Consider the following 144,179-nt stretch of genomic DNA (forward strand, 5'->3'; position numbering starts at 1 on the left):
ACGGTGTGTTTGTGCTGTCAGTGGTTCAGGATAGTTATTTTGGGCAAATCTGCGAAACCGTATTTCCATCAAACATGAGGAAAACACATTTGGAAATGAAATTTGATAGCATTTGAGTTTTGATTTCAATCATGGGGATACTCTGACTGTTTGGATAATGTTAATGATCATATAATAACACCATTGCCAACATTAACGACCAAGGCCATTATAGTCATATCAGTAGCTGTACTGCAATATGATACATTGTTGTTTGTGTAGGAGACCCCCCTCTTCCTTCCCTTCCTCTAAAGGGAAGTCAAAGGTCATTGTCAGCATGTATCCTATTACACACTGAATTATGGTAAGTTTACATAAACAAACTAACAATAATGCTGAGATCGTCAGGTTCGTAGATAATCCAAAGTGACTACTATCGTAAGGTGAGAAATAACATTTAACCATATCATTTCATTCATCAAATCTCAGTTGAGTGTCAACATTTAAGCATAATGGAAGATATGTCATTAAAGAGAAATGGAAGTTTTGACACTTAAAATTCCATGACAACAAGGCAAACTCCATCTAGTGAGGAGGAGTTTGCCTAATGGAAAGCTTCAGAAAAACAACTAACTGTGTTAACTGTGTACTGAAATTGTTTTATTAATATATTTTTATTATAACAATGTAGGCTACAAAGGAGGATGCCTTTCCTAGGTATAAAGAAATGTTGTTAGGTTTTTAATTAATCACTTAGGGCCATTTAGCATTTATTTTGACTTGTATGATTTTTAAAATTTATTTAAATGTAATTTTTTCAATCTAAAACAGAATATCAGTACAGTTTTAGTGACAGTATTATGTTTACAATGGAAGCATACCACTGGATGGGTGATGTAAAAATACAAAAAATATGTGACTGCAGAAACAAACTTTGGGCTAGAATCTCTCTCCCTCTCTCTCTCTCTCTCTCTCTCCCTCTCTCTCTCTCTCTCTGTCGCTCTCTCTCTCGCACACAAACACGCACGCACACATATCTCCCACACCTCCCACCTCCAACGATGGGATCCCAGGGTGAAAGACATCATCAGGCGGTCCAGGAGGTTGCAGGAGCCGGTCGCGTCATCCCTGGATGGGCGGCGCACTGAGGGGAGGACGGATGGTGTTTTCCAGCTTTAAAAGCACTGGAGCCGGCCCCTTTGACAAACCACTCTGCGTCATCTACCGGGGAGGCTCTTGAAAACCTTCATTGGGCTGAAGAGAGACAAACTCACCTCAACCAAGGTCCCCTTAGCGGCACTACCTGCGCCGGTCTACAGATCCAATAGTATAAGATTTATCCCCGCTCAGCCAGTCAACCGCGTTGTGGTTCCAAGTTGTACACTCGTTATGCTTTAACTTCAATGCGAATAATGCTTTTATTTGATGGTGTATGAAGTGATCTGGCTCTTGCAATATTGTCATCGGCGTCGCTTATCATAGTCTCACAGTCGGTGAAAGTTGCGCGGAGAAAGTTGCGCATCGCTTGTTGAATGCAGGACACCTTCTGCCTGAGCGTCAATTCCAAGTTCAGCTTTGGAGCAACAGCCGGTAAGGAGCAGGGACTCCAGTTTCTCACCTCTGTCGCCGCCGATATGAAGTCTGCAGAAGAAGGTAACATTTTTAATGGTTTAACCAGCGCTCTCTTGGCTGTAATCCTTTGATTTTAAAATGTGTTGACACCAGGTGCTGAGGCTATAATGCAAATTAACAGGGATCATGGTTGTCCTCTTCTAGGTAAGCTAATATTACAGTGACAAATAGCTGTCACTTGACTTATAATCTGATTTTTTATGATTATTTTATTTTTAAAATAAAAAAATAAATCCACCTGCAAATGTTCACGTGTCGGTACAAAGTTGAGCAACTGATGACAATATATTCACATCGATAAACTGTTTATTTTTTTAACTATAAAATTTATTTACAATTTTGAGGAAACATTTTAAAATTATGATATTGCTGGTTTTTCTAAAGTTGTCACCACATAAATGCCAGACATATTTTGCTGTGCTCTTCATGAGGATTAAATTAGCAGTCATTCAATACATATTGAGTGGCATGCGCCCATTTTACATCCACACCATTAGGTGTCTCCAGCTGGCTTTGCAGGTGCTTCTCATCATGTGCAAAGCATTTTGATGGGGTTACGATGTTGCTGACACCTGCACCTGCACTCCTCTTGATAAGAGGCACAACTTAAAATACTTGTTTATAATATTAAAAATCAGGGAGATTGTCTATTCTCCCAGTGCACAGTGAGGCCAGAGGTCAGGGGTCATCCACAGAACAGCAACATCAGGAGTTACCTGAGATTCTGTTTTAGAGATACTTTAGCTTGGAGGATGATTCTGTCTGGGTTTACTATTAAAAGGAAAGCTCTAAATCAGCATTTATGGTCGCAAAATCTGACTTGGTCCATCAGAAATCACTGATAGTCTGTTTGTCTAAACTTAGTCTTCCAGTGCTGATGTCACTGGCTTTTTGTGGATTTGGGGAATCTCATTTCATCTTTGAGGTTTCAGACGGACGGGTGCAGGCTGTATTATTATTCATTTCAGTCCCTCAGTCCTAAGCCCTATAATTGGTAACAGACGTGTGTGTGTGTGTGTGTGTGTGCGCATGTGTGTGAGTGAGAAAGAGAGAGAGAGCTGCGATCTGTGTGTTCAGGGATGCCGGGTAGCTTGCTTGACAAGGAGACTTGCCTAACCACACACAACTTTAGCAGTATGCCAAGGGCTGCTTCATTATCACAGATAAACTCAGACACATAGGCCCACAGATGCAAGCACACACACACACACACACACACACGCACACACACTCTGCTGGTGTTTTGCCATAGCCCATAGTCAGCCATGTGCGATAAGTGGCCCCAGGGTTCTTAGTTCCAGAGGCTGCAGATGACTTCTGTGGGTGACCACCTATCTCTCCCTGAGGTCCCGTCAGTCTGAGCCCAGCCTGGACCACAATCCCTGTGGATAAACCCATCCATTCTTTAGTCACGCTAGTTTGGTTGTGGGGAGTTTTTTGATCGTGATAGCATAATTGAGAAAAATTGTTGAGGACAGAAAGAGCACGCTATAAACTGTGTGATAGTCAGTATTTTCAAATTAACTCTGCTTATACCGCATTTTGAATGCACTGCAGACAATTGCAGTGGCTTTGCCTTGAGTGCAAAAGTGAGTCATTTTCTTTTTCTTTCATTTGTTTCACCCCACAAATTCTGATTTGGTATAATTTTGTCGGTTCAGCATATGTGAGACGTATGTGACCCGGAAAAGCCAAGTTTCAAGATCATGCAGCACATAGAGTGAAAGCCCCAGTGTGTTTGAGTGGGTGTTTAAAAAAAAAGAAGTCAAGTATGTTGCGGCATAGTGTACTGATCACGCACACATTCAAAAGGAAAGAAAATAACAGCTGCAACTCTAAGCAAAGTCACTCAGGCCTGAAGCAAGGAGGTGTGTCACACCGAGTAGAGTGGGCAGGGAGATTGTCATCTGTTCAGAACTAGAAGAGTGTAAACCAGAAGAGAAAAGTATCAGAGGAGACTGAGCTGAAGGCATGGTAGTTTTTATGTTGAAACTTGTGTATCATCACTGGGGCGGAGATGAGTTTCGAGCATGAAGAGTTTGATTTCAGCTACATGTTTGAGTACAGCCAAGGTGTCCAGAATGAACCTGAGACAGGTGCGTACTCAAGGGCTATAGAGGGTTTATTTTTTATTGTATGTGATCTATATTGCACAATGTGAAGGCACTATTGTTTATTGGGATCAAGAGGAAAACAACTTCAGAAGTCACTGTGTTTCTCTGTAGAAAGGTTGTAAAAGGGTCTGACATTTATCATTATGTTAACCAAACAAACGATTATTATCATTCTAAATAGCATGCTTGTTTCAGCATACTTGTGTGTTTCAAAATGTTTCTAAGATATGCTTGTGTATCGACACTGGCCACCTATTAAAGGTGTCCTAGGCATAACTTGTGATATATTGAATTTGGCTGGTGCACATGGCATAATCACCTCTGAAAATAGACTCTCATAAACTAATTTTAGACTACCTACCCACATATTATGTGATGTGTGACAGATTCATCATTTCATGTGATGCACAGCATTGTGGTTAACAAATATAGCACGCTGTGTCAAGGGGAATGCCCTTCAATGGGTTTCAGACTGAATGGTAGTCATTCTTTGATTACTTTTACCCTCATTGACATTATCAATAAAAGGCAGACATGAGGTTTACAACTGTTGACACAGCAGCCAGGCTAACTGAAGAGGCATACCTGCCAGGCTGCTTCCACTGACTGAGTTTGTATGTCACTTGTCTGCTTGTGATTTCCTTGTCTGCTTGCTTGTGCATGCCCTTTGTTTGTGTGTGCCACGGTGCATCTGTGTGTAGCCCTGCAGCAAACTCTCTTTGACTTAATCACAAGCTCAGAGCGATGCGAGAGTGCTGTCAGTTTTCCACAGGGGAGGGACTAATTCACTCAGTGAGTGATGCAATCAATCAAATAAAGCATCCATCAGCGCTGCTGGAGGAATTCCTGTAGAGTACATATGACAGCAGGGAGTGCCAAATAGAGTCTTAGATGAACTGATCAAACAACAGAGTGGCTATGCAACTTGCGACTACAGAGCAACCACATACAGTAACTGCTTTGAGATGATTGCTAAGCTTCTCCAGATGTTTATAAAGAAGAGAGGCAGTCATTCGCTATGAGACATTTTGGTAACAATTGTGTAAGGGTATTGTTCTAAAATGTAATCAAAGGTAATTATCACCATACTGTAATAGTTCTGGTCATGTGCAGTTGCATGTTGTCATATAATATACTTAAAAAATACTTCTTTTTTTCAGATGCATACAGCTACACACCAAATGTCAGCTTGTCCCTTCCACTGGGCATGGGCAACCCCTGTCTGGCCACCCAGTACCATACCTTACAGTCCAGCCCAGTCATATCTTGCCACCAGACAGGTTACAGCCTCCAAAACGAGAACCATGCAGCATCAGGCTATTACCTGCCCCACGGCTTGAGACCCAATGGCGCCCCGGCCCTGGAAAGTCCCCGTATTGAGATCACTGCCTACAGCCAGTATCCTGAGGATGAGGTAGAAGAGAGCAGCAGTGAGGACCACATCGTCAAACGAGGCATTAACTCCATCGTGACGCTGACACTGCCCAATGCAGACGGCTACCGTGATCCCAGCTGCCTCAGCCCTGCGAGTAGCATTTCCTCACGTAGCTGTAACTCCGAGGCATCCTCTTACGAGTCTGGCTTCTACAACTATGACAACTCCCCCCAGAACTCCCCATGGCAGTCTCCCTGCGTTTCTCCCAAAGGCTCATCCTCTCTGCTCTCCTGCCCACATGCCAGCGGCCGTGCAGCTTCCCCTCACCATTCACCCTCCACCTCCCCTCAGATAGGAGCTGTGGCCGAGGAAGGTTGGCCGGCGCAAATTCGTGGCTCCAGGCCTAACTCTCCTTCCTGCAGTGGAGGTGGCGGAGGCAACGGCGGTGGCAGCATTGGGAAGAGAAAGTACAGCTTCAATGGCACCCCTTACCATCAGACATCCTGCTCCCCCCTCCAGTCGCCCACCCCATCCCCACATGGCTCCCCCAGGGTCAGCGTCACAGATGAGAACTGGCTCGCCAACACCAACCAGTACACCAACTCTGCCATTGTGGCCGCCATCAACGCTCTGACCACAGATGGAGTGGTAGACATGGGGGAGGGAATCCCAATCAAGACGCGGAAGACCATGCTGGATCACTCATCCTCCATGAGCCTGAAGGTGGAGCCAGGTCGTGAAGTGCTGGGTCCTGATGGGGAGCTCTGCCATGAAGACTACCCCTCCCGCCTGGCCCTCAAGAAGGAGAACTACTGTGGAGGGTTCCTGGATGTGCCCCAGCATCCGTACACCTGGTCTAAACCCAAGCCTTACCTCAGGTGGGTGGAGCTGCTCCAGCAACTCAGTAGTACTGTAAAAAAGTTAAACATACAAATCCACAAGATGAAACACTCGTGACTGTTATTGTCAAGATGATTGACCAGTTTATGTAAAACCAACCCAGTGCTCTTGCCTCTAAATTGCCTTGAGAAAACACAAACACATGTTTACTTATTTAGACAGATTTATAGTTTTTAACATTCTGCCTACGGACTGCTTTAAACATTTTCTGACAGTGCAAAGAAAAAACAATTAATCCAATAATGCCACTCCTTTTAACCCGTTGTCTTTTTGTTTCCACATTCAGTGTTGTAGTAGTTTTTTAGGGCCATATCAAAAGGCAAAAATCCAAAGTTGTATGCTCTGCACATCCAAAAGAGTTCTCTTTGAAGATCAAAACTATTTCATAAAGCATATTTCACAGGGAGGAGTTGCCCAGCTTGTGCATGTCACTGTTGCTATAGCAACCCACACAAACATAATACCGCATACAGACACAATGCTCACACAGATACACACATTCACACCAAACTATATAATTGATATTTTACTTTTGAGCAAGGTTTGAGCAATTGTGTCCCTCATGACTTTTTTTCCCAAGTCAATAACATACTTTCCTGTCGGAAATCAAGTGTTTGATTAAGATAGTGAGCAACAGGAAGTAATGGTGACAGGCCTGGCTGAAGGGGAAGCAGTCTGTGGGTTAATCAGCCGGCTTGCTGCTCTGGTCTGCCGCGCCATCAGCCCATCTCTTTCAGTGTTGCTAGTCTGATGTCATGCACTGACTGGGCAGATAAAGCCCGGCAGGGGGAAATCAGTTCGTTTTGGGTCAACAAACAGCTCGCAAGTTCCACAAAGATGTCAGAGATTGGTTTCAGTTGAGCCACCCTTCAGGTCAGGGGTTTGCGTTTACCAGGCATCCGGCATAGAGAAATATTGTCTTGCACATGTTTGTTTTGGTTTAGATATCTCCACGGCGTTCACATGGAAAGCTCTGACTCTCCATCTCGAGAACAATGATGTTAAGAGAGGCCAGCCGTAGCTCTGTGAAAGACATATCATGCTCCAAGGCAGGGTGTGCTGCTGACCTTATTCCATTGTATAACTCCACTGTCTTTTATACTGGTGTGGTTGTGCTTGGAATTTTACAGTTATCAATTTGGAATGGATAATAATTGTATAAAAGGACAGGCTGATTGCTGGTTTGTGTGTGATTTGATTTTATGCCCTAGAAATGTCTGTCCTCCCACTGTCACTTTCTGAACTCCCTGTGTCTGTTTCCACCTGTCACACCATAATACAAAACACACCACTGTCTAACCCAGGCACATTCTTTTCTCATTTATTTTTCATCATTCATTTTTCAAGAAGGACCGCTAATTATTACCCAGGCCCACAGAATTAGGCATGTCAACGAATGACCTCAGTTGATTAGATTATAGTCTATGATGACATGAAGAAGGATCAAGCAAGTTGGATTACACTGAAGTGTCCTAATTTGAGGCTGAAGTTTTTGAGTTTGACTTCCTTAGCAGTAATGGAACCGTGGGGAAAAAAATGCAACCTCACGGTTCTCACTTTGGAAGAACAACACTTCGCCATGTTTTTATTCCAAGCAACTTGGAAATATAAAACACAGCACTTCCTGTTTTTCAGGAAAGAATAACCAGACATGGGTGTTTAGCATAGAAAGTATAAATCTATCACGGACTAGATAATGTTAATTCACTATTATCAATCTGGAATATAGTAGGAAAACATGTTTTGTGGATAGTTACTTTATCTTGTGTTGTGTTGTTGCAGCCCATCTCTGCCAGCTCTTGACTGGCAGCTTCCGTCCTGCTCCGGCCCGTACAACCTACAGATTGAGGTGCAGCCTAAGTCCCACCACAGGGCCCACTATGAGACTGAAGGCAGCCGAGGGGCAGTGAAGGCACTGTCTGGAGGCCACCCTGTAGTACAGGTATGTCACCAACACCTTGTTAGCCAGCAAATGTTTTTTTGACTCAGATCTTTTAGATCCACTGTACCCTATGCTGTTGACTAGAGACAAGGTTAGCTTTGTGTGTTTAAACTGTGTAATAAGTTGCTGTCATTACAACATAAGTGGTAACAAGCAGACAAGTGCATGCTGATTAACTGCCCTTTTTTCTGTCCAACAACAAGCTAGTGACATGGGCGGTTGGCTGTAGCAGAGTTTATGACAGCATGTAGTCACAGAGCAAAGTCACAGAGCAGCCATTATCTCTTTCATTAGCCTTTCGTCATCTCGTCTTTTTTCATGAAAGTAAAATCAGGAGTCATTTATATGCAAAAACCTTACAGCTGGAGAAATAATATATGACTTGTATCAAATAAACCAGAAAATTTGGATCTAATTATTAGTTTGCATCAGAAAATTTGGAACTTCAAATCAATTATTTTAAACTAAACTAGAGAAAACTCAAAGTGCCATTACATCATGATTGCAAACTTGTCAAGCCACTAAAGCAGATCTCAATAGTCCTCAGGCCTTTTCTATGGCTTTTGACGGCAGTGTTGCAGTGTATACACACCACAGTGTATACTGTTTCTGTAGGCGCTTGTATGCTTTGTTATTAATGTTTCCTGAAGCCGGGAGTGAATCTACTACTGCAAGAGGTCGCCAAGACCAGCAGCAGTGCATGCTGACTCAATTAGTATAGAGCAGGACCATCGCCTCTCACTATTGTGCTTGGCGAACACTTAAAGAGCACACGTCAGTCTCACCAGCAGCACAGCACAGAGCTCCTTTCTCTGCTACACTGTGATCACACTGCACTGACATCTTGGTTTACTTAAGGTGGGGATCCTTAAGGTTGAGGGTAAACTTGACTTTAATTTCATCAGTTAAAAATCAAACTGCATTTAACCTAATAAGCACAGGGCGTTCATTGATGATGTCTTTGTTTCAGACAGATTTAAGGATTTCAGGTGGCAAACATTGCACCCTGAGAAAGAAATTTTTTTTGGACCAGTACAGCTTCAGGTTGGTGGTCCATCCTTGTGACACACTTAACATTAGACGCTGTTAGCACCATAGCTGTTTTCTAAATAGATGTTGTCAGACACCTGGTCTGCTCAAAATCAAATGCACTGGACAGCTGTTGGCCAACGTAGAGTTATAAACAGGCCTGTCAACCTTCAGGTTTTCTCAGTATATACAGGTAATTATACAAACCTTTGTATGTCAACATGTGGGTAAATCAACATTTTACCCTCACACCACCCCATGAGGCTGACCAGGATCAGCCTGCCATGCACAGCTGTGGCAGGTGAGACACTTTTGATTCAGTTCACGTGACTTTCTGACTGTCTGAAAAGTCATGAGTGAGCATCCTGTGTGTCCTTGCATACACAGTGTTGTCCAGGTTTAGGCGGATGACTTGGGTTGTTTATTTCATTCTACACAGTCACCCGTTTATTGCCAACTTTGTGAGGATGTTAAGTCTTACTGTGTATATCGAGCAATTATTAGTAAGTAGCAGAGAAAATATGATGACAGCTGCTTTACCGTTACACCTCCCCTTGCTCACGTTGCTCACATTTTACTCTTACTTTTTAGTGAGGAGTGATTTATGCCTCTGACATTGCATGCGCAGTCAATTGAGACATTTTGGGGGGTTTCATAGCAGTGGAAATCACTGGAAGCATGGCAGTTGGCAGAAAGATAAATCTATAAGGATTACACAATCATGTGTACATGCTAGAAGGTAAAATGTAGAAGAGCGTGTACTGTATCTTCAGGATGTTTTTGCACAGTTTGGAGTAAAAAGTCTCTCATAAATCTGACCGTCTTACTGTTTCTCCCTTTAGTCTTTGTTGTAGTGTTGTGTTGTTGTAATCATGGAGGATAGGGCATGCTGTAGTCCCCAGTGCCCTGTGGTAATGAGTGGCAGGCGCTGGATGGTTGAGGTGCAGTCAAGGAGAATGAGTCAATAATGACACGTTTGTAGGAACCAGCTGAGGAAGTGTCTGCGTGTGTGTGTGTGTGTGCTTAAGACTGGAGTGTGTAGAGAGAGAATGAGAGAGAAGGGGCAGAGGGAGTCACCAGGCAGCTGGGGCTTGGCTGCCCCTGGAGATGCTCTGTATCCTGCTGATTAGGGCCTGGGTGGCCCTGAGGTTGGCTGGGTATGGCGGTGGTGGGGGTGTTGTGGTTGGGGGTGTGGGGCGGTGGATAGGAGTCAGAATCCCAGCACCCTTTCCATGCAATGGTGCCTCCCTTGGGGGACCCAAAGATGTCACTCCTTGTGCACTGTTCATACTTCAACCATCTCCCAAACCCACACCAGCAGGCTTCCCTCAGTGAAGCCTAGTCATCCACACCACTTTTGTTTTTTTAACTCATGGATGATCAGCCACACGTGCTATGAGTGATGTTGACGTGTGTTGAAAAGCAACACTGCATAAAAAACAGCAAGATGAAAAACATAGAAGGATTCACTGTTTCTTCAGCTTACCATGTCCCCCAGGGAGAGAGAGCGTCTGACATATAGTTAGACCAAGATGCCCAACTGCTCGTTCACTATCTTGTTATTCAATTTAAGCAGAGGTGTTTTCTTGACAAACACACTGGAAAGTTTAGCATCTACAAGGTGTGACATCATCCTAGGCTGCAGCAGATCAAACACGGCACATTCTGTGTTATCCATCGCACAGGATGGAGAGATTGTTGAGGACAATGGGGTGTCTTTACTCCAGCCGCACACCGATGAAAACCTCTAGATTATGGGATACCTCGACTCATTACCCCTCTGCCACTTGCACCGGCTCTCTGCGCTTCCCGTTCCAAGTCTCCGACATTTATTCAGTCCTTCCCTCCCCTACTCCGCATCCGCAGCCTTTTAACCTCCTCTCTCCCGATTGGTCCACTTTGTGACCCCCGCAGCTGCTTTTCCACTTTATTTACTGCAGCAGACCGCAGTGCCATTAAGGGGATCTAGGGTACTCTATCGGCTCCTCTCACAGCGTTGTAGACGCTCCACTCTCTCACCACAGCTATGCCAAATGTCTACAGGAGGATTTTTGAACCCGTGCTCAGGGAGAAAAAACAACAACCTGGTCTATCTTCACTCAGTATACCACCATGACAATGATTGATGGGTTTTTCCAGAGGAGAACAGTGGGAAAAAAGTGGCAAATTGTGCTGTTCATTGAGCACATAGTGACCAAGGACATGACCTGGCTCTGATTTAAAATGTGGGTTCAGTTGAAGATGTTGCAAAGAATTTCAGGTTCAACCTCAGTCAGGAAACACACATCTGCCAGCCCCAGCACACAGCAACACCTGTGGAGTATTAAACGTATCACGCAGCATGCAACGCAGTCCTGCATATGGCTAGTTGTATAGAATAATGACTGGCCTATAGGGTTTTGCCCCTCACACATACACACACTCTCTCAATCAGTCTCTCATTAAGTCTAAAGCAGCAACAGACATGGTGTAATTTCAGCAGGATGTGGCCATCATCCCTATTAACGTGTGCGTGACTTAATACCCATCTCCCTTCCTCTGCAACTGTAAGTAATACACATCAAATTTGCAATATGTTTCCGCCAAGGCGACATGAAAGACCTTGGCAGACATGTGCTCGGTTCTTCGCATGTGCAGTTTCACCTTGGGATCCGATACTTGCTGGCTGCGTAACGTCTCAAAAGAAAACCCCTGATCTACAGCACCTTATACTATAGCTCCTAATTGCTCATTAAATCTACTGCAGCCTCTTGTTTAATATTCAAAAGCCTCAGCGTACCCTGTAGTGCTGTTAGAGCTTAGTCAGGGCGGTTATTCATTGCCCAAAGGGGTATTTATGCCACTCTTAAATTGTGGCTCTCCATCTACAGGGCTTCCCTTACATTGGTATTGGGCTACCACTAATTACCAGTTAATAGCAAGTGGAAAAAATGGAGTGAAATTTGCATCGTTTTCACTGGTTTGAGGTGATAACCAGACAGCCCACAGATTTATGAGGTAAGATACTGGCGGGTAGTCATTCTATTGGGGGGCACAGAAGTTGTCCGTGCATCGTCTTAGGCAAATTCTCTGTAGGTTTGGATTATATTTCTTTTGACAGGCTGTGCTGGTAACAGAGTCATTCTTTTTATGTGGAATTTGGACCCTCACTGGTCTAGACATGGGCTGGTGCTTGAAATTATGCCCTCAATGACATAATACTAAACTACACAGTTCATTAACAACGTTGAAAGATATAGCTGCTTGTTGGCTTATGAGGGGAGCAGCGTTCAGAGCTATGGAGATGCAGCACAGGATTGCATATGTCACCTTATGCATTCAATACAAGGTACTGGAGACATTAGCAGGGCAGGAGGGTGATGGAGTAAAGTCTGGAAGGAGAGACAACTTGTATGAGTGTACATTTAATTGGGTACAGCAGAGGCTGGCTGTGTGACTGTCAGCACTTGACAGAGAGAGGGGAGTGTGATAATGGGAAAAAGCCTGAATCTGCTGTTGTATTTCTCCTCTTCTGCTTCAGTCTCCCCCCTCCTCTGCTGCTTCCAGTCGTCTTCCCCTTCTCCTCTCCCCAATTCTCTGCGCCACGTGGACTACGAGTCATGACATTTCTCCAGGCAGTGATGAAATCACTGCGAAGGGATAGAAGGCAGCCCACTGCAGGCCTGTAGAGTGTATTCACACTCAATTTCCAGCAAGTCCAGACACATCTAATTTACCAGCAAGTCATTATTAGACATTATACGTTCAAATCCTTTCTTTGAACTATTGAGGCCAGCTGCAGGCAGCACTGAGAATGTCACTACAATGAAGGAAATTGAGGGCTAAAATGTGCTATGATTTTTTTTTTTATTACCAGTGATTTTCATTGAGTGAAGCAAAGAAAATTAAGAAGAACAAATATGCTTTTGGGTGTGTATCCCAAGGGCTGAAACGTTCACTACTGATGATGGATCTGTAATGGTCCAGAGGGACTGGGAGATGAATGGTGGAAAGTGGATGGGTTGCACCTCCTCTCCCTTTTTAGCTCGACACCCCTCCACTTCATTGCAGTTGACCCAGACAATACAGCTGCATATAATTACACAATTAATGCGTCAGCTGCCATGTCCACAATGTTTTACTTGAGCCTCAGCTATCAAAAATGGCTCGTGCAACAGTGGCTTGCGGTGGGAGGTGTAAATGGATCTAGCCGACACAGTGGCAGAAGTTGGCACTAACAGCTGCAAATCAAGCCTCACATTCAAACTCAGTTTAGATTATCTCAAAATAAATATACAGTATGTATGCCAGATAGGCTGCAGTTACTGCTAGAAAAGCTCATCTGGTCAAAATTAGCTGCTCTCTGGCCCAACCTCACAGACACCATCAGACACAAATACAAACGCTGAGGTCACAGGTGTGTGTGAAGCCTCACACTTAAAAAACTTTATGACACTTTCTCGACTTTTTCCCCCCGATCTTATTCCCTCTTAGAGAATAAATTGAAGAAGTAAGTTTTGTGCTCTACTTGTGGGGGCGCATTTGAGTGAGCATCACAGGAGTTTAGCAGAAGCTAAGGGAGAGGGTCAGGGAGCACATATGGTAAAGGAATCGGGGAAGGTCGCCCAGGGGGAAATAGACCGCCTTCCTTTGCTGCTGGGAAGACCAGCGTCACCAAGAGGACTACCTGACCTCATTAATCACTTCCTCTCCTCCATGAGGTCACCACGGCTTTGAGTGTGGACGCCACCGTCATTGTGCACTACCCCCCACCGTCCCTCCTGTCTCACTTGTGGGCCTCCTTACAGCCACGTGGCGGCTGAGGTGATGGTTGGAGGTCACCAAGAAATCCAAAGAAGTCTACAGAGGCAAAAGTGACAGACGACATGGCTTTGTAGCACGGCTGCCTGTGTTTTATTAAATCATAAGGGGACGTCATGCAATTTAACGCTCCGGTGTTTCAGATTTGTACCTCATGCTCCACCATAGCGCTCTCACGAGTCAATACACAAGTAACTGGTAGCATGTGTGGCTATGGATAATTAACTCTGGTGACACCATAAGTAAAATATAACAAGCAGAGCAGGGTCTGCTGGTGAGATCACTGCAGAGATGAAGTGGTCCCTTGGGATGCCAAGACTTCAAGAAGCTCCTTACCTCGGCCTAACTCACTGATGACTAGCATGTGTGACTAGCTCACAGGTCAAGACAGCTGCTAGAGACACTATGTGCAGCTGAAGAGAAAAATAGGAAGGTTGGAACTGGTCTGACAGACTTAGACCACTGGCGCTGAGATTGCTGAGACATATGGATATATACTCTATTCCAGTGACTAGTCTTATCCTATTTTTATTTTCAACATAATTAATACTGAAAATTGTTAAACTGGGAAGAGAAAGAACACATCCTCTGTATTGTCCCAAATCCAAAATATCTGTCAACAAGTATAGACAAAAGGCATTTCATCATCAAGTTTATTATCAGGCCAGACAACTTTCAATACGGTATCCAGACAAATTTGTTCTCAAACCAAAGACATTAGGTGTCCATGACACTGTACCACTAATTTCCATAGACTTCTAATGATGTAGCTCTCCACCAACCTTCCTCTTCCTCACACCCCCATCCCTGAACCACCCTCACAAAGGTAATTATAAACCCATTAATCAGATTATGTCATAGGTTACATATGGTCTGAATTTTGTTATATGACTCAGTCTGTTAGATAAACAACAGGGGTCTTTTATTCCGTTTGACGGTACCACTGGTTTCACTTGGATGGAGCTCAAAGAAAATTGGTCTGAAGCGATGCGCTGCTGTATGCTGCAGTAATTGACCAATTTGTGGGATTTTTCAGATGGCCATGGCTTGGTCAGACCTGGTCTTGAGTAAGTGATCCCTCACAGTAAATGTCACATGCGGTCAAGTATCCACCTGGGTGGATCCACGGAGGTCCACTGAATGAGAAGTTAGTCCTCTCTGTTTTCTCTTGGTTTGAACCAGATGAATTCTACAGTTTTTTTTTATTTTGGAGAGATGTCTAAGCCCACACTAACATCTGCCCATATAACCATATGGCCACTTTGCAAAGAGCAGGCATATCCTGGGAGGTCTGCTGTGTAAGACAGAAATCTACATTTGGTTGGCAAATTATTCTGGTCAAAAATCAGTCACAAAGTATCAGTTGTCCTTTACCACATTTTTGGAATTTGCAACACTGTCTGTGTATTCATATTTTTGAGCCATTATATACTTGGTTAAATAATCAATTAGTGTTACTTTAGACACAGTCAGAAAATGATCCAGAGATGCAGGATGATGAATGTCAATTGGCAGTTACAGTTTTTATTTGAAGTGTCGCTGACCCCAAAGTCAACAGTACTTTTCAAACTATGCATGGCTGTGGAGTTTTTCTTCTCTTTTTTAAAAGATTTGATCTTTTTATTACTTGTGCAGTAGCAGCTAATGGAGGCCTTCTAGAGGAAGTGGTAGTTGTTTGAAGTGGTGGTTCTGATACAGGAGTCTCTTTCATCACAGTGGGACACAGTCTCTGAGCTTTAATGGAAATCATAATGCATGTTCATAACTGCCCAAAGGCGAAGGGGCTGGACTACATCTGCATGTCAAGCTCCATGAAGTTTTTTGGTGTTATTACATTTAGGTGTAAAGTTTGTTGAATTTGACAACTACTTTACCTATATAGAGACATTTTTTACATTCTAAATGTATGTTTACACTTGCCACCGTAAGACAGAAAAACTGAATATTGACATTTTGACCACAGGTAGCAGTAGTGCATGCAATGATTTTGATTCCATTTTATTTATACCAATGATTTTCGATGTATGGTTTGTGAAAATGTTTATTTAATCATGTAGATGCAAATTATATTATATATTATATATATAAATTAGTATTAGTCCAATCATCAGTTTTAGAAACTTCATAGACAATAAGCATCACATCTTGAGGAAGACCTGAGATGATTTGCTGGGATCCTGGATCAACTGCTTGCCTCTCTGTAGGCACTTTTTTTTTAGCAGCGGTGAGATATTACTGAAGAGTAAAGTGATGGGAAGCCATCCCCTGTATCAGCCTCCATGTCTCTGTGCCCATGAGATCCCTACCCCAGACAGATTCAGAAACATAAAAAGCAAGCAAAGAGCAAAGACCACTAAAAAAGGGTCTCCAACCCAACCAAGAAACAAACAATGAAACTGTGCTTATTTTACATCTACCATGTGAGAGCTATCATTAAAGGGCCCTTTAACTGTCAGTAACCAATGTGCATTCAGTCTCTATTTCCTAAATAAGGGGTTGCTTGAGATGAGGGTCTTAAAACTTGATGTTGCCTCTCACCTGGGTCCCTTTGTTCTCCCGCCAGCTTTATGGCTACATGGAAAGCGAGCCGCTCACCCTGCAGCTGTTCATAGGGACCGCAGACGACCGCCTCCTGCGACCACATGCCTTCTACCAGGTCCACCGTATCACCGGTAAAACCGTCTCCACTGCCAGCCATGAAGCCATGCAATCCAACACCAAAATTCTGGAGATCCCTTTGCTGCCTGAAAACAACATGAGAGCCATGTAAGTGCTCTTAGACCTTCACAAATCACATATCTGTCTTTGTCTTTGCACGTTTTTCCACTGTTAACTCCTATTTTAACATGCTTCCACAAAAGCACACTCTCTTCTCTCTCTGCACCTTCCTCTTTGATTTAGCTCTGCAAACACTGCACAGCATACACTTCTAAATTGGCCTTCAAAATTGATGTCTGTGCTGTCACCCCAAGAGATGCATGATGTCTAAGAAAAAGAAATAAGTACTTATTGTGGACACACTAAGTTCATGGGTGACTTAATTCTGACCAATTTGTGCAGGGGCTCTCAGGCAAGAGGCTTGCAGTTGTAAAATAAATGTTCAACCGGGAGTTTATTCATAAATAGTATCTTAAAAAGTAACAACCAGGCTAGAACCATGACGTTCCCCAAGTCCCATGGTCCGCCAGTAGGATGAATTTTCAAGCAAATTAAATGTATTAGAACACCACTACTGAACTAAAAGGTCTGCTGAAAGGAATGCTGCACCCCAAAATCAGGATCAGAATTTTAGGGTGCTCAATTACTCACAGTCATGTAGCTTACAATGTGCAATAAAAAATGTTGTACTTAAATTAATAAAGAACAGAACTGGCCAGAACTAGCCATGTAGCAATAGCAGAACAATGTCAATTTATTCATGTATAACAGAAAAATAATTATATATAGAGGCCTTTTTTTACAGCAGACATTTTGACTTGAAAGTCAAAATTGAAAGTGTAGTTAGAATCACATGAAGCATTCTTCCAAATATAATCTCGGTTTACATTAGCATCCGTTTGTTAGGCTGGGGTAAATCAGCCTTGGTCTCTCTCATCCTCCCTCCAGACTTGCAGTAATCCAAGGGGCTGTGCTCTGCAGTAGCTCCTGTCCTGGGGCTCCATTCAGACTAGTCAGCAGTGAATGTTTTGGCCTGGGGCCCAGAACTCTGTGTTATGGATAAAACCACTGTATCTGTACATAGGTTACATAAGACCGTTACCTCTTACTGCACCTCAGATTTGCCCTTCACTGTTTCAAATGTCTTTTTTTTGTAAAACAAATCAGTAATGATTTAATGCATCTCAATTTTGTTAGGACATATCCTCATGTTTGTCTAAATGCAGGAGATTATTAAGATATTCTTATGTCCTACAAGAGTTTCCTGATTGGACCGTGGCCTTATTTGGTTGAGCATGGATGACTTTAACATTTGTACTACCTTACAATATAATTTCCAACAATACCACAATATCCCTTATATTGTATCATATTTAGGGGCACCCTTAAATTAACTTGACTTAATGTGTCCGTTAGGATGAATATGATATTATAAAAAATATTCAAGAGGAAGTTTCTGTTCCCCTTTGTCGTCAGCACACATGCTAAAGGAAGAGGAGTGAAAGTTCTCTCTTTCTCCCCCGCAATCTGAAAGGTCAAAGACGAAGAAAATCCTGTCTCTTTCCACTGAGCTGTATAACAATCGTCTTGATAACGCAGCATCCATCTCTCTGCTCTTGTGCCAGCAATCATTTGCTCGCTGTGTGGGATGCAGACAGTTGAGAACTGCAGTCAAAATTTCAGAAAGTTTCAATCTGTAATTTTTTTCCTGTTCTAGGAAAATCCATCTCATACACATAAGGCACCTTCATTTAAAGTAGTATTGTCCCTTCTGCAAATCCTAATAACTACAGCAAACTGTATGATCATAAATACCTGTAACCGAATCAGCAAGAAAACGTTTATACGTTTTTGACTGTTATCTCTACCGTTACAATGAAGTGTTTTGGCAGAGAAGACTATCATTTTCATCTAGTCTAAACATTCCCTTGCTGAAGATTTAACTGCCGTAAAAACTGACTACAAACTCATCCATGATGTCCATCATCTTGTGTTTGTATTGAAACTCTATGCACTATGCATGACTGAGCCTGATTAGAAGTGGACAGTCAGCATTACATGTTCTTTTTTTCTTATTTATTCAAACCGTCCAAACCAAAGTCAGGGGCATAAATAGCTTGGTATAAAACCTGACATTTACCATGTTCCAGGAATAGTGCCCATAAAGCTACCATGTAAAATAATTGAAATGCCAAACCATATCCCCTTCGTATTCCCTCAGTTTTTTAACAGCCACACTTGTTTTATTTAAATTCATGAAAGGCCATGTCTGAAAATGATTGAATTTTTTCCACTAAGAAAGGAGAAAGAAAATTCTCCCCTTTACCTCCCAAATTGTGAAATTAAGTTAAGATAGACAGCTCAATAAAGGGTCCACTGCTACACATGGCAATGATTAACAGATTTTTAAACCCTAAACATATGAAGTGTAAGGATTCAATGGGGCGAAAGGACCGGACAGACTTGGTGCACAGATAGAAATAAAGTGACTGTGTGTGCGTACTGATACAGCAGCTGATGTTCAGTCCAGAGGATTCCTCCAGAGAACTGCTAATTCTTGGACCACCATGACCCTTTTAAACTAGCATGTGAAGTCATTAATGTCCAATTCTGTCTTTGATGACATGCTGGATTAATAATGACACGGTCACGCTGGCGTGAACTTCCAGTGCATGATCTGGAACACCAGCAGGGACTTCACTGCTGGTCTTACTGCGCAGCAACTCTGCTCAGTGTCTAAGTTCAAACAGCCAGAGTCAAGTATTCTGCTCCCCTGTGAGCTTTTGTCCATACAGTGCTTTCTGTAGAAAACATTCTGTAGGAAGTATCCTGTGTGATTACTGTATATCTTATTTAATGGCAGAGAAAGCAGAGATTGATGCATTTTTGAGACAGCTTTATAATAATAGGCCCTTCTGTCACTCCCATTTTTCCATTATCTTGTATATCTAATGTCATCTTTAAAATATGGAGTTAAATTTTGCCCCTTTCTGCTTCTGTCCCAGAATTGATTGTGCGGGGATCCTGAAGCTGCGTAATTCGGACATTGAGCTTCGCAAAGGGGAAACAGACATCGGACGTAAGAACACACGTGTGAGATTGGTGTTTCGAGTGCACATCAACCAGCCAAACGGCAGGACTGTGTCCCTGCAGACTACTTCGAACCCCATTGAATGCTGTAAGTCACACACACTAACACAGAAATATACTCACAAGCTGGCATGCCTTTTCTCATGGCTTTCCATTTAAGCAAAAGGTGGCATCTATTGTTTTAATCCAATAAACTGAGTTACTATTGTATTACTTGCTGGAGTATATTCAGCGCCTCTGCACCCAATAAGCGTTATATGATCAATGCAATTTGCCAAGGCAATAGATGCAATGTACATGATGCCAGACACACGTGTTATCTATCTCAGTTCACATTTTATGACTGAATGCACAAGTTATTGTGGTAAGACTACGCCATTAACACAGGTTCCACAAAGGTCATTTGCCAGCCCCAGTTTTGGCATGGTTGAATGAGCACATTGAAAGAAACCTTTCTTTGTCATTCATTTGTGTATATAGGTGTGATGTTATTTGCACCCAAGGAAGCCAATTAAAGTTTGATGGTGAGACGGAGCTGGCATTATAGTTTATGGTCCAAAGTTGATGTTAATCCGAGTTGGTTCATCGTTACAGAGAAGGTTTATTTAGTGAATCTAAGATTTCTTTACTGCTTTGGTTAGCTCCTATTCTAAAATAAAATATATGCAACAGGATAATAGATGAAATGCACAGCTATGTGATAATAAATGTATGTGTCTCTGGCTGTGAATCTGGTTACCAAATCCCAGAGGCTAGAGGTGACCAGCTATCCACATTTAAAGAAAGCAAAGACAGGTGGTTGGCTGCAGACTACTTGATGGAAAATCATGACTAAGGATTTGACCATGAAAATATTGTTTTGATCCGTTGTTCACCTTTATCAATGTCATTTAAAGAGCAGCTGCTGGCTGAAAATCCCTTAGCTAGGGGTCATGAAATCATAATAATAAAGTTGATAAGCCTGTTTCTCTAACCAAGAACTGCTGTTATACTGGCTTTGTGCTGGGCTTGTGCTTCTTGGTGTGGATGGAGATCAGGCGAGTGATCTTATGTGGGCTCACACACTGTATTAAAATATGTGTGTGTGTGTGTGTGTGTGTGTTTCTCTCCTACAGCCCAGCGATCGGCTCAGGAGCTTCCCTTGGTGGAGAAGCAGAGTGTGGATAGTTACCCTGCTACCGGAGGCAAAATGATGCTCCTGAGTGGCCTCAACTTCCTCCCCGACTCCAAGGTGGTGTTTGTGGAGAAGGCACAGGGTAAGCTGCCGTCACCAGACCATGTTTACTGCCTCTCAATTTCCCCTCTTAATGTCTCTTTCAAATGTCTGTCTCCCTCTCTGCCTCCGCCGCGTTTCCTCAGTCTCTCCTCCCGTCAAAATAGAGCAGGCTTTGCCAGAGAGCCACATGTGGTGTGCATTAAGCCACTATATTTTTAACCAAAGCGTATTTACATTTGCTGAAATTTCCATTGCCTTTTCACTGGTGCTCGCCACAAATTAAGGAATGAATCACAACCAGGGCATGTGCGATGTCCCTTTCTCTCACTTTCCCTCTCTCCCTCACTGTCTCTCCCTCCATGACTCCCTTGCTTTTGACATTTAACCCTTTCACTTACTTTAACCACTGTTACTCCCTTTTCCACCCATTCTAGCAGATACTGTATGTCACTGACTCATGGTTAAAAGGCCATTCCTTTTTTTTTTTTGTCTAGATTTTTCGACCATTACACCCTGTGTGGGAGGAAACAATGGTGAAAACAACACTGATCAAGTTTGCAAATGAATGATCATTTCCTTGATTGCACCCACTAAATCAAACCAAAGGTCAAGCACATTGATACCTCTGAAGTCTTTTGAAACACAGTGCAGCTGCTAATGATGGTGATGAGCAACACGTAAGGAATGATAAGGGTGGTAGATAAAGGACGTATCCTATTTCTGATAGGATGCACCAACTGATTAATCATAGATATAATTTGTTGTATGGGTTTTGGTTAAAAACCCCTATTTACACACAAAAATACATGCCACTTTTTCCAAAATCATCTTCACTTTTTTTCCCTTCCTAGACCAAGGTCACCAAGAGGTTAATAATTAGAGTAGTGAAATAAAATAAAAAAACAGACAAAACATACCTCTAATAGATAACCTTCTTTGCATCCATCAGTGGCTGATTTAATTAACTTATTTATTTATTTTTTATACACCCCAAGTCCTCTGTAGGTTATCAGTTGATTTATGTGGAAGGTAATAGTTGGCTAGATTAAAACACCTGAACCCTTCATCATTGATTCAATTATGCTCACCCAAACTTAAGTCTCAGAATTTGGCGTGAAAAGACGGGCTTCAATCATTGCTCAGTTTCCATCCAGATTTATAAAAAATAGTTTTTAAAATGACCTCAAAAAATAAGACAAGGTAAAAAAAGACAATTTCTTGCTCTTCTTTAAGCTTATGTCTCCGTATGTCGCCTCAACTTTAGAGTACTCTTAAGCACTTCAGGATTAACGGATGGGCATAGATGACGTAAGGGGAGGTGGATGAACTTGATAATACGGGGTCTCCCTCCTCTTGGTTTTACTTAGTCATGGAGGGGGATCCCCTGGAGAGGAAAATCCATACATACACAACACCTTAGCCTCACCACCTCTTGCCATTTGAGACTCCTGACCCCTTTTGGGTTGTATTGCCCTTTTTTTACCCCCTCTCCCTCTTCCTCTCTGTCTACCTTGGGTTCCATGTTTCCTCCATTTCTCTCTTCTCACCCCCTCAGCCTAACCCCCCATTTGTCTTACCTCTATCCTCGATACCTGTTAAAGACATTAGCTGGTGTGGAGCTGTGCTCTAGCGGAATCCCCTCACTCGTGCCTGCCATCGACATTTCAGTGGTTTGTTTGCTGTCTCTGTGGTGTTGAGAAGGAGAGAGAGAGAGAGAGAAAGAGAGGTTGTCTGTCTGCTACTTAGTCTGCTTTTATGTAAACTTTAATGACCCACCACTTCCAGGGTCTCCTAAGTCAAAAAGCCCATTACAGACGGACCTACACACTCTGAACACATGCAGACACTGGAACACACACACCACTCACTAATGGCAACTATCTATGAGCAAGTACGAGTGTGGAAAAGTACTTATTTCCCAAATATACTGCAAATAATTGTCTTTTGGCATTTTAATCAGAGAATCCTGCTGTTTCATGAAGGTTCTCAGACTTAAAAAATTTCTGATTGTTGATTTAGAAGGCCCAAAACTAGGATGAGGAAAAAGAGAAACCAATAAAATTATAATTATATTACAGATTTATTCTATAACATTAGTTTTATTTTCCTCTGGAAAAGTTCATGACTAAATGCACCCATGAAATACAGAGCATTGCACCGCAATAATTACTACTCGCAGACATGTGCTTACACACACAGTTGGACACACACATGCGCACATACAGCCAAGCTCTTTGTACAGCACAACACCAATCACTACTTTTGCCATAGTGGTGACAGCCATTACTGTTGCTGCCATCAAAGGTCGGGATGGCTGCTCACTTTCCAAAATTGACTCCAATAAACACCTTCCAGAAAATTCCACAAATCCTAAGGAGCAACAGACAGTTTTTGAGTGTCCCAATCCAACTTATGTGAATAATTATATACAGTTAAAATCATCCAAGTTGAGTCAGAGGGAGATCACACACAGCACAAAAGCCTATTAGCACAAATGAGACAGCCATAAATCAAAAATACATGTATTTCTTTAACTGTTTCCATTTGCTTTTACTCAAGGGTGTAGCTGCTTTTAAAACAAACATACCAAGATGCCTGTTTTTGAATTGCAGATATCAATTCATTACTGAACTCTAAATGATGAATGACATGTCTCAACATTTGAGAGATTGTCCCACTAACATGTTACTAGTGATGAGAACAGAGATCCCCAAACCTCCTTAGCAAATCATTAGCACCACTGCTTTGTGTTATCACTTTAGTTTACACTTGACCCTGGCCACAGGCATTATCTTAACAGTACGAAAATACTACATTTATAAACGTCAGCACACCTTAATTGGGGATTCATGAAACAGCTACCAGGGATGAATTTGCACATACAGGCGATGGCCGCTAAAAATAAGTCTAATAAAAGGCAGATAAATAAAGTTAGCTACAGCTTAATATTTGCTCAATTTTAAGTTGAACATTTGAAAAGTACTTTTTTTACATTTTTGTTCTAAATATTTTATTAATATTTTTATACATACAGTGGTGTGTGCTTTAATAGTTAAGTTATCTCTTTATGTGAAAGTAAATAAATGGGACAACCTTCTAAAACCTACATATATGGATTATTTGAACCTGTTGTTCTTTTAAATCATAGTTCCCTTCCTCTGCCACTTTAATCATCCTCTCCACCTCTCTATGTTGTTTTGATTGTCTGTCTGTGCCCCCCTGAGATGTTCCCAGTATCAAATGAGCAGAGCTCATAGCTGTTGCCACTGAGGGAAACCTTAATGTGCCTTGAAAAATAATTACTTCTGCTTTTCAAATGCCACGTCCATCCCCACTGCTCCACTTCGTCACCCACAAGATAACTGATGCAAACTCTGTGCATCCACTGCATGTGCATGTGTGTGTTTGTTGTCGTGTACATTTGTGCGCACTATTGCTGCTAGCCTGCGGGCCTGTTTGCGTTGTTCAGTAGGAAGTGTTTTCAGTGAGTCATCCGTGAGGGATTCCCTGTAGAGGGATGAAACGGAAAAGACAAGACCCTGAGAGGGTAGGTACAGGGAAGAGGGAGCAGGGAGGAAGAGGAGATGAAATGAGGTGGTAGAAAAAAGACAGGACTTCCTTTGAAATCATGCTTATGACCTTGTGTACTTAGACACTGGAGCATAGAAGTGTATATAGCATGACAAATTAAAGGAAAAACCTAAATTAAGTGCCTCAGTATGGAGTCAGGCCACCATGACCCTCCAGAACAGCTTCAGGACTCCTTGCCAGGTCTGTGCAACTGTAGGAGGGATGAACACCGTTCCTCCACAAGATATGCTCCCATTTATATATACAACCTTTATTTAATCAGGTAATCTCATTGAGATCAAGATCTTTTTTTTTGCAAGAGAGACCAGAGTACAGCAGATAAAAAGCAAACATAGTCAGATAACAAAAGGACATAAAGCACCAGACACAGTCACAGACATCACTAGATAGATTTGAAGATTTAAGTTTATAGTATATCATTATGGAGATGGCGGTGGAGAACATTGCTCCAATCTTCCATATGTTTGCAGCTGATTTGAGAAAATGTTGTAGCATTTGACTCAAATCATTTTCATACTCACCAAACCATTCAGTAAGCCCTGGTGCACGAAACTGTATTTATTCTTTCAGTGGATGAATCGATATAACTGCTGTTGCTAGTGTTTTTAGTTCATCACAGACCACGCATAAAAGGGACAGCAGACTGTAGCTAGATAATGATAGACTCAAGAACCTAAAGTTGTTGTTTCTGCTGCAATGTAAACATTTTTGTCATTGGTTTTAAATAGGCTGTATCACATTTATTCTCTGCAGTGGAGAGTCGTACTCTTCACTTAGCTGCAATGTGGGCTTTTATGAAACTTTCCATCTTCTTTTGCATTGTTGTGCTTGGTAAGGTTTTTCTGTTATTCTTATTATGCATATGCGTTGAGGTTGTGTCAGAGTTTGGGTTTGCCAAACCACTTCTGTGGCACCGGATCAGGAGGACATACCTGTCGCACCTATTGCAGTGTGTGTTCTGGCTTGCCTTGCTTTCCATGGATGGAATGAGTGCTAGAGGCAGGGAAAATAGAGAGAGAGAGAGACAGACAGACAGACAGACAGACAAACAGAGAGAGAAAGGGAGAGAGAGCTGGGGAAAGCCTACACTCTGACTCAGAGGGGAGGTAAGGGAATTCCCTGGTGAGCTGGATAGTTTTTACATCTGGTGGGATTGGAGCGTTGCCTGGAGCTCAGCAGCACCACACAGCCTGGGCTGCAGCAGGGAGAAGTCTGGTCTTTTCCACCTCTGCTCCAGGCTGGTCGAGCTCATAGCCAAGACTAAGAGAATTCTGAGCTAGAGTATAATCTGTAACATTAGGACAGCATAGTCCACAACAATACCCCTAGGCTATTTCTCTTCTCATGTGGAAACTCCTCAGCAACAGGCTGAAATATTTGGATTCTCATACCTTCATAATTCGAGGAACACAGGCCTTACAGACTGTGATCTGTACTGTTATTTTTTATTCAAAGACTGTTTATACTTTGTTGAACACTTCTACCTTGGGCAAGTCTAAACACCAGACACGCTGGTCGATGTATTTTACTTCTAGCGGTATGTCTAGACTGCCCCTTGGCTTTAGGCTAAGATAACCCGATAATCTTGGCTCGTCGTTTTGGCACTATGGTAGTGTAAGGTCAATCTCCACCTCTGCTTCAGGCAAGTAATTAGATATGTATGAGTTACAGTATCCTGTCTAATGTGGATGGAATACTGCACCAAAATTAATGATTATGTATAATTATTGTAGTTCTAGGAGGAAACCTCTAAACGAGGCTTTAGAGGCTTAACCTCTTATGCATCTTTGCCATCCCCCTGAAATCCCTGAATTTAGTAAGCATTAACTACTGCATGTCTAAGGCTGTACCAATGGGACATTAATGAGTCAATCTACCCAAAAGAGCAAGCCATAACATAGAGTATTGGAGGATTAAAGGGTGCATCACTGCACTCTTTAATGACATTAATTTGGATAGGTTAGCATGTATTATATTTCCAGCATGTTGATCCATAAGGATGCATAGTTAAACCTGTTGTGTCCTGTTATAGGGTGAAGCTTATGTCAAAAAAGAACTGAAAGCTTGCCTCAGTTTCACTCTCAAAGCCTCCGGCTCATTAAAATGTACAGCTCCAGTCTCAAATTTGGACACACTCTATCATTCAAGCGAATGGGAAAGTGTGTCCAAACTTCTGTATTTCTTTCATGATGTAAAGATTCATCAGCAACAGAGCAGCGCACCATTTTGGAATGCCTCTGCTTTGGGCACGTCTATTTATCAAAGAAATTGGTTGGATCATATCAGTATCATAACAGAAATATGTCTAGATTGTCCTGTGGCCTCCACCCTTTCTTCAGACTCGCCTGAACATGTTATAGCCAGATAGGTGGTTCAAATCAGAGAGAGACAATTGTTTCAATTGCCCTTTTTTGGGGCAAGTTTTAAGGAACCCTACATGTAATAATAATATAATATACTGGATCTTGATGAAACGTTGCTCAATGCATTTGTCCCATTTGTCTGTGACCAGTTAAGGAGACCATGGACAAACACCAAAACAGCTTCTTCCTAAACTCCTCTTCACCATAAGTTTAAGTTGAGGATTTGTAAGGAAGGGTCTTAGGCTGTTAACCCCAGCTGTGATTTACTGTGCAACACACCATGGAGAGCAACCTACCTTGATGCTTTCCTTATGAACACAAATATTATACAAATGTAAAAGTCTGGATGATCTTCCAGCCATCCATCTCAGTCTTTAGATCATTTTCAGCCACACAGCTTGAGTCTAGATAAAAGGATAAAAATCTGACTCTTTCTGCCTGCCATCCTCCTCATCCCGCACCCACGGGTCAAGTCAATTCATGCTTTCCCTGTTATACACCCAGAATAACTCACTTCCTGCCTATAAACCCATCACAAATCTACTGTCAGGTCACAATTTACACAGAAGCCTCTCAATCTGAAGCAGACACGCATTTCTCCAATTTCACCAGTCCTCAGATTGGCAGAGGTCAGGTGCTTCTGAGAGGAAAGTAGCTGTACCTCTGGGATCAGTCATGGGGGAACCCCTTTGGCCTTTTGACTTTGCTCCTCATTCGACAACAAGGTAATTGCCGTGAAAATATGTGTAAAATCACTGAAGCATTTTTAGTCCAGGTAGCAGCAGCTAGAAGAGTGATGCTAAAATGGAAAATAAACGTGATGTATGTAAACAGGAAAGAGAGAAAAATACTCCTGAAAATCATCTCTGGAAAAGAGATAGGGCTGCAAAATGCATCTGGGTTGTTTCACAAGACAACCTCCGCAATTAAGCATGTGAATCATATTTTCCTTTCTCAAAATACTAACGTGAACTCTCTTTGGTCATTGGAAGTTGTTTTGCTCTACACAACGCTTATTTGAAGGAAAAAATCACGTCTGGAAAGCCAAAACCTGTAAGGTCTTTGTGAGGACAAATATGTAATTTCTCAGCTATCTGTGGCTTTGTAAGAAGAGAAAAAACTAATTGGAAGATTTGTAAGATCTAAAACCCAAAGAAAATTGTTTGTTTAAAAATATAGTTGGCATTTGCAGTGGTTTTCTTTTGATGATGGCCAACTAGAGTTTACACCAAGTGGAGGATATAATCGCTTTATTCTTATCCAAACTTCAGCCAATTTATATTTTGATTTGTTTTTGTAAGATTTACTACAACAGCAACGCCGTTGCCATGTTGTCACCATGTTCATAACATCATGTGTTGTCAAGAATCGAGGAATTGATGACTACAAGAAGCCTCACCCTACACATTGTCTTAATTGCCTGATGAATGACTGTGTTGTCCAGGTTGTCTCTGTTGGTGTTAGTCTTCGTGGATCTTATTTGCGTGTGAGTCACGTAGATCAGTCAGACAGATGGTTGATTTACCTTCAAGCACAAAGCCTAAGAATAAGTGTGTGTATTTGTCTGTGTACTTGCATGTGTCCATTCATTTCTCAGTTTAAATGTGAGGATTATGGCAAGACTTCTCTAGACACAGCTCCTATACCATCTATTGTTTTGCGCTTCCCCTTCTTATCATTCAAGTTGAAGGCTTGGAACAAAGGTAGAGGATATTGTGGCTGCGTGTGTGCATGTGCCTGCATCTGTGTGTGTGCATTACGTGTGGGTGGAGGCTGCGTGAAGGAGGAGGTGTTGTCGGGAACAGAAGCATTTTGCAGATGTTGCAGGGAAGAAGGAGTGAATGGAAAGTTCTTCGGTTATCCGTCGTACAGCGCTCTCTGACTCGCAGAGGTATGCCACATGTGGCCCCGTGCCAAGTCCGTCTCAGTTTTAGATTTGCAAAGTCTGACGGAGCAGTCATTAGTTGATAAGTTGACTGAGAGGTATTAAAGGGAGAGAAAAGATTGAAAGAAAGGTAGAGATAGAATGCATGGTAGAAAAGTTTGAAAAACATGTTTACTAGAGGAGGTTGGGGTTGACGTCGCAGTCTAAGGTTTCCCTCTTGGAGTGTCTCCCAGAGCAGAGGCGGTTGAGATTCCCTCTTGGTTCCCCTAGACGTAACACGAGGAACGCTCATCTCTCTTTGTCTCTGTCTCAATCCCTTTCTCTGACCTTCTCCCAGTCTGTGCTTATTCTAATTGCCCTTCCATAACCTTAGTAACTTCACAGCATCACATGTGCCTTATTCTTTTAAGAATCTCAATTGCCTGCTAAATGCACAGTATCGTTGTTGTGCCCTATGGCAGTCCTGTAGGCGTGCTTCTATTCCCCACATCATCTCCGTTGCAGCGAGGCACTTTTCTCCATATGCAACTCTTATTTCCCCCAGTTCAAATAGAAAACCCTTATCTGATCTGTTCGCCGTCTGTTTTTCTCTTTCCCTGCGTTTTAATATGGTCATTTTGGAAACCGATATCTACTGATGTTCATTTTCTGAATAATATAGCTGAGCACCCGCCCCCACTGCCACAGCTCACCAATAATTAGCCAACTGTGACTGGGTTCCTTTATTCTGTCACTGCATGATGTGAAAAACATAATGCCTTGGGGAAAAAAACAAAGGATTTACATCTTCCAGAGCTGCTACTTCTGCTATCAGTTATTTGGAAGCTAACTCCGATTATCTTATCTGATAGCTTCCTGTCAGAGAAGCAAAGTGCATTGTTCCAGCAGTGACTGTATTGCTGTATCCATAAAAGCACAGCTGCTGCCCACCCCCGCTAACATACAGTAGCAGTGCCACAGTGGCCATGCTATTGCTTCACATGGTGTGCCACTGACACAAAGGCTGTTCTGTGTCACTTCTATTTCTGACAGCCCTAATGAGTCATTGGTTCTGAAAAAAGGAAAGAAAAATGGCACTGTGGTCAGTGCTGATTGCCCTAGCAGAACCCAGAGCGTCTGTTCGCTAAGGTGTGGCATGAAATTGCAGAAAAACCCCAAAGAATGTGAGCTGAGCTTCTGCAGGCTCCCAACAGCTGCAGTAGCTCACAGGCCTTTTATTGCGTGGCAGCAAGGGAAACCTCCTTACCACAACAAGATGGAGATGAGAAGAAAGACAGAACAAAGAAAAGCTGCAGAAAAGTTTTTGGTTGTTTTTTTTGTAATTTCACAGAGTGAAGTTAAGAATAGAAATAAGGAGGATAATCTAATCAAGTATTTAATGAAGGGACAAAAATAATGAATACTTTAATTGAGATAGACTCTGAATAAGAGAGTGGACAGCCCCAGTTGAAGATCAGAGTTTAAACAGACAAAACTTGTTACTGTCACTGACTTAAGGCTGCAATACATGCTTAACATCATAATAATGTTTTTGATTCATTGTAAAATAATCACAAATGCTCATCACAACTTGAAATCTGAAGACTTTAATTTTTCAAAGACTTAGAGAAGCATTTTACATTTAAAGGTTCAGTGTATGAGTTTTAGTGGCATTTAGTGGTGAGGGCTGCAAATTGCAACCAGCAGCTCACAGTGCATTCACGTGCTCTTCGGATGGTCCCATTTCCCGAGTCGTGAAGTCGTTCTTCCGACTTCCGCATGTGTTCATGTGCTCTTAAGTTGCAATGTGGAATCAACATGGAAGCCGCTACAAAGATGTGTTGGATTAGCATTTTCAGAGCACATAAACAACACCCCCCGCGACCCTAAGTGGTTGATGATGGATGGATGGATGGATAAACAACACCCAGACATCTAGTTTACTCTACATTGCCAGCAAACTAACCGTTCTAACCTTATTACAAATTACATGTTTGCAAAATATGTTTATGCAATACGAAAAGAACCCAACTCTTCTTTACCAATACGAGTATCACGTCTTGTTTGTATAATGATGTGGTTTTATAATGATTATTATAAATATTGTATTTTATTCTTTTGGCAATAGATGGGCATCATATCTGGGAGACAGAAGCCAAAGTTGACAAGGACTCCGTCAAATCTGTAAGTGCACCTCACTTCAGTCCCACCCTCCCTTGACACTTGCTCCTTTCCTCTCTCTGTCTCCTCCTCATCTGTCCCCTGTAATGATGTAACCTGTGCTAACGCGTTGCAAGTTGCAACATAGACAATGATGATTAGCCCATGCAATCCTGAATGGAATTTTCACAAAAACTCTGTACCCTCACTGAGTAAACAGGGGCTGTCATATTGTTTTTGCATCTCAACCACACACAAAAACACACACGCACACACACACACACACACACACATAGAGATTACAACATGAAAGTGTAAACACACACACATACATGCACTTAAACTGAACTTCAACACGTCACACCCCTGCTTTTACCTGCAGCCCGTAATGAGAAAACAAACCAGTGCAGTCATTTTACTGGCGCTCAGACACACATTCAGATTGTGTTAATATAAAATGGAGGGAAAGGGAATCATCTAGAGAGGGAATTAACCAAATGTTGTTCTGCATGTCACAGAAAGCTGGTTCTTCTCTGGAGTTAATTAAGGTTTCACTGGATCTGCGAAAAACCTGTTTGCTGACGTGTGATGACAGTATGTTTTAATTTGCTGATGCCTTTCATCAGCTGCCCCCCCCCCCCTTCCTCTTTGTTGTGTAAACTAACCAAGGTCTAAAATAAACTACACGCATCTAAATGCTGCAACTTAAGGGTGTTTTTTTATTCTCGCTGTTGCTGTTATTTCAGTCAAGTAAATGACTTGGTTGCATTAGGAGGGTAAATATGGACCCTGATGTCTAATTGGCCTGCAGGTCTGGCTGATGTGCTATGGATGGAGTCCCAGACGCTGGAATATTAGTGGGCGTGCAAGGCTCGGCTGGGGGCAGCGGTGTGAGGAGGCATGGTGGATGAAAGACAAATACAGCAGTGTGTTTATTTGTAGATCCAACAAACAAGTAGGGTGATACAGCTGGAGAGCACTGGCCTTGTTCTTCTGTCAGTTGTCACTAGATTACTTTAATTTGCTTCAGCCTGCCTGCTGGACTTTTTTTATTGCTATCCAGAGTGTGCTAACTTTCATTGGTTGGATGGTAGGGAAAGCCGTGTGCGCACACACACGACACACTCAATCATCCGCCTGCATGTTTTTCTTTTTGTCTGCATCTGGATGGCAGACCTGACTGAGGACGCAAAACCCCTCACCTCTACCCCGCCACCCCATGGTTCCCTTCATCCACAGTGATGACCGACAAAAACCGGCTTCCTGTCAAAGTACCCTACTCTGGCCCATTTAGGCCCCTGTGAGTGACAGCCATCCCAGGAATTAGACACAAACACACAAATTATCTCCATGTTCCCTTGTCAGCAAGAAAGCAGTCTAAAGTTCACATCCATCCAGACAGGTCTGGGGGTGCTCTCCACAGGGAGGCATGGCTTTGCAAAGAAATAAGCCCCTTTCTCCTCTCGTGCTGTACGGCAAAAGCCCAAGGGTTTTCCTCAGAGACAAACACGGGCAGTGGACCAACCTCATGGTCTCTACTACTGCATCTACACAGTCCAGACGAGCTAATTTAGACCAATTCCAAGTCCAGCTTCTTGGAAACAGTATCCTAAATGCAGGCCAGCTGCTAAAAAAAACAAAACATAGCTGTTGATTAATATGCTGCATGAAGTGCACAGACTGACATTTGGAGAGTGACATCATATCATATGAGTAAATACAACTAAAAGAACAATTATTTTTTGTGGTATCAGCAGCTGTCTTTTCATATAAAGGTGGAATATCTTGTATTTTATTCGTATTTTAGAATGCTGTTGTTGTGGAGATCCCGCCATACAGGAACCAGAGAATATCCAGCCCGGTGCAGGTTAACTTCTACGTCTGCAACGGCAAGAGGAAGAGGAGCCAGTACCAGCGCTTCACCTACCTGCCTCCTAATGGTAACCATCGTAAACATTTCCCACATTTTTATTACCAGTGACATTGAAAGACATGTAGGCTTTTCACAGGCTGCACACTCTGCTCTCATCATGTAGAGCATTTCTCCAGGTCTTGACATATAGTTTACCGCAGCCGTCAACATGCCATGTGGAATTTGTTGAGAGTTTTTGGTTGGTGTTTTTGACATTATGCCTGGCATCACTTGGCCGCAGCCTGTGAGTGAGAGCAGAAGATGTGAGGTGTGTTTATTCTGTAGTGAGACTACGTTCCCCAGCGATGAGGTGTATCTGCTGAGTGACAGAGCCTCCGAGCGCTGTTGATGTAGAGAAGTCAATCCCACGGCGACCTGACTTTCACACCCCACCTCACACAATGCCCCCTCCCCCTGCTTCACCAATACACCTATGAATGCACAAATACAGATCCACGTGCATGCACACACACACACACACACACATACATGCATCTACCAGGCAGTGCTTGGCCCTGTCATTCATGCAGCAACCTGAAAACCCAGGAATACCTCTGTCTGTGTTTATCATGTGTCCCTGGCCTCACTGTTTATATATGGCTTCACAATGGAATTTCAAGAATGTATTGCCAAGAGTTTAGGAAAGAGTTCAGCCTGAAAATTAAATTGACTTTTCATTATGGGTGCAGGTGAACTACCAGCTTTGGTATCACTTTCAACCATCCGGGTGGGTAGGATACTGTCATTTTGTCCTTATGTATGCAGAGAAAGCTCTTCTTTCAGCAAAACAATGCTTGAAGTTTATAGTGCCAAAGTCCTATGCTGTTGCCTGTTGAGCAGCTTTACTGCAGCAGTTGGGAGTTCAGTACCTTTCTTAAGGCATATATAACATTTCTGGCACCTGAATAATAGTTCCTGCAGGCGGGTTTAGTGATGCTCCAACTCCCACAGATTTCCCTCCCCCCACATTGTCCCAGCTGGTTTATAGATTCCAACCAGTAACCTTCCATTTACTCCCTATTTGGAGACGCCTGATTATATGATGAACGGGTGCATTATGGGTAACTGGACCAGTGTGGGAGAGACAATCTGTGGCCATATACAGTATAACATATCCATTTCATATGCTGTACTTCCAGAGGAAACGAGAGAGAGAAAAAGAGATGAAGAGCCTTATCAGCCTCTGCTACGCATCTCTAAGTCATTTCCCTGAGCATAAACACAGCTCTAATTAAAAGATGACTTGTTGTGTTCTCGTGTTCTCTCTTTTACTGCCAAGTAAACCACAAGTACAGTGTGGACCACACAGGCAGGGCCAATGTCTTCTCAAAGGAGCATAATTAACTCACAAGTGTTACAGCCAGAAAGACCACGATTCACAGGCTATTGAGTTCTATTTTGAGATTTACCACCTTTTGAAAACACACATTTAAACATACAACATAGCATCTTTCTAAAAACAAATATTCAGTCTTTAAATGAAAGAGGTAGCCTACTCCACAATACATGGAGTGTAATATTGCAACTGTACTGGATAACTACCAAGACAGAACTGCTCTGGGTGCAAAAATAATCTCTTTTCAGTAAGGAAACCGCTTGGCGACACCAAAAAACATAATATCTCTGGTGGAGTAACTTTGCAGCCAGTTGAAGGCAGAGTTGCATCTTGCTATACGCTGACAATGAGATTTGAATACTGTATAATAGTCTAATGTGTCATTACAGAGTTTGAATACTTTAGTCATAATCATAAATACACAAAATTTAAATGCGATGGCATTATACTAGCTGGCGTAGTGACTAATCAGTACTCACTAACTGAAAATCATTCACAAAGAATACTGTATAAAGGATATAATCAGTGTAAATAGACCCTCTGCGGCAATGATGACTGTAATACATTCATGGTTTCAATAAAGCAACAAAGAATGAGGAAATCCTAGTGAAGCTGTTTGCTTTTGAGGGTTTCAGTATGTGTGTGTGTGTGTGTGTGTGTGTGTGTGTGTCAACACTGAGAGAAACAACCAACATTGTGGCCAGGTACTCGGGGTGGGCTGGGGAGGAGGACACCCACACACATACACACAAGCACGCTGTTGTCAACACTTACTTGCTTGCTTGTATGAAAAGACTCTTCCGGCCCGCTGCCCCACTTCAAGCACAGTTGTGGTCACTGACGTTGTTTAGAGAGAACATTTCTTTCACACTCTCATCAGGGCCGGTGTCTTCTCATCTATAAAAGGCAAACCCAACCCTGAAAATAGCCTGACTTGTTTGAAACAGCGGAAGGATGAAGCAAACACTCTCTGGGACACAGATGTTAGTGAAACCACCTTTATTTTCCATTCAGGTCATGTGACCACCTTGTTATTTTTTTAAACCGATGTGGTTAGCACCTACTGTGGCTGAACACGCATTTGAAGAACTAAACAGATCAGAAAAAAAGTTTCACTTTGCTGTATGTTCCCCACAGCTCAAATCACGCAGACTTTATTGTTAGATTGGTTATTGTTGGTAGATGTGTATTTCCTTGCAGCTTTGTGAGTGAACAATTTGTGCCTTTTTATGTCCTCGGCTACTCTCAAAATAAGAAATAAAGAGTTATTCAAGTCAAGCATAGTAGCTACAGTAAATATATTAAGGATTAAAACATCAGATCATAGACATGGTAAAAATGCTAGAACCGTCAAAATAAACTATTTTGTATATTTGGAAGTATGAAAAACCAATTGATAAACTCGGAAATAGCAATTTGTAGACTACCAAGTCCACTGTAGTACATTTATTTCTGAGAATAAAGTCCTTTTTTTAACTGATCAGACCTACTCTCCTGGAAGTAGCCATTAAAATAAAGATCAACCTGTTCCATAGATATTATAAAAACTCATTTTAGCCCCTTAGTGCAAAACTTCTCATAAAATATGGAATAGCCTTGCCTTAGGGAAATTTATGACCACCAATGTTCAATTGGTTAGTATTATTTTACAACATATTATCTACTTTTATGTGGGCATTATACAATAAATCTAATTTTAACATTTAGTCCAACACCTTTCAGGAAGGGTGGGGTAGCCTAGCCTTTGGCAGATGTAATGTGGGTTCAATTTCCGACTCACGGGTGAGGGTCGTGTCTCTTGCTTACATCCTCATGTCATTTTTATGTATTTGGGAGATTGTCACAGTGTAACTATCTATCACATGATGCTTCTAAACACAGTACATTAGCGATTCCTCTCTGCGTCCTCTGCCCTACAGCTGCTCAGAAATGGTAGTAATGCTGCTTCAGGTCTGACAGCCTGCCATGGGCTACAAAATATACTCTATGGCAAAGTCCACAGTTTGCCTTGTACTCATTCCCAGCACTGACCAGACCTACCCACTCGTGGTCCATCTGCCATTCAGACCTGTATTGGGACAACCGTTTTCTTTTTGTGGGAAGACTTGAGCTGGAGGCATTCACCTTCATATAAAGAAAAAGGTGCACCTGAGTCTTTGTAACCAGGGCAACAATGACAATGAGTGACAGCCAACTTTCTGTTCTAGTTGTCATCTATTCCTCAGTCTGATTTAGTACTTCTCCACTTTTTCTCATGAAACTATTTTGGTTTTAATATTTCCCATGTCATTTCAAGCATGTGAAACTAATGTATACTTTTGCATCCCCTGTTTATTTAGTAAGGGACAGGGCATTTTAATTTTCAATATTGAGCAATCCCGTATTATACTGGATGGGTAGCAAGCCTACTCCTACATGAAATTATAGCATACTATTATCAGATGCAGTCTGTAGTGGAATCATAGCCGCTCTCACTCTTAGTAATTGACAGACGAAGATAAGCCTCAGTGATAAGAGTAGAGGGTTGCTGTAGACCTGTTGAAACATTGCCATAACAATGCATTGTGAAAATAAAACCGGATTTAAGTCATTCAAAAACATCCTCTTCAAAATGTGTCATTAGCACTGTGTATGTGAAAGCCACATCAACAAGATAAATACATAAAGGTATACATCTTTAAGCTATTTATGTCACATTTTTGCTGCTCATGACTTATTGAATATAAGGTGAAGGTGCCTTCCGCCAATGGATCAACAACAACGGATATTTTGCTGTTGAGATATACCATCAGCAGCATTTTTGGCTTGCTTGTCAAGCCTAAGTGCTTGTCTGTGATGTTGAGATGTGCGTACAGTACAAATGTCCTTGTCTGGCTCCCGGAATGAGTCTCGCTTTTCCAAGCTCTCTTCCAATCATTCTTGCGTGAGTAGCGACGTGACGTGTTGCTCTTCAAATAAGAAACAGTTTTCACCAACCACATTAAACAACAAACGCCAAAAAAGTGCTGGCAATGGCCGAAGCTTGAGCAAAGAACTTCTCGGAACCCCTTTATTTTTACAAGCCGTTTGGAGATTCCTCTGTAATATCAAGTTCTATTCTTAACGCAAACGGGTGCTGACTCCCCCCGCTGCAATGGTTTGTGGTTTGAGTTGGAGAGGGGAAAGTCAGAAACATGTTCTGTGACACATGTAGGAAAAGTTGATGAACCACACATTGTTCTTTTTTGTAAATATTTGCACAGTCATGTTTTTTTTAATTAGACAAAGACTGAATTGTTTCTGTCATGTGTACAGCTTCTGCCTTTGTGAGACTCACCTACGGTGCACTAAGGCCCACAGTATACTGGGTGACCAGATTGCCCACACAGTGGGACATGGTGCAGCAGGTACCTTTGAGTTAATGAACTACCACCTGCTCCGTGTTAAATGTCACTGCAGATTTGTGCAGAACAAGATGAGTTCAGCATTTCTGCAACAAGATTATCCCTGTTTTTTTCCCAGTGTGATAATAATGTCATAACCTAACCAACGATCATAAGGTATGATACTCAGAAACTTTTGTATCCCAAAATCCTGCCTGGCCCGATGGCTACAAGTAAAGAGGGTCAGATAATTTACAAATCTACATAAGCCCTGTGTGCTTGCTCATCCTTGTCAAATACACTGATAGAGGCACAGATACACATCTATGTCCTGATTCCTACTCCCTTCAGAGGAAACGAGCGTTCCATAAAATACCCAGATCAGGCCTGATCAGTTTAATACGAGCAGACAAAGAGGAAACTGCCAGAGACGCAGAGAAAATCCTGTGCAGAACATCAACTGTCTGTGGGCCATAACCCACAGGTTGGGAGGAAATAAAAGCCAGCTGAAGTTGGGACTCGCCTGGTAAATCTGTTTTCTCAGTTCACATACAAAGTGGAAAGGAAACACACAGATGGATCAAGCTGGAGGGAGACGACTGTTTATATCTGTAGCAGAGGAGGGAGAATCTCAAGAATAAAATGTTTGCTACTTTGAAGAAAGGCCATTAGTCCAAGTGATTTGATTTCGCCAGTCTTGCTCATAGTCAGAAGGCATACAAGAAAATAATGTTGACAAATGACGTTAATGAAAACCTTAAACCAAACTCCTCTTTAAAAACACTCCTGTCTGTTCCAACTAGATTACAAAGTGGGGATACGAAGGACAACAGCATCCCATCCGTTCTGACCTACTGCTGATTCACCCTATTTCCCTAAATTAAATTGGTTATGGTCACAGGCAAGAAATGTTGTGACTTGTTACATTAGATTTATGTTTAATCCTAAGAAGGGCATCCAGAGAGAGCCACAATTACAATTTGCTTTTGATTTGACTAGACAATTTGACTCTTTCATCCTGGTTTTCTTTGGTTGAGATAAACACTAACCATCCCGACCTCAAAACCATGACATCCTAAAAATATTACCATTTCTATAAAAATTTCACTCACTCATTAGTTCTTGAAGCTGAAGCTGAAGCCAAAATGAGAACATTCTCAAATTTGGTTGTGACATTTCCACATGACAACTGTGACATCACTCTCTTGGCTCCATGGCACTGTGCCATCCATTCACACTAAAGAAAAAGGCAGGGAAGAGGAAGAGAACCACTAAGGGAAGGGACTGTGGATGTAGTTCACACCATGTGACTTGCTTGCTATTCCCCAGGCTGTGGAGAGGAGGCCCGTGCATCATGGGACCCGCCTTACGATGCTCCCCCAGACACCAGGCCTGGTCCCTGGGCTCTGAAAGCACGCTGGGCTGACGTAAATGTGCTCCTTGCTACGTTATCTGTGCATCGCAGCTCAGCACCCCAGAGGCTACAGGCGCGGTTAATGTCTTTTCAGATCCAGCTCCCACAAAAATAATAACACATTGAAAAACAGGCTGTTTTTCATATCCCACACACTGTGCTCCATACATTTCAATTGCAATTGTTGCTTTTACCGTCGCAAACTTGCCATCAAAAGTAAAATTTTATGTAAACGCAAACACACAGTTTAGACAGACACCTTATTCATATTGACATCTGTACGCCTTTGAGTAAATGTCACTTGGAGCGAGTTTGGCCAAAAACTCTTAATGGTTGGCATCAAAAGCTCACCACACCCATTAACACATTTTAACAATGTGTAGAAATAGAAACAGTGTGTCCATTGTGACTCAGAAGTATTTGCTATGCATCTGGGTATCTTAACACTGCCCTATTAGTTTTGTGCTGGCACACTCTGTGCATATGTACTTATATAATAACTCACCACTGAGCTTTTTAATGTAGATCCCCCTCCATCTTTCAACCCAGGCCATAGAGTTCTGTTTTGACCTTTTTAATTACTTGAAAGTTGTTTTCAGTAACTACTCTTGACATTGAACGGGAGGCATGTGATACCTGTCAGTCAGAACTAATCAGGAAACGGTGCAGACGGTATACTAGAAATTAGAAGAGAGGAGGCAGGATGATCAAGTGGGGTCTGAGGCCTGAAGCTCCTGACACCACAGGAACAGCGCTGCAGCCTCTTATGGAGCACAGGCGGCCTAATCAAAATCAAATCATCTCCTTTTTCACTCTCTCCTTCTATCTTTTGGTCCTGAGAGAAACAATTCTAGAGTGCGGAGGAAACCTATGGGTCCTGGGCTCCTTGAGCAGCAGCAGCAACAGCAGCAGCTCAGTGCTTTAAAGTAGTCTTTTATTGGATATCAGAGCTGGAGGAGAGTCCAAAGAAAATAGGTCTTATTCATTATTAGAGCCAGCTGTGGCTTTCCACACTGATGACTCATCCATTTTTCTTTCCCCCCTATTCTTTTGCTTTTTTTCATGGTGTGGTAAAGAGGGGTGGGGGGTGGAAGGCGTGGGGGTTTCTCTGTTAGAGAGCTCAGCCAAGTTGACACAGAGCCCATATCCACTGGTGGTTGTTTATTTGGATTATAGAGGGTATGGTGGCCACAATTGTGCCTGCTCACTGCTTTACTCAGCCTCACTCGTGCACTCATAGCGCCACGTGGATTCCCTGCACGTTTTTTTAATATCTCCACCTTTCTGTCTACTTTTTTCCCCCAGTGCCGATAATAAAGACAGAACCCAGTGATGAATATGATTCTCTGGGGACTGCGAGACTGCCCATGCATTCAAAGTCCTATTACGGCCAGCCCAGGCTCACTCCCATCATGCCTGTAGCCGATCCTGATGTCTGCCTGGTTGGTGGCTACCCTCCCTGCCCGCCCTGCCATGCTGCCATGCCATCGTCGTCCCCCAGCTCCAGCCCCACCTTACATGACCTGTCCCCTGTGGCCTACAGCAAGTGCCTCCCCAACAGCCCCACCCATGCAGTACAACCAGGCCCCGTGGTGCCCTCCATGCAGGAGACTCCTGGCCTCCCCAACCTCACCCACCCATCATCGCCAGACCACAACTCATCCCTAGGGATGCTCCATTCCCAGGGCAGCCCCAACCACCTCAACAGCCCAGGACCTCATGGTTATCACCCTATCTATGCCAACAGCAGTCCCTCATCCTCCCCTGTATCCCACCCTTCCACTCCCGGTGGGACTGCGGAGAGTCCATTCATTCAGGCCTACAGTCCCAGTCAGGCTCAGGCAGCAGCCAGCTCACCTAGCCTGTTACCTGAGGATGCCAGCCCCCCTTCGATGGCCATCACCGTCAAACAGGAGCCCCAGGAACTGGACCAGATGTACCTAGATGATGGTGAGTTATGAGAAACCAGGTGCACATACATTGTCTGCAAGTTTCCGCTTGATAATCGTTTGAAAAACGAGAGGCATTTTGTTTTCTAGATGAAAGCTTCTCTTTATAAGTCTCTGTCCATGCCAAAAAATGGCTGTTTACGTAGCACATTGCATTTATTTAACACCCTTTGCTTATCTGCGGGCCCCCATACATAGCCGCACCTCTCAGTATTTCCTGATGAAATTGTGGCAGCAGATTTACGTCAGATTTGTTTAATTTTAGACCGGGCAGATTTATTTGCTTTTGGTGCAACGTGCGGCCCAGCTTACGTTGTCCAAGTGGCTGCTTTACTTTAAAACAGTAAATTGCCTTGATGGGACTTTGAAACAATCTGTCAAAACATCAGAGCACTGAGGTCAGCCGGGGTGCAGCAGAACAAAAACAGTGGCACACGTGTAGCGAACCAAACTGTTGACACAACGACTAATGAAGGAAGCAAAACAATGGGTAGGGGTTTCCTGAACCGAGCCATTTTTGCCCCCGTCTTTCTGGGAGGGATGCTAGGAGTCGGGAGGCAGAGGCTTTTGTTTTCCCGTCTTTTCCCCATGGAGTCAACACCATGTGGCTGTCGTCATCAGGGGAGCCTGTGGGGTCACTGGTCTCCCTCTGGCAATGAAACCAGTCACACCCAAGGGACCATATGGTCGACTTTATTGCCTCCTGTGTCCATCCCACATTATGTCTCTCAGGTCACCAACCTGTTATCTGTGATAGCAGAGGCTCCACTTGTTGTTATGACATATATGCATAGAACACATCACTGGCTTTGTGCCAGTTTGAAATGTTAAAATCCCCCTGCATCCTAATGGGGGAGGGGGGTGGGGGGGCTGCACATTGAACTCAGGAATATCACCCTTCCTGTGCACCTTTTGTTCGGCAAACTGATGCAGTGTGTGTGTGTGTGTGTGTGTGTGTGTGTGTGTGTGTGTGTGTGTGAGTTTGTGCTTGTGTTCATGTATGAGTGTGTGCACACTTCACTCAACAGCTCTGGGAGTAGAGGGGTGATAGGCACGAGGGGACCAAGGGAGTTTTGCTGTGGAACTGTAATTGAGTTGAAATGCAGTTGTCAGCGTATCTGTCAGTCCTGATGAGTCCCGTTAGTCCTCACCTCATAAACAGACAGTACAGAGACAGGAGGGATGTCTGTCCGTTATCAGCTCTATAAACAGATTTCCAACTTTTTCGTTCCCTTCTTATTTTCTCTTGAGTTCAAAGCACTGCCGGATGCACTGGAAATGTAATTTGACACAAAACTGCTCATTTGAAATTCTGACTGACTATTAAGACTGTTTTTAATAGTTATGGCAGGCAGGAGCTTTCATTTCAGCATTAACTGAATAAAGTGAAACCGTAGCTTTATTTTGCGTTTCGTAATAAGGTTGGCAAGGGATCTTTTACACCAACAGTATGAAGATATACCAAATGTACATAGCACTGCTAAGGGTAAATCATATAACCTTGTTTCTTTTACCCACTACTCCATCCACTGTCACTTTAGCAGGCTCAATCTTTCTCCAGCCCGGTGGCCAAATGTATTCAGCCAGTGATTACAGTTGCATTAGGGACGCACAGGAATGTGTATTGATTGACCAAGGACAGTCAGGCACCCCCTTGAAAAACCTCAACGTGCTGCCGTTTTGCATCACCTAACGTCTGTGCAAGCATCTGTGGTGAGCTCCTGGAGTCCTTATAAGTGTGTGGTGGTAACAGCATACTCCAAAGGCATCTATTGCTCGCAGGCCCGGCCCCATCCCAAACCCCTCAAATGAGCCCTAAGCTAAAATAAATAAGATCGGAAGGCAGCTCACAGTGCGTCCCGCTCCCCGTCCACGCGCATTACCACTGTATGTTAGCGAGCTGATCGCTCCATTAGAGAGGGAAGACAAGCGGATGACCTCACCACAGCAGCAGTGATTTAATGCCAACCACGGAGAGCAGCGTTCCTCCCCAGCAATTGGGGGCCGGTGATTTGAAGTCTGCGGGAGCACACTTGATCTTCCTCAAGAGTGGAGCGCCTCCCACGCTCGAGCGCTGAGGCCTCCGGCTCTCATCAACCAGAGGAAATGTGTCTCTCTGGCCAGGCCCAGATTTTACGCAGCCCCTGAGAAATCACTCAACTTATCAACGGTGAGCTACTGTACCGCAAGGAGCTTGGTTAGTAGGGAAGGAGTCTGAGATGTAAACCCCCCTGACTGCCATACACAGTCTCCATTGTAATCTGCTAAACTCTTCCCTCTGCTGTGATAGAAGCCTACTAACTACTGTGCGAGACATGAGCCGATGATTCTGGTGTCTGCTGTGAGGTTTTATGGGGAGAATCCAGTTGGCAGTCAGATCTATATTGGAGCAGGCATTTTCACTAGGTGGCATGTTGGCTCTCACCTGCTTCAGGCTCATTCCACATACCTGGAATAAAGCAGTAGATGAGCACGGTTTAGAGATTGGAAGCAAGAAGAAGATGAAATACCCAATATGACTTGTTGCATTGTTGACTCACTGTCGTAAACGCGTTGTGGGACTCACATAAAACCAAAGTTTTTAGACATTTCGTGCAAGGCACATGACTGAGAAGAATGCCGGTCTCATCAGAGTACATAACAATAGAATTTATGAAAAACACGGTCTGCAGCATTTACGTTTGCCTCGTAAGCCGTACAAATTAAGCCAAAAAAAGAAATGCTAAAATTATAGCAAGGCTTTGTCACACGTCGGAAGTAAAATTTCTGGTGACATCATACCCCCTCTTGTCTCAGACAACCACCGAAACACATTTCCAATTAACATCAACAAACACACACGCACATGTACAATTTTGTTGTACATCATGTTTGTTTTTTTAGCATAAATGATTGTAGTCCACATTAACATTTGCTGGAATTGCAAACCCTTCGCTTGGACCCCAGGTCCTGGTGTTTTTTTGTATTTTTGCTGTGGATGTGTATGTGTAGAGCAGAAGTTGTGTGCTGGCGAGACTAGTAGTTTGGTCCTGTGAGGCTGCTGCCGTGTGTCCTGTCTCATTAGCTGCTGCTGTGATGGGTGATATCATGAAATACAGCTGAATGCAGCACACAGCAAAGGAACTAGTGCTAATCAGAGGCCCAGATTTCTACCAGCTGCCTGTCTGGGAAACAGAGAGCCCTTATTCCCCCAAATAAGAAAAACACAGAGTGCAACGCAGCCTCTACCGATTTCTGACATTTGACATATGTGCTCTGATTGCCTCGTGTTACAGGGTAGTTTTCCTTGTGATTATTTCCCCCTCAATTCAAGGTTTGTGCATTTGAAACTCCACTAGGCTTGTTTTCTCAAACTGAAAACAGAATTGTTGTCGGCCCTCCTTTCCTCCTGCCTCCGGCAACGAAAAAGGCATTCTAACCTTCCTGAGGATCTCCGTCCACCATCAGTGCTTCGGAAGGCAACTCCAGGCTTTCCTCATGGAAACTTTTACACATCCTGGCATGTTGCCCAGACCCCAGGACTCCGCAAAACCCCTAATGATGATTGAGAGCGCGTCCGCAACGCGCTGAAAACATGCTGAGTCGTTAACATTGGAGTGTGCCGCAAGGCTGGCTCTGGGATTGAAGGAGGGCAGAAGAGAGAGGATTTGGGGGGGGGTTCATTAAAGTGGAGGTTGAAGTGTCTAATGGGACTCACTAAAGCAGAGCTTCTCCTGTATGTTCAAACAGTATGTATTTGTGTGTGTGTGTGTGTGTGTGTTTGTGTCTTTCAGTTAGTTGTGTCAGTGAGATGTGGAAGCACTGTAAGACCCAGTGACAGCCTATGCTTTCACAACACTCCACCTCTGACCCTCTGGCCTTTTGGGAGCAGGTCATGCTCCAGGTAATAATGCACAGAAAGAAAGGCTGTCTTGCGTTTAAGTGCAACGCCAAGAACATAGTCTCCTTCCAGACATAATAATATTGACGGGTGCGAGAAGAAGGGTGATGTTTTTTTCATTATTTATATAACAAAAAGGATGTGGACTTTTTACTATTGTTGTCATTGCTATGTTCTCATATTAGGAATCCTATTTATCTGGCATAAGTAAAAGTTTGGCCTTATCGGTGGAGTTTTATAGTCATGAAAAATGAATATGTGGCTGCAGCTGGCCTTTTAGAGTCATTAATTGCCTAAGCTATGGATCAACACTACACTTGTGGGATTAGAAATAGATTAAATTCAGTTTCTTCTCATTAGGATCAAAAACGTTACTATTGCTGCACAAATTGCAAAGCTCTTATTACCCATTATCAGATATTAACAGTTCTCACCAAGTACTTTAAGTGGTGTGATGATCAGTAGTGAATGTGAAGGTGTATGTTGTTCTGGTTGAGATAGAGGTCGTGGTAGAGGTTGTTATGATACTAATTGATTACCTTATACATTACTAAAAGACACAAATGTATTACTTATCTTACAAACGTGTTAACTGTAGTCAAATAACACTGGAAAAGAAGAGCATAGCCAATAAAATAAGAAAATCTTGAAAACCCCTGTAACAGCACACACTTGGAAACTTGAAGTCACTCTTGTAAAGCAGATAACAGTCTGCTTAAAACACACGTTAGTTTGTTACATAAAGTGTGGAAGTACAGTAATGGAACCCAGAGAATACTATGGCCTCTTTGCAATAGAAGAGGAATACCTTTGCAGTTGAGTAGAAGTCCTCTGGATTACTGCAGCACCTTCTGTTTCCTCTTACATCTCTTTTATCTCTGTCCCATTGGCTGAACATAAGAGCCTTTAGATTCCTGGTTGTGATCAGATTTTTTTTTTTTTTGCAACGCATATTATGAAACCCACTCAATTATAGACACTATTGTCCAAGATTGCTTACAGTTTAGCAAATAATTGGATCTAAGTGGTTACATATGACAGTGGCAAAGGGGTCGCTGTATTAGCGCTTTGATTTTTTGCTCTTTGTGTATCCATTGGGAATATTATTCGTTTTGATAAGTGCAGAGAGAGGAATCTGTAAGAATTCAGTCCATTCATTACTGCAGCTTGCTTGCTTTGTGTTTGTGTGTGTGTGTGTGTGTGTGTGTGTGCGCGCGAGCCAGAGGATCTGGTCTGGTTTCAGTCACTCCGTCATAATATCCACAGTCACTGAGAAAGAATGTGTCTGCTGAAAAACTGCAGCTAAATTAACTAAACAAATTGGGTTTCTTTTGTGTCTGGGATCTGATACACGCACACATTTAGATGGGAGACTTTGATTTTGATTTGAATGGGTTTAGTGTTTATTTTGCGCAAATGTCAGAAATGTGTGACGCAGATTTGCTACTGTAAAGATTTATGTCTTATTTTCTTCTAAGCTGTATGAAAAGTGGACACACTGTGTGGACACTGTATGTAAGTCAGTTACCTTGCATCAGTAGCAAAGTGGACTTCAGTGTATACAAATACAGCAGAATAAAGCTTCCTTCTCCAGACAGTTTTGACTGTTGTCATTAAAGCTATATTGCTCCCGTTCATCATACGTCATGTATTTCATATAGTTTCTCCTGACACAGCGGTTTAGAAGCTCGGTTTATGTGGCTCACATTCTGAGGTTTAGGAAACACGCGTTGAAAAGCCACCGAGCCACACGGATCACAGCGGGTCAGGACTCAGACAGGGCCTGTGGCTTGGCTGGAATCTTCCTGTTTACATCTGTGATCATGGAGCTACCACCTCACGCCAGACACCCTCAATTACTGAATCATATTATGACAAATGTCAGTGTGGTTGAATGCTCTGACAGGATGATCACTGAGTGAGGCTGTGAGGTTGTTATCTGTGCCTTAATGAAGGTTTTATTTAAGCATGAATCAAGCCCATATCTGCTTTCTTTTATGACTTAGATTTTCTAAAGTTAAACAAGTCAATTTACACTGTTTTCTGCGTCAGGTGTTCATAAGGCATAAGGTCTTCAGTCATTTCAGAGGTTATGATTGGATGACATTTGCTATGTTGGTTTGTTTGTGATTAAAAGAACGACCCCAAACATTACACCTCTACTGCATTTACCATAAAACAGTCTCTCTGTGGAGATAACTGATATTGCTGTGAACAACACAAACACTGCACAGTCACAGAAACCATACATTTGCCTTGAATCTAGGATATTTCCTGCTGGCATTAAAAAGATGAGCACATGGAAAACTCATACAATCCAGGCACATTCTGAACACCAAAGTAGCACAATTCATCTGCAGAAAGACACTTTTTTTCCCTTTTTGACTCACCACAGGGATGTCTAGAGTCAGGATTAGCTTCTGGACAACATCCCTGGAGCTTTTGGGGTGTCTTGCTCAAGGACACTTAAGCAGTTTCAGATAGTTAAATGTGGTTCAAAGATGAGATCCTCCATTTGAACAGAATGACCACACTGAGATGCTTGCCCCTAGCGGTTGCAGTGTCTTTGGTTGGTATTTAGGGGATGTAAATACCTGCGGCATCAGTAAACAGGAGCAGGTCTCCGTCCCAGACCACTTAATAACAGCTCCCCATCTGAAATTTGTTAGCTCAGTGAAATAGTATCCTGTAGCGACGGATGTCAACAGAGAAGTCTGATCCAGCCGGGAGGGATGGGGAAAGCCGTTGGGTTTTGCAACTCTTGGCAGAGTTTGCCGTCTCCTTCATGTGCAGATACCTCAGAAAGAAGGGGGTGGGAGAGATGGTCATAAAGAGAGCGAGGAGGAGGGGGCATGAAGAAGGAAAGTCTCAGAGAGAGTGAAATTAAGATGCTGATATAAACTTTGAAAGAGTGAGAGTCCCAGTACAATCTGTCATAATTAAACCAAATGCACATGTCAGTTACTGAACACAGGCAGGTTAACATAAAATGCAACTGTCAGAATACTAAATTTGTCTAAAACGATTATAATCTGTGTTCTTTTTAGTGTGATATCTGTTGAAATAGTTTATGGGCCTAAAATGGAGGGAGATTTTGGGGTCAGGAGATTCTCATCATCTCCTCATATCCAGGAATATTCAGCGAGCATGAGAGGAAGCAGGTCAGCCATAGAAATAAAGGAGACACAGACAGACTAAGAGACAGAGGGGAAAATCTGAGGTGGAAGAAAGTAGCACGCAATCTTGGTGATTTTCCCTGGCAGCTTCCCCCACTGCCCCTGTTCTTCACACACATGCACGCACGCACACACACGCACGCACGCACACACTACATGCTCCTTTCACAGCTAAAACTGTTAAAACCAAAACACTAAAAGTCAAAGAAAGATAAACACAGATCACATTCTCTTCCTCTCCCACCAGTGGCCGCTTGGAGTGCTGAGACTTACCAAGCAGTGGGTGACTGGGTTTACTTCAGGGGAGGGAATGATCATAACCACTGAACTGTAAGTGTCCTACTGTTGACATATGACCCATGGCAGTTATAAACCTCAACAGGTCCCCCGACTCTCCTGATGATACTCGGCTGAGCTCACTTCCTCTCATAACAACATGCTAACAAATAGGGAAATCCTTTCACGCTCAGTAAGCCTTTTTCATAGTGTGAAGCATTGAGAGATTAAATGATGAAAGGCCACGGTGGCGCTACACAAACCTCAAAATGAAGGCCTTTAGATCAAGAAAGGCCAAGGTGCTTTTATCTAACTGCTGTTTTTTGCACTGAAATATCCCAACTTTCAAACTTTTGATGTATTCTGATCTCTTCAACACTTTATTTTAACCACCCTTCAAACCCCACACCCACCACACTTGTTTAGCATTTCTGCACAGTATATAAACACATAATGAATTGTTTATAACACACTGTAGTAGTAATTGTCCATCCATCCATCCATCCATCCATCGTCAACCGCTTATCCTGCGGGGTACACCCTGGACAGATCGCCAGTTAGTAATTGTAAATAACAATAATTCTACCAATGAGATAAATACAGACATTATAAAGACACAGTGGTAATCTTAATCCATTAATCTGTCAATGTGTTAATGTAACACCAGTTACAAATGCTTCAAAGAAGAAGTTGTGTTGAACTGAAGTATGTAAATAAAAAACCTTATATCTGCTTACAACTACATTGTAGTGTGCTATGAACCATCTTAAATGTATTTTAGTTTAAAGATTATTAATGCTAAAAATAGGCGGATAAAGGTAAGTGGTTAGTTAGGGTGTGAAAAATCCTTCTGTTTGGTATTTTTTTAATCTCAAAGGCATCCATCACAACGTATGAACAGTTTTAAAGAGTGCTTTATGAGAAAGTGACACTGTTGTTTTTTATGGCCTGACAGTGACAGCTTACTTTCTAGTTAGACTCAGATCCATCGGACCTTCTAGTACTTGAAGACAGGACAATTTTTTCCGCTCATGCTGTAAATCAGCCGTAGCAAATCTGCGGGGAGCTTGAGTTGGAAAGCACGGCTCCCAAACCCTGCGTGAATGAAAATGTCACGTACATTTTAATTGAATCAGTTAGATTTACTGCATCAGAGAGTAAAATAGCAGGCTCTTGTTTCTGTTAAGGTATTTAAGTGGCAGGTTCACTCCCTAAGCCCCACCAACTGTTAAATCTGTATGATTTGAAGCAGCATGAACAGAAGCAGGTGAAAATGCAGTTCTGTGATTTACAGGTGACAGCAAATGTCTCCGTCTCACCTACTATCCCTGGAAATGGCCCCGTCTTCATGTCTGACTCTGACACAGCCTGGGTTTCCTGAAAACTATACAGCCTCCAGATGGATGAGAGTTTGTCTGTCTATGAAAATCAAAGCGAGGTCGAGGGTGTTGGAAAGGAGATAAGTGCAACGTTTGCCAGGATTGCCTCTGTCTGCCTCCAGACTGGTCTACGTGAAGTCCACGATGTGCCCTGAGGTCACCTCCTCTTCGGTTTCTTTGAATCCCAGCAGGCGTTGAGGATTTAAAGTTGTAGGGCAGTTCTACGGGTTAGCAGTGTTAGTCAGATCACACTCTGCTGCAGTACAGAGTCGGATTTCTAGAGCTCAGCGGGGATGTTGAAAAGAGAGCTGCCATGTCCTTGTACGCAGCAGGAGCTTTCTAAAATTGAGTTACCTTTAGTGTTCTATTCAGTACCTTTTCTGTGACTTTAGAATAAAGTCTGCAAAAACCCTCTGTCCAGTTCACCAAGACTCTGGATCAGTGGAAATGTTATTTTCATCAGAGCAGGTTTTCCAAAGCTGTAAAGCAACTTAGCCGTGCCAGTTTGAGCAAGATGACCACACTGTAGTGTCCAGTGTGCTGTAGTTCTTCTACTTAGATGAAAAGAAGAAGAAAGGAAGAGCCTCAAAGCCATGCTACGACCGCCTGGAGGCCTGGCTACTCCTCACACTAAACTGGACAAATTTAGTTAAAAACAGCTGACCAACTAAGAGAACAACTGACCAGTTTCATCATCCTTAAAGAACGAGACTCTTGCTAGCAGACGACAGTAGAGCTGATGCTTTTCGTGGAAGGCTAAAACAGACCGCTTACACAAAGGCCAGGATGTGCAGATACGCTCTCACAAGCAGACATGCACGTTAAAAAAACAGGAAGGAGCCTCTGTGAGCCATCTATCTGTGATGGATAGTGAACAATAAAGCTCGCACTGAGGTACGCCTTTCTGGACAGAGAGAACACAGTATCTCTATGTATAAATAAAAGAAAACAATACTGAAATCCCACATAACAAATGACAGGCAACAGGTGATTTAAAGAAGCACATTACAAATGCAGTCATAAATCTAATTAAACGCAGGTGCACCGCCAAATTTTAACTCAGACGGCTGCAACCAACTGAAGTATGATTGTTTCAATATGCTCATATTTTTTCAGAGTGTGCCATTTTCAAAACCATTGAAATCTCGAGCTGTCTAGCATCAGCCTCTGCAGGAGCATAAGTTTCTCATTCTGAATCAATCACAGCTAGTTTATCAGATGGCTGAGTTATTTTACCATAAACCCATTGGTAATGAGCCATACAAAGAGTTTTAATCTGTCTCCTTTCATATCTCACTCACAAAAATGTGTGTATTTCACTCAGTTCAGGCCCTGGTGTTTGCTTTATGTGGTTATGCTTCACTAGTTGTGTGAAACTGAAATTTTGATTTCTCACAGCCTTGAGCCTTCCACACTTTATGTTAGAAGTGCTTTAGCTTCTTACTTTTAGGTTTGATTTTGATAAACACTTTGATTGTTGAGCTCTGTTGTGGTATTCTTCCACTGGAGCTAAATAAATACTTTACACCTCAACACAATCAAAGTGAGCTGTGTAATCAAAATTACTGAAAGGGCCATTTTGTTGCTTAGCATTTCAGCATCTGCGCCGCACTTGTTGACATCGCCTTTCAATCAAACAGTGTGGGCGGCAATGTGGCATCCTTTCCTGTTTCTGTTGAAAAGGTAAATACTGTATGTTAATGTGCAAGTGCAGTTATAGTATACTAGATCAGTGGTTCCCAACATGGGGCTGACAAGACTTTTAAAAGAATAAGAAAGTCTCTCAAACAAAATTAATGTTTATTGTTTCTGGCCTTTTTGTTGTAAAATTCTGAGTCCTTTCAATTCTTTGGGCCCATAAAAATCATTCAAATTAAACAATTTGGAAAGGAAAAACAATATGGCTGAACCCCTCACCAATCATGTCCACACTGAGGCAACCTGTTTGACATATTATTAAAGATTACTTCATTTTAGAGGTTCACAAGCCACGACATTTGGCAGCTACTGTTTGATAGATAATAGTATCCATGTGTACATCCATCACTTTACATTAAATCTGGTTTTTAAATTAGATATGAAACTTTCTTCTTCTTTTTTCTCTTTTTTTTTTTTTACTGCTGTCAGAGTCTATGAGATGCTCATTTATTTTCATCATGCATTGCATTGTGGAACAATGTGAATGCCCTCAAAAACAGACTGGCATTTTTAATGATGATAATAATTCATATTCTATTTCTATCTGTGACATATACATTTTTTTTTTTTGATTTTGTTATTGTTTGCACCGCAGTGTGAACCAACTGCGTAACTATTTCAGAGAAGTGAGTGATGAGGGCACAGGAGAGCAGCTCCAACCAAGTAAACACCTCCCCCTCATCCTCCCAGGAGACCGACCGCGAGTGAGCACACCCGCGGCCTCCTGGGCCTGGGAGGAAATGAGAGGAGGAGGAGGAGAGGGAAGTGGCAGGCTCACAAAGAGAGACAGAGTGAGGTGAGATAGGGAGAGGCTCTGCACACCATGAAAGATCAAAGACAAAGGTTATGCACCGCTGCAGCCAAAATAAGCATATCAGTGGTGTGGCTTTCAGTAAAAGTTGTTGTCTTTAGATTTCTAATTTGGGATACTGCTGTTTTATTGTTCTCAAGCCTGGATCAGAGCATTTCTTGTTAATTTGGCTATTTTCAAGTGATTCTAATCTGGACTAGGCAGACACCTAAATTCTCCTGGGTCAGGTCATTTGATTTGGCAACATGTCAGATTCAGCTGACTACAGAGAGCCTGTCCTGAAGAATGAGGCACATCAGAGACTCACAGGTGGAGATTAGAGCCCAGCTCCACTTTGTCTCTCCACATGAGACACAGAGAGCATGTCATCGTTCAGCAGCTCCTCTTATCCAACCAAGCCAGGAGCCCTTGTCTAAAAACAGCAGCAGACATATTGATTGGAAATCTCTTCAGTGACATCAGAGCACTTACTGTTTACACTCCGTACTTTATTTCTTCTTTTCTCTTCAGCTCTCAAAAAGAGGTAGCATATCAATCCTCTTTTGACATCCCTGCTCTGGCCCCCTATGTGCTGGTGAATCAAGTTTAAAGTATTGCCTCTGGTTTACAAACACACAATAACATAGTATTTAATGTTTTTTTGCTGTAAGCAATCTCATTGTCTCTCTGTCTCTCCTCTTTTGGCCCTTTCTTCTTTTTTTGTCATTTTCGCCCTCATCGACTATTTCTCTCATTCTCTTTTCTTTGGTGTCAATTTCAAGTGGGTGTGTGGGTGTGTGGGTGTGTGTGTGGGTGCGGGGGGGGGGGAGCAGTTAAGTGAAATATTTACTTAATTAAGCAAATATCAAATTAAAAAAATCAAAAATTGTGTTTTACATAAAAATGATAGCATAACAAAAACTAGAAATGCTATGAAAACCTATTTAATGACATTTTTACAACTGTTTTCATCTTTTCTTCATAGTTTTGACTGATGTTCATTTCTAGCATCTTTTTATGATAATATTAACTGTACATTTATATATATATATATATATAGGGATGATCGGCTGCGGCCCATGGCACAGCAGTGTTTTCACAGTACCACACAGCTGCTGCAGGGCAGTTGTAAAACCTCAGCTCTCAGGGTAAACTCATCTTTGTTTTAAAGCAAACCCTCACCCCATTTCTTTCACCCTTTTTTTGTCTTCTCTCTATCTCCTCTGTCAGTTGTGGAGACTGAGTGGTTCCACATGGGAAAGCCCAGGGCTTCACACATCAGCCTAGCTGTGGGGATGAAATATGCTGTCTGTACATATCATCACATCATTAGGCCCAAAGGGATCACTGCGATGGATTAGAAGCTTTCTACCTGCAAATGCTCAGAAGAATTTATGAAGCACTTTATCATGATGAAGCATTAGTGGAAGACTTTGTCTCTTTCCATTTGTGTTTATCTGTGGGAATAATGATTGTGTCTCCCTCCGTTTCGCTCATTATCTTTCAGCCTCTTCGTCTTTATTCTCTCCGTGTGTCATGTATGTGTGTGTTTTCACCCTTGACCCCTCCCCGACGCTGCTGGTTATCTGCGCAAAATATGTGACATTGTCCGAGCTTCTCCGTCCAGCCGTTTGAGCCGTGTGTGGGAGGCAGCAAATTGTCCATTAAGTGTTTCTGCTGAGGCCGAGAGAAGATTTGATATAGTGGGGAAACAAAAGTAATATGGACCAGGAAATTCAATTGTCTCTCTCCAGTAAGTTTGAGCTTTAGTTTGGCTTCCCCACCAAATCAATTTCACATGAAAGCAGTTCAGATGAGGTTTAACCTTAAGTCAGTCTTGCAGCCAGTCTCCTTTTGCTCTCTGTGAGCTCCTGCGTAGATTTGATGCCAGTGTTTGTCTGTGTTTATGTGAAACAGCTTCTATGACTCCGACTTACTTCCTCAAATGCTGCTGAGAGTCGGAGTGCCACAATAGAAGGAAGCTAAGCAACCTCCTCTTTCTCACAATCCTGATGTGCTACTACACGAGGTATAAGTAAGCATAGGAAATATCTCCCTTTGCAACAGTGTGAAGGTTTTGACCCGAACACAGCTGCAGTTTATTCATGTAGTGAAAGTGAGAGAAGTTCACGAAGGTGTTCTCTGCTCCTATGGCATCAAGAGACTCCCAGTGAGAACAGAAGTCCCTGGCAGGAAGCGTCCGTTACAACCTTGAGGTCAGAGGTCGTGTTTTGTATAGTCAGCTGAGGTGAGCCTGGAAGGTGTTGTCAGTCTTCGCCAGGTCATTGCCAGTCTGGCCTGATTTGACTAAGAGAGATTGTGTTACAACAGCAGGAACCTCTGAGAGGCTTTCAGGCCTCGAGGCTCAGTGTCTCACCAGACCATAGGGCATCCTCTGTTCCTCTGAGGAAGCTTGGTTGTTATTGAACCCCCATACCCAGCGCTCTCTCCTCTAATAATGCTAACTAAATCCCTAGTGCAGTTCAGGTTCCCACTGAAATCTCAGACTAGCCAAATGACACCATAAAGCCCCTGCTTGGATTACTAAATAAAAAGGAGGGCAGATTGCAGCGCCGTTACTTCTTCATTCTAATGTCAGTCAAAAATACATAGTCATTTCCACATTGCATGTGTTGTTTCTTTATTAATGCAAAGTAACTTTTTCTTATCACAACAGAGATTATTTGTAGAATCGCTGCCCACATATCCAATTTTGTAGTGATTCATAAAAAGGTGGGAATGGACGGTGATGGCGCAATGCCTTTGGTGTGAGAGACCCGGGTTCGATTCCTACTGTGACCCATCCACCACTGTGTCCCTGAGCGAGACACTTAACCCGTCATTGCTCCAGTGGGGTGCGACCTCTGACATGTATAGCAATTGTAAGTCGCTTTGGATAAAAACATTAGCTAAATGTATAAATGTAATGTAAGTTGGTGGAGACCAAAATCAAAGCAAAAAGGAGAGTTAATATTGGACTTACATTTGCCAGGTGGTCATGAATGATAATGTTGCTTCATATTTTCCTTAATTAATGTGTTAATATGCAACTGTTTGCTAACAAGTTCTCCATATTGATACTATGTCAGCAGGTGCCTAGATGACTGCAGCTAACTTTAGCCAACTTCATAGTCAGATGTTTTTACAGCGCTGGCAAAAGTCAGACAAAATGTCTAACCAGCATGCATTACGTTAAGTCAGTGCTGCAATGCGCTGCATGAAGTCAAACACTCCTAGTGTTTCGTTCAGCTTGCTTGTTTCTGCTACCCCAAGTTGCTGAAAAAAGTTATTGCATGTTTAATGATTTCTAGGTTTTAAAGCCTCTAAATCAATGTATTTTTGCATGTTGGGGTGTTAAAATGCAGAAACGTTCTCAGATTTACTTGTTCAGACCGACTGTATCAACAAATCCACATTATTCATTTCAATGAGACCACTGTCTGGGCAATCTTGGGTAACTATTGCTGAACTACTGTTACAACTTTAATGTTTACCATCTAATCATCAAGACAGAGGCTGAAATGACTGTCACCATGGTAACTTTCCACAGTTGTAAAATCCTGGCTCATAGTATTGTAAACTGCTGTGCAGGGTTTTGGCATCTGTTAAGCCTTCAAAATCAAGGTACTGTTACTCAAACTGGACTTTCTAGTTTAGACTGTATCTCCTCAGCACTACCTATAGCAACATGTCCACACCTACGCAGCCCCTCATGTTTTGTTTTTTTTTAAGCTGTGCTATTTTTGGTCTGAAAGCCTGCTGGGCCAAATGCTATGGTTGGTCTCAGGCAACCTGTCACACAAAAGGAAATTGTTTCCCACCTGTGCGTGTTACTTACTTACTTATAACTGAAATTTTTCTGTTTAGAAAAGTTGACCTGTACTGTATTGTTTATGCATTCCCTACACAAGCAGCATGCGCACTTGAAGTACTCCACCACCTCTTTTAACAGGTAGAAGCAAATCCTTTTCCATTGCGGATTATTTTAGCGAGGTCAACAGCCGTCATACCCTATGGAGACAGGAGTTCAACTTCAAGCCACTGCCAAATAACACTGGTAGGCCTTCACAAAGAAGCTGAATTGTCCATTGAACTGTTCAACATAGTTGGCATGGAGCAGTAAAGTAGTCATATTTCTGTGTCACTCTCACACCTGCCTGAAATAGATCTCCCAACCGCCCAGCCCTAAGTATAAGTCCTGACAGGTCCGGACTGCGGTTTACCGATTGCACTGGCACTACAGCTAATAAAGGATGTCACTCTGTTTAACTATGACTAGCAGGGCACATTTTTATTTTGTTTTTTCAGCAGGGGAATATTTGGAGTGCAGTTTTCCGCTGTTTTTGTTTATTCATGAGTGGGATCCTCCCAGTTACAGCTTTCCATTATTAACTTGGCCAACTGAAAAAAAGAAAATAAGTTTCCAATGCTGTTGAGAGGGACGCCAGGCCAGGGAGAGTTCATTTATGTACATATCTGATAATAAAACATATTGGTTTGCATCATTATTGCGTAACATAACGTAGCATTATTTTTACAATAGTACATAGAGATCATTAAAGTGAATAATAACTAGTTTTACAAGGCTTAGTTTACAGTGGAGATCGTGTACTATAACCTCGCCTGTCCATATTATGTAAGAGGCTGAATTTTTTGGAGCCAAATTCCACTCTGAACTAAATGTTCCTCAGCATGTGTGGCTGCTTTCCCTGATTCTGCATATTTGTGGTTATCTAGTCACTTCATGGAAGGTGGTACCGACTCAAAAAATAAAGAGATGTCATGTGGGAGAATTTGACTTAAAAGGAAAAACAGAAAATAATGCATTGACTGAACAATAACACCTGGGGACTCATTACAGGAAAGAAAATCCAACTTTCAATCATAACCTTTGAATCATAAAATAAAGGTGTTCATGTTCTTCCCCATCTTCATTGTAATTACCATACAGACCTAACAACAGTGGTGCTGCCAGTGTTGGCAATTATTATTAATTTAGGACAATTTAGGAACTTAGGATTCCTTACTAAAGAAATTAGCACATTCCTGTAATAGCTAAATTCATATCCTAAGATAGTATTCTCCCCTAAATTCAGTTAGAAAACATGTTTATGTAATACCAAAAAATTCTAAATGTTATTCTAAACTGAGAAAAGATGGGACTTCAGTTTCTGTAAGGAGGCCTGGACCTAGGTTAATTTGTCAGTTTTTTGTTTTGTTTAGTTTTTTGTCAAAAATGAATCAAAACATTTGAACTAAACAAAATTGAATGACGAAAGTAAAGCAAACTAAATGCATCTGATGAACTGTTGTCAAAGCCAATTTGTGGAGTTTAAAATATAGCATGTGCACATTCACCGTCATTACCTGTGCATCTGTTTATCTCTCAGTCATTCAGGTTTCATCAACTGTTCTTTTAAAATTTCTGAATTTCCCAGAAGTTGTTGCAACTAGTGACAAGAGCTAACCCATTAAACAGCTATAAATAGCAGCTTGGTGTTGTCTTGTGGTGTAACAGTTGGCCACATCCTGTTTCTGAGATTCTCACATTGTACAGGGGCTAGTGTTTTACCTTTCCTCTCTCTTTATCACTTGTTTCTTCAGAATGGAACATCATCGTTCAAGCCAATGGAAAATATTAGTTGATAAAGCGCAGCAAAATAAAACTGCAGTTAATATGTGGGCGGAAGAGACGTCACTATTTTTTACAGTGACTGAAAAAAAGAAAGGAGGCAACTGCTTTCTCTGTGAGAAAAATAAAGGGTAAATTTGTGGCTTTTTGCTGCCAAGCTGTTGGGTTTTCCCTTTCCCTCTTCAGATTAACCTGGAGCTGTTTTCTCACCTTGGCTAACAGAGAAGAGCGGAGACATTAAAATTTGATCATTTAATTGTTACATGTGCCTGCACTTCCTTTATGTCTTGTGATGGCAGAGCTAAAAATAAACTCAGCGTGTAAATGCCTGTTTAGGCTGGAGTGGAACAGCATTGAAAACAGCCAGCATTGTTGGCACAGGTGGGGTTTTTCCAATGGGAGTTCCTCCTGTTTAGGGAGGTGAGTCCTAACCAACCTGTGTGTGTGTGTGTGTGTGGTAAATAGGTGGGTGTTTGGCTGCATTTTAGAAAGCTGGGCATGACACTATTGGTGTGTGGCCTACGTCTTTAAAAAAGTGCAATCTGTGACACATTATTTATTTTTGTTTCCATCCTTGGAATTATGTGTTGATATTGCTGCAGAGTTTCTACACTTCATTTACCAAAGATTAGTACAGCTGACATCAGCACCGTAGCCATTCAATATTCCATTGTACCAATAACAATTCACAGCATTGAAATGTTTGGGTATTAAAAGGACTGCATCGTGTTTTTATTTAGTGATGTTTTTGTCTTGATCAGTGCAGATGCTTCACCATTCACCAAACAGTATCAAGTGATAACAGACTGCAGGCCTACTTTGGGCCTCAGAGTGGGTGGACTTCCTGTCTCGCCTCCTAACTGCGGATGGTGATTTCACCAGACTCTCTCGCTCTGTCTCTGTCTGCATCAGCCCACTTTATCACGGCAAGCTCTATGACTCCAGAGCTTCTTGTTTGCGTTAAGCCACAGGGCTCAAGGTCCTCGCCATCTTCATGGTCACTTCCCTCTGTTTTGCCAAAGAACATAAAGCAGATAAAGGCAGGGGACAGATCTGTGCCTGTCCGACTGTGGGAAAGGCGCGGGCACAGGAAGTAGTACAGGAAAGACAAGACTGCTTAAAAACAGAGATGTGTATGGGGCTGATATGAGTTTTAAAGGCTGGTAACAACAATGATATGTTTGGATTGCAGCTACTGATATCCAGTATTTTTCAACTTGTCCACATCTATGCCAAATATTCAGTGCAGTATTGCCTCATGTAACATTATTTATCACAGGATAAAAGCACTAAAGGGTTACATCGTCTTCAGTCAAAGTTTCAAGTGTTTTCTTTAAGGAAAAGCAAATGGCACATGTGATGTAACTGGATGGAAGGAACATTTTAAACTTACAAACTAAACATGATTCATATTTATCCTGTGGTCAAACAGAGGCCTTAGATACACACATTTGTACTAATTGCTTTTGTTTCACCTGTCAGGGATCATGGCACGGATTTTACTGCTATGGGGGCCTGGGTCAAGAATGAACTGCTGGGCTCCTATTAATGCCCCCGTACCTCCCACTCCCACTTTTATTTGGTGTTTTACTTCTATGAATAGATAAACCATTAAAAAGAGAATGATCAAATGATCAATTAAAGCCATAGAGACCAATATTTCCTGATGTTTAGTCTCTAGTACCTAACACTTCCTATAATACAAGATAGCGTCTTCCACTAAACCATCTTGGTTTTCCGACTTAAATCTGTTGTTGTACCCGGTCATGTAGGGTGTGACGTCATTCCCAGCTCCAAATTCTGAGGTAGATGGAGTGCAGCATTAGACCGTCTCTGTCTGGCCAATGCTCACTTCTTTCAAACTCCCTGGGGCAGTTCCTCACTTTGCCTGGTTGGAAATCCAGCCTTGGCCAAGACAACCATCCTATCACAAGCCTCACCTCTGTAACTTCTAGGCCACCTCTCTACATTAAATGTAAGTGTTAGAATGATGTGAATTGCTATTCAGCGTGACTAGTAACAATTTGCAACCTCTTATTTCTTTCCACAGTTAATGAGATCATCAGGAACGACCTCTCCAGCATTTCTGTGAACACTCACGCATAGACGTCCAGAAATCTTCTGCAGCAGCACACACACACGCTGAAAGCAATGTCATCAACAAAAAGAGGACAAAAACAAAGAGAGAGATCCAGATGATGAAGAATAAAGTTTTGACCAGGATCTCCCGCTTAACTATCGTTACCATCAGCTCCTCCTCTCTCAAAGACTCGCTGCAGACTTATATTGACAATCACTGGCAAGCTCCATTTGAATAAACAGATGAATGTTATATTTACAAAAAGGGAAGTGATATCAGGGGCAAAGACGACTACACTTGCCTTAATTCACAGCAGATGTTCTTTAGTGGACCAAACAGCTCAATGAGACTAAATTATAATCTTAATTTCGAGTGTGATCTGTATGTTAATGCATGGACAAGCTAATGGGTCTGTAAGTGTCATGCTTCCTCACCTTGGTTCATTTGTTTGTGCCGTCAGTCCGCAAAAACCGAATTGGTGCCTTACAGCAGTGATATTGACAGTAAACAACAGCAGAAGTCACACAAATGCAAATGGTTTATTCTAACCCAAAGTGGAAGTTTTTATATGACATTTTTGTATCATTTCAATGATTTGTTTACAGGGAAACAGAATAAAAGGCTGGAAAAATGTAGGGAGTATGTGAATAGATTAGAATTGTATTTTTTCTTGCTTCCTCATTATTATCTAATTGTTCATTTATACTGAATGCTATTGTATGATATTCTTTTGTATAAACATGTATTTGAAAATGTACTTCTGTATGCCTTATCCTTATATCATGCAGTTTGCTATTTAGCTTTCCCTTTTTTCCCCATTTGTCTTCCCCTGATATGATTTGTACCATTTCTAATATCCTACATTATCCTTTTCACCTTAGTGCCTATTTTTTTTTATCATCCTGTCTCGGTCTTCCAGTCCTCCCACCCAAACCATGACGTAATGATGCACAGACAATCAGAGAAATATATAGTACATATCCTATAACATCCATTCCTGGTTGCGGGGGATTATAAAGGCAGGTATCAGAGTTTTCTTCTCCCCCAGCTATAAGGCAGTTGAACAAAGGTATGCTTACCTGCTGTATCTGAAAAAGAATACTCCTGGACAATATATATTTGTTTGTTACTTCTTGCACTGCAGGTTTGCATGTAAATAGGCACAGGGATAATCTAAGTATGCCACAGGCTCAGCTTTACTCGTCATTTGGGTGATTCCACTGAGGAGTTGGCAGGACTGTTACTTACTGCTGGCAATAATTGATCTGAGTAAACCAAAGGATTTTATCTTTGGTGAAATTATTGTCCAAGTTTCCTTTTTCTGTCGGAGACTTTAGCGTAGAGCGGCTCCCCGTACAAAAAAAAGACATTATGCACTTTACTGTAGAAACAGAGCAGGTTTTCTTTCTTCCAGACCAAATAATGTAGATTGATTTCCACTGTCGCGTCATAAACGTACCAACATTGACTCTTCTTCCACACAGCAGCCGTCTTTCCACATGATCTATCTTTTGGAGCATGCACATCGTACTAACGTTGGGGTTCATTTAGCTGACAGTAGCTTACAATATAGCTTCCTAGTACATTTTTGGAAATATAATAGCATGACTATGAATAAGGTTTCTATTTTGTGCCTTACTCTCTCTTTCTTGGCTATAAGGTCATTGCAACTCTATAATGCTTTTCTGTGTAGGCACAAGGTGAAACATATTTCTCTTTAATATGAAATATTTATGAAAAATGAAATGTGTTCAAAGTGCATTTAATGTGTTCTCAACAATGAATTAATAAATGGCATAATGGTGACCATACATAACAAAAGTTCTCAATTATTTTGTTTTTTTATTCATGTGTGAATAGGTACAGGACTGATTCTGTGAGCCTTTTCATATTACCTTTTTAAACTAAAACTAATATATATATATATATATATATATATCAGTTGGTAAAGGTTTCTCTCCCCTTTTTCCTCAATTTATACTTAAAGTATTATTTGACTATAACATGCATGACCCATATGGCTGTGCTTTAGTTGTAAGGCCTTTACATTAACTTGGATGAGTGATTTTCTTGTGTTATATAGCATGACCTTAGTAAAACTCAAGACTGTTCCAACCTGGACCTATATCCCTAATAAAACCTGAAATGGAGACAGTGGACACTGACAAGAGTAGGGAAAAGTATATTTCTTTCCCTCACTTTTTTTATATACAATATCATGTATCATGCTGATTTTTGAACGGACTTTTACATGCAATTACTGATATCCTGTGTTTAGTTTTACTTCATTATAATTCTAATTGCTACAAAATGTAGTTGTACTTACTGGTGTTTTGGTGTGGGTTTTACTTCTTACAATTTTTCCTATGTGCTTGCCAGCAAAGAGTGCATTTAATCTATCAATCAATAGATGGTATTTGGTGTTGTGTACTTTTGTTTCAATCTGAAATACACACAAACCTAAACTGTACTAAGCAGAATAAAAATGCAACAAGCTGCTGACATGCCAAGTACAAGCAGAGGCCTGTGTGTTTTCCGGTGAGTATTGTTAGTGGTGGCTAGTTATGAGTGAAACAGCTCCTCGCCATGGGAGCTGTGCCACGCTCCTGTGTACCACCTGCCAGTCCTCCAGACTTTTTCCATCCAGCAAAGTTATGAAGCGCCCATCCCCATAGTGACAGAAGGCAGGCCTAGGCGGTGCTCCCCTGTACGACTGTGGTAAGCCCAAAAATAGCCCCACTATTTACAGATGCAATCACGCCCCTTTTTCCTGGCACCCTGTTCTTCTTACCTTAGTCTTCCTCTGACAGTGCCGTACCCTTTGACACAGTGGGGAGATGACTCCAGGCCATAATTTCCACTGAAAACTAAACTAAATACAATATACATGATGTGAAAACAAATGGACTTTTAAAATCTATGTTTAAAGACCTGCACATAGCAATGCACATTCTTAAAATACTTTGTGGAATCCAAGAATTTAGAATTTTCTTTACAATATTTGAGTCTTAACAGTGAACTAATGCTTGCTTAACTGAAAGCGCAAAAGGTTTATCTGCTTTAAATTTGCTGTATATATTTATTATTATTTATATATATATTTTTACCTTTTACATTTGTGTAAAGCACTCTGAGCTGCATTTCTTGTATGCTTATTTGTCCTCCTATCCTACCAAGAGTTAGATGAGTTTGATACCACTCTTTTATTTGTCGGATAAATACAAAGCTATGGCCAGGAGAGGGTTAGCTTAGCATAAAGACTGGAAATGTACGAAACAGGTAGCTTGGTTCTGTGCTAATGTAACAAAATGCGCTTACCAGGTAACTAACCCGTAATTTCTTGAGCCATACAAAACTGAGATAACGTGAGTGGTTTTTACAAGCGGTTATTAAAATGAAATGAAATATCTTTTTTTTTGTCTACTACAGCATGCATATCTCCCCTGTAAATCACTTTGTTCACCTTTGAGAAAACACCAGAAACCAAAAGCAAGAAATGTATATTTTATATTTTTTGCTTTTATGATGATACGCCCTAGTTTGGTATTACACCTAACCTAATTTCGATACAGCCAATCAAATCTTACATAAGCAGTAATGTCAGCCTTCTATCGGAGCAGACTGAGACAACTTGACAAGTGTCCAGACACACAGAGGAAACGTGCACTGCTGACATCAGTTTGCAGGCTAGATAGTTAATAAGCTGCTCAGCTGCAGCACAGTAAACAGCAGCTAAATGTACCTACAAACGTCACTTAGGTCTGGTTAGATTCTGGTGTGGTCCTTAATCTTCAAAACCACAAACAACAATGCTGTCCGACATTTGGGCTACCCAAGTTTGTTTATCTTGTTTCTCGTTCTCTTAGTAACACTCAGCAGTTAGCACAGCTGTTCTCTTAGTAACACTCAGCAGTTAGCACAGCTGCTGTCAATCAAATACAAATACTGACACGCCCCTCCAACTGGTTAAGACAAAAAGGAGCATTTCTTATATTTCCCTAAAAGCTTAAATGTTATTTTTTTATACAAAAAGGGATGACTAAATATGACTTCAGTTGGTTAGTTGCAGTAACTTCCTGCTACTTTCCTCTCAGGATATAATGAGATACAACATGTCAGATGTGAGCTTGCTAGTCAGCTAGTCTGTAACTTTGGACAGAGCCAGGCTAACAATTTCTATTATTGTTTCTATATTATAAGCTAACATTACATTTATTCATTTAGCTGACGCTTTTATCCAAAGCAACTTACAATTGCTATACATGTCAGAGGTCACACGCCTCTGGTTAAGTGTCTTGTTCAGGGTCACAGTGGGGGATTGAACCCAGGTCTCTCACACCAAAGGCATAGTCTTATCCATTCCGCCACTTTTCCCAGTAACTAAGTAGTGTAACTAATTACTTTTCTAAAACGGTAATAGGCTATTATTACTAGCTACTAAGGCAAGTAACGCTGCGTTATTCGTCACTGAACACACCATCCTTGACGTAAATCCACGACTGTGTGACAGCTCAGCAGGACCGGACTTTGTTGTTCATGTCCGCTGATAGCCAAAACTAAAGGAAGAATGGTGAACAAGGGAGAGAGACGTTCTTTCCAAGTAGCTACTGCCATTATTGTGTCACAGTCTAAGATGCAAAGAACATTTTTGTCTATTGTAAACTCTGTGCGACCAGCAAAATGCTTTCAACTGTGAACAATTCTACACCTGATTTATTGAAGCATCTGCTGAAGCAGCACAGTGACGTGAAACTTACAGAAAGAAACTCCGGCAGCTACTGTCACTGCTACTACTGATGCTCAGACTCGTCGGGAGAGAGTGGTGTTAATGCTTAAAAATCACGTTTTGTAACTACTGAATACTGCTCTTATTAACAGGCTGCATGTGCAGTAAAACTGCTGTTTAAAAGTCATGATTTACTTGCTTTACTTTTTTATTTCAGCCGGTGGCGTAAAGAAACGTTAGACCTAGGCTATCCCTATGCTTTGTAAAAACCACACTTCTTGCTGCTGTTATGGATATGATATTAGTTAAAAAGTCGAGAGAGACTGCTTTGTTTGGGGGTGTTTCCCATAATTAGCCTATAATTTGGATAATTATCAACAAATTTTCCAAATTTTTACCAGGCATATTTAAAATAATTTTTGATTAAAGAGGTGTATTGAGGAGCATATATTCCTGCAGCACCTCCTGGCTCACTCCCTCTCTCTCTCTCTCTCTCTCTCCCTCTCTCTCGTGAACACCGCTGCACAAACCTGTCCAACATTAGAATTCCCCCACCTCCATTCTGCGGGAAACACTGGAAAGTAATATAGTAACGTAACTAGTAACGTAACTAATTACTTTTATCACCCAGTAATAAGTAAAGTAATAATATTATATATATTGTAATAAGTAACTGGTAATATATTACAATTTCTGAGTAACTTGCCCAACACTGGTGTTTTGTTTGATATTGAAAGGACAAATATGAGAGGTGTTAATCTTCTCATCTTATTTTTGGCAAGAAAGTGAAGATGCATGTTTTCAACAATGTGCCGTATAACTAAGAGCTTGAATGATTGTGTTACAATAAGAGTTTGAGAGAATACAACTTATGCCATGTTGTTGGAAATAAGATGCATGCATATGCCTGCATTTACTGTTTTCATCAAGACCATGGTTCGAATTACGGGTAGGATTGGGTGGGTCTGACCCCCCTAGTTAAGGCTTGGACCCCGCCAAAAGAGGCAAAACCAACAGTTTAGGGGAGGATTTCTTACCTGTATTTGTAAATATTACACAATATTTCCCATACTCATGCCTTATATTCAAGAATCTTGAAATAGTATTTCAGACACCCCTAAAATGGACCGTACCATTTCCTAACATTGGCGCTAGTAGAACGTCTTGTCTGTCTGCATCAGTCGCAACGCAGCTGCTCCAGTCCGGTGCATCATACGCTAATGGAGACGCAGCAGGTTAATGTCAGTAGTTAACTATCTAGCTGCTTTAATACACTTAACTTTCCTACCTTCAGACATTCGTAATTAGCATTTCATTTACTTAAAATTAGTTATCTGATGTTAGCTAGCTGTGAGCCCACCCTATCATTTCATTATAACTATGTAATTTAATGTTATTTAGGCTAATTGTCAGCTACCCCTGGTGCTTGGGCGTGAGCAGTGAAATTGGGGATTAGTTACTGTAGAGATACATTTTTACATCAATATAGAGTTTATTATTTCATATGAAGTCTTTTGTGTCCTTTCACAATAAACATGGCATTTGTTTTAACTCTGGAATTCCCAAAAATTCCCAATTCCCCAACAACAGTGTATGACGCATATTACATCATTCACAGTCAATATGAGCAAGAGGAAAGGAGATATTTGCTAAAAAAGAGTAAGTTGAAACTTTAAACTAGGTATTAGAGATAATCATGCAGACTGTATTTTAGGTGTCTTTAGTTCTGTATCAACATTGTGTGGGTTTGTTTTGAGCGTTCATGTTGGTTCGCTGTTGTATGTCTGACTTGCTGGAAGTTTTGCTCTAGAATACTTGGTGACCTCTGACTACAAAAGTTGTTGTGTGGTATGGGGAACCCATGAACTGGTGTAAGTTCATCATCTACAGACTGATGACATTAGTTAAATAAACAAGGATATTGTAAGCATTGTAATATTTTAGTTCACTGAGGCCCGCGCCTGTGCTGTACTGGGTTTCTTTTGGACCTGGAAAAAAAGTTAACCCCCCCTGTTGTCACTGTATAATTTGCACCCTGCTTAAGACTGATAGGCACAGCATAGCTCTACGGCAGCATTTGTATTTCAGTGCGCCGGGAAAATCGTTTTATTGCACTTGTTATCTGATACTGACAAGAAGTTTTAATAATCATGCTTGCTTTAATTATTAGAAATTACAAATGTATAGGTAGCTAAGGCCTCTCTGAGGACTCCATGAGCTGCTGATATGGCGTACAAATAACTTCTTGGTAATGTGCAAGATGTGTTCTTCTCCTAAGTTCAAACAAAGTTAGATTTTTTCCTGCTGGAAATTTGATGTGTGTGTGTGTATGACTTCCTATTTCTATGATTGCAGTGATTTTTAAACACATATAGAGTGTCACAAATGAGTAATTTGCACACAGCTGTCTCATGCACACAGGAGCTGTGTATGGATTCCACTGATTGCCTGACCAAATGATCAAATTACTTGATTGACTAATGATCTGACTGACAGGCTGACTTGCTGACAGACGCACTGAACGACTGAGTGGTAGACTAACCAACAGACAGAGACTCTGCCACTCGATGACCACAGCATCCCCACAGCGCAGACAACGGCTCATACAAGCAATTGTGCCATTTACACCACAGGGGTCCACGTGCACACAACACCTGGCATATGGCACAACTTCGAAGTTTCATTGTGCCGATTTATAGTGTCTTTACGGCCCTGCTTCCTCTCCCATTGTATTCCCACAGAACTCTTGATTTGGACTTTTATAAAGTGAGTGCATAGGCACAGCGCTGGAGCTCCTGCCCTCGTCTTTCATCAGCCATCTGCAGTCAGTAAATCCTCAATATACCTCTGTTATGAAGGGCATGTTGAGAGAACCATGGGGGTGGTTTTAAGAGATGCTTTAAGAGATAATTGCTTGACCATACTGAGGGACCTTTGATAGTTTCATCCCATAAGCTAGGTCTACATTTGATCTTTCCTGGCCCCTTGAGTCCATTTTTGTGATATTTTTTTCTTCAGAGACATATGTCAGATGTCTATAAACAGTCCGTCTTATCAATTACCTTTAGGATGATAAAGAAATGATGAGGACCATATGTGTATAGATTTGAGCATGTGTTTACATGTGTTTTCTCAATCTCTTTAGGGTGGGGTTTTTGGGCTCCACAGGTGTACATGGACCCCTTTCATGGGACTGTTTCACATGTGACAGGACCAGCAGATGACCCGCTAATATGCTGACATGGTCACATCGTTGCGGACCCACAGACAAATCACCTTTTTAAAAGACACTTTAAGAGACGCTCAGAAAGGCAACCAGATGGGCCCTGGAAAATCTTGTGCCGTCTTTTATTCTCCACCTGCAATCATTCAGCTTGATTCACTTTCTTTTTTTGTGATGCGTGAAATGTTGTGCAAGGATTTATCAAATTTAGCGGTGGGACAGATGTTTGCGCTTAAGAAATGTGAAAAGTGAGAATTATCTTTTAAGTGTCTGTTTATAATCACAACACATGAGTTCTCTAGTCGTAACATCAAAGCTGATGTCTTCCACACCCCTTTCTAGTTCACTCTGAGAGCTCTGTTTCTAAATAATAAAAAAAAACTCCAAGACATCCTAAGCAATCATTTTTCCATTGTTTGCTGTAAATGTTTCAGTACATATGCAGAATGTTTATGTTGAAGTACATTGTAGCACACATTAGGGATGCTCTTAATGGGCTACAGTAAAAGCCCTTGCTAGTCAAGAGTTCAGGCAGGTGCAGACTCTTACAGTAGATAAAGGAGCCTGGCACTGGAGATGAGTTCACGACAATCACTGTGAGGCTTTTAGACGCCTTCTCCAAGCTCAATCTTCATTTCCCCTGACACTGATTTTGCAATAAGGATCCGGAGAAAAGGGGAATGTCCATCTATTCATTTTAATGATCCCTCATTATTGACTGCTGGCAGGGAGGGGGCGGGCAAAGGTAATGATTCTTTGTCTTTGCTGGCCAATCACTCCTCTTAAAGGAATAAGACTCTAAATAAGGCCACTAATGGATGCCCAGTATGACCCAAAGCTGACCCCGCATGCAACCCATGCAGACTGACTTCCCGACATGAAGGAGTGAGGAATTCGCTGCTTTATAGTTATTTCTCTTTTATTACTGGGTTGGTTATGATTTTTCCAAATGGAAAGAGGGAATTGTAATCAAAAACATCTAACAACAAATTCCATGTGTTCTACAAATATTGATATATTTTTTTAAAAGTATATCACTGAAGCCATGATTTTGGGCATGCTTTTTCTTGCAGATTATCAAAGAAATAGTTTGGCATTCTGAAAAGATAGCTTACTTGCTTTATTTTATTAAAGAGCTGGTATTATGGTTTTTGGCTTTTTCCCTCTCCTTTATTGAGTTATATATCTTTTTTATGCATGTACTAGGTCTGGAAAGTGAAAAAGCCCAAAGTCCACACCAAAGGGAGTTCCCATCTCCCACAGAAAACACTGCTCTGAACTGCCTGAAAACAGCTCGTTTGTAGTCCAGCCTTTACTTCCCTTTCTTGTGACGTCACAATGAAAATACGTGTCATAATGCTCGCTGAGCGACTAGTCCAACACGCCCTCAAAAACACCGGTGGAAAAACAATGAGCTGCAGCACACCTCTCCTCTCCCTTCCAAAGACTAGCTACCCTCCAAGCAGTCAATGGACATGAAGTTGTTACTGTGATGTAGAGACAGAGCTCAGTTAAAACTTTATGGATGAAAGATACTTTTGTTACAGATTAATAACTCACCACTCTGAAACTCTTGCTCCAGTCCAAATTGCCAACCTGGTCTGCAACATGTAGCCTACAGCTGAATCGAAGCTGTTTACCATCTTTTCGCTGACCTGCCTTTCTCTGCTTCTGATTGGCTATTACCAGCCTTTCGCTACCCCAACCTTCTCTGCTTCTGATTGGCTAGTAGTCCTTAACTAGGAATTGTGCATGTGCAACTCCCAACAAAGATCATTTAGAGACAAGATGTATCACTCCATAGCTAAAACAAAGCCTTCAACACAGGGTGAAAAGAGGAGCTGCAGCAATGTGCAGTATGACAAAAATATGGTGTTTTTTGAAAATTAAACCATGTAAACCTGTTCTGGTACAACCCCTAAATAGGATTTTGAACCTGAAAATGAGCATAATACTACCTCTTTAAATAGGAAGATCAATACCGCTCATATTTATGTGTGTGAGGTAAATATGAGGCTACAGCTAGCAGCCAGTTAGCTTAGCTTAGCCCAAAGACTGGAAATAGGGGGAAACAGCTAGCCTGGCTTTGTCCAAAGGTAACAAAATCCGCCTTCAGCACCTCTGAATCGCACTAATTGTTTAATCTTTACAAAAAACAAATGTTTTGGTTTGGCAAAGTTGTTAGACAGAGTAATGCTAGCTGTTTCCCCCTGTTTAGTCTTTGTGCTAAGGTAAGCTAAATGGATGCTGTGTGTTTACCATACTGAAGGGGTATCATACTTCTCATACATTTCTCAAAATGCTGAACTGTTCTTGGAAAACGTTTTCCCACGACATTTTTTCATATCCAGACATTTTATCTGCACCCACCACATATTTATCACATATTGATTTAGATGCCTTCAGCAAAATGACTCTAAGGACTTGCAAGATAGTGGTCTTACATTTTAGAGCTCACAAGGAGCAATGATAGCAACATATTTAGCCTTTATGCATGCCGTGTGTGTGTGTGTGTGTGTGTGTGTGTGCACGCGCACGTGTGTCTGTGTGTACATCTCAGCCAGTCTGTCATCAGTCTGTCAAGGTAATGAACCCTACTTTACTGCAGCCTCCAACAGCTCTTTAAGGCATACTTCACACCACTGAAGAAATACACTCAGGTATTAGTTGTTTTGCCTGGATGGTCCGCTGGATGATGGGTGGGCGGGGATGTTATTAGGAGCATTCATCTACAAGGCTCCCCAAGCCATACTATACTAAAACTGACCACAAGACAACCCTATCATCCTCAAAGATTACCTGTCTCCTGCACTGTATATGAATGTTTTATCATAAAAGCTTTTCTTTTTTGCTAAGTGCCTCCTTGAGTGTTTGCTTTTAACTTTTGATTACTTTACGTCTTGTTGCAAAGAAGAAAAAAGAAAAATACCCGGGCCCATTTGAATATAATGGACTTAACGGGAAAGGTAGTCTCTTATGCTTCAGTGGTGTAATCCAACACAGTGGGTGTGAAAAAGTTTGCACCAAGTGGTAGTTGCAGTGCCTTGGAGTTGCATTAGTTTTTATCTTGACATTGTCAAAGTGGGCCAAGCAGGTGGAGTGAGTCAAGGGAGAAAACAGACATGACACAATCATATAAATAAAACAGTATGGCAGGCTTTGTATAGAATCCATATGTTTCCGTTTGTGGGGAAATATAGGATGTCATGCATTACAGTGTAAAAAGACTCATTTACAACCATTAAAGGCAGGCCAATTCAACATCTCTGCTTTTGATGTGGTGGATCACATCTCATTTGGCTCTTTTTATATATGATAGCTGAGTTTCTCTTTTATATAGTCATGAGTCATTTAGAAGAAAAAATATTTTTCTCTCATTTGGTCTAGACGTTGAGGTTTTTAAGCCCTTAGCCACCCCCACCCCCTCCTACTACCCTAGGTTTTACCAGACGTCGCGTTGTGAGAGGGGAATGGTCGATTGCATAACGGAAGGCGAGACTTGATCGTTCCTGGCCTTCTCACAAAATTCAATCATTCTCTGGATACTCCAATCCCATGACGGCCCATTAAAGAGCAGCGCGGGCTAGGATTTCCCCTCATGTGTTTTAAATTGAAATTACGGTCACAAAGTCTGCCATATGCATGAATCGAAGAAGACATGGAGCTTGGGGAAAAGGAGATATCAAAATAGTTGGACTGAAGAAAAGAAAGAGGCAGACAGAAAGATAAGGAAGACTGCAGTCCCCCCCCCCCACCCCTCATTATTGTGTTTGTTATTGTTACCCGTGTCATCCTGCCACCCACATTCATATTGAGCAAACTGTCCACCTGTCGAATCTCAATGCATTTGGATCATTTCATTATGTTTAAGAATAAAAATGTGACCTAATATTGAATGTTTTCCCAAACTCTGATATTAAGCTATTGCTAAAATCATTTCAAACAGGTCTATGGCTTTTAAACTCAGCACACCATAACTCATACAAACCACAGGAAGAGATAAGCAGAATAGATGAAGTATGAGACACCAGGAGATAATGGCCCCAGATGTTCTCTGAGGAACCACTGGGATCTGAGTCAGACTCTGACTGAACCATGAGTTCCTCATTCCTATTTGTCCCATGAACTGAATGAATGATAAATACATACACACATAATTTAGTATGAGAAGGAAATGATGCAGACATGACTCTGGTGACCTGGGCAAACAACCCAGAGACATACATTACTACTCCACCTAAAATGAGGCTGAAAGATTTTCGGGGGGAAAAACCTACATGAGGACAGAGAGGTTTCTGTTTATGCTCAGTTTTTCATCCAAATTGGGTAACGCTTTGTATAATTCAAAGGACATCCAAGATCCATTTTTATTTAACCACTGATATCTGAATAATTTCTTATTGACCCATTTAGAAAATGTGACTTTTATCATCTGCAGCATTACTTGTATATTGAAGATTGAGTGCAGCTAAGATGTGCAGTAGCATCAGTTCCTCCTGAGGAGCTTTTAATCAGACAGTGACATCTAGTGTTGCTTTGACAGGTGAACTACTTTTTCAATGGCATGTAACTTAAAGACAGTGTGCATAGATGTAAACCAAATAATTCACAGTGTGCAAAGCAATAGCAAAATACCAATGTTTTGTGATAAATAATTATGTATTGGTTGTGTAAAGCTATACATTTTTCTCAATGGCAAACCAGAGGAAAATATTGCCTTTCAGATATTATGAAGGAAAACGGTTGTAGAAGAAGAAGAAGAAAAAGGATTTCAATATTGTTATTATTATTAGTACATACACAGTCTGAAATACACACATTCACATGCTTTTGGGAGTTCAGGGTCATGCTCAAGGCCACCTTCGGCAGTGCCCAGGAGGCGAACTGGCACCTCGTCAGCTACCAGTCCACATTCCGCTCGAACCAGCAACCCTCCGGTTACCAACAATAACCATAACTATGCTATTTACTGTGTCATCTTTTAATTTTTCTTTACAATTGCACATTGCATGTCAACCTATGAAGTACCTTGGGATCACCTAATGTCAGCACATGTCTAAAGTTCTGAGTTCAAATTAGTTAATCTGGCAATCTCATATCTCATACATACACATATTGTATATTGTATGGACAGATTATTGATTGAATTTTTTCTTTCTTTGCACAGTTACAATCAGCTGTTACAGTGTAAAATGATTCAAACATACTAGTTATAAACTCCAATATGCAGTGAGAGATCAAGTCCAATGTGCTCCCTTTTGGCACATACAGCCACGGCCATTATTTTTGGTGTCATGTGACCAATATATTAGCAGTTATTATTGTGGCTCACATAACATGTCTATGTATCTAGAAAAACTGACTGTTAATGTGTAGATAATTCTATGATATGCCTATAACTTGCATAGCATCAAGAGGGGTGGGTCAGACTGTGTGCGTGGATGAATGGTGTGTTTTCCTGGCACCCTCTATCCTTGGGCATAAAGCCTTCTGCCCCTGCCAGGTTAGGTTAAGGGGAAAGTTTAAGGAAATTTGTAGTACAATGCACATATTTAAACATGTGTTTTATTTGGTATTTAGTGGTTTCTTCACTCAAGTAACACATACAATGCAAGTTATCACATTAAACAACCATGTGCACAGAAAAAAAGCACAAATCATTCAGTTAACAACCATGTACACCAATAAAAGCACAAATCTACCAGTGGCTCAAAGAAGGGCATTTTTTAAATCCTAAAAAACCATAGGTTGTTATAAAAGCAACATCAATCAATTATGCTTAATTTTATGTTCAAGTAAACTGGCCTTGACCAATAATTGAGAAGTAGGTGTAATATTCTCAGCAACAAAATGCCCCAACACAGTAATAATAGGTGTCATGTCAGCCTTTTGTAGAGCTCACTCCATAAGTCAATAGAATATAAAATATTATTCTTCCATCTTCCATCATCCAACAACTTCAGGGAGTGATACTATTGTAGATAAACACTGACCTCACCTCTGTAGGAATACATAAAACACAACACAGCAATGACTTCAGTGCTACTGAAATAAGAGACAATTATATTTCAGTTTTGTACAGCAGTGTATCACTTAAACATATTTATTCACTACATTGGGCACTTGGTGTTGCAAGCATCACCTGACTTGAAAAGTCTATATATGCTGACCAATGGGAACATGGACACAGCACCAACCATGGAGCCCAATTGCACTACTGCTCCGCACCACACAAGGGCACTGTGGCCCTCATCCCTCAGAATCACCCCAATGATGACCTTCACATAGGACAGGGACAGGACAAACAGGATCCAGGTCAGCACCTGTAACACAGAAGAGGTGAATATTATGCATTATGATCTGACACCCAGTCCCTGTTGTACAGATATTAGTGAAATTTGCAAAGTGTCCTAGTTTGACCTCAACATGTTAGCTATGTCCAAATACTACAATAATACACTCAAACATTTACATAAAGACAATATCCAGAATTCTAGTTTTGGGACACTGTAATGAAGTGATCAACAAAGTAAAATGAAAAACAACAATAGCCATAAGCCTTTCCTAAAAGACATGCTAACTGAGATCGTGCTCACATGCAATTCGTATTTTTTTTTTTCAATTGTATTTTAAAGCTGCCTTGTCTGCACTATAAGCCCTTATTTTGAAAGAGTGTGTGTCATTCCATTGACTTTTAACAGCACATACATAGCACAGCATGATTTTTCTTCAAGTTTCATTATGCTGGCAAAACACACATTGCTTGCTGATACGGTGTATCTGCCAGTGTAATGCGACCCTGTACAAGAGCACCTGCTAATATACACGTGAATGAACACTTCTGTGATGGTGAAAGCATTCCTCAGGGAAAATAAATGTGTTCATAAAGATGACACAAACATGGTTTGACAGTATTGTCACAATCAAGTCAGACAGCATTGGATTGATCTTAGTACCTGCTAATCACACTTCACTCCCAAATCATAAAACATCTGAACATACTGTACAAGTGATTATGAAGGACGGGTTGTACTTTAATTTTTCTATAAGGTGTGACGTGAGCCCCAATGACAAGGCGGAACATGAGATCCAAAATGAAAGTCTATTAAGTAATACAGTTAGCAGTCTAAATACTAGAACACAGTAGAGTGCAGATCTCCGCTAGGTGTGTCTGGGGGCATGTGGTTGCTGAACAGGTAGTGGCAGGCTGAGTGTTCAGAGTGTACACATTTTAGTAGTTCAATGAAGGGGAGAAAAAAAATTTTGTAAAGTACAGACTAGTATAGTGTAACTTTTTAATAAAGTGTTGTTGTATAGTATGTTGCTCTATAGTGTACTGGTATTGTAACTGAACCTCCTTGGTTCGCCTAAATGTATATACTTAAGGAAACAGTAAATGGTCTTATTTATTTAGAAGCTTTTGTTATTTATTAAGACAATTTTGTTACACAAAATAAAACACCTCCCTACCCCCTTCTCCCCTCCCAAACACTCAACACTCACCCAGTTGTCCCTTCATGCTCCCTTACAGTCAAGATGGCGGAGAAGATAACAAAAACTGGGATTTATGCTACCTTCAAATGTGTCATGTTTATCATGTTCATGAGAAGAGTCCATATAAACTCTGGGCATAATGAGTTTTTCGACGTGCAATGTTAGACAGCCAATCACCAGCAATATTTGATCTTGGTACAAACATGCTGCATGCTTATTGACTTGCTGATGATGCGATTTAGGTATCAAACTTTGGTACCCAATGACAAAGCATTTATCCATACTCGTTAGTATGAAAGCATTTCGTCGGTGCCATATAAGTTTGAAGTTCGGTACCCAGCCCTAGTAGTATGTGAGATTAGCTGTGGACAGATAGACCCACACACACGCACACCTTACCAAACGCATGAGCCCCTCCAGGCTGTCCCAATTCATTAGAATAAAGAATCTTACTATGACTGTAGTTCCAGAGGCACTGTGGACCAGCAGGGGGCAGGGACTAAGAGCAGCCATGGCCATAATGTAGGCTCCAAATCCAGTCCCGATCATGGTCAAGAAACCCATTAAGATGAGAGATCTGGCAACACAAAACCAATGCACATGGTAAAACTGAGCATTATCTGTTACACTGAACCACTTTGCTTCATCAAACAAACGGATATGATAATTTGAATTAATTCAGCACATATATCATTTAAGCTATGACCTCTACAAACTCTAGTGACCTGTAGGAGTTGCAATTATGACTGGAATTTTATATCATTGGAAGAGACAGAAAAAATCTTAAACATTTTAATACTTTAAATAAAAGATCATTTCAAGTAATTATATGGTTCCAAACATAAACATTCTTACCTAATGGGCATGAACATGGCAATAAAGCAGGCCACTGGGTTAGCAACAGCTGCCATGGTGGCAGCTAGATGGTAGGCCTTGTTCCCATAAGGCAGACAGGAGTAGGACTGGACCGAGGGCAGCACTGCGTTGGTCAGAGCATTGACCCAAGCCAGTACAATAAAGATGAACAACACCTCAAGACTGCTATACGTCCCCAACCCAAAAGAGCTCCTGGGTTCCCTCCTAATGGTTTCACCAGGGCCGATCATAGGCTTCTGCTCTGGTGTCTGGGCGTGCAGAGACAGACCTTGTTCTCTCTTCCCAGGGACCAGATCACCATTGAAGTACAGGTCGTTCTTTCTCTCCCGAGCCACAGAAGGGTGATGGTTAAGTAGGATGAAGGCTATCATGCACACAACCATCATGACACTGAGGAACATGAAGAAGACCTGGGCAGAGAATTTAGCTGGCTGGTAAATGGCTTGTAGCTCTCCACTGCCTTCCCTAGTGGCATTATCAGCTGTTATGGTGCCTGCATCAGTCAAAGTTGCATTCTGACAATGGACTACACCAACACCTTGAATCAGAGCCACCAGTGCAGGCACCAGACCACTGAGGCCTTCCCCTGCAAAGTACGTGGTGAGATACTTTGGACGTAGCCGCATCATGAAAGGCAGAAAAGTAACAGAGGAGGTGCAGTCCACCACAGAGAGCAGGAAGCTTAACACCAGCAGGGGTACACTGTGCATAGAGCTCCCTATTGCCACTGTGTGTCTCCAGAAGAAAGCCAGCAGGAATGTAGCAATGACCCCCAAACCTACAATGCAGTAGATGACCGGCCGCTCATCTAGCACCCCTGGGCGGAAGTGGTGCATCAGAGTGATGAAGAGAGGACCAATGTTGGCCATCTGGATGAGGACTGTGAGGTAGGATGGCAGATACCAGCCCTCTGGGATCTCGGGTACAATCAGGGGAAGCTCCACCCACATTCCGTTGATTGCCACCCAGGAGCCCATACCGAACAGGCATGCCAACACATGAGTGAGCAGCGACATGATGGAGTGATGATGATGGAATGAGGTAAATCAGTAAATGTAGATGCACGCAATCTGAAAAACAGACACAACATAGGACAGTTTTATGAGTAGGATGCGAAGCATTTTGATTTTTTTTACTTGAAGTTTCAATCTGATATTTTATTTAAAATTGCCTTTCACTTTCATCCAACTTTATGATGGTGTTTTTTGCTAATAAAATAGTTGTCTGGTTTGAAGCGGAAGATATTAGCATCATTTAACTTTTTAGTTTTAGTGTTTAATAGTGAATAATTTGCCCCCAAGGCCTGTAAAGTAAGTAAGAACACACCACATGCTGCTGTAGTGAGGCTGTACTTACATACTTACTGATAGTGGCACCTTTAGCTAAATGCTAACTGCAGGATGCTAACATGCTCACAATGACAATGGTAAAATGCTGGTGTTTACTGTATAGAATAGTATATAGTTTATAGTTTAGCATGTTAGCATACTAACATTAAGCCTGTCAGCACTAAAGTACCGCTGAGGCTGAATCAAAGTGTCTTGTGGATGATATCAAAAAATACTGTTAATAAGCATGGGATAATAAGCATGGGATAGCTGAATATCACATATTTGTTATTGAGTACAAAAGCATGGGCCCATGCGGCTTGAATTGACCTTCCCAATCTCACTTTACTCTGCCTCTTATTCAATCCCTCTCCCATGTGCTATTTGGCAAGGGATGCCTGACCTTTCACATACTGACACACTGCTCCGGCAAAAAGCATTATGTGGTTGTGACATAAACAGACACATTAAATAGGGATGCTTTTGAAGCTGTGCGATAAAACTGTTAATAATAATAGTTATAAAGCTGTCATTGTGAAGGACTTAATTAAAACATAAACACATAGTAAACTTTACACTGACTGTTTTCTTCTATACCAACACATTAGCATATTACAACTCGTTGATCTGTTACTGAAACTAAAAAGGTTTTCTGATGGTTTCTTAACTGGACAGCATCACATATATGTTTAAATATATATATATATAAATAATATAATCAGGAACAATAAAGTATTGCCAACTATGCTAGGTCAACATCATAAAACTTCCTGTTCCTGCTTTCAAAGGTAAAATCTAAAACTCATCCTTAGATCAACTGGGTCAACTTTTCATCCTTTCACACTGTAAGTGAAGCAAAAGGATGAGCCAGGTTCTAGGATAACCAGGAAATCCTATAATCCACATACATACACCACAGTTCTAAAAGGTGTCAGAATATCACCTTACCTCATTCAAAACAAAACCAGGAAGAGACTCCACTATCATTCCTCTTTCTTATAAAATCGTCACTGTGAGTGTGTGTGTATGTGCATTCCCTTCTCCTTTTCTCCTCCATGGACCCAGCATTAACACTCTATTTCCGTGTCTGTGTTGCACTTCACAGGGGAGGGACTGCACAGGCGCACATGTCCTGCACTACCATGACACTTTCATCATCCCTCTATTGGAGGGTGGTTTAAAAAATCAGACAGTCACGTGCTCTCTGTGTGCCTGGGAGCTCAGCAATAGGTGGAAATGAGAGTGAAGGGCGGTCTCAGTGAGAAGAGCTCCTCCTTTTCCTTTTTGTTCTCCCCCAACCAGCATACGACCTTGTGGCATGCCCTCCTTTAAACACACAGGCAGCAGTGTGAGAGAGAAGAGTGAACCAGCCTTTGGTTCCAGGTTCAGAAAAGTTTGTACTACATACTGCAAAAACCACACTGACTATACTTCTATTATGGAACTTCCAAAGTGTCAGAACTGAATGAAAGAATAAATAAATAAATGGGGAAATATAAGCAAGAATGAATGAATGAATGAAAGAATAAATAAATAAATGAGAAAATATATGCAAGAAAGAATGAATGAATAAAAGAATAAATAAATAAATGGGGAAATATATGCAAGAAAGAATGAATGAATTAAAGAATAAATATATGGGAAATAAATGCAAGAATGAATGAAAGAATAAATAAATAAATGTGGAAATATAAGAAAGAATGAATGAATGAATAAAAAAATAAATGAATGGGAAATATATGCAAGAATGAATAAATAAATAAATGGAAAATATATGCAAGAAAGAATGAATAAAAGAATAAATAAATAAATGTGGAAATATAAGAAAGAATGAATGAACAAAAGAATAAATAAATGGGAAATATATGCAAGAATGAATGAAAGAATAAATAAATAAATGGGGAAATATATGCAAGAAATAATGAATGAATAAAAGAATAAATAAATAAATGGAAAATATATGCAAGAAAGAATGAATAAAAGAATAAATAAATAAATGTGGAAATATAAGAAAGAATGAATGAACAAAAGAATAAATAAATGGGAAATATATGCAAGAATGAATGAAAGAATAAATAAATAAATGGGGAAATATATGCAAGAAATAATGAATGAATAAAAGAATAAATAAATAAATGGAAAATATATGCAAGAAAGAATGAATAAAAGAATAAATAAATAAATGTGGAAATATAAGAAAGAATGAATGAACAAAAGAATAAATAAATGGGAAATATATGCAAGAATGAATGAAAGAATAAATAAATAAATGGGGAAATATATGCAAGAAATAATGAATGAATAAAAGAATAAATAAATAAATGGAAAATATATGCAAGAAAGAATGAATAAAAGAATAAATAAATAAATGTGGAAATATAAGAAAGAATGAATGAACAAAAGAATAAATAAATGGGAAATATATGCAAGAATGAATGAAAGAATAAATAAATAAATGGGGAAATATATGCAAGAAATAATGAATGAATAAAAGAATAAATAAATAAATGGAAAATATATGCAAGAAAGAATGAATAAAAGAATAAATAAATAAATGTGGAAATATAAGAAAGAATGAATGAACAAAAGAATAAATAAATGGGAAATATATGCAAGAATGAATGAAAGAATAAATAAATAAATGGGGAAATATATGCAAGAAATAATGAATGAATAAAAGAATAAATAAATAAATGTGGAAATATAAGAAAGAAAAAATAAATTAATTAAAGAATGAATACATTTGCTTTTGCTATTTCCTTACGAAACCTATTGTCATTGCCATTCCCTAAAGAGACTTGTCATTGCTTTTCCTTTGCAAACCCAACCTGTCAATCAATGTGTTTTGGCCCGCCCACTAAGTCAAGTAGCCGATGACTGATACCTTTGTATTACCTGTGTATTATGATGATTGACTGTATAAAAAATTGACACAGTGTCCATGAAATCACCCATTGATTTCTGAACAGCTGTTTTGAAGGAGCTGAGGTTCCTGATTTCTGAAACCATGCAACTATGGCTCCCAAGCTAATATGCTACTCTGCGTTGCTAGCATGGACGTAGCTAATCGGCTAAACCCCCCAGAGGCAAGTCGACATTGGTGGTTGGTAGCCGGTGGCCGTATCATTACTAGCTTGACGTTACACTGGAGGTAGTTGAATATTTTCAACTCAAGCGAGAAATTTGCATGACGCTGTGTTGCTATAGCCTATCAAGGTTGAGATTGTCCGTACATCACCAACAGCCTCAGAGCGTTGTGTGGAGAGGGCCAGGCAGAGTGGGCGATTGAAAATCTGCAGGCCAGCTGAGCGCTGCTAAACCTCCAGCTTCGGAAAATAAACACCCGTGGTCGGACTGGACTTTGCTTGCAACTACGCCGTTTGCTTGAGGGAGGAGCTCAGAATAAACTGCTTTTATGAAATTAGCTTTTTACTTTAGTTTTTAGGATTACATCGTTGATTTATGTTAACTCGAGCTTACTTAGCGTCATTTGGCACTACTTCATATTTATATGAAAACCGGACAAAACTGGACATTGCTGGGAGAAAAGAAAGCAAGGAGGTTGAACAACCTGGTGAGTTCAGAAAACATGTGTATGTAACTTTATTCCAGCTGTTGTTGTACTTTACTGTGACCAAGTTAGCATAGCATAGCCTTGATCGATCCAAACTCCATTCAGAAAACAAACATTCAGAATCACAATCAGAATCAGAAGGAGTTTTATTGCCAAGTAGTGTTTTACACATACGAGGAATTTGCTGTGGTGATAAGGTGCTACACGTAGACAAACATACAGTCAACATAAACAAATGTGGAAATATATAAATATGGAATTGAAGAACAACGTTGCAGATATATACATGTGCATTATTCTGGGTCTGTGCCGTGCAGAAGTAACGTAACGGAAGAGAATATTGTGTACATATAAATATATAAACTGACAACATAAAAATATACAACAAAGATCAACAATCAACAACAAATATGTGCGACATACCAGGTCTGAGCCCGACACAAGATGAAACAGTATTTACATGTGCAGAGACATTTGTATTGTTTGCAAGGGGGGAGTGTCAGTGGGGGACCCGGGCCTTGTTAATGAGGCTAGTTGCAGACGGGAAGAAACTGTTTTTGTGGCGAGAGGTTTTGGTCCTGATGGACCGCAGCCTCCTGCCAGAGGGGAGAGTCTGAAACAGTTTGTGTCCGGGGTGGGAGGAATCAGCTGCAATCTTTCCTGCTCGCCTCAGAGTCCTCGAGGAGTACCGGTCCAGAAGAGAAGGAAGATTGCAGCTAATCACCTTCTCTACAGAGCGAATGATGCGCTGCAGCCTGCCCTTGTCCCTGGCAATGTCAGCAGCGTACCAGATGGTGATGGAGGAGGTGAGGATGGACTCAATGATGGCGGTGTAGAAGTGCACCATCGTTGTCTTTGGCAGGCTGAACTTCTTCAGCTGCCGCAGGAAGTATATCCTCTGCTGGGCCTTCTTGGTGAGGGAGGTGAGGTTCAGCTCCCACTTGAGGTCCCGGGAGATGATGGTGCCCAGGAAGCGGAAGGAGTCCACAGTGGTGACTGAGGAGTCACACAGGATGATGGGGGAGGGTGCGGTCTGTGCTCTTTCTGAAGTCCACGACCATCTCCACTGTCTTCTGAGCGTTGAGCTCCAGACTGTTCTAGCTGCACCAGGTCACCAGATGGTCAATCTCCCACCTGTAGGCGGACTCGTCGATGAGCCCAATGAGGGTGGTGTCGTCCGCAAACTTCAGGAGCTTGACAGACTGGTGACTGGAGGTGCAGCTGTTGGTGTACAGGGAGAAGAGAAGGGAGGAAAGAACGCAGCGTTGAGGGGAACCGGTACTGATGGTCCTGGAGTCAGAGACATGTTTTCGCAGCTTCACGTGCTGCTTCCTGTCCGTCAGGAAGTCTGTGATCCACCTGCAGGTGGAGTCAGGCACGCTCAGCTGGGAGAGCTTATCCTGCAGCAGGGCCGGAATGATGGTGTTAAAAGCAAAGCTGAAATCCACAAACAGGATCCTGGTGTAGGTTCCTGGGAAGTCCAGGTGCTGGAGGATGTAGTGAAGGGCCATGTTTACTGCATCATCTACAGATCTGCTGGCTCTGTAGGTGAACTGCAGGGGGTCCAGGAATGGGTCTGTGATGGATTTTAGGTGGGACAACACAAGGCGTTCAAAGGACTTCATAACCACAGAGGTCAGGGCGACGGGTCTGTAGTCGTTTAGTCCAGTGGTCCTTGATTTCTTGGGGACAGGGATGATGGTGGAGGCTTTGAAGCAGGCTGGCACCTCAAAATACAAAATGGGTAAAACAATTATTGACAAAGCACATGAACAAGCAGTTTCCTCCCAAATGCCATAAACCTACTGTACTCTGAGATCACTTCAGCATGATAACCTCTATAGCATGTAACAGTTACGGTAGCATGCATGATCTCTGTGGTATGTCGCCTGTCTAACTGAATCTCTCGGAGCTCGTCTGGTTTGCAGTTACAGCAGATTTACTCCACAGTTGGATTTAGGACAAAGGACAGTAATGTAGAATCGTCATCGCATGTGGACAAAAATTGCATGATCTGTCTAGTGGCAAATCCAAAGTACAACCCAGTGACACAACAACACATTGATCATATAATAGATTTAAATTCACTATTTGATAAATAAGTAAACTAAATAAATGAAACAACACAATTTGTCCCTCTTAAATTGTGAGAACAGAACAACATGCATGAAAATGTGTTCATACAGTTTTCCTTCACTGTTACCTTTTTATATGTATTTTTCCATTTTATGCTAACAATTATACATACCTGCATTTATGACAAAGGACAATAGTGTAGAATCGTCAACTTGTGGACAAACAGCAGTAACAATCTGTCTGGAAAAATGGCATCATGTTAAAGTTAGCAAGCTACCCTGGAGAGAACACAAAATTAATAGTTAACTTTATTTAAAAATGGCTAATTTAATCTAACATTCAACAAAATAAAGCTAGCTCGACCCTTATGTGCTTTTCAAATTAGTTATCATTGTTTAGTCCATGGATATTCACAACCACACTGTAACAACACATGGCGGCCTGCGAAAACTGCATTCTGGACTACTCACGTCTGGAAGAAAATATCCACCGGCTGAAGAATGAGATCCGGGAAAAGGATTGATGGCTTCTTGTCGGTCGCATTGGCCCAGCTCAAGTACATCTCACATATTCAAAGCTCTTCTGCTCTGTCATCGCCCTCCCAGCTCTTGCAGGCCGTGATTTCCAACTCTGCCTCCACCCTTCCATGGCTATCATCGAACGGTACTGGAGCCAGTGGATAACGTAGAGCTGAGCGCCATCTCTTCAGCAGCGCTTGGAGAAAAGCAGGCCCTAATGGGTGCCAGACCCAAGGCCACAGCTTTTACCAGCACCCCCCACAGGGTGATCCCTCTGTCCCAGCCTTCATGGGCCGAAGTAGTGCACGGCGGCAGGAGCTGCCCGGAGCTTGCAATATCAAAACCTCACCTAGAGCTGTCAAACCGCTACGCCACTCTGTCTGACGAGGCTCCGGTCCATCCATTGGAAGCTTCAGTAGATCAGCTGCCACCGGAGGTGGAGGAAAGACCCTTTAAACAGCCTAACCTTGCTACAGCTGTAGATGTAACGGGGAAATTCTGCCGTCCTAGTCTAGCAAAAGGTAACGACCAACCACTTGTTCCAGTTAAGTCCACTTCCAAGTCCTCTTCTCACCGCAGGCTGTTAAAGGAGGCTGTGTCCAGAAGGAGCACTGGAGGCTTCACAAAGTCGGACACCGCCCCCTCGTTGCGCAGGTCCTCGGTCGCATCATTTCACCCACAGTTAGCGAAGGTTGCGCACACGTTGGTCCCTGAGCTCGCTTCCACTAGTCCTGGCAGGGTCCAGTCTACATCCCCCCAGCCACTTTTCCCTCCCTTAACACTTATCATTGGTGATTCCATAACAAGAAATGTGCGTTTCTTTAATGCGGTCACACTCTGTTTTCCCGGTGCTAAGGTTTTTGACATCTTAAAAGAGCTCCGGGTTTTACTGCCATCGCTCCCATCCTCTATCAAAAGAGCAATAGTCAACGTGGGAGCAAGCTCGTAAGCAGTCTGAGTTGACCAAATTAGATTTTAACCTTTGTTTTAACTACTTAAAGCAGTGCAGGAAGTCCGTGTTCAGGGGTGGAAATTAACTTTTTGGCTCACCTGCCAATGGGACTGGTAGATGAAAAAATCCACTGGCCAAACATATTTATACCGGCCAAAATAATAACTTGCCTTTTTATGTCACATAAACATTTGTTTCAGTACTTTTAACGGAGATAAGGTATTCTGTCGATTACAAACTTAAAGACGACACCGGATTGTAATTTGAAGCAAAATAAATATATTGCTATAAAATGTACTTAAGACATAACAGTAAATTGTTTTATAAACTTACAAGAGGCTTATTAATCATTCAACTTAAATCTCATCACTGCTCACGCTTAATCATGCTTTATCATTCAACTTAAACCTCCTCCATTAATTTTATTTTATGCTCTGCTTCAGTCTCATCATTCATTTGTCACGTAACAGCTCGGCTACAGGGCTGTGGTAAGCAGGCAGCACAGGAAGCAGAATTGATTAGTTCACGACTCATAGCAACTGTGGGTCTCTAGGTTTGAGTCGTTCATTTGTCACGTCAACATTTCAGTCCCATTTCCCAAAAGGACCTCACTGATCTGGTGGCCGGTATGAAATCCTCCTCAAGCCCTGTAGATATTTTACCCACTGCCTTGCTCAAAAATGTGATTGGGACTGTTGTTTCATGTTTTGTCTCTATCATTAACAGTTCCCTCAGCTCCGGTTTTGTTCCACTTTATTTCAAACATGCAATAATTCAACCTCTTCTAAAAAAAAAAACAAAAAAAACAATCTGGATCCATCCCTGTCCAAAAATTACAGGCCTATTTCCAAGCTACCATTCATCTCAAAAATACTAGAGAAAGTTGTTGCCACTGACACTCTCACTACCCACAATATATTTGACAAGTTCCAATCTGGTTTCCATCAAAATTATTCCACAGAACCTTCTTAGGATCTCAAATGACATAGTGATGTCTTCTGATGCGGGGAAGTGCTCTGTTTCGGTACTGCTCGATCTTAGTGCAGCATTCGATACGATCGACCACAGCACAGCATCCTGATTGATAGGCTTAGGAAGTGGGTGGGTATCTCTGGGAGTGCTTTGGACTAGTTTTCCTCCTACCTCTCAGAAGAGGAGCTTCTCTGTGTCACTGGAAACTCACATGTCCAAAACTGCTGCTCTATCCCGATTTTATTTATATTGTACATGCTCCCCTTAGGCAACATTATTAGTAATTTCAAGGGCATTTCTTATCACTGTTACGCTGTTGACATCCAGCTGTATGTCTCTTTTGGGTCAGATGAATATGACAAACTGACCACACTATGTAACTGCCTCACTGCCATTAAAAGCTGGATGGCTAAAAACTTCTAGAATACAAAATGCCTTAATTTTGATTATTTATGCGCCTGTTAACATACACAAATACAATGATTATATTGATTGATGCCTTTATAATGTTTGATGCTTATATATGACTGTCTGACTCCTCCACTGTTTTATTGTTGCTTTTGTTATTATTATTTATTTTTGTAAAGCACTTTGTGACTTGCTCTGCGAAGGACTGGCGACCTGTCCAGGGTGTACCACCGCCTTTCGCCTGATGTCAGCTTGCATTGGCTCCAGCCCCCCTTGACACTACGCGGGATACGCTGATGGATGGATGGATGGACTTTTTGACTTGCTCTGTGAAAGGTGCTATATTAAATACATTTTACTTACTTACTTACTTACTTACTTACTCATACTCCTGTGACCTCTGTCCTCTTCCTTTTAAAATACTGTAGGATGCTCGTCTCTGTGTGAACATTTTGACAACTTTCAAATTGTTTATGGACACGTAGTATTGACACATGCACACCTCAGGACGCATGTTTTTAAGGTCAAGGATGGTCACAGAAAGAGGCAAAAAAGTGGCCCAGGAGTTTGTCCCTGGTTAGCCCACTCTCCAGACAAAGCATTTGTTGGGGTCCTGGGTCTTTGGAGACCTTTATTCCTGCACTCTTGAGAATTTTACTTCAAAACTAGAAACACCTCTTTAACTCTTCTAAAGTACAGAAATCAACTCATATGAACCCTTGAATACAATAAATAAATAAATAAGCCATATCGTTATCAATCTTTGTGCTGTGCTGGCTTTGACTGTTCTGTTATTGCCCTCATCTCTGCTGTCTGTGTCATGTTCACCATGGCAGCGTTAGTATTGGTACCACTGGCCAGTAGTGGGTAGAGTAGCTACTAAAAACCTTTACTCAAGGAAAAGTACAATTACTCCCATAAAAAGTAAAAGGAACAAAATGACAAACCTACTCAAGTAAAAGTAAAATATATTTAATAATATAATTAATCTGCTGTTAATCTGGTTAGAAACAGCTGCTGTGCAACAGGTTATTTCTAGGGAATGCAATTTGCTTTGCTGGTTGATTATCTGTAATTTAGCTATTTCTGTTTAATACAATTATTTTCCTTTTTAAATCACCATAAATATATTGACAAGATCACTTTAAAATATCACGCTTGCTGCCCAGCCACTATTTGTAGTAGCACAGTATTATTATTCCTAAAGCATCTATGAACATAATGTTCACAACGCAAACAATAATTGTAGTAGTAACACGGGAGCAGCTCCTTGTTGAAGCAGGGTAAGCCTTCATACAGAGGAAGCTGTGCGCCATGCATAAAGCGTCAACCAATATTTTCTCTCTCTCTGTGCATCTCAGAAATTTTTGTTTGCTGAATAAATAACAGCTGGTAGCTGCTGAGTCAAAGCCAAGATTAGTTTCACCGGCAACATTTGTTTATGGACTCACTGTTGGACATGGCTATAATGTCCATCTTTTCATCAACAGGATACTTTTAATATATGAGAATCCATCCAGGGATCGTCTGACTTAGATGTTACAATGTGTAGTCTGCATTTGCTCTGCAGAGAGTAAATACACTTTAAATGCGCTGTTAATGGAAAGTGAAAGTATTTCACTTGCCGTTGTAACACCAAAATTGTGAAAGAGCGATGCAGGCTGCTTTCCAGCAAGCCATCAGTGCCATGGTGTGCGCTGACTGGATTTCAGTTGTATTAGTAGAACAATAAAGCCTTAAACTGAAAAGGTATTTGCCTGATTTTGTACATGTTTGCATCCGCCCAGCTCTGTGCTGTGACAAGCGCCGACGCCGGGGCTGATCTGCGTAACTGTGCGCACACAGCCTGAATGACAGCTCATTTCGTTAATGAAGCCTAATGCAGATTACAGAATGGTTAAGATATGAAGGTATGAATGGAAAATGTAGCGATCAGACTCTTGAGCTCAAATTCATCCTCAGCACTGCTCCACTGAATAGTATAGTTTATTTCTTTTTACCATTTTTGTAATTGCTTTTACATGTTTTATTGTCTTCCTCTTACCAGAAGGGAGTTACAAACTCAATTTCACTATATAACCTGTTACACTGTGACAAAATAAATCTACCTACCTAACATTACCTAACAGTTACCTAAATGCGGCGCACCATCAACTCTGATTACCATCCATCCATCGTCAACCGCTTACCCTGCGTACAGGGTTGCGGGGCTCTCTGATTACTTTTGTTTTATCACATTAAATGCAAACACTCTTAATACGTTTTGATTCCTGTACAGGACTCTTCAAAAACTGCGTGAACCATGTATTAAGTTACACTATTGTTTTTTGAGCATCGTTAGCACAGCTTGTCTCGCTTAACGCTGGCTAATTAGCTAGTTAAATGGCTAAGCTAACGACCTAATGTACCGATACCTGCTAATTATTGCTAACAACACATTAATAAAATGCTTGGATTTCACTTACCAACTGGAGCACATGCTTCTTGGAAGGTCTGTTAGTACAATCAATCGCATAGTAAGACATCATCCGTCCGGTATTTGCATGAAAAATCTCCATAAGGCACAACAAGGTAATGATGCCAAGTTCCGTGACTGCAATTAGCAGAGTGAGGCTGCCTTGAAACGAACACTTCTATGAGTGAATAGTTGGACGTAGTGGGCGGGCCAAAACACATTGATTGACAGGTTGGGTTTGCAAAGGAAAAGCAATGACAAATCTCTTAAGGGAATGGCAATGACAATAAGTCTCTTAAGGGAATGACAATGACAATATGTTTCGTAAGGAAAAAGCAAAAGCAAATGTATGTATTTATTCTTTTATTCATTCATTCTTTCTTGCATATATTTCCCCATTTATTTATTTATTCTTTCATGCCTTCATTCTTTCTTGCATATATTTCCCCATTTATTTATTTATTCTTTCATTCAATTCTGACACTTTGGAAGTTCCATATTCTATTCCCCCCTTTTATCATGAAGCCTAATGTTACTCTTGCGGTTTATCAGTGAAGTGTATAAATGACACTGCAGACTGGAGTCCCCGTTAATTGTGACAGACAGACGCTTGTCTCCTCTATGAAACCAAATCAGTATCCTCACTACACTGCATTATTTTAAACTACAATCAACTGGTCGTGGGTGACATCTCTCTCTCGTCCAGGCGCTGTCTCTCCCTCTTACTCTGGTCTTCCATCTGGCTCTGCTTTAGCTCTCATGCATTAACTGTGTAACTTCGGTGGCTGCTTTAATATATGGTGTTGTTCAAGTTTGCTGTCTGCTGAGGTGTAAAAACCTTCTCAAATAATTTTTTAATAACTATTAGATATGAGTTATCTTGGTCATTAATGCAGAAACATGAATATCATGCACAATTTAGTGTGATGTTATTATATAGACGTACCTTCTGTCAGCCTCCTTGTAGGGGAGACTGCCCTTACAAAAAAACACTATAGTATTACTATAGCAAAACAATAAATGATAATATTAATAGTGATATCAGTATTGCTATAGTAATTCTATGTTTTTTGGAACATATTATAGAAAATTACTATAGTAATACTATTAAGTTGGCTATGGTAATCCTGTAGTAAAGTTATAGTTATACTATAGTGTTTATATAGTATCACTATAGTGTTTATTTAGTATTACTATGGTTTTTCAGGAAATTACATAGTAAATACTGTATTGTTTACATAGTATTACTATAGTGTTTTCTATATGTTTTCTTTTCTCTGACGCACTATAGAAAGTTACTATAGTAACTCTATACATTTACTATAACATCATTATAGTAATACTGTAGGAATGTTCGATAGTGTGTTCCAAAAACAACTACAGAAATTTACTTTACTAATACTATAGTAAAATACTATAGTAATACCACAAATATCTACTACTAGTACTATTGAAATATTATAGGGCTACTATAGCTAATAAAATAGAAAAAATGAAATGAAACATTCTATAGAACATTACAAACATATTATAGGACACTATACAATTCTTGTAGTATACTATAGTAATGCTATGATTCATTTTAGTAAGGGTGGGGTTGGTTGCCAGACTTTTCACTTTATGCTGTTCTCTGGCATCATGTTAGAATATTCTAACAAGCAAAAAATGAAAGATATAGTTATAAATAATTATGTTTATGTACACAAATGTTTTCTAAAATTAGGTGATTTGTGATTAAAGTCAGGTTGTGCATTTGTGCACAGTTATTTTCTGGTCCTTTAAAGGTCTTAGAAGCAAAATTTTAACCACGAAAATGTTTGCTTTGTTGAGCAAAAATGTAGAGATTTGTGTATGGTAGAATGTTATATACAAGTGGCATCAAAAATACATATTGCACAGTGCATTTTTTACAGAGATAAATGCTGATACAATACAAATCCCATAGAGTTGGCTTAGATGAGGATGGTTGCTAAGAACAAGTTAAACAGTGCGGTAGAAAGCCTGCCAGAACTTACTTTGGTTGTTAAAAATAAATTGTTTTGTGTTTCCAAAACTTTAAGACCATTTTCCATGTGAAAAATTTGCTCATTTTAAAATTACACAACTTAACACAAAACACCATAAACTCTCTGAACTCCTTGCAGCATTTCAAATGACCTCTATTCATCATTCTAAATTAGACCAAATACCACCTACCTGCTTGTGGGAATGGAAGCGCAAAGTCAGTTCTGGTGAGGTTACACAAGTGCAACGGAAAGTGTGCTGGAGGTTACTCTGTTCAGACGCATACCAGCAGAGTGGCCTTCTGATGTTTCTGCACATTGAGTTGAATGTTTTGTACTTTACAACTCTGGATCTCTGAATCTGTGTCATGTGATGAAAGAGGGCTGAGCCAGGGGTCCACTTTAGGAACCAAAGTCCTCAGCAGCAGAGGTGGGTGAAGGAAGGGAATGAGGTCAGAGGGAGGAAAGAAAGGACGGAGGATGGATGGAGGAAAGGGAGCTTGTTGGCAAGAAAGTAAAGAAAAAGTAACACTGAACTGAATCTGATGCATCTACTATAACAACATGAAGGTTCTCCCTGTTGTTGGAGAGAGAAGCTTAGCCAACCAGAAGATGACTTTGGACAGCTTTTTGTGCTTCCTGAGGGGGTGTTTGGTCAGGGTATGTCTGGCTTTGTTCAGCACAAATTCCAGCCCAAATGAATGACCCCTGTTGAGCACTAACCTCATGGTATTTGGTGCCCTTGCACCCACCTCTGCACTGACTGGTACTTCATGTTCCCTTCCCAGATAACAACAACATTTCTTTTCAGGCTCGTGACAGTTAAACAAATTACTTTTGAAACAGTAAATAAAAGTGATTTGAGCTTTCTTGGATGTGGGATTAAGGGACTGTTGCGTTACTAACACATCTAAACTGTGGGCTGTCTGCTGCTGCCAAATGGCAATTAAATCTCTCTTCTATCCCCAAAAATATTTTGTGTTCAACATAACTAATTCATACAAACAATAATTATTGCTTTCATTCTGTTTTGTAGTTTTCAAATTGGCGTTTGTAATGATATAAGTTACAGTGTACACCACGTTTAGCAAAGTTATCAGTTTTATATGACATCACGTGTCATTGTGTGAGATCAGTCACTCGAGTGGTCTACATTGAGAGTTGCGACTGTAACAGCAGGCCGTTTCATTGTGCAATTTGTGAGAGAGTGCTGTATTTTCCCAAAAGTTCATGAATATACTTGTGAACGTATGAAATAATAGAATTAAGGGCATTCAGTTTAATTATAATGTACAAAGAGGTGAACCTCAATAAATGAGTGGAAATATGCTTCCTTACAGGTAGGTAGAATTTTTAGCATGGTTTATTCCCTGAAGGTACACTAATGTTAACTTCCGTCTTTCAAAATATTGCTCAAACTCCTATTCACTTCAATTGAAGCCAATATGATTGATGAATTGAGTTTTCCTTTTTCTGTATCCTGCTGAAGAATGGTGTTCATCCCTCCAGTAGAGTTTCACAGTTTGGAGAATCTATGAAAGAGACTATCAAAGCTATTCGAGCTTGTTGATGTGTTACTTTGTTTTTTCCTTTAATTTCTTTCACATTTTTGTAATAATACACACAATGTGTATAATGTGCGTATCATACAGTAGTGTTGTAGTCAAGACCACCCAAACAGAGACCAAGTCAAGACCAAGACCAGAGTTTATCAAGACTGAGACAAGACCAAGACTTTTAGCGGCTGAAAGCAGTCGAGACCAAGATCGAGAGAGGACGAGACCGAGTCAAGACCAAGACCAGTTCCCTGCATTGCATGGCACACAATAAAATGTGGAACGAGATCATAGGTAGTTCTCAAACTGATCTGAAAGATCCACATTCCCATTAAAACACCCACATACAAACACTAAGAGCTGAAATCAATGTAAGCATCGCAGGGAGGGATGACAGTTGTTAATTAGGGTTATTGGTTGCATTTGAAGCAATATCTTTTACTTCCAATCAAAGTTAGGATGTTAACAAATCAGACAATGCAAAAGCAATTTATTGATATTCCCAAAGTTACAGTCTTGACTGGTCTTGAAATAATATCCTGGGTTCTCAATGTCCGAGACCGAGACCAAGACCATCAAAAAGTGGTCCATCAAAAAGACCAAGACCAGTCTCGAGTACTACAACACTAACATACAGACTACAATATAATATTGCCTGGGTAAAAATGATATGTCCCCGGGAGAGAAAATCCATATCACCAAAGAAATGTTCGGTCCTGCTGATTGCATGACCTCTTCTCTCTGCAAACTCAAAAATATCACTTCATCTTAGGTCTGTACATTTGTGAGCAAAAGACACTGATGTCCAGTCACAGGACAGTGTTGTCTTCATAAAACCTCCTGTGACCTGGAGTCATGGTGAATATTTGTATAGAAGTACAATACTCTGCTTTCTTTCTCAAAACAGCTGGGCTCTGTGTTTAAACAAATATGTCTGTGTTTTGGTACTGCATGTACGGAGCAAGTGAGTCTGAAAGAGTCACTTGTTAGACATCAACAGGAGGGCAGCTTGGGCTAGAGAGCCACAGATGGAATTTCTGCAATTGAGAATTTATCATTAAAAAAGATACCAAACACAAGACTATGTCCACCTGACCTTTATCCTTATTCTATAGTTATGGTGACTGGTGACGCATTCTTCCAACTTAATATTTGGATGCTCATTTGTCAGAATGTGTACTGTAATGTCTAACGTGAGGGATTCACCTTTATGTTAATTAAACAAGAAGAATTCATTAGCAGCCCCCTTAAAACATATCAATAAATGTAATGCACTTGTATGTAATGTGATATGGGAAAATAATTAGATCAGTTGGACGGTAATCTTTCACTTCTCAACATTGCAGAAACATTCATTTTGCCTTGTTAGTTAGTGGTTTAAGCCACTATTATTAACACTTTTATAATAATAAAGCATCAAATGGTAATGTATAATATGAAAGTGGTCAATCATAGTGACGAACCCACCGAGAACTATTACCCAATTCTGCACTTCCCCTCATTCTGAAAGAGCTTTTTATAACTTCTTTTGGCTCTTTGTTATGGTTTTGTGGCTGCAACTTTACTGTTTGGTTTAGTCTCACTACTTTCATGTCATCATTTCCAACTGCAGCAGGCAGCTGTTTTCAATGTAACGGGTCTGATAAATATACTGTAAGCTACCTGCTCAGCGCCAAATGGCAGCGACTAGCTGGTGAACTAATTTGCCATTAACTCAAATATGATAATATGTCGTGTTCAAAGCTTGTTTCCACTGCCCCCAAGTAAAAAAAACAGTTATTTAATACATATAGACTAGCATATTAGTTAGCCTAACTGAACAAATGAACATACTACGCCTTAAATGAACTCATCATGCATCCATCTGAAGGAAACCTGTTTTAGTGTGATCATTGGTCTTCCATCTGGCAAAATAGCAAATGCATGCAGGCCTGTATAATATAAATAAGGCAATGATCATGGCTTTTTTTTATTACAAAAAGATTTATTGTTTTTATACAAGTGGACATAAAATTATTAGTGACATTCATCTACAGTTTCCCTAAATTAGACATCAGAATTAGTGCTCGGTATAGAAACATTTACAGCATAGAAAGATTAGGGTGCATAGCAATAGAAGTGAAATCTGCCTATTGTATTTTTACAGTACAGTATCATTTCAACCTTCTCCAGCATCAACACAATGAGGCCAAAAGGGAAAGGTACTTTATCAGGTAAAAACATTTGGACTTTAAAAAATCACTTTGACAACTGCATAGACCAATTGCAATTAGGTACATAAGCAACCTCAGGTAGATCTAGTACAAACGTACACATACAAATACAGTACCTTTACACTGCTGATAGCATATTGTGAAGTCTTAACTGCTCTACAATGAAACCAGAGTAAAAGCACAGTGCAACACTGAACAACCTGTGCTGAAGACCGATAGTGGAGTTGCAGTTGCTTCTCTCTCTGGGAGAATGTATTTCAGTGTTTTTTGCAGAATTGATGCAAATTGGTATAGTCAGGAGGAAACCTTGGAGGAAACAGATGCAGCGTCTCACATGTTTCTTAAACACCAAGTAGAGTAATAAAATCCAGATAGCTGTGGGACATAGTGTGAACAGATTGGAGGTCAGAGACAAAAACATCAAGGCAAACATTTAAAGTGTACTTGTTTTGGTAAAAGAGTCTGGAAAAGGAAAACAAGCAAACTGAAATGTATATTTCACTAAACAGACTACTGGACGTATACCCTTCAGTGCATTCTTACGGAAAATGAATTCTCTTAATTACGACAACTGACAAATTTCCCATCATCGAAATAACCTATCTACAGTAGTTTGACACAGAAAAAGTGCATTTTTATAAAAAAGAATGTGCTAAATAAAACTTTCCCAGGAAGTACAATGTTATAAAGAAAACAAAACATCTACACTTTCACAGTAATGTTCCATAGAAATACATACACCAAAAGGCAACACCAATCCTGAGAAAATAATCTCTACAAATCAATCAATCAATGACCTCCCGTGCATTGTTGATCATTACACAATCTCCAGTGTTTCAAAAACATCCTTACAATAAAAATACAGGATAATTTGAAAACATGGTGTCAACAATGGTAAAAGACAAAAACAGTGTGGCCCTGCCAACAATGTCATCTTCATGGAATGAAATAAAAACAAATATATTACAAAGTTTAAGGACAGCATTCTGTAACCTTCACATGCTTATGGTTTTGGTATATGTGTTTTTTGGACGCTAGTTGGGGCAGTCAGACAGTACAACACCTTTACATACCATGTACAAACGTGTTCTTGCTTTATAACACTTTTTAATCAGTTACACCACGTGACTGCCCATGAAAGAGCATTATTCTTGGGTTCTGGTGCCATCTGACTTTGCTCATCTTTACAACCAACAAAGAATAACAAGTGTGAAAAAAATTCTATCTGATTTAAGCAAGGCTCTGGCTATCATGCAATAAGCATCCATGCAGAACTTTTCAATTCCTACTCTCTACGCAATCAGATACTACTGTTTGAAATGCAACAGGGGACAAAAAAAACTCTAGACTGACCTCCTCATTGTCCACACAAAGAAGACATTCTTCACGCAGATATTTCAAAGTGAAAGACACTTTAGGATCCGCTCTGTTGACCTTCGCTGCGCTTTTCTGTCAGTGTCTGCTTTTTAGATGTGACTGATGCACTGCTTTTTGGCCCCAACATCGTGTTACTTCTGCGTATCGGGAGCCAAAGGCGGTGTTTGGGTTCAGCACGACAGCATACACATGGTTCTCAGGGCAGAAGTAATCATGTGGGTAACCTCTTAGCTTCATCTGGAGGGTGTAAGAGACAGGGCACTGGGTTAACTCACCAGGTTATAAGTTCTTTTCATGTCAAATAGAAATTAAATTGTAAAAATTAAAAATGAAATTTCCTTAAAAATAGGTTACTGGCTGACCTGATGGCGAGGGAGAATTATCCTCTCCTGTTGTGACAAAGTGTAGATCAGACCCCAAAGCAGCAATGGAGCTCCTGGGACGGATGCAGCGATCACCGGAGAAACTTCTGCGGAGTAATGCCTAAATCAAGACATATAAGCAGACTAATTAGATGTCTAAATGGTCAAATATCTTACAGTGCTCTCGGAAAATTGCTACATGTTGTATTTTATGTTCCTTAAAAGCACATATTGCCTGCATTTAATGATTGATAAAAACTTAAATCAACTTTTGCTGGGGTAGGGTGGCGTCTTTTGGTTTCTGAAGGGGGGAGTGACAGAAAAAGTTTGAGATCCACTGAGTTAAGCCAATATGCAATTGTAACTTTGCAAGAGTGGAACTGCATGAACTAAAAGATATGTCCTTCTTGTAAATAAAAAGAGGTATACACACAGTATGTAAATATATAGCTTAGTGAAAAATTTAAATGCAGCGCACATGCAAGTAAAAGCTGCAAATACTCTCAAGGATGTTCCAGTGTATTTATGGTAATAAAAATAATCTCTCAAAACTAGTGTGGTTATGATGATTTTTATTAAAATACTACATGTAGCACCTAGATAAATAGTTTTCCATTAACAAAAAACAACCAGGATGTTGATGCAGCCTGTTTTAACAGTATAGTTTTTGTCTTGCCTTGCGTGTCATGGGGCTGGTGGGGGCGGAGGCACTGCTGTAGAGGCTGAGGCTCGAGTTGGACCTGCTGACAGTCAAACCCTTAGAAGTGCTTCCTGCAGGAGACAAGTACTTCTCCTTGATCTTCAGGTTGGTCCTGCCTTTCACTGTTGATGACACAGCAGGGGAACTTAATAGAATACAATAAAAATGCGTAATTTATAGTAGCCACCACTACTAGACAGCCGACACTGTGTGCATAATTGAAGCAAGATTGCTGATATAATTGAGAAAAGAAAAGTGTACCAGAAACAGATATTTAGTGGAGCATGCTTTTATATTTAACTGTTTTCATAGATGCATACATCCATCCATCCATCCATCGTCAACCGCTTATCCTGTGTTCAAGGTCGCGGGGGATGCATACATGCTCTTTTTAAAAACACAAAATGTACGCAAACAGTATCTGATATTAGTTACACTAACTATACTGTAGGATAGCATGGCACCAAAGAAAAAATAGATTATAAAATTCAAGTTGGATAGTTTGTTGTAAATTTACTGTTTATTTGACATTAGAAAAAAAGATTAATCTGAGACCAATCATGTGTTTAGATTATAATCTTTTGAATGCATTTTTAGTCATATCTGGTGCTGAAGACTTGCCATATTACAGTAAATAATTGCTTATATAGTCTGCAGGAATTATTAGCAGTAAGGAGTGGTGTACTGACCTCTACAGGGGTCATTCTTGACCAGGAACTCATCAAGAGCAGTCCAGCCTCCTCCCACCCTGACCATCAACGTGCTACGCAGGATACGAACCATCCGCAACTGTTGGGAATCTCCAAACTGCAGCAGACAGACAAAATACATACTGCAAGTGTTAGTGTTTGAAGCACCTGTTGCTGCATTTCCAAGCTATCACTGATGTTTCAGCAGGCCACATTCTTTCCGGGGATAACATGTTTATTCCAAACAAACAAGAAATATTAACCATATCCTTCCTGTGTGGCCACTGGAAATCAGAGGACCGACAATTTTCAATCATAGTCTATAAAAATGACTCACCCTGTATCTATTGGCACTTATTTGCTCCACTTGAAACCTCTTGGGACAGTTACACTGTGATACCTGTCGACTCACCTGAAGAAGGCAGAGTAATGAGATAGCGCCTCAGTAAGTATAAAATTAAGTTTCACAATAACAAAACCACTCTAATGAGTGAAACTACATTGTCCATACCTCTTCGTTGATTTGATCCGCATCCAGTGTTTTCCTGTAGGGATCTCTGCTAGGGTGAAGCGCACTCACAAACTCATAGTAGTCAATGAAGCCATCACTGTTTATGTCAAAGATGTTTGCCACTGCATTCATCTCCAGAGAGTTGGTGGGAAATTCTACAGCAGAGAGGAACTATGTTAAATTAATTACTTATGGCATACTTTGTTTAAAAAAGTGAACATGGGAAACAATGCTATATTGTCATAAACACCAACAGTATAGACATTTTCCAGTGTAACAGAATAATTAATAGTTTAAAATGTATTTATTCAAATAATGTTAATATGGTGGAATTTATGTTACAGCATGCTAATTAGTCATTTCAGATGCTGCCGTTTGAATTTTATGGTGACACATGGGTCAAAACACTGAATGTATATACAGCAAGTGGGTCTTACTGGAGGCAAGGACATAATCAATTAACTCCTTCTGGCTGATGCGTCCATCCTGGTCCCGGTCAATGCTGCGGAACACGTCTAAGATCCGTGACTTCAAATGACTAATCCACTGTATGTAACGCTTTCGCCAAATATTGAAGTCGAAGTTTGCAAATTCTTCCATCTATCCAGAAAAGGCAAAACACCCCAACATTGATGTTGGTTATTACATCAAATTAAGTTTAGAGAAACATGTTGGGGAAACTGAATTCCAAGGACTCTAACAGCAACATAACCTTTCAAAATGTATGCAATTACCTCTTTGAGTGTTTGCTGTTGTTGCTCCAGACGGTTTTGTCTCGCCACAGCCATTAGCCAAAGTTTCTGCCAATGACTGACCAGCTGACTGAGCTCTGCGGTCTGGGGTTCAAGGTGCTCTAGGGGAACTGGTACAGCAGGCTGCAGCTTCAGAGTGCTCCTCCTCTCTGGATGGAGAAACAACAACATGGTCTGGTATTAGCTCAGGGAACTAATTTCTGCTTTACACATTGTCAGCAGCTGTCAATGATTATCTTACAATAACGACATTATTTTTTTGCACATGTTAATAGGATGTAAACTATAATGTTTTCATGGTGGCTTACTTGTGAGTGGCCGTTTGCTGGGGGAAACCTGGTGTTTAGAAATGCTCTTGTGTTTGCAGGACTTTGTGGCATGTTCAACCTCTGGAAACTTTTTAGTCAACTCCTCCATGAATACCTGCATAGAGGAGAGGTCAGTGATTACATGGCACAGCAAATGTTAGTGTTCCAGAAGTAGTCAATTGTCTGTTTATATTGTAACTAGGCTAAAGTATGATTGTAGGAAGGTATAGAAACCACGTGTTTGGTATTTGAGTGTGTATATTCTCCCACAGTGCAGTGAAAAAGGAAATGGTGGAGCTGCTCACAAGTGGAACGACAAAACAAATGATTGATTATGGTTTAAAGTCATCATGAGCAAATCGTACTGTGTGTTGATCAATCAGTTCTTGGTTCTGCTCTGTGGTCTCAGGCAGAGGCTCTTGGTCTCTGAGGCTGAGGGCTTCTTGTGCTGAGGAGATCCAGTCCAGTAGCCTCTGGACTTCCTCTCTTTCTGCCTCCAGTGCTGACAAGCTGGCCTGGATCTTCTGGCCCTGCTGCTGAGCCCAGGTCTGAACCTGGCTCAGAAATCAAGGAGGGGGAGAAAATAACACTAGTTACTAGTTTACAGTTATTGAAACAGTGTCCCTCTGTCTTCAAAACATATTCAGTTACCTAACTGATAGCAATGAACAGTTTCCTAAATAAGGAGTTATTTATCATGTATTGATTTCCCAGGGAAAACAAAACCTGCCTTAAAAATTGCCTATCATGCCGGCACAAAGGTGCTCACCTCCTCATAGCGGGTCTTGGTGACACTGATCCAGGATTTTAATGTGATTATGGAGTCTGGGTGACAGGAGGCCAGGATCTCCTCACCCAGACACTGGATGTTCTGTAACTCCCCCACCTGAGCCTGCAAGGCACCCACTGATTCCTTCAGGGGGGCAGAAAAAAAGATTTATTGGAGTGAGCCATTAGCTTGGTTTTTCTAGAAACAACAAGGTTCTAACTAACGGCCAGAGTTTCCATCATTCAACCAGTTGAATGGGTTCAGGCATGAGAATATCCACCCAGCTTGACTACCCTTGATAACACTGAAATCTTATCCTAACTTGTTGTTCTGTAGAAGACCCTGACATTTGACCCCCCCCCCCTGGAAGCAGACAAGATGGAAAAAAAATGTATCTCCCTATAGGGAGTGATAAACTATCATGTTATGCTGACCTCATGTTGTTTGCGAAAAGCAAGCAATCCTTCCTCCTCCTCTGGTATCACCCCATATTTCAGTATCCTCTCTGCCTCAGTGAGGCGTTCCATGAAAGAGTGGACAAGGCCGTCAAACTTTTCAGCCTAACAAGAACAAAGACAAAGATAAGAGCAGGGAGTTACCAACTTCTATTAATGGTCAGATATCAGCCAATCAACTGCTATCCATTCCTGATATATTCTATTTTTGCACATGACCACCGCTACCTGCAACCTGATTTTTATGTATGGCTGTCTTTTCATATAAAGAGACTTGTAGTTTGTCATGATTTGCTTGTTATACTTTTCTAGCTAAACAAGGTAGGGGTCAAGCCACTGTCAGCACAATTAATTGCATATTGACAGCTTTAGTTCAATGATACCGTGTCAGGATTAAGAGGCTCATTTGCCTCTGAACTACCTGCTGAAGTGCAGCCTCCAGTCTGTCTTGCTTGCTGACTGACAGTTTGCACACAGACTCCCAGCGGCCCTCCAGTTCATCCATCTGCTCCTGCAGCCAGTGGGCGTCAGCAGTGCTGCTCCTGGTCAGATCCCTTACAGAGCGCTTCAGGGTCCTAATACATCCGGCTCGCTTCCCTAGCTCTTTTTGGAAGGCCTAAAGGAAAGAAATTTAGCTAGCAATTTTGCTACAAAAGAGCATTGCGAAGAAAGTGGCACAAAACATGCTACGCAAACTCAGTAATATAGTAACTTAATATCAAGAAAGCATTACCATATTAATAGTATAATCACTGTAAACAAATTAAACCACAATCAGTGATTCCATCGCAACCTCCATTGTGAGAATGAGCTTATCAATCAGCTTATTTGTTTACAGCAGTTATACCAAGGCATTAAAGTTACTTTCACATATACACAACATTCTACACAAATTAGCATAAATCCTGTGCTTCTATAGTCTGGCATACATGCAGTAGATGTACCGGTACTGTATTTATGTCAATCTGTTTAACATTGTGAATTATTGAGGCAACACATTACAATGCATGACATGTATTGTACCTTGTGCTTGTCTATCAGGTTGTGTACCATATCTTTGTCTCCACTAACGGGGACATCCTCCGCTAGTTGGGGCTCCGCTCTATACAGCCAGTCATTCAGAGCCTGGAGAGCATCAGTGAATCTACCTGAGAACAGCAGTGCTTCCTCCAGCTTGTGTTGTCTGACAGAAGCAAACCAGAATATTGGGTACATTTTCAACGATCAGGAATGTTGATATACTTTGTAGAAACTTGAATGCAAATTTGAATGCATGTAATATAGTTTCATACCTCTCCATAGACTTGCCACTGATGGTATCCCATGTGTCTTTGAGCTCAGCTAGTAGATTTTCCAGATGCTGTCTATCATGGCTGGTTTGAGCTCTTTCATGAAGGCTGCGCCCATTCTTCAATGTAGCTTCGTACATGGGCCTCTTTGACCTCAGCAGTTTCTGGAACTCCTAATTAGGAAAGAAGTGATCAGTGAAAGTATCAACAAACATATAGCATATAGCCAAATTGTATTTATTGTGATGACTACTGCACCTTCTGTTCAGTGAGTTGTTGCTTAATCTCCTCATGGGACACAGCAATCTCCTTATGGGTGTCTAATGTCTGTTCTACATCTGTCATCCAGTCCACTAGCAGGCGCCACGATTCATTGAACTGAATTAGAAATAATGGCAGAGTGGCACAAGTCACACTTTAAGTATAGGTATACCGGTACGTGTATAGTTTGAGAAAGATGGAGAAGGTCATCCATTTAAATAGGAGTTGATATAGTGGTCTACCTGTTTGGCATTCTTTTTGACCTCCTCCAGCTTCCTGCCTCTCTCTGAAGCACGCTGCTGTAGCTTTTTGTAGCGATCCTGGACGGTCATGATTAGGTTATGAATGACATCACAGTCTTCCTTCCTGCTCAGTTCTGTTAGTCTACAGGCTGTGTGCTGCATTGTTGCCTTCTTCTCACCATAACCATTCACCTCATTCACCAGCGTCTGTAAAAAATAAATAAATAAATAAATAAATAAATAAAAAGAATAATAATAAAATAAAAGTGTTTCATGAACCAAAACGGAATACTTCTGAATGTGTAACTATGAATCTTAAGCAGACATATGTAAAGACTATAGCAGGTATAAAAACACTTACTCTGTGATCCTGCAGTTGAGTACAAACTGTGTCAAGAACAAAGCTCGGAGCAGGTAGAATCCCAAAAGACTCCTCACACTTGCTCATCTTAGTGAGAAGGTCCTGGACGTTACTGTGGAACTCCTTGGCCAGACTCAGTCCTTCTGTAAGCTTTGCCTGTGGGAACAGGATGAAACTCGGATATAATAATGCACTAAATCACTCATAAATAAACAGGATGACAAATGACTTTGAAGAGTTAATGACCTTGCGCTCCTGGACTTTGCTGTAAACAGACGCCCATTTCTGTTCAAGAATAGATAGGCTGTGTTCGGTGCTCGATCCCCGGACAACATTGCTGCTCTCCAGCATCCTGTGGATGGCATTTTTCACATCTGTGTAGGCGTGGAGCTTTGACTCCATCTCATTGCACAACTCCTTTTATGAGTGAGACAAAGAACGACAATCAGGTTTTGGAGATGAAATATTTCTTCACTGGGTTAAACATTTTTAATTTCTTGTGTATCTCTATTGTGATAGTTTTAAGGTTTAGTCCGTTTTACCAAGTGGGCACTGAGCCTATCACTGGCAGAGTCCGGCATACTCCACATGGTTTTAGAGGAGGACAGTCTCAGGTCTGTGTTCTCCAGCCAATGCAGAAGATCCTGAATCTCTATCGTAACATCTTGTACCTGAAGGAAAAACAACAGAATGAATACACATTATGCCAAACTTGGACACGCCTCCACACACTTGTATGTTCACTTTGACAATCACCACAAGAAGGAGCCATGATGGACTGATTAAGAAAGATAAAATGCAGTATAGCTGAGAAAACACAGAATCCTAATACAGTGCATAACAATGTCCCACTTTTCTATATACTACTTTATAGTACTAATTCATGACCTTAGTTGCAACTGCAACAAAATGATGGATCTGTTTTTCTCTCTTCACCTGACTCAGTCTGTTCTCTAATTCCAGCTGCCTGCGTTCAGTTTCGCAGCGGACAAACTCCCAGCTTTCATTGAGTTGCTCCAGTCGAGAATGCAGACCATGCGGGCTGTCCACAGACCCAATCTCCAGTAGCCCCCTGCCCGCCTGGTTCAGGGACTCCATTGTGCGAACATGGGACATGACATCATTACACAAGACCTTGGAGAAGGAAGAAGCAGTAGAGGTTGAAGATTCATCATGGTATCAGTGTCTGTGTAATTTAAATGTTTTGCTTACAGATGTGAGAAGTGTTTTCTGGTCTTAGTTGTGTCTGGCAGTTCAGATAAAGATGTGTATTATTGGTAAAGTATAAATCACCAGAAATAATACAAAAGCTCCAGACACAATGTTTTCAGGAAACAGAAGTATGTTATTCATTCAAGGCTAAGTGTTCAGTGTTATCTGGCAGATAAACCCACACACAGCTGAAAAAGTTAAGAGTTACAGGGTTCACTGTTTTCTGAGACCTTCAAAGTCTGAAAGAGCTCTGTTAAACACAGAGCCTACCTATGACAGTGCAGCCATATAATCAGTGTTGGGGATAACGTGTTACAAAGTAATTCGTTACAGAAATGAGATTACTTTTGTCTGTAACGCAGTAATGTAAGGCGTTACTGTTGATAACTTCAGTAATCACATTACAGTTACTAATAACAAAATTGTCAAGTTACTCGCATACTGGTTCTTCATTTATCCGCATAACAGGACTAGAGAAAAATAAATTAAACGTCCCTTTTCGTGTGTGTTTGCGTAACACTTTTCCGACCTCACTTTTGACTTAAGCGCCAGTTCATTAGGATGCAGAAATGGCAGAGCTGCTAAAGACGTTTTTCGAGGGGTGGAAGTATTAGTTTAGAAAGGACAGCAATACCCTCTAGCGCACCTGTGGCGAGGCTCTATAGCCCGGGCAGTCTTGCGCTGACTCCGATGAGGAACAGGTTGTCTGAAAAACGATTTGAGAGACTCCTGCTTATCAGGTATAACCACTTCTTTGATAACCATGTCCAGTAAGAGGGAAAAATCTACTTTAAAGCTATAGTTCAGCAAGTGAGTTACATTAACTTTGTTGTGTGGGTTTGGTCTGTTAACTGCACAGCTCAAGTTACATTACAGATGCTAAGTTTTTTTTAAGTAAATATTGTGATGAGGGTCAGTTTTTTATTGATTATGATTATTGATAATGATTATTTTCAACAAATTAATATTTGCACTGGTTGGAAGGACAATCTATTTTAAGTTATGTTGTATTGTAATGAAATTCGCTATTTAAAAAAATAAATGTTTCCATTGAAATGCCAATTAAAGTTTTAAGCATTATAGTACTGTACTGTAGCCTTGTTCTTCTCTTGACAAATGTTGGGCTTATGTTCACAACGTTGTTGTCAGCTTTGTAATATTAAAGAGCAAAAAAGAGAGATCATGTGTATGTTCTCATTATAATAAGGATTTGTGTTGATCTGGGCATTTATGAAGTGGAACTTGTTATTGTGCATTGCAGGTGATGTTACACAGTAATCCAAAAGTAATGTAACTAGTAGTGTAACTTTCAGTAGTGAGTAATCTAGTAAAGTAAGGCATTACTTTGTAAAAAAAGCAACTAGTAATGTGTAATCCATTACCTTTTTTGAGTAACTACACCAACACTGCATATAATACAGGGCTTATTCTGAAATGTTAGTCCCTATATATTAACGTATTTAGGCCACCACCAACCTTGTGTTTGGCCAGCTCTATTTCACAGGCCTGCAAGTCGATGTTGATTGGCTGGCTGCCCTGCAGTTGTTCAGCAGTCCGGGAAAGCCATGTGTGCAGCTCATCCAGTGTGTTTTGGAACTGACCCAGACCCAGCAGAGCACACTCCAGCTGATGCTGGTGGCAATACAGGAAAAAAAGTACAATATATATTATTCTTTTGTTACAGTTTGCTCATGTTCTTCAAGTCCACATCACATTTTAATAAATAACACATCTGCTTGCATTTTCTCACCTGTCTGCCGACAGTTTCTGACTCCAAACTGTCCCAGCGCTGTCTGAAGTCACACAGCGGAGAGACAGAGCCTTGACGCTCCGAGCCTGGAGACAGCCGGCACACAAAGCGATGGTTCAGGCTTTCTATCTCTATTTTCTTCTGGTAAAGTTCTCGCTTAAATTCCTGAAGGAAAAAATAAAGACAGAATATATGTTTGGACTCATGTTAAATTAGCTATTGTCATGAATAATATATTTCATGTTATAATAAAATACAGCATTCATAGCCAAAAGCAGTATGTGCATAATATGAGACCAACATACTTATTGAGAAAACTAGTAATTTCTGGTTATGGGTGTATTTTAGAGAGTATGCACTCACCTTGAGATCACATAGCTGCTGCCTGACTGATTCCAGGTCAGTTCCTACCATAAATTCTTCAGTAGACCTCAACTCAGCTGACTTCAACCACTCAAAAAGACCCTATTAGCAGAACAAGTCCACACAATCTGTCAGTCACTCATAAGTAAAGCTAATGGGAGTAAGATTACGAACATCGCAAGTTCAACAGAATAAAAGCCTTTGGAAGGATGCCATAACACTGCTTGAGTCAGGTAGTGGCAGCCAGTTTGATATGGGTATTTATATCACATATATATATATAAATATAGACGCACACCTGCATTGTGTCTTGATAATGTAGTGCCAGCTGCAAGGACTCCTCCAGCTTTTTGTGACATTCGTTCCACAGTTTGCTCAAGTTGTTCCATGTGCAATAGAGCTTTACAGCAGCAAAAAGACAACAGTTTAAGTTAGCCAACACAACATAATGAGTTCAAAAGCATATTATTCAAATGTATTTCTTACTTCATCTAAGCTCTTTGTGACATCTGGCTTGTCTGTATCCCCACATGCTGACATCAGATCCATTCCCAAAACGCCAAGGGTGTCCAGATCTCCCTGTAAACTGTCAATATCCTCCCTGAGAGTCTGTAAGTTGAACGGATGGAAAAGATTATTAGTGTCTAATATAACAATGTGGCTTTCATATGCGCTAACAGCTGCCAGACAAACCTGCATAGTCTCAAGGCTCTGGCGGATCGTTTCGGAGTCTGTCCGACAAGCGTTGAGATCCAAAACTGCCTGCTGAGCATCACTGAGAGCCACTGTGACATCACTAACATCACTCCAGAACTTCAAGGCAAGATCCAAGAGTTTCAGCAGCCAGCATTCCCTCTCCTGCGCCTGAGTATGCGTCTCATCCCACAGCTGGGACAGGCTAGACACTTGCTCCTGGATTGCTAAGATAACAAAGATATATATATTGCTTAGAATCTGCTCTTTCCCCACTGTTAATAGCATTGCTGCTAGGACAGTATCATGCCTATTTACAAACAAGACCACATTACCTGTGCCGACAGATCCATCACCAGCTGCCTGTGTGTTAGCCAGCAGCTCATCTGCCTGTGTCTTGACACTGCCAAGGCCCAGCTCCAGCTTGGACAGCTCAGACAGGGTGTGCTTGTTGTCCTGCAGCTGCTCCTGGATCCTTGGGGTGAGGCCTTGAAGAGAGGTGTGAGTCTGTATACGACTGCGCAGGCGGTCAAGACTCTCTCTGATAAGAGTCATTCTCTCATTCAGCTACAGGTAAGAAAAGATATGAAGTTGTGTGCATTTGATATATATTCCAAAGTGTAGGTCTGTTTATAACATTTTCTGCATTATAATAATAATAAAAATAATAATAAACTTTATTTATACATGAAAATATTTTTACCTGTGTGAACCGAGGCAAGGATTCCTCAAGTAGATTAGCAGTCTCTCTGACCCGGTCTCTGATGGCTATATGCTGCTCCTCAGCCTCTGTAGCCTTTCGACAGAACTCATCCCCTTGAATGGGGTTTAGTTCTGCCAAGCGTTTTGCCAGAGAGCATAAGCGTGCAATCAAGGGTCTGTGTTCTGCTATAGACTCCCTGAGACCCTTAGCAGGTAAGAGATAAAAAGAAAGGCTTAATAACAATGTGCAGACTCTTTTCAGAAAGAACTTGATTTGAGTTTAATCCCTAAAATGCATTGAAACAAATCACACTCTCTCACTTTTCATGTCATACCTGAAAAACCTGATCTGCTGTTACATTACACTGGTAGAAAAGTAACCCTGTCAGGAAGTAGATTACATTAAGGAACTGTACTTGGACAGAACAGCTCATTTACCCAGAGGAAAATGGCGACAGACTGTGAAATATAAAAGGACATCTTTGTTGAACTGGACAAAAAAAAGGGTGATAAAAAAAGAGAAAAGCTGGCACTCTAATGTGGAGAGGCAGGTTTCTCTACCTGCAAGAGGTCCTGTTGTTCCCGAAATGCCTCATAGCTAATTGTGGTCAGGGACAGCTGGCTTATCAGGGCTCGGGTTTCCTCAAGCCATGGAGAAACCTCAGTGAGGCCCTCTGAGAACTGCAGAAGAAGCGACTGAGCGTGCTCGAGCTGCAGGACCACATGGGAATTAGTGGCTGAGGTGGTGTTGCATTGTTCCTGTAAGGCCTCTAATGGGGTCTGCATGGAGAGGTGAAAGTAAAATAGACAAATTAGACAATTAAACACCTTAAAAAATACATTTATATACACTATCAATAAAACGGTCGCATGAAGTGTGGAGAGTACCTGCAAATCGCTTGTTTCTCCTTCATCACTGTATGTCAGCAAGATTTCAGCAATCTTCACCATCTTCTCAATGTTGAACCTGTGTTGGAGAATCTCCACTGACAAAATCTATTCAGGAGATAACACATTCATTATAATTCACTTACCAAACATTATTTTATTATTAGTCAGTTATATTTGTATGATATATATCCTGACCTTCTGCTCATAGAGTTGTTCTGCTATGACCTCTGGATCCAGATGAATAGTTTTCAGCTTTTCAAGACTCAGCGCTGTGTCTCTGAACCAAGCCATCTCCTTCACCACTGCCTGTTCCAGCTGATAAGAATATAGTGTATGTTAGCATTAATAACATTTATGTAAGCATGATACTATCTATAAAAAAAACAACAACAACAACACTTGGCAGCAGCATTCTGAGTCTATATGACTGGTATACGAATGATGGTTTAATGTTCAAAAATGGTTCTTGAATTGAATGAATGACTGAAATCTGTAATATACATCTTCACAAAAACAGCAATTTAACATACACTATAAGAATTTAATGAACAAGGCACATGAAAAGAACTGAATAATTAGGCTATATTAAAATTAATTATTAATTAAATTATTAATCTTGACTTAAATTTAACTTTGCTACGTAGCTAGCTATCAAAGCAAAAAAGTGAGTTTGTTCAGGTGAAAAAGTTCCAGTCAAGCTACTTTTTTAAACTGATACCGCAACCTAATGTTAGCTTCTGCAAACAGGTGTACTATTCAGAAATGTGATCAGCAAAATAAACATCGTTTGCTATTCTATGCTAAGCTACATAGTTATATTGAAGCACAAAATTAGCCAGATTCTATCCAAATTCCATCCGAACATTACCCTCTGTCTCTCAGCTGCACACAGTACTGCATCTCCAGCATGTGTCTGCGCTCCTGCTGCCCCCAGAAGCTCCCGCTCGATGCGGCCCAGCCACAGGTGGAGGTCCTCCTGGCTGGAGGTGCAGCGACTGGAGGCCTCCATGGCCTGCTCTAACCTCTGCAGCACGTCCAGACTGCTAAGACTCAGCACAGAGCAACGGATGCGCAGAGCATCCATCTTCTCCTGTACCTGCTGGGCTTCCTCCTCTGAAACAAAGGACAAATCACAAACATTGGTCATATCAGCAGACAGCAGTAATAGGGTAAGATCAATATATTTTTGCAGTTATTGAAAATATTAAAAATCATTATTTATTGCAGTATTGATCAGTAGAAGTGACTCTATTACTGACTCTATACCAGATATCTGTTGAAAAAATATTTATCTGGATTGTTTTGATAATGTTTTGACATTTTAATCAGATCATCTGCAGGAGTTTATTATTTGGAAATTTTACAGTGAAATAATTAGTTGTTTCTGCAGGCAGTAGTAAAATATTAGTATTGGAATAGATCATTTATCAACTTATATTTATCCAACTTCAATGACCATACAGCACTATGCCTATTAGTTTTTACCTGGTGTAGTAAACATTACCTGAAATAGCTTCCATCAGATCGTGTCCTGACTTTTGTATTTTCCCTAGCTCAGCAGTTTTAACTTGAATCTCTTTAACAACCGCCTAAAAGAAAACAAAAACATGTCAGCATTCTAATTCTCTACCCAAACAGCACAATGCATATTTACTACACTGCATATGCACTTGAACCAGACGTGAGAGACTTCCAACCTTGGCCCTATCTGTGGCCTCTGAGATATGCAGCATCACTCTCTCTGCATTTCGGAGTTCAGCTAGGGCCTGTTCCACAGATATGAGCCATTGCTGCAAGCTGTCTACTCCTTCCTGGAAGAGCTGGGCCCTGGGCAGAATTAGCTCCAGACTCGCTCTCCTACCAGCAACAAAACAAAAACCATTTTAAGTAAGATTTGTATCACGGAGTAAGCCTTGCCAAATAAAAGTGTTGCATTGCCAGTAAAAGTAGCTGACCTTTGCTCTGCCCCCAGCTGTAAGGCCTCCCACTTATGTTTAAGAGCGGAGAGCTTGACCTTTGCCTGCTCCCCCTCTTCTCCGGGGTGGACCTCCACCAGCCGAGGGCCCTCCAGCATCATAGAGTCCATACTACACCTTCGGTCAGTTAAGAGACGCTGCAAAAGCTGTAAAAGAATGGTTAAAGAGATACTGAAACGAAAAGTTTTTTTTGTATAATACATTTGTATAAAATAAAAGAACGCAGCAGTACTGCAGATGATGTTTACCATATATTTGAGGTTTAATTTCTGAGAAATGGCATTGCATGCAGTAAGAATAAACATTTATCAAAGCCCCATTCTTGTTTTTTCTGCCTTTGTGTCAGTGGAGAAAGCCCTGTCTCGTGTGTCAAGCTTACATTGTTAAGAGCCAGGCAGGTTTCACCTCATCCAAACAGCTCACAATGGGTGTGATTAAAGCTGAAAGGTGAGAGACTTCTCTGCTTTTTCAAATGCTCACAAAGACTTACTGAAGGTCATAGTGGCTATGAGCTCCACCCATTCAGCACTGAATAGAACTGTATTTAGATTATAAAGGAAGCAGTTACCTTGCCAATAAACCTTTCAGGTGTATTCCCTCTACTATAGCACTTCAGATATGTTTATTTGGAGAGAACTGAGGTGATGATGATTTTGGTGATAAACAGACCTTTTGTTCTTGGAGCTGTGCTTTCACCACTTTGATCTCTGAGGATGGAGGTTTCTGGTTGGCTGTTAACTCCTCTATCTCACAGACCCATGTAAGCAACGCTTCCAGGTTTTGGAGAAATGTGTCTGCATCATTTGACACATCCCTTACTGCCAAGGCAGATCTTGTTCCCTTAAAAAGACCATATCAAAGTATTAGCTGAAGTATGAATGAAATGTTGTGTTTTTGACACCAGGAGAAAAGAGTTCAGGGTAAGAACATACCCTCCATCTGTCTAGGCTGGAATCCTGGTCTGAGCTTGAGTGTCCATCACTTTGGAGCTGTGAAATTAAGACAGTCCACATGTTGTCTCAATTCATAAAATCACTGTTTTAATATGAAGACCCACCATTATATTGTAGAGACAGAGATAGAGACAGAAGCATTGCTCTTAAAGATGTCTAGATGAGAACTGGTGAGATTTTGAGAAGATGAGAAGAGGAAAGAATGAAATGGAAGACAGACGAGATTTGTCGTGTTTGAAAGATGGTGTTTTTATCAACCTCAGCGAGTTCCTCGGCGACACCATTCAGGACTCTAACAGTTCTGGTGACTATAGGGTCCCCTCCCTTATCTCCAGACGGATACTCTGTCACTTCCACAATTTCGGTTACAATCGTCTCTGTCACCTCCGTCACCTCTGTAACCTCTCGTGATGTCAAGGTCTTCCAGGACCAGGGGCTTCCTTCTCTGGAGTCTCTCTGCTGGAAGCTGGACCTCCTCTCTGCAGAGCTCTTGTCTGTGTGAGCCAGGGGGGATCTGGCGAACTCTGGAGGCATTGATCTCCTTGTTAGCGTCCCATTTCTGGATGTTTTTATCGGAGAAGGACTGCTGTGCCAAGCATTATCCAGAGTACTGGTGCTCCTGATTGTGGAGGCAGGAGAGCTGCGGAGGGGTTTGTCCGAAATGGGAGTATGAGCCCCTTCCTCTCTCTTATGATCAATTTCCTGTGCCTCCTTGTCGCTCTCCGCCTCTCTTTCTTTGTTTGCATCCTCCCTTGCTTTGTCGTTGACATCCACTTCTGGTTTGGCCTCCCCATGTTGCCCCGGGGGCTGCCACTCTCTTCGTCGTTGGTAGCACTCCTTCAGAAAGTCCTCATCTGACCTCACATGCTTGGACTTCTGGCCCAGGCAGGTGGGCCGACTGATGAGGTTACCCATAATCCTTCAGCCCAGAGGCTAGTGAGGTAATAGGGCAGGTAAGGCCCCTCGGCCATGCATGCGGAAGATCCTTCAGCTACCTAAAATAAGACAAGGGGGGCTCTAGGTCATGATGTAGTGTACAAGTGCTCAAAAAAATTGCTTTTCTTTCTAAAAGTCACAAAGTACTGCTTGCCACAGCTTACATCTTTGGAAATATCCTATGAGACAAAAACCAGTCTCTCACATCTTTAATTTGCTAAATTTATGTGCCAAAATTGCCCTTTTCTTGGCATTGAAAGACCAGCAGGAACTACAGCAGAGATACTTGGCCTGCATACTCCCTGTCCCTTTGTCTTCCTTTAGACCACATACACACATGCTCCCCATCTATCTCACATCACCAAGTGAAATATTCTGGGCTTAGAAATCAATGTGACAGGCTTGTCGAGGATCCCACTGTTCAGCCTGGCACGGAGAACTGCTGGCAAACAGCCAGCTCTTTCTCTAACTCAGCCTGGACCAGTCCTGGGAAACACGTTAAGGATCGGCTCAAATATGGCAGCCATAAAAACGCAGACATAGCCTCATTTCTCTGGGGTGACGATAAGAGGCGGGCATAGGAACACAGAGTGGCATAGGGGCAGTGGGGGAGGGGGTTAGCAAATGAGTGGAAGAAAGCAAAATTGAAGCAGTGACAAACAGTGTCAGCCTGTCTGCTTCCCCCTCAGCTCAGTGCCTTCATTGTTTTGACAGAAGGGTGAAAGGTGAATGTAATTATCTGGGTCTAGAGGAGTTGAGGTGAGCCCATCAGGAGATCACAGTGAGGGTTTCTGTCGAGGCTGGGTCCTCCCTCTGAGGCAGTGTTGGACTGGTCCATTCAGAACTATACAGGTCACCTCAGGTCATGCTTGGTGACTAAAGATCTGTGGGGGGGCCAATATGGGTCAACAAAGGGGAAATTAGGATGTTGGCTCCTCAAACTAAGATTTTTTTTTCTGAGTTTAAAATGCAGAGGAGGTGGATTTATAGTGCTGTATGGGTACTTTGGGTACTTGAAGGCAGACAGAATTATGTTGAATATGCAGCTCTCTTACATTTGACAGAGGTTAGACACAAAGAAAGCCTGCAGCCAAGGAGAACTTCATGTTGTGCTATTGTCAATATTCTCCCCATATTTGATTCAAATGTCATTGTGTGTCTCCCAAATATTAAATCAATTAAAATATAGACCTTCCCTTAACTAAATGAGAATCTAAAAGTTACCTAGGTTGATATGATGCCTCCATGTGCATTAGGCTAGTAATTATCTACATTATGCATGTCTCTGTAGAGCAGATGATGCAGTCAAGGGATCCACAGGGGAGCACACAGTCAGATCAGAGAGTGGTGCCCAGACAAAGCCCCGGCCTCGAGATCAATGATTACCCAGTTAGCTCAGATCACTGCCCAGCGGTCTCCTGAGGAGGGCAGTGAGAGTGCCTGTGGCCGTGTTCACATGGGTTAACAATTCAAGAGAGAGGGTGTGTCGTGTCTGGTTACTGCACCACATGTGTGGTCGTTTGCTAAATTACACGGTTGCCTCTACAGTGATCTCACAGCAATGTATGTGAGGATATGCTGAGTAGTCTTATTAGAGTGTGTATGGTGCACTACCACGGAGACGCTATTAAAAATAAATATGCAAATACATTGTTTTATCAGGTCTACTAGACTGGGTCACTGAGACACCAACATATAACAAACCTACAGAAGCTGTTTAATCATATTATCGGTAGTTTTCAGCCTCACGTGAAAGAATATAACAATGCCATGACCTACATGATTCTACAATCAAAGCAAACCCAGGAAACTCTCTCAAAATGCCTCAAGCACCATATTTGATACACACCTCTCACTTTCTAGTTTAATGATACTAGAAGGGGAACCAGGGAACTGGAGAACCACGCCGCCATTTAACTCATATTGCGAATGACCTAACCATCTCATCACTTAACCTATTTTGAAATGGCCCTTAATTCAGCCCAGCCCTTTCTCTGCGCTCAACAGTGATTTATGATACATGACCGCCCTCCATTTCCTTATGAATTTGATTACAGCCATAGTATAGGGGCTTAACCATGGTATGGCAAAAGGAAATATGAATAAAAATCATAATATTATTGTTAAGAAGAAAGCAAATACTTCAGTTTCACATTTCAGGTCTAGGTCCTATCTAAATCTCGGGGCATATGGAAGGCATGTGTGTATATATTCAAGGGTTTTGAACAACACCTCACATATCAAAATACCTTACAACAAATCTAATGTTCGCCCTTCGATTCCATTTACATGATTCAAGAAGCATTGTGTGGGTGGGTTTGTAATTAGTAGCAGAACAATAATCGTTAATCACAACAGTGGAGCTCCATAATGTTGTGTCACTGCTCTGTGTCTGCCTCTGTTAAGAGAGGTCCTGAAGTAGTAATCATGGTAGTGGTCCCTAATCAAGTTTTGCAGCTGTGCATATACCCATGAGACTTATAACATTTTAGGGTGGATATAGACGAAGGTCACACGTTTATCTCAAAGACAGTCCTCTAAACACAAAGCTACAGTATAAAGTCGACCGCCAACATGGCTTTGGCACAATGAATACTTACTGAAAATGACCATACCTACTGAAGTATGCTAAAATGTTGATCAGAAATGTGAATCCTTTCATGAAATCGAAGCAAGAGACTGTTTACAAAGAACAAACTTTGGAACCAAATAAGATATACTTACATCAGAATGATCCATTCACACTGATGTTGTCTCTACTGGGATATTTCATTGCCTGCTGCACTTGTGTTTTTCACTTGGTTAGAATAATTAAAGAAAATCCCCCAGTCACAACTCATTCAATGTCACGTGGCTCCCTCAATCATTGACCAGCAAAAGTCCAAATCCAAACTCTCTCTGAGCCAATCCTGGGTTACTGGCAGTTTTGGCGGTTTGAAGCTTACGTGAACAACACTTACCCTGAAGCACAGTTGAGCCAAACAGCATGAGTAAAGGAATCCAGCCAGTCCTCAATCACCATTCAAAAAGGAAAGAAGGTGGGGGGAATCCAGCTTTGTTTGAGCATCCTTTGAATGGCCTCCCGGCTCCAACATCCCAAACTGAAGTCTCCTCACACACACATGCCCAAACCCTCCGACTCAAACTCAATCAAGTCCACTCATTAACACATGTCCACATACAAACACACTTTCTAAACACACTCACACATGCCCTGATAACTCATGCTTTTCCGTTGCCCACAGTCACAAGCAAACAATGTCCTTCTCTCCCCTCTCAGTGCACCCCTCCCCTCACTTCACTTCTCCTCCCACCAGCTCTGCTCCTCTCCCTTTCTTCTTTGTTGTGGGAGCTGTGATAGAGGAATTCCTTCCTTGTCAACGCCGCCGATGGGATAGCGCGCCCAGATGGAGACAATGTATTCCAACGGCTCAGTTGAACTCCCACAGTTCCCAGCCAAGAGCAGTTTTCATATGGAGGTCAGATTTTGCCAGCTCCATATAACGACAAGGCGGTGGCATTCTCACCAGCGCTGCTGCTGCTCAGGTTGCTCATGTACCAGGCAGCTAGGCGACAAAGTGTCCCTTTACCTTCCTCAGGATTTTTCTCTCACTTTCTCCCCCCCATCTCATCCAACAAAGCCCCTCCTCTGGAGCCGACTGTGGCTCAGAAACTCCATGCTGCTTCTGCTTGAAAAATGGGATGGTTGGGGGGCAAAAAAAGGAGAGTTTTCTATAGACCCCTGGGCCGCCCTCGGAACATTCACATGTTAAGTGACAGCTGCCTCAGCCCATTCCCTCTCTCGATGGCGAGGGAGAGAAGTGCAGGCTACAAAAGAAGGGACCCACACCCACCCTGCTACCCACCCACTCACACATTCAACCCCAACCCCCTTGCAGCCCCCCCTTCCCCATTCAGAGTCAGTGCAGCAGTCTCCACAGCAGCAACAAAGACACCTAATTACTGTAAAACATCTCAGATTACTTTTCAACTCACTCCTAGCCATTGCATCCCCGGCCCATAAACAAAGAGGCTGGAAGTAAACACACCAAGTAAAAAGAGAGAGAGAAAGCAACAGAAAGATAATAGTCTTTTCTTTGCTTTTAGCATGGGAAAGCAAAGGAAGGACCCCTATGGTGAAATTCTGTCATTCCCCATTTCAATAAGTCACAATATTTGCATTAAAAATGCAGAACATCAAGTAAACTGTATGCAAACACCTTTACAGCAACATTAAGTCACATTTTCTGGTGTTTAAACCAAATCATGTGAACTTTTTCTGTGAAATATGTTTCAGGCGTTTATTTAGATATGAGCTATGGGAGTAACACTAGTTTTAATACACCAGAAATATCTCTCTGGAAATGATGTAGTGTGCAGGTGCAGTAAAACCCAACAGAAGCGTGCATACAGGTGACAGTCTGACTGTTTCCGCCCCAGATCCTGCCTTCTTTATTCCTTTCATTCTGTCTTTCTCCAGCCAACCAAATAATCAACCAATCGACTGATCCACCAAATGCGTGCATGCATGTACAGTTCACACACCCACACATTCTCTCTCAGTCTGTCTCGCCAACATACACACACACACACACACACACACACACATATACATGAGAATACCCACCACTCAGCCTCCTCTCTAATCCACAAGGTCACTCATTGGAGTGTTGGGTTTACATAAAGTAAAATGCATCTGAAGGAAGACAAACCTTTACTACTGACAAACAACCACATCTAGTTCACATTTGTTATGCTTTTTGCTTTACATTAAATATATAATTTGCCTGTATTTAATCTCTCACCAGAAATCATAGTATCTTCAGTGAGTACAAATGAATGTTCATGACCTTCCTGCTTGCATTCCACTGTGCAAGTACATATAACACCTCATAAAATATCATATAATCAATACCGCTCGCACCAGTGTAAAGTGCCTTCTGTGTTACATGTGAGTGGAAATGTCTTTGAACCTGTCAATGCAAACTTAGTTTATTCAGCATGAGATGTGTGCAGAGTCCTGATTTACTCCGTGTGGGACACAGGAGCATGATGTAAGTCCATTAACAAAGACTTGGGTCCAGTATATTCTGCAGGAGCTCCATGCAGGATTAGTGCCTTTCAGAAAGTGAATATAGGCCATATACTGTAGTTCAAACAAAGATTGGCGTGTTTTCATTTTACTGTCATATTAGTTAAAAGACTGAATTTAATTTTGAAGGCTGTGTCACTAAACAAGACAAAGAGTCTACAGCCATTATAGCGGCCCTTCAAGGCTGTTTATAGCAGGTGGTATTCACCTTGTTCACCATCTTCGTTTAGCCTTTAGTTAGCACGCTACCTTTAGTATAGCTGATTGGAATGTCATGTCATTATAAATTAAAGCACTGGAAAACATTTTATTTAGGCCAAAAACACCCAAAATTCATTAGAATACTTCATCTAGGAATCTTAAATATCTGATCCACCCAGTAGATGTGAAAATATTCCACACAAACCCAAAGATGTCATGGTGGCCTAGAGTAAATATCAGGGTGCTGTGTATTATTTACTATTTTAATGTTTATTGTTACAAGATAAAGTGTTTTATTTTAAACCACTCTTTTGTTTCAAAGTTTCATGGCAATCCATGTTTAGATATTTCAGACTGGATCAAAGTGGTCACAGTCAGACTGACATTGCCATCCCTAGAAAACAATAATACAAAACATGATGTTAGGAAATTTAACTTTTTCTTAGTCTGTTATAGGTGGATGTGATGAGTCCCAGCTATGAATAGTGAAAGTGAGGTTTTGAATAACAGTTTCTACCAGTAGTCACAGACAGTGTCAGATTAATAATTTGAGAAAACTGCTGAAATCTGTGTGATATAAATTCACCGGGATGGGACAATTTTTTGTTGCCGCTTCACTTTGCGACTGACAACACAACTAAAATTTTGCATTTACTGTAATTCAATGCAGTTGTAGTCTTGTAGTCTTCATCATGTTATTGTCCACACAGCTATTCATTCAATAGCATTTGAAAGCTCAATAAATGAGCAGTAAAGATGATGGTGGTGAAAATAGGTTGTTAATTCTGCTTTGAAGCTGCTTCAAGTTTTTACTACATTATGCCCCATTTCTGAACCCCACACCCTCCTCCAGCCTCAATTTATGCAAATTGTGAAAAAAAAAAAAAACAAAGGCGCCGAAAAAAGAAGAGTGAAAATGCCTGTCACTGTGGCCAAAAAGATAGAGTGAATTGTAAAGAATGACCCCTGTAGGGTCAAGTTATTTAACCCCTAAGTAATCCAGTGTTTATGCAACAGTTCCCGGTCTCTTCTTAATTATGCTACAAAATATATCCTGTATGTCACAATCTTGGAAATGTGTACAATAATCAGAGAATCAAACATTATGAACACCTTTAGCTGACAAGACACAGTTCACAGATTAGCTATAAAAAAAGAAGAGGAAAAAAAAGCACAAACTGAGATAGCTTTTTCTTCGGGTCACTTGGAGCATCTTTAGCTGTTTAATGAGCAAGTAAGGCCCACATTCCCTGTCCCCCATTTCTTTATCTGAAAGGAGCTGGCAGTGATGAGGCACCACTTTGCCAGGAAGACATTGTTGTAAAACCATGACACCTGATCCCAGCTTTCAGCATCCTCCAGCCCCCTCTGTACTAATTAAATGATTTTGCCAAAAACCTCTCCTCTCCATTTCACAGTTGGTGCACACAGAGCCTACACACAGTTCTTAAGAAGACAAGAGCTGATGTGGTTGAAGAGCAACTGGCACGCTGAGCTATGCAGTGATGCAATAAGCTGCTACTGGTGGCACGAAAGGAAGCTCATCTTTCCATCGGCAGCCCTCATTGTCCTTTCAAAAATGCACGTGATAATGGAGTGGACACGGGTTGGGAGATAGAATTAAGGGGAGTTTCCAAATTAATGTGATTCCAAATTAGCATCCAATGGGAGCCTTAATTTGATCACAGATCCCTTGTGCCAAAGGACCAGAGAAAAAAAGATCAAATTTTACGGGCTTGTTTTCCCCCTCCTCTGCTATCTCAACCTCTCTGCTGCCTTCAAATTAAATAAGACCTCAATGGCTCCTCTACAGAGCATGGTAATTAGCCCTCTTCATGAGACATGAAAAAAAGAGGGGTCCTTTTATGGGTCAAACCAGAAGCACCATTCAGCTTGCACACTGTCATTTATCACCAAAAGAGGTTGCTTCCAAGAAAAGTAGATGAAAGGCTGACGGGCTACCCTACTGAGTTGCCCGGGCCCTGCTGGGCTGCCTGGTTGCTGGAAATCCCAGTCATGGTTGAAACTTAGCTCCTTGGGGATAGAGGGGTACAACTCATCTTTAGCTCCACGTTTGGTTCAACTGTAAGTCCACATTTTCTATTGAGCACAAGAAGGTCCAAGCAATAAAGAAGAGGCCCCACATTGCAATTAACCCTGATAGCGTGTGTGAATCAAAAAAGCTCTTATGGGAGAGATTACCTAGCCAGCCAAGTGCCATAAGATGAAAATCAATTTGACACGCCAAGCAAGAGAAAAACAGTCAATTGGATGTAACATTAAATCTTAATTTGAGTCTGTAGAATAAACATGTTTACTTTACCGTCATCTAGGCATACTTCATTTTCCATTTGTCTTGTAGGCGATTCACAGCAAGGAAAACAAGCCTTTTTTTCCTAATGGTTATGACAGTGTTAGCTGGCTGTCGGAGAGATAATAGGCTGTGATCTCTCACCCTTCTTCCTGGCCCTATTTGTAAGATGTGTGTACAAGACTTATTTGGGATGCAGCAGCATCTGCCGCATGCCCGGGAAACCAGAGACCTTTAAGACACAGAGAGCCTTTATCTAGAAGGGTCTCATCAGCAGGAGGGGGCAGGGAAGCAGAAAGAAGAACTTTTGACGTGAACCTGACTGTCAAAGCGAAGAGTTGTTGTTTTGACTTGCCAGTAACATAATGTTCTGACAAAGAGTAAAAAGAAAATTAAACTTGTTATCAAAAGGCATCCTAAATTCACTATTACTCAGATGTGTATGTTCACGACTACTACTGTCTCTCATGAGTGGCAACTGACTGACATTAATACTGACATTATTCCCAACCTTTTTTATCTGACGTAACCCTATAGCCCCTATCAGATGAAATGTGGTCACATGAAGTCATAACTGGATGTTATTTAACACAATTTATTTTGTAAAAGTATCGTGGATTATGAGTCAATTAACACATTGGACACGCTGGACAATTCAACCATGTAACCATCATTTTCCCATTACTTTCAATCTCGTACCTAATACTTTTTACACACTCTCAGATGTAACATGTGTTTTGGTGTTAAAAATGTCACTGTTTTTTAGGAAATGTGTCCTGCGCATTGTAGCTGGTAATTAACTGGTTGTGACAAATACAGTAAAGATCAACCTAATACCAAGTTGTGTATATATTGGTATATATATTCTTTACCAAATCATAATTTTAATTTTTCCAAATGAACTAAATTATTGTCAGTGGAGTCAATTACGTATGGCACGGTGTGAGTATACCTTGGCCTGATTCCAACATTGATCTATTTTATTAATAAAATAGAGATTACACAGCAGGCATCATTATCCAAAAAAACTTTGTGGAAGTCATCAGTTAAACTAAGGATGCTCCAAGAACTAATGGTCCCAGACCTCCCTCTAATAATTTAATTAGCACATTGACCAAATGATCACTGACATTTTACTATGTCATTAAACTAAGTTAGCTATCTTTTTTATTATCTCTACTTATATTAGGCCATTTTGGAAATTGCATTTTTTTTTTGCAAATCACGTCTTAGGACTGCTTTATGGCAATATTGGCTAAAAAATTTTAATTAATATAAAATACATTGATCAGTCAGATATATTATTCACTGCATTAACTAACAACAAATATTCCCATCTGGTTATTTTATCTCTAAACATTGAGATTAAAAGTTCATGTTTGGTTAGAAAAACAGCAGTTGATGAAATATTCTCACTATAGAGGTTATTCAGTAGCTATTTTGGAGTAATTAAGTCCTTCTTTAAATAAATCCTTACAGGGCTCAGGGGATCAGCTGCACTTCCATCAACTCCATCTGCTGAGGAAGATCATATGATGCGATCGAAAGCTCCAGAGCAGCTACTGAGTGGACCTTGTAGAATCGCTACTATCGAATTAAATAATGTTGTACTGTGTTTAATTTTCCTTTAATACAAATTATGCAGGGCCTTTGCCAAGCATGCACATTGAATGAACTGATGAGTTCTTAATCTATTAATCTTTTTCATATTCATGCTTTCCTGGCCCATAAGTTGAATTCCCAAAGTGAATGGTATTTCCATTCAGTATGCTTATTATATTCATGCTTGACAACCTCCAATTTGAAACTTGTATGTGCCCCAGTGTTCATGGGAAAACTGTTTAAGATGTGCCAGAGCATGTCTTGTGTTAAGAAGCAGGTGTGTGTCTCTCTCCTGTGTATTGTAGAAGGGTCTCTATATGGGGGGTGCTGCTGAGGGATGTCCACATTCATGCTGCTAACTAACTAGTCCCTCTGGCCCAGACTGAAAACAGCAGTGCAGCAGACTAACAACATTACCATGACAAAGGTCTGTGGTTGGATGCAGTGTGATAAAGGCACGGTAGAGATAAAAAAAGACCAACTTATTTCACACATCTCATTGGGGGTCAGACTAAAGCTCTCCAAAGTGTTCAAGCTTTCATGACGTGATAAGACATGCTTGTGCATCTTACACGTCAGTCCCCAGGGAAACAATGGCTTTGTTCAAACGGAGACAAAAAAAAGTTACATGTAAAAGTAAAGGCCCTTTTTAAACTATACAATCAATTAATAGCTCAAACATTCAGTCGGGACAATGGAACACATTTACTTCAATGGACCATGTAACTAAATCAACCAAAACCAATTACTATAACAATAAAAACATCAAACACCCTTGATCCTTTTGTGTAATTGATTTACAGCTCATTGAAGAAGGTCCAGTCACCCTTCACTAAGGATATTCAAATAAATTATTAGCCTACCATCTTGCTGCACTATGGCACTGTATCATGTTAATGTTTTGAATGGCCTTCAGTTAGTGCTGTACAACAGATAAAGCTCAATGAGCATGTTTCTTATCTGAAGGCTGAATTAATTCTTTCAGTGTCCATGCACAATGCTCTACAAGATATCACATGTTTCATTGATCCATTTTCCAACTAGGAATATTCAGTCTGCAAAATCAGAAAATCAAACATTTCTCACTGGCAGGGCTGCTTTAAATCTGAGATGTAATCTGATTGGTTAGGTTAGATCTGATGGGAGTACCCTAAGCACAACAGGATTAATGGTCAATTAGACTGAAAGGAAAAGATACGAGGGGGGGAAAGGTAGCTGACATTATAATGATAGTGCTAAGGTTGACTGTACTGCTGTGACTACAAATACATAAATATGTCTGACTATTTTGATAAAAGTTTTTTATTTTCTATTCAAGCTTATCATTTAACAAGTACTACATCTGAGCAAGCCCTAAATTGCTCAGATATGTTTAAACCAACCAGTACCACAATGGTCTGGCTGCAGCTTTCACTGAAAAATCTTTGTACAAATATTGGTATAAAATCTACAGTTTGTGTCCAATAATGCCTCAATAGCACAAACTGAGTGCTCTTACTATAAAGATCCTGCTTTTATTTTTTTACTGCCCCCTTGTCTCTTCCTCCCATCTGACTCTAATGTCTTTTCAGCGTGTGCGCTCATGTGTGCAGAGGGCCTCCAGTGCCAAGCACTTCTCTAGCCTGGCTGTCCAAGCCAGGCACAATAGAGCCGGATTCCCCAGCCCCTCTGTCTCTCTGTGGCCTAAAGAAGTCTCCCTGCAGGAGTGGAGGAGGACCACCACGGTATCCGTCTGAGTATGTTGGACTGTGAAAAACCTGCACAATCCCTTTCCTCTTCCCTGTAATGGTCAATTAACTTAAGTGTTAGTTTACTGACTAGCATGAGTCATACTGACTAGCATGAGTCATTAGTCATGGTTTTCTTTGCTCTCTTATAATATTCTCAAATATTTTTTCAGGTGCCATTTAAACTACTGTTAAAATGAGATCAATCTGCACTGATCTCCAAAGGGAAAGTAGCATGTTGTAGGAGGTAATGGTATAATTATGGGAAACAACGCAAACGACAATTTGAATAATATGGTCAATAAGAATATTCATAGATGTAGTAATTCCATCACAGGTACAGTTAATTGCATCTTATATCAAAGATACTATTTACTATAAAATAACTTGCCCTACACCACAGGAACAGTGGATTATATAAATGAAGCTGAAAACCCACTGTCTTCATTTGGAGTCATGTTTAGAGTCCTCCCTACACATGCATTTACAGTTGAGCCAACATTTGGCAGTGCACATTCTTTTCTCTGTCTAAGATTCAAATAATTTTCAAGTGGAGTTCTTGTATCTTCTATGAACAATTCAAAAAGGCCTTTAAAACTTTGTATTTTATATTGTATATTGTAATTCTTCCGGGTTTTTGTTTTAAACAATGCTAGTGATGTGTCTTTAGGGATGGCAATGTAGGGATGTGTGTCGGTTAGTGCACCATGGGTATAAGTACAAAGACGTGAATATCTCAACAACTATTGGATGACTTACCTTGATAGTTGGTACATGTATCCATGTTCCCCAGAGGATGAAGCCTAAGGGTTTTTGTGATCCCTTGACTTTTCAAATAGCGGATTTGCAGTTTTGAGTGAGTGTCTCGATTATATTGGCATGACATTGTGAAGAGACATTTATGTTCTGCACAGGATAAATGTTTCTTCTAGTACCATCTTAAAGTCATAACTGTAAAACTAATTCCCATTCCCATCAGCCTCAGCTCTACACTGTGTTTAATGCTAACTAGCAAATGTTAGCATGCTAACATGCTCAACTAAGATGGTCAACATAGTAAACAGCAACACCTGTTTAACATCATGCTAGCATGCTGACGTCAGCATTCAGCTTAAAACAACGATGTGCCTAAGTACACAGCCTCTAGCTCTGCTCTAGAGGCCTGTTACCTTATGATAATGCAATGTTGTTGCATTGTCTCCCAGTGTGATGAGAACACAGAGCCCTACAAGTGTCCTTGTAGCCTTCAGAACAACTGGCATTGAAGGACATACACAATGAGAGAGAAAGAGAGAGAGAGAGAGAGAGAGAGAGAGAGCACATGACCAATGGATTTATCTTCATGTAGACTAGCTTGGCAGGATGAACAGAGTGTATTCGCCAAGGTAAAGGCTGAAACGCATTTAAAGGTGCTCGTCAGAGAACTTTAACATATGGAATATGGTAAAACAGAAAAAGAGTGAAAGGTAGAAAAGGGAGGCAGACAGACAGTGGGCCCAACTAACCCTGGGGTCCAGAGGAGGTAGCCTCATCTCCATGCTCTTCAGCCACTGTCTCAGTGCTCTGATTTGACCCCTAAACTCACACTGCCATTGACTCAAGTCTTCCTCACCCCCCCTAAAACAGAGAGGAGCAATACAAAGTGTTAGACGTTATATTGATTCCAATCAAATATCTCAAATAGAAACAGAATGCACTAAAAAGGATCATCTTAATCACGTCAAACAAATTCTAATAATCACATTTGTTTATACAGAGATAGATTGGTAATATCTCTATAGTCTTCTCATGTAATATTAATTGTTGTGTCATGAGCAGCAAACAGCGCTGAGTTGTTATTCGCTTATTATTATTCACATTGCATTCATAGCAGAGATGGGGACTCGAGTTAGAGACTCAGTGCGACTCGCACACACAGTGACTTGAGACTTGACTTGTGACTCGTCCTCAAAAGACTTAAGACTCGACTCGGACTTGAGGTGCGGGACTTGTGAACAATGTTTATTTTTTAGGAAACTTCTGATGAACTTGCCATTATTCCCCTCCCTCCATTACCTATAATCTGCCTACGTAACACGTAGCATCTGCTGCGTGCGGCTGCAGATGCGTTTACTTGCCAAACTTGTGGTAGTTGTTTAACGTAATCATTTACGTCCCGCTGGCTGCCGTCACGTTAATTATTACCGTTGGCTAGAAAGAGGTTACATGTTTATTGTTGATCATGTAACCTTACAGTTTTATTTAGTTATAAGGTTACATTGGTTTGAGAGAGGGGGATGTGTTGACTTACAGTAGCCTAGTTTAAGCTGTCATTGATTGCATTGCACATTACATGGTTGTGCTCTGTAAGATAAAAACAGGTTACAGCTTTATTGTTGAAAATTTAACTTTACAGTTTTAATTAGTTAACTTTACACTGGCTTTGAGAGTCAACAGGGTTTGTTGACTTACAATAGTTTATAAGCTTATAATAAGTCATTAATTGTAGATGCATTGTACATTATGCTGCATGGTTGTGCTCTGTAAGTTCAAAACAGGTTACAGTTACAGTATTTCTGGACATCCTGGATTGAACGCAGCAGGTGATACAACATTCGTAATGACCACGACAGACTTGAGACTTGATTTGGACTCTTGCTCAGAGACTTGAGACTTGACTTGGACTCTTGCTCAAAGACTTGAGACTTGACTTGGTCACTAGCTTAAAGACTTGTGAGCATCTCTGATTCATAGTGACAAAGTGTATTTGTGGACACTGAATGCAAAAGCCTACTTTAGTGGTATTGTTATTTCAACAAATTCAAATTATATCTGACTGTGATTGCAGGAAGCAGAAAACTGGTAAAACAGACACAATAGCAAAGTCATGGCCTGTACTACAGCAGGAAGAGGTAAAACAAAGCCTTCAAAAACGATTATTCTTATCCAAGGATAATATTGCCAGAGCTTAGAAAAATATCTCATTAGGGAGGCATCTGCTCTCTAACTCTGTCTGCTGGGCTGGAACCTTAGTCTTTTTGTTTCAGTATGTTTCAATTATATGTTTTACACTGTGAGCTCACTTCACAGTTCATAGCTCTGTCTTTGTGTTGTTGGCAAATGCAGACGCACCGGTCTACAAAGCTGATACAATACTGTCATCACGAGCTGTTTTTTTTGTTGTTTTTTTCTGACTGTTGGTGGCCACTTTCAATCAAGCGGGCCTCACTTGGTTAATTTGCTATAATATAAAACTAAGTTAAGTTCAAAAGTATCTACATGTGATGCATCTATTGGACATAATAGCAATGCAAACATAATAGCAAAAAAACCTGAAGAAAACAAGAGATGCAAACTGCATTTTATTTTACAGCCCTGTGGTAATATGACATTATAATCATCATTTAGTACTCCTTCAAGATTGAGTATTTAAATTGCAGAAATGTTGCAGTTTGTCAGTTAATCAGGGACACATTTTTGTAGCACTCTGTCAAGAGGATGAATGACTCTTATACATTAGCATACCTATATGTCTGATCCTGTGATGTAGGTGTCCGTGATCCAAACAAAGAACCTCCTTCATCCTGCAAGAGACCATTTAAAAAAGAAAATGATCCTTGCACAAGTTCCTTACTTTTATAGCATTCCCAGCTGCTTGACCTGACACTGTTAATTCAACAGTTCATTACTATATACAGGGTATGATGATGTGAGAGGTTTTACACTTGTGTACACTCTCTGTGTTCTCACCTCCCCCACCTCTGATGTAGGGAGAACTGGGAGGGAAAGGGTCAGATGAGAGTAGTGAAGGGAGCCGAGTAAAGAATTCTTGGAGGTGAATGCCCCGTTGCGTCTGTTGGCAGGCTCCTCCATTAAATCCAGTGGCTAAGTTGGCACATAGAGCAGAGTCTGTTTAAATTTTGTACGTGGGAATTAGGTGTAAATCCACATGCATACCAGTAATGTCCAATGGAGAGGTGATTTTCAATGATGAAGTAAATGGTATTTTAAACCCTGATCAGAACATATTTTTGGGGGGAAATGTCAAGATGTGTCATTCACTGGGGAGCTTAAATGGTTATTGTATAAGCACTGGCCTTCAACAACCTAGTCAGATTCCTTGATAAATATCTAATCATCATAGACTTCAGTGGGTTCATATGATCATTTGTAGAGAAGGTGTTAGACTATGTAGCTGTATTTTACCGAATTCACTTGCTTCCTTGGGGAAGTGTGTAAGTCAGTTTAACGCTGCCCTCATGTGGTCAACTACTGTTTTTCCCAAAGGGAAGATTCATACAACTGGGAAGCTACAAATTTAAGTTAACACTACTGTATCAACAGAGACCTTGAACAAAATATTAATGTAATTGCTGTTGTCTTATAACCACTGGTTATCAGTTTCATAAAATATAATCTACTTTCCACACAGTCATAAAGAAGGTAAACACTGGAAAACCATATTACTGTTTCTCTATGATTTTCACAATATTCACATTACCTTTATATACACTATGTTCAAGGCATCGATCTTTTACTTTTCTTTGCATATAGAATTAGCTGTATTTTTGCACTTTAACAATAAAAAATAGGCATTATGTGAATGTGAGGTGCCTTATCTTTGATCTTTCTAGTGTTCCAATGTAAATTAAAGCAGCAGCATTGAAAAACCTATTCTACTTTAAAATAGCTTCAGATTCATAGGTACTGATGCATAAATGACAAGAGGGCCTCTTCAGAGCATATTTATTTACAACATGGTGTTATGTTCAGAACATACAACAGAATCCACTCACCATATCATTCAAAGCAAAATCTGCCCCACAAGCAAAATGAACTGGTTAGTTTGTGAATTGATATTGCTAAAATTAAAATAATCTCAGTTACATATTTTTTTAAACTAATATTTTTCCCAAATATCCTTTGTAAAGTTAGTAAAACATGCAAGGCAAATTCATAATATATCAAAAACTTGATGAAAACCAAATAAAAAGATTTACAAAAGGTAAAACAATATAGATACACAGAAATATTTGCTATGGAAAACTAACTATAAGCAAAATAAAGCTTAAAGATGTTTTTCAGTTTGCAAAGTAAATCTGCGTCAAAATGTCAACTGAAATGAGTTAATTTGATATAATACATACATTCATGCGATGTTGTGCTGTATCAATTATGTCAATTCTCCAAATGTATTATTAGCACTTTGGTTGGACTTAATTTACATAGAAAGACAATACAAAAATATACTCAGTGGACTTTTAGGATCAGCTAAATAAAGATGAGCTGTTCCACAACTACAGTCAGTTGTATATCTAATCAAAGAAAAAAATGCAGAATTGTGTATGCTTTGACGGTGTTCTCTAAAAAAAATCTTAAAATTACAATATAAATATCACTATTAGCATTGAAGAAATAAATTTATGAAAAAAGGTCATGAATGAAGAGTGTTCCTAGAAAGGCGTCCCAAAATGGTGTCAGGTTGACTCAGGCTCAGTTTTCTTCAAATGTGATGCAATGGAAGAAAGGACATACTCAATGGCAGATCTAGAAACAAAAAAAGACTATGAATTGAAATTGAAATAAAACAAAACCATGCCTGCAACATGCAGCAAAACAAATCAAAAAATAAAATTTTACTTCATCTTTTGCAAATGAAATGAAAATGACATCAAACATGTTTTCAAAACATTTATATACTGTACCTGTGTAACTGCGTGAGAATGACATGGACTCACAAATCCATCCAAGTTGAGGGGATCGTAGGCACCAGCCAACTGAGTATCTGTGCTCATAAGTTGGATTCTGAGGGACTGATGCAGCTGTCAAAACAACAGGATAAAGAACTGTCAATCAGCAGTAATGAGGATTAAAGATGGTTCCCTAGCAATATCACTATGGTAGTGTGTGGGATAGAAAAAAAAAAAAGCATAATCTAGGCTCTGAGATGTGATCAAATCCAACTGAAGAACAAAACAAACATAAGGGAAAAAACAAACAAACAAACAAACAAAAACCTATTTTCAACTTACAAGAACCAAAATAACAGGAGGCAGGTCTGTATTGGACAGCAGGGTCAAGTCTGACATCATCTTGGGATTTACCAGGAACACTTGACTGATGGTGAATATAAAGAATCCAAAACGTGGAGTGTGCAAAACAATGGTGTAAAGTCAAAGGATGCAAAAGTCCACTGAATACAAATACAAAACTGGTTTCTGAACATTCTGAATAATTTTAATTCTGGCAATTCTTTTCAGTGTTGTTTTCCTGTAGTGTCTCATTGTGTAGTGTCTCAAAGCTGTATTCTTACTGGGTATATTTTTTAGTTAGCATAAAAAGATAAAAACAAAATCTGTTCATACTCTATACAAACATTCAGAAATTTGAAGGCATTTATGTATTTTAGTCTGTTAAAAACGTTAAAACTAAGTTGACATCCAGTATCTCATAAAGTAGTACGGTTGCAAAAAAAGGATAAAAAATAGACAAATATTCTTGAATTTCAAAGGAAACAAGGAATACTGGAAAAATATTTCTGTTTGACATACATACAGTATATATTAGTTTCAGAAAGCACAAGTATACAACTTTTTAACAAGTGTAAAATGAAAACTATAAATTCACTTAAAAAACAGCAGAAATGTCATGCTTTGCTTTAAAAAGTATAAACTGACTTGGTAATCAGTACTAAGGAACATTTATATTTTGAAGATCTAGCAATGCTTGGCTATGTCTCAATAGATGAGGCACATGTTTAGACATTTGTTATATATGAAAAAAATTAATAGCCTAGGCAATTCTTGATGTGACCACATGCAGGGCAGAATAAATAAATTATATTTTCTTAGTCACTGTAACTATTTTTTCCTTTGAGAAATGCAACTGTGAATAACTATTGCTGGTTCTTAGTCACAATTTGTTTCTTTGTTATAAACAGAACTAGCTAATCAAAATCTGCGGCTGTAGCCAGTTGAAGAGGATGTGAAGGAGGAGGATGAGAAGTTCATGCTGAAGCCAGAGCCAGCATCAATGCTGCCTCTTCTGGAGCCTGTCCGGGATCCGGTCCTTGAGCCAGTTCGGGAGCCATAGGCAGATCCAGGGCCACTGGCATTGTAGGGACTGTAGAGGCCTTTGCTGGACTGTGATGAGGCCTCCAGAAGCCTTAGGCCAGATCCTTCTTCGACCATGCTTTTGTCCATGGCATCTTTGAAGGAGATTTTCAGTTTGGTTTTTGGACATGTTAGATATTTAGAATAAGCACTGACATCTCTTAGTTTCTGGGCAGTGCGGGCATCGATTGTACCCTTCCTGATAGATTCATCTAGTGGCACTCTGCCCTCAACATCAGGCTCAATAAGTCCACCAGTCAGATATTGGACCTCAAGGAACCGCTGCCCAGCCTCATAATACAACCAGCCCTTCTTCAAAGCCTGAGAGGCAGACATCTTTACTTTAGTTCTGGGGTCTTCAAATCCATTGAATGCTTTTTGAGCCAGGTTGAGGCGATCAACCATGACTTTATCCACAAGGCCTTTTTCTGTAGCATCAGTGACTGACAATTTCTCCCCAGTTGTGGGGTCAATTATTCCTCCTGTGCAGGCTTGGGCCTCCAACAATCTTTGGCCAGTGATGTTGTCTACCAGACTTCTGCGTATGGCCTCAGTGATAGACACCTTCTCCAGTGTGTCTATGTCTAAGATTCCAGCTATGGGGCCAGTCTCCTCTGATGGGTCATTCCATATGACTGCAGGTGCTTTAATGGAGGGTATGGGGCTCATAGGAGAGGAGTAGGTTGACCCAGTGGTGGAACCAGTGGTGGAACCAAAGGAGGATGAGCGAGAGCGGAAGCCTCCCATGTTTCCAGAAAGCATGTCAGCAAATTCTGTGATGGACAAGTTTCCAGCTCGGTATGTATCAAGGGCCTTCTGGTCAATGAGGCCACGTGAAAGAGCATCGTCAACATCATACTGTCTCCCTGACCTCCTGTCTATGATAATTGATTTGACAACACCATCAGATGAGGTCATTGTAATCTCTTCCCATTCACACTCCTGCTCAGCAAGCTCCAGGTAGGTTTGGTGGTCAATGAGCCCCTTCCTGTAGGCTTCGTACACAGTCATTTCTTTGCCTGTCTCTGGGTCTACAATGACAACTCTGCGTTTACGAACTGAGGATTTGGAGGAGGTCTTCCTTTCCCTCTTCTTTTCTTTTAGTAGCAGGAGCACTAAGCCAGTTTCGGGATCCGTGATGCACCTCTCCATGAGCTGGAGGTAGGTCAGGTTTTCCTCAGTGTTGGGGTCAAAGAAGCCTTTGGTGTCATCAGATGGATCTGTCAGGATCTCATTCATTTCCTCATCAAAGAAGCCACGTTTGTAGGCTACCTCAACTGGCAGACGATGACTTTCCTCTGGGTCAATGATTCCACCAGTGGCAATCTGGGCTTCCAAGAGACGGATTCCATGATCTTTCAGGATGAGCCCCTTTTTCATAGCCTGGAACAGTGAGATAGTTTTGCCTGAATAAGGATCTCTATATCCTGTCACTGCACGTTCAGCAGAGAGAAGCTTGTCTTTGAATTCTGGTCCTACAATTCCCATTTTCACAGCTTCATTGACAGTCAGCTTGAGGTTTTTAATTGGATCAATGACATACCCTGTGGATGCCTGGGCCTCAAGGAGTTCAAATGCAGTGCCTGGCCTAATCATGTTCTTCTTCATGGCCTGGTAAATTGATAGACGTTCCTTTGTGGACTCTAAAAATACACCAGCAATACAGCTTGTGCCTTCAAGGTACCTTGATAGTTTTATGCTAACCTCCTCCACTGAAATAAGACCTTCATTCAGTTCAGTGATAGTCTGCTGGTCAATAATTTGTGAGCGAAGCAGCTCCTCAATTGTGATCTCTTTTCTCAGACCCTTGAACATCAGCCTCTTGTCACCCAAGGAGAGTAGGCGCAAGCCACCGTCTAACTTGCATCTCTTGAGCAGCTGTGCATATGACACCTTCTCTTCAGTGACAGGGTCAGTAAATCCTTTAACATTGTCAGTCAGTCTCTCGTTGGTTTCCTTGTTGATGTAACCTCTTTGCATGCTAATGTCTGCCGGCAGGTGGAACTGGAATTCAGGATCAATAATACCACCAGTGGCAGTTTGTGCCTCTAACATTTTCAGAGCATAATCCTCTGGAACAAGATCCTTTTTCATGGCCTGGAAAAGAGATATGATTTTCCCACTGTATGGATCTTTGTATCCCGTGACTGCTCTCTCAGCTGAAAGAAGTTTATCGTGCATCTCAGGGCCGACAACACCCTTACGAACAGCTTCGTCAACCGTGAGTGTTTCATTTTTAACTGGATCAACAATGAATCCTGTAGCAGCTTGCGCTTCTAGGAGACTGAGGGCTAATTCTGGTTTAATAAAACCTCTCTTCATTGCTTGGTATATACTCATCTTGGAGCTTGAGTCAGTTGTGACCCCAACAACACACCCTGTGCCATAGAGATACTGTTTTACACTAGTCATCTCCATTATGTCACGGATGTCCCTCTTGCCCTGTTTAAGGAGGTTGTATGTCTCCAAGTCAATGATGCGGGCATTGTAGAGCTCCTCAATAGTTATCCTTCTCCTTATAGTCTTATATGACAGTGGACTATCATTTCTGATGATCTCTCTCTGCTCCATGATCTCAATAATAATGATGATCATCCGCTCTTTAGTGATTTTACCAGAGCGATATTCATCCATGAGCTTCTGCCTCTCCTGATCTGGAATCAAATTTGAGTTCATGATATCCCAGAGGTTCATTGGTTTATCAGCAAAGCCCTCAATTGGAATATCAATTTGGGTGTCTGCCAGAGCACTCTGTGTTTGTTCCTCTGTGTAGAGGTATGTCTTCTCCACAACGGTTGGAGACTGAGGCTTGGAGAGTGGGAGAATGTACAGGCCTGTCTCTGGATCTCTTTGACACTTATCTTTAAGCTGTCTGTAGGTAACATTCTCGTCGGTTTCTGGATCTGAGAAAGCCTTGTTATCAGCAGATGGTTCAGATAGGGTCTTGGCAATTTCTTTGCTGAAAATGTTCTTCTGGTATGCAACATCAGTTGGGACACGGTGGCTGTTCACAGGATCGATGATTCCTCCACTAACCATCTGTGCTTCCAACAGTGGCATGGCATGCTCTTTCAGGATGAGATCTTTTTGCATTGCTTCAAAGAGGGAGATTTTGTTGCCCGTGAATGGATCTTTGTAGCCAGTGACAGCTTTTTCTGCAGAGAGGAGTTTTTCATGTAGCTCTGGACCTACAAGGCCTGACTTCACTGCCTCATCTACTGACACGCACTGATTCCTCACTGGATCTACAATGAACCCAGTGGCAGCCTGGGCCTCAAGAAGTGAAAGACCTGTGTTATGTCTGAGGAGATTTTTCTTCATAGCCTGATAAATGCTTATTTTCTCTTTTGTCGGCTCCAGGTAGATGCCAGCAATGCTTTCAGAGCCCTGGAGGTATTTATTGACTTTGGAATTTTCACTGACTTGTTTAGGTCTTGTTTTGCCTTGTTGAAGGAGATCAAAGGTTGGTTTGTCAATGATTTTGGAATCATACAGAGAGGCTGCAGGGACAGGAGCTCGCAGTCCCTTAAAGCTGGACTGTTCTTGTTTCTTGGCTTCTTTTTCATCTACTATTGTAATTACAATCTTGATTATCTTTTCAATTGTAACCTTTCCTGACCTAAACTGTCTTAGCAGGTCAAGCCTTTGTTCCTCAGTGAGATATTCAGAGTTTATGATTTCCCAGATGGTAATCTTCCTGCCCTTAAATGGTCCAGAGTCAAGCTCCACAGTTGCCTGAGTCATAACGTCTTTTGTCTGGTCTTCAGTGTATGTTTGCTCCTCCTTTGCATTGATTGCTTCATCAGAAAGAGGCAGAAGCTGGAGACCAGTTTTCTTGTCAATGACACACCTCTTGAAAAGCTGTGAGTATGTGACATTTTCTTTTGTGTTTGGGTCTAAGAAGCATCTAGTTTCATCAGTTGGACTGCTGAGAATCTGCTTCATTTCGTCATCAAAATAATTTCTCTTACAGGCCACATCATGAGGAATGTGATGACTCTTTACTGGATCAATAATGCCACCGGTGGTCATTTGGGCATCGAGCAGTCGAATTCCTTGTTCTTTAGGTATGAGATCTTTTTTCATTGCCTGGAACAGAGATACAGTCTTTCCAGTGTAAGGATCTTTGTAACCTGTAACAGCTCTCTCTGCAGACAGGAGTTTTTCATGCAGCTCAGGACCAACAACACCAGCTTTGACAGCTTCATCAACAGTGTACTTCTGATTATGAACAGGGTCAAACACGTAGCCTGTTCCTGCTTGGGCTTCAAGCATTTTCAAGGCAGGCCCTGCCCTCATCATGTCTTTCTTCATAGCTTGATAGAAAGACATTGTCTCCTTTGACGAGTCAATAATTACACCTGCAATGCAGTTTGTACCCTTCAGTGCTTTGTGGACAGAATCTATTTCAGACACCTCTTTGACTGTGATATTGCCCTTGTGCAATTTGTTGTACAGGTCTTTATCAATGATTTTAGATTCCAGGAGCTCAGTGGCAGGAACAGGTGCTCTCAGGCCATCAAAAGTAATTTCATTCTTTTTCTCTTTCTCCTCTGCCACAGTAATCACAATCCTAATGATTTTTTCAATTGTGATTTTGCCTGTCTTGTATTGACGGAGAAGGTCCTTCTTCTGATCCTCGGTGAAGTACTCAGAATTGATTATTTCCCAAATGGTGACAGTCTTCCCCTTGAATCTTCCAAATGGTACAGACACAGTTGTTTTGCTGAACACATCCTTGGTCTCCTCCTCTGTGTATATACTTGAGCACTGAGCAGCTTTGTCTGTGATTGGCAGGAGTAGCAAACTGGTGTCAGGGTCAGGGATGCATCTTGCCATTAGCTCAGAATATGTCAAAGGCTCCTGAGTGCTGGGGTCAAAGTATCCCTTTGTGTCATCTGAAGGGTTCTCCATAATCTTGTTCATTTCAGCATCATATTGTCCCTGTTTATATGCTATTTCATTGGGTACACGGTGACTATTGATAGGGTCGATGATGCCACCAGTTGCAAGCTGAGCCTCAAGGACTCTGATAGCATGATCATGTTCCATCAGACCCTTCTTCATAGCTTCAAAGACAGAGATCTTCCCGCCAGTATATGGATCTTTGTAGCCAGTAACTGCCCTCTCAGCTGAAAGCATTTTGTTGTGCAGTTCAGGGCCAATCAAGCCTTCCTTGACAGCCTCATTAACAGAAAGTTTCTGGTTCTTAATAGGGTCTAACATGAAACCTGTGGCTGCCTGGGCTTCAAGAAGGATCATGGCTGTGCCTGGTGTAATTTTCTTTTCTTTTGATGCTTGATAGATTGTCATTTTTTGATTAGATGGTGTCAAAACACCAGCAATGCAGTTCTTTCCTTTAAGAGTTCTTTTTAGATTTTCAGTCTCACCAAGCACTTGCACAGTAGTTTTGCCATTTTTCAGCTTGTCAAACTCCTTCTTGGGTAAAAGACCGAGGTCGAGAAGTCTGCTTGCAGGTACCTTATCACGGATACCGTCAAAAGCCAAGGGATCTGGTTTCTTCTCCACACTGTCTACCACATCACCGGCATTTTGGCCATTGTAAACATTCTTTGTTATCTCAACCTTTGTTACATGGATGAGATCTTTGTCTGAGTCTTTCTGTGCTTCCTCAAGCTGCTGCAGTTTCTCGCGTAATTTCTGATTCTCTTCTGCAAGAATCCTTTCCTGCTCTAGTCTCTTCTTCTCCAGTTCCTGCATTTCTTTTTGCTTGTTAAGCATCTCTTTCTCAGCCTCTTTTTGTTTGTTGAGGGCCGCATCCATGGTAGCCTGGAGTTTCTTCTTTTCCTCCTCCATCTGCTGTCTCTGGTGTTCCTGTTGATCTTTGAGAGCTTTGGCCTTTCTGACTTCCTCTTCAAATTGGCTCTCCAGCCTCTTTTTCTCTTCTTCAATTAGCTTCTCCTTCTTCAACAGCATCTCCTTTTCTGTCAGGAATGTCTGCTGGAGCACCGTCTTTTCATGTTCAATTTGTTTTTGCTGTGTATCAGCCATCTGATAATAGAAAAATAGAAAACACAAGTTAGTTAGGTGTATAGGTGTATACATATTCACATATGTTATGTAACCCGAACTGTTCATTTAATGTGTAATTGATACAATTGTTACAATGCACTCTGCTTATGCATATAAAGTAAAAAATCTGTGAAGTTATATGTGTGCTTTTCTGCAGTTTCATTTGGAGAATGATTGATTGATTGATTGTGCAATATATTTTTCAATATATTATTCAGGATTAAAATCCTTGCTTTGGTGTAATTGTTTCCAGTCCAGAACAACCAATAGAATGATGTTCCTCAACTAACTAAGAAAAAAAAGTAAGGCAAAAATATAATTGATTAAACTTCATCCTATTAACAAACATTTAGATGAATATGTCTGAAATAATTGGACAGAACATTGTCTGCAAGGACACAACTATTACCTTCTTGTAATTGATAATCACCTACGACTCATCATGTCTGTAACATATACGTAATAATATTACCAATTCAACCTTTTCACTGTCAAAAAAATTATTATGAAAGTAATATTTCAATTACCATGCTCCAGGTAATTTAATACTACTACTTGCAGTGGACTGTGTAACCTTATATAATGTATATCTGCAAAACGAAGTAAAGCAAATCCAAAATAATACAGATTTGTAAGAAGTTCTTGGTGGCTCTGCTTATTAAGACTGGACAACCCCCCAAACAAACAAACAAACAAACAAAAAAAATCAGGTTAATATGACGGCCAGTTGTATAATCCAGTTGCGAAAAATGATAATCCAGACTGACACGGATTATGATGAACTAGATTTGATGAAGTCTATCCTTTTTCTATAAATATTAAAGCTTTTATAAACTAGAAATTAAATAATATGATATTCTGCTAAATTGTGGTAACAATAAATTAATCATTATAGTAGATGCTATTTTACATAATGCTATTTTGCTGGCTCTCACTTCTTTGGATAGTTTTTTGTGTTATTTCATTTGTTCCAACATTGAAGCAATTTTGTTACATTAGAATTTAGTGCTCACTACTGGATACAAGTATGTATTTCATGTGACACTCCAAGGTGTTACAACAGACACACCTAATAAATTATGACAAGGGACAGAGTTTAGAAAGACACATTGAATAATGGTAAGTTTAAGAGGGATAATACCCTCATATCTGTATGATAAATACTCTGCATGGATTTTAGGATGGTACCCATTCAGAGTGTTAAACATTAAAGGAATATTCCACTGTTTTGTTTTGTTTCTTTACCTCTGCTAATAGTAAGAATAATGATCATACCAACAATGCTCCCAATTCAGTGCATTGTATATACTTGGGGTAAAAGCTAGGGGTGGGGGTTGTGGGTGAAGCCAAAGTACACTTGTCAAGAAGGAAGTAAGGGCTGTTGCATGCCATTTTATGTTAATTGATGCACACTAGTGCATTTCATGGTTGTGTCAGATAGATGGCGGACAGGCTCAATAGGTATGGTGACTCTGGCAAGTTATTTTAGCATGTTAGTGTTGGTGGCAGAGCTTTGCTTGCCTGACAAATACACATATATTACGTCTGATGGGGTGGAGGCATGTTTGGTGGAGGTGTCTCTTAACACAACATTTACATGAATACTGTGCGTTGGAACAAACAAGATATTGACATATCTGTGACGTGTATTGTGTATTGTTCTTAGCCACTAATGGGTGTGTTTGAATGTTTTTTTATCCTGCAAATACAGGTAACATTCAAGTTTGGGGTGGTGATGGACCAGTGGATAAGACACATGCCTTTGGTGTGGGAGACCCAGGTTAAATTCCCCACTGTGACACATCCACCAATGTGTCCCTGAGCAAGACACTTAACTCCTAGTTGCTCCAGAGGCATGCGACCTCTGACATATAGAAGCATCGGCTAAATTAATAAATATAATGTAAATGTAAAATTTGGGCACATCCATGACAAATGTGGTGGGACATTCCTTTAAAACTTGCTAAGCATTGGCATATATCTTTAGGTTAGGGGTTCTGATAAATCTATGGGTGCATGTGCTGCAATACTAGGATATCTCTCTAATTGTTGACTCATACTTAAGTTGAACTTTTTTAGGAAATTGCAAACGGAATATCATAATTGTAATACTTATAATAATAATCTGACTAGAAATGATGTAATAATTTATTTTGGAGATGACTTGCACCTGAGTTTCAAACTGATTAAATTTGAAGCATGTCTTAAAAATTAAGAAACATTCCAGGATATAAGGTGACATTCAGGATGTGATCTGCATGAGCACAGTGCACTGTAAAAGAAGGTCAATCAAAATCATATTTAAAAACAAAAATATGGTTTCATGATTAGTATAATCAGAGAAAGGAATAAAGGAAATAATAAAGGTAATTTCAGAAAGTGTGTTAGTTTTCAGATAGTTAACAATGACATAAGCTGCTCTGCTATGTCATTTTTGACACAATACCTCTTTAGACTTATTTTGAAGTTCTTCAGCCTCCTTTTTCAGTCTATCCTTCTCCTTCTCTAGGTCTGCAATAGCTTTGCGTAAATCGTCAGCCTCTTTGCTGGTATTCAGTCTTGCGACTTCCAGTTTTTCCACTATGGTCATTTTGTCTTTGGTGGCTATTTCAGTCTCATGAAGGCGGGAAGCGATCATATCAGCTTGTTTCTTGAATTTTTTAGCCTCCTCTTCAGCTTTGGCCTGGGCTTCACTGAGCTGAGAAACCTGAAGTTTGAGGTTTTCGGCTTCAGCTTTGATCTCCAATTGTCTTTTCCTTTCCGCTTCAAGTGACTTCTGGTATTCCTCCGTTTCCTCCTCCAAACGCTGTTGCATTTGTTGTTTATCCTCCAGCAGCTTTTGTGCCTGCTCCTGAGCCAAGTCCTTCTGCTTTTGGAGCATCTCTGCCTCAGCTCTAAGTCTAGATGCCTCTTGTATGGCCTGCATTTTCTCTTTGAGCATTTTCTCTGCAAGAGCTCGTTGCTGATTGAGGTCTTCTTCTGCAATCTGTCTACAGCGTGCAGCCTCTTGGGCTTCTACACTAAGTCTAGCAGCATCCTCTGCAAGCTTTTTCATATTGTCAGCCTCCTTGGCAAGGAACTGTTGCGTGTTATCCTTGTCTTTCTTGATGAGGCGTTGATTTTCATCCTCAATTCTCATTTTGTGTTTGAGTAGTTCCTCCATCTGAACCCTGACTTTGAACAGCTCCTCCTCCACCTCGGCCCTTTGTCTGACAGCAACATCAACCTCATCCTTCAAGCGTTGCAGCTCTTCATCCAGGACAGATTTCTGTTTATCAGTCTCATCAAGCTTAAGTTTAACCTTTGTGAGCTCTTGCTCCACTTGGAACTTCTGTTTTAATGTTTGCTCTGCCAGTTTTTTGTGCTTTAGCATATCAGCATCAGCTTGTTGCTTCTGCGCGAGTGCTGCACTTTCTGCTTGTGCTCGTTTAGCAGCTTCAAATTCAGCCTCCTTCCTCAACCTCTCAGCATCCTCCTGAGCTTTGGCTTGGTACGCAGCTTCTTGCTCTGCAGCTGCCCTTTGTCGTTCTGCTTCCTCTGCTTGTTGACGAAGGAGAGCTGCCTCCATTTCTGCCTTCTCCTTAGCAGCCTCTGCCTCTATGGCAAGCTTCTTGGCTTTCTCGTACTCTTCTTTAAGCTTCTTGTGCATGATGGTATCTTCCTTCTGTTGAGCAAGGACACTTTGGACTTGCTCCTCAGCTGTACTGCATTTCAGGGCTGCTTGATGGGCTGCAACAATCTGCTTTTCTGCTTCTTTGTCGGCCTCTTCTTTCTGCTTTCTGGCTTCTTCTGCTTTCTTTTTCAGACGATCGAGCTCCTCTTGGGCTGCTTTGCGCTGCCTGGCTGCCTCTTGCTCCGCAGCAGTGATCTTCTTAACTGTTTCCTCAGCTTCCCTTCTCCTCTTCTCCTCCTCCAGAGCAAGCTTCCTTAGTTTCTCTGCCTCCTCCTCTGCTCTGAGTTTGCTTTGTTGAGTTTCCTCTGCAATGTTTTTCAGTTTGTTCAGTTCTAGCTCCAGATCAAGTTTACCAGATGAAGCTTTTTCAAAGTTGAGCTTAAGAATTCGGATTTCTTCTTCGACAATTCGCCTCTGCTTGAGCGTGTCATCCACTATGGCCTTTTGTCTTTCCATTTCAGCCTCTGATGATTTTTTGAGTAGGACAATCTTTTCCTCAATGTCTTGCTTGTGCTGGTTGGCCTGGTCTTCAAGAGCTTTCCTCTGGTAAGACTCATCCTCAGCCTGCCGCCGGAGTCTTTCGTTTTCTGCCTCCTTCTCCTTCAGGGCAATTTCAGCCTCTGTTTTTAAACGAGTGGCCTCGCTGATTGCAGCCAGCTTCTCTTTCAGAATCCTTTCAGCCTCTGCTCTCTGTCGAGCGGCCTCTTCCTCAGCAACTTGTCTCTGATGCTTGGCCTCCTCTGCAATGGCTCTAAGCTTGCTTGCTTCCTCAGCCAGGTCCCTCATCTTCCTGGCTTCAGCCTCAAGAAGTTGTTTGCTCTTCTCTGTGTTAGACATGGTCTCCTTTTCTGCCTTGGACTTAAGCTGACTGAGTATATCCATTTCACTCCTCACTTTGGCCAGTTCATCCTCCAGCTGTTTCCTTTGTTGTTCAGCTGCAATAACTTCATTCTTCAGGCGGTAAAGTTCGTCCTCCAGGAGGGATCTCTGCTGTTCTGCGTTGTCAAAGTCTGCCCTAAGTCGAATCAGCTCCTGTTCTGCAGAGAGTTTCTGCTGAGCAGTGCTCTCAGCTACCTTTCTCTGCCTCTCAAGTTCCTTCTCAGCCATTTCTTTCTGCTTCAGGGCTGACTCTTCAGCTTTGGCTCTCTTTTTAGCCTCACGGTCAGCCTCCTCCTTTTGTTTCTCAGCTTCTTCTTGAGCGAGGGTCTTTTTGTGAGCTTCTTCCTCAGCCTGGAGTCTTAGACGAAGGGCCTCGTTAGCTTTTTGCCTCCATTTCTCAAGCTCCTTTTGTGCTTCTTCTCTGGCATTTTCCGCATCCTCCTGCTGTTTCTTGAGATATGCTGCTTCTTGTTGAAGTTGAAGGACAGCGCCATGCTCTTGTTTGAGTGATTCTTCTAACTTTGAGGTTTTTTCCACAAATGAGATGTGTTTGCTCTGGAGCTCAGCTGCGGCACTCTTCTGGGCTGCTGCGTGAGCAACCTGGATTTGTCTCTCCTTTTCCATCTCTGCTTGTTTCACTTGCCTTTCAGCCTCCTCTGCCTGCATCTTGAGGTTTTCGAGGTCTTCCAGAGCTTTTTGCTTTTGCCTAGCAGCTTCCTTCTCTGCCTCAGATTTGCGTTTGAGTTCCTCCTCTGCTGTGCGCTTTTTCTGGGTCTCTTCATTTACTTGTTTGCGGAGCTTCTCAGCTTCTTCCTGGGCAGCCTTTCTGAGTCTCTCAGCTTCAGCTGCTCTATCACGAAGCTGTTGGAGCTCAGATTCTGCGGTTGACTTTTGTTTTACTGTTGTCTCAAGTTGGATCCTGATGAGGCGGATTTCCTCTTCAATCTTGACCCTGCTTTGAAGAGCCTCATCCACTTGTTGACTTTTGTCCTGGATCTGCTGCTCTGAGAGGTTTTTGAGCTCATGCAGTTCCAGCTGGATGTTTTGCTTTTGCTTTTCTGCATCTACAGCAGCAACTTCTCTCTTGCTTACTTCTTCCTGCATTCTGAGCTTCAGCTCTTGAGCCTCTTTCTCAGCTTTGGCAATGGCCTTTGCGTGAGCTTCAGCTAACTGCTTCTGTTTGTCTAACTCGGCCTGCATCTTGGCCATTTTTTTCTGCTCTTCCTCTTTGAGTTTCTCTGCGGCTTTCTACATTAGTGGAAGCAAATAGTAAAGAAAGGATTATAATCAAGCATGACATGTTAAAAGGTAACACTTTACATTAACCAGCTCAAAATAGTGTGGCTTAAAATTGTAATTACTATAGTAATCACAGCCTAATCACACTAGAATACGAGCAAGGTAATGCACTGTATTACCGATGCAATGTTAATGTTAAAGTTAGCTCGAAGGTCAAGTCAAAGATAACTAGATGCAAAGTAGATGCACATTCATCAAAGTGATGTTTCATTCATTCATGATGCAATTCAAATCATTTAAAAAACAATTCAGAAAAAAATGGATGGTGAATCAATTAATGTATGGAAACAAAATATCACTTCACAACACAGCAAGAAAATCATATGGCATGCAACTGTAGCTGTAGCACTAACTTTCAAAAACTGCATTATATTATATATATAGTATAGTAGTTCAGGTTTAATTTAGCTTTCATTCTTATCAATGTGAACATACTTTGTTGAAATATTATTTCAATATTTATTGCATAAGTTGCAAGAAATTTACTGTTTTCATGTATGTAATCAAGTATCTCTCAAACATATTTATTTTATAATTGCTATTCCAAAATGTTGATGTGTGAATGTAAAATGTCTTCAATAGGCAATTGTACAAGGTGGGGTTCTGTTGAACTGTTTCACATAAAAATGTATATACAGTTCTGTTTTTTATTTATAAAGACTAAATGCTTCATGTTAGAATAGTATTAACACCATATAATTAGACTGGCTTTCATCTCATCCCATGTACTGGGGGTTCTTTAAATCACTGTGGAATGGAATGGAAAAGAAAGGCAAAGTCAAGGATGACAGGTTCAGCTGATGTCACCGTCAGCCAGGAAAACTGTTCATGACAGCAGGAAGTGTAAGAAGCTGGAAAGTAGGTTAAAAATAATATTGAGAACATAGTTTAAGTAAGAGTGATTCTGAGTATAGATAGTTACTGTAATTCTTTAAGGCTGCAGTGAAAGCAAGGAAATAAATATGCCATGGAAAGCTATATTGCAGTTTGAGAGAGACACAGATGTTAAGATGACAGAGGGAATGGAGATTATACAGCACAGTAGAGTAGGTACTTAAAGCACTGAATAATTTACCTTTTTAATGCTCAAACAAGTTAAGCATTCATCATGGCAAAGCACTGGCAAGCAGTTAAGAGAAGCAAAGAAACAAACAAAACATTAGGGTTAGAAAAAAATGTAAATTTTAAACTTAATTTGTGGGGGAAAAGGAGAGCTGAAGACCGTTATAAACAGACTGAACTACTCTTAACTTTGATTTTAATCTGGGGAAATAAAGTGGCCAGAAGGGTCAGAAGAGAAAGGAAAATAGTAGTGAAAGAAAGAACCCCTCACTCTAAATCTACAATGGCACAATACACACAATGAATGGAGATGGAGTAGCTAATACAAACACAATGTGCTGTGTTTATCCAGTCTAGTTTTAGATTGACATTGAGTCTCAATGTAGCTTCCAAATAAATGATCTAATTATTGTAATAATACTATATGTAAACATACTCAAACCTCATGCAGCATATTTGTTTGCAATGATTATTTTGATTATTGTTTTTTTTCACTATTTTACTACTTCTTTGTCTTGATAGGATCACAACTGAAAGCATGTAATATGATCCAAAAATCTGTTCTTCTCTAGCTTTTAGATCAGCTACAGTATGCCAATGTTTCATGTGTAACCAGTGTAAAGGATGTATTTGTCGCCCGTACATTAATATCATGTAACATGTGCGTTTGTGTGACACACAGAGAAAAGCATGCATGCACTTTGGTGAACGGTTGGTTGATTATTTGGTTTGTTAGGTTAACGTTAGAATTTAGTTTGTTTGGGATCCTCAGCCAGTTGTCACGCACCTCCTCGTTCTCCAATCGAAGCTGTGTGTCAGTGATGAACTTGATGTACTGACTAGTCAGAGTCATCAGCTCACTGTACCGGGTCCTCAGTGTTACATACTGAAACAGAGAGAAACAAATAACACTTAGACATCTCATTTTCAGCTTCATGCATAGGTCTTTCACAATGAAATGACCCAATGGTTATGTTGTCGTTCATCAAAATATTCACTATTTTCTAGAAACTGTATCCAATATGGGCTTTAAGAAACACCCAACACACCTCCTGAATGATGTTGTCAGAAGCAGAATCCAGTTTGGATTTCTTTAAGGGTGAAGCAAGAGGCTCCACCTGAGCTTTGTAGGCGACCAACTGGAGTTCATAGTCCTATTTGAAAAAGAAACTCCATACATTAGTCATGCCACATAAACTTTATAAAAATTACAATATTTATGAATTTAAGAATGAATGCCAACTTGTGTCGTTTAATGCTCACCTTGATAGCACCAATGTATGCTTTAGCATATGTTTGACACTCATCAACTTTGTCTTTGTTCTGCTCAATCTCCTCCAGCAGTTTCTGTTTTGAAAAGGGGTTTAAATTAAGAGTTGATCTACTAGTTTCATGTGAAAACAATTAAAAGAACGCTGGTAATATCAAGCAGTACACAATGTACCTTCTCCTGGGCCAATTGCTCTTTCAGAGATTTGCTGTCAGTGATGGACACAGCCTGGATCTTCTCCTGCCTTTGCTTGGCGTCGCCAATCCAGCGGATCAGCCAATCATAGCTCTCACGATAGTAGCCTAGCTGCCGGCCAAGCTGCTCTAGCTCTCTCTGGCGGAGGTCCATCTGTGTGAACACGGCCTTCCAGCGATCCTGGAGACCAGACAGGAGCTGGCGGTAGTGGTCCAGCTCAG

At 41.0% G+C, this 144,179-nt stretch overlaps 4 protein-coding genes and 1 long non-coding RNA gene across 10 annotated transcripts in view; 2 read left to right on the forward strand and 3 right to left on the reverse strand.

Moving 5' to 3' along the window:
- Nucleotides 1–1,204: 1,204 nt before the first annotated feature.
- LOC123968828 (nuclear factor of activated T-cells, cytoplasmic 1-like) lies at nt 1,205–61,408 on the forward strand. 2 transcript variants are annotated; one of them, XM_046045808.1, is made up of 10 exons: nt 1,205–1,632; nt 4,886–5,978; nt 7,783–7,942; nt 16,335–16,537; nt 19,435–19,607; nt 20,635–20,775; nt 30,682–30,737; nt 32,521–32,653; nt 40,043–40,687; nt 59,568–61,408. In XM_046045808.1, the coding sequence occupies exons 1-10, from the start codon at nt 1,512–1,514 to the stop codon at nt 59,621–59,623; spliced, it is 2,781 nt and encodes a 926-aa protein (XP_045901764.1). In that variant the 5' UTR covers nt 1,205–1,511; the 3' UTR covers nt 59,624–61,408. The 2 variants fall into 2 exon arrangements, with proteins under 2 accessions (XP_045901764.1, XP_045901765.1); XM_046045809.1 differs by lacking the exon at nt 1,205–1,632 and adding an exon at nt 3,668–3,707.
- An 11,687-nt stretch (nt 61,409–73,095) lies between these two features.
- Nucleotides 73,096–90,500, reverse strand: LOC123968995 (riboflavin transporter 2-like). Of its 3 annotated transcripts, none has more exons than XM_046046062.1 (5): nt 90,396–90,500; nt 75,896–76,986; nt 75,494–75,617; nt 73,689–73,869; nt 73,096–73,546 (listed from the first exon to the last, which is right to left on the reverse strand). In XM_046046062.1, the coding sequence occupies exons 2-5, from the start codon at nt 76,930–76,932 to the stop codon at nt 73,506–73,508; spliced, it is 1,383 nt and encodes a 460-aa protein (XP_045902018.1). In that variant the 5' UTR covers nt 76,933–76,986; nt 90,396–90,500; the 3' UTR covers nt 73,096–73,505. The 3 variants fall into 3 exon arrangements, with proteins under 3 accessions (XP_045902018.1, XP_045902017.1, XP_045902019.1); XM_046046061.1 differs by lacking the exon at nt 90,396–90,500 and adding an exon at nt 78,193–78,348; XM_046046063.1 differs by lacking the exon at nt 90,396–90,500 and adding an exon at nt 78,193–78,348 and having other exon boundaries at nt 73,096–73,869.
- A 3,221-nt stretch (nt 90,501–93,721) lies between these two features.
- On the reverse strand, nt 93,722–114,769 carry macf1b (microtubule actin crosslinking factor 1b). 3 transcript variants are annotated; one of them, XR_006824439.1, is made up of 41 exons: nt 114,484–114,768; nt 110,846–111,582; nt 110,567–110,623; nt 110,304–110,474; nt 109,614–109,780; nt 109,356–109,515; nt 109,163–109,247; nt 108,527–108,771; nt 107,854–107,973; nt 107,656–107,763; nt 107,329–107,547; nt 106,769–106,972; nt 106,401–106,632; nt 106,066–106,292; nt 105,859–105,981; nt 105,671–105,772; nt 105,373–105,474; nt 105,010–105,174; nt 104,736–104,891; nt 102,984–103,181; nt 102,590–102,718; nt 102,294–102,464; nt 102,048–102,203; nt 101,687–101,893; nt 101,442–101,561; nt 101,187–101,356; nt 100,918–101,077; nt 100,316–100,510; nt 99,874–99,999; nt 99,440–99,583; nt 99,036–99,224; nt 98,671–98,785; nt 98,345–98,511; nt 98,048–98,210; nt 97,611–97,765; nt 97,437–97,511; nt 97,100–97,217; nt 96,387–96,532; nt 95,711–95,831; nt 95,325–95,585; nt 93,722–94,346 (listed from the first exon to the last, which is right to left on the reverse strand). XR_006824439.1 is itself a non-coding variant. In XM_046045003.1 (40 exons), exons 2-40 carry the CDS (start codon nt 111,500–111,502, stop codon nt 95,560–95,562), a joined length of 6,351 nt encoding a protein of 2,116 aa, XP_045900959.1. In that variant the 5' UTR covers nt 111,503–111,582; nt 114,484–114,768; the 3' UTR covers nt 93,722–95,559. The 3 variants fall into 3 exon arrangements, 2 of the variants coding, with proteins under 2 accessions (XP_045900959.1, XP_045900960.1); XM_046045003.1 differs by having other exon boundaries at nt 93,722–95,585; XM_046045004.1 differs by lacking the exons at nt 93,722–94,346; nt 95,325–95,585; nt 95,711–95,831 and adding an exon at nt 96,731–96,797 and having other exon boundaries at nt 96,411–96,532; nt 114,484–114,769.
- Nucleotides 106,154–109,937, forward strand: LOC123968323. The gene is made up of 4 exons (XR_006824440.1): nt 106,154–106,638; nt 108,541–108,827; nt 109,297–109,545; nt 109,631–109,937. It is a non-coding gene; the product is annotated as an uncharacterized LOC123968323 (long non-coding RNA).
- Nucleotides 114,770–127,166: 12,397 nt separating the features above from the next.
- The window catches only part of plecb (plectin b), a 135,911-nt gene continuing 118,898 nt past the window's right edge, over nt 127,167–144,179 (reverse strand). The window contains exons 28-35 of the mRNA XM_046045005.1: nt 143,938–144,179; nt 143,757–143,840; nt 143,543–143,647; nt 143,281–143,379; nt 138,027–141,380; nt 128,468–135,559; nt 128,141–128,257; nt 127,167–127,982 (exon numbers count right to left, since the gene is read on the reverse strand). The exon at nt 143,938–144,179 is cut by the window's right edge and continues 115 nt beyond it. Of these exons, the coding sequence (XP_045900961.1) occupies nt 129,386–135,559; nt 138,027–141,380; nt 143,281–143,379; nt 143,543–143,647; nt 143,757–143,840; nt 143,938–144,179 (10,058 nt within the window). The 3' untranslated portion in view covers nt 127,167–127,982; nt 128,141–128,257; nt 128,468–129,385. The remainder of the gene's footprint in view (nt 127,983–128,140; nt 128,258–128,467; nt 135,560–138,026; nt 141,381–143,280; nt 143,380–143,542; nt 143,648–143,756; nt 143,841–143,937) is intronic.

The sequence above is a fragment of the Micropterus dolomieu genome, linkage group LG03 (genome assembly GCF_021292245.1).
Source record: "Micropterus dolomieu isolate WLL.071019.BEF.003 ecotype Adirondacks linkage group LG03, ASM2129224v1, whole genome shotgun sequence".
NCBI lineage: Eukaryota > Metazoa > Chordata > Actinopteri > Centrarchiformes > Centrarchidae > Micropterus > Micropterus dolomieu.

What these genes read in the sequence shown, in the direction of transcription:
- LOC123968828 (XM_046045808.1), top strand. Translation starts at nt 1,512, where the DNA reads ATGCAGGACACCTTCTGCCTGAGCGTCAATTCCAAGTTCAGCTTTGGA. An exon ending in ACAAGGACTCCGTCAAATCT is followed by an intron (nt 30,738 to 32,520) that starts GTAAGTGCACCT and finishes TTCGTATTTTAG; the next exon opens with AATGCTGTTGTTGTGGAGAT. An exon ending in CCAGATGTACCTAGATGATG is followed by an intron (nt 40,688 to 59,567) that starts GTGAGTTATGAG and finishes TTCTTTCCACAG; the next exon opens with TTAATGAGATCATCAGGAAC.
- LOC123968995 (XM_046046062.1), bottom strand. Translation starts at nt 76,932, where the DNA reads ATGTCGCTGCTCACTCATGTGTTGGCATGCCTGTTCGGTATGGGCTCC. An exon ending in GCCATGTTCATGCCCATTAG is followed by an intron (nt 75,618 to 75,895) that starts GTAAGAATGTTT and finishes TTGTGTTGCCAG; the next exon opens with ATCTCTCATCTTAATGGGTT. An exon ending in CCTCTGGAACTACAGTCATA is followed by an intron (nt 73,870 to 75,493) that starts GTAAGATTCTTT and finishes TCTGTGTTACAG; the next exon opens with GTGCTGACCTGGATCCTGTT.
- macf1b (XM_046045003.1), bottom strand. Translation starts at nt 111,502, where the DNA reads ATGGGTAACCTCATCAGTCGGCCCACCTGCCTGGGCCAGAAGTCCAAG. An exon ending in TGATGGATCTGTCGGCACAG is followed by an intron (nt 106,293 to 106,400) that starts GTAATGTGGTCT and finishes TTGTTATCTTAG; the next exon opens with CAATCCAGGAGCAAGTGTCT. An exon ending in CAAGAATGACCCCTGTAGAG is followed by an intron (nt 96,533 to 97,099) that starts GTCAGTACACCA and finishes TGTCATCAACAG; the next exon opens with TGAAAGGCAGGACCAACCTG.